The sequence below is a fragment of the Ovis aries genome, chromosome 7 (assembly GCF_016772045.2).
Source record: "Ovis aries strain OAR_USU_Benz2616 breed Rambouillet chromosome 7, ARS-UI_Ramb_v3.0, whole genome shotgun sequence".
Lineage (NCBI taxonomy): Eukaryota > Metazoa > Chordata > Mammalia > Artiodactyla > Bovidae > Ovis > Ovis aries.
Genome location: NC_056060.1, coordinates 21126719 through 21265865, shown reverse-complemented (window position 1 = coordinate 21265865; position 139147 = coordinate 21126719). Strand labels below are relative to the sequence as shown.

The following is a 139147-nucleotide window of genomic DNA, read 5'->3' as shown; positions in this document are numbered from 1 at the left end:
TCTTAGCTTAAATGGGCACCCTCAGAATGACTGGCTTCTATTTCCCATGCTTGTGTGAGTCAAGACCGACTCCTGGACTACGGAGACAGGCAGCGTTTGCCTGCAAGGCAGAGCCCTAGAGAGAGCCTCAATTCAAAACTCCACATCCTTCACGTTATTGCCTGAGATTTGGAGGTACCTATGGAAACCTCTGCCTGCCTCTCCCGCCTTCCTGAGGTGTGTATGTCGGCGGAGGCAAATGGACCAGTGGTCTCTTTGTTTCCTCAGCTGATTTTCATGCTGCCCTTTTCAGAGACCTTCACTTTATCTGAGGGACTCTAGTTAGGGTTGTGGACTCGTGTAACTTAGACGATGAAAGATGAAACCTGTTAAGGTCCCTCTCTTTCTCTCTCTTTTTTTTTTTCCCTGTCTGTGCTATGTAGCTTGTGAAATCTTAGTTCCCTAATGAGGAATTGAACCTGGGCCCCCCAAAAGTGAAAGTAATGAGTCCTAATGACTGGATCACCAGGGAATTCCCAAGGTCCCTCTATTAAAACCAAGGCTCAGTAAATATTTGTTGCCTGAATGGTAGGGACTTTTCAGCTTTGGTACCTTCTCCAAGAGTTATAGAATTTTAGCTATATCTTCTCTAGGTGCTTATGGTTACTGCAGCTAAAATTGTCTTGGTTAAAAGTTTTGTTTTCTTCCACTTAGGGAGAAGTGGTTTGTCCAAAACTGTACAGATAAGTCATTAGCAGAGCTGGTGTTGGAACCCACATCCTCTTGGACATCTGGGTCTGACTTTTTGCTGACTGCCCCACAGAAACCAGTGTTCCCATTTCATCCCCAAATTCACTGACCGCTTTGGAGCCAGCCGCACAGGTTTTGTAGTGAAACCAGTTTTGGCCACCGGCTGAGGTTAGGCGTTAGCAGTGTGAGAGCTGGGGTGTGGGGCAGAGCAGGTGCCTGGCTCCCTGGGAAGGGCTGGGACTCCCTCAGGTGTTACACAGCGCAGCCTGTTGGAGGGGCCTTGACATTCCCAAAGGTAGAAAATTTCTAAACTGCTGGTTTCTCTTTCCCATTCCAGATTTTAATTTGGCTTTACTGCTAATATACTCCTTCCCCTAAGCCTTCTCCACCTTATTATCTCAGGACTGGATAGCACACGGTGGTGGCTCGGAAGCTCTGACGTCTCCATTTTCGCCTTCCTGCTCCTTTTCAGCTAACTCTTGGGTTTGGTATCAATAAAATAAAAGGCTCTGTAGACCACCCTCTTCCTCCTGCTAGTGCTGATCATCTTCAGTCTTAAAGAATTTGTCTACTGTAAAGCCATCACTCTGCCTCTATTACATGTTCTTACAGTTTGTGTTGTTAATGAAAGCCTAGGCTAAAAAAATAGGCTCAGAAAGCATTCACATATTTCCACTTGGACTGAGCCTGTAGCAGCTTACTCTGAGAACTGGCTTTGTCTCATCTGCCAGCCTTGAGTTTAGCCCCACGGCTGAACTCTGGAGAATAAAAAGCCCTTGAATGCCTACTTCTTCTCTCCCAATTTCGATTCACTCACTGCTAGCTCTTGCGGGAAGCCCTAGGTGGTAAAGAGATCAAATCAGAATTCCTAGCCAGGAAAACCCTGTCTCTTAGCTACAGTGACCCTTGTCTGGCATTGCATTCAGTTCTGTGGCAGTTAACACCAGAGAAGCTTCATCTGGCTTCACACCCTCCTTCTCAGTCTCTCTCAGTCAAGCCTTAAGTAATCTATCACTGATGGCAGACTTCACTTGCCCTTTTGTTCCCTCCCAAGGCTTAAAGTGCCAAAGCTTCCTAGATGCCTCCCACCAAAAGGGTGCTTTCTGAAACCCAACCTTCCCTGTCTGTCTTATCCCTCAGATCCTGAAATGGATCCTCTGAGCCAGCTGGGTGCTGCTAAAAATCCCATTCCTCACCCATCTCCCTGCTGGAGCTCCAGGAATCGGATTCTGCAGCCTCCTGTCATCCTAGCCTCCTTTTCTGTTCACTTGGAAGCTTTTCTCCATTGCTTTTGATGATGTCCTGGTTTGGCAGAAGTATCCAGAATTTAGGAAGATCTTCGGGATTAGTCCCCCATCTCCGGTGCCTTAGTTGACGCTCAGAAGGATCTGCTCCCGCCCCTCCCTGCAGTGTCGCTGTCCCCCTTCTTGACCTAGGCTAAGCGAGATCAGGTGTGGAAGTCCTCTGCACAGACACTCCAGCCCTCTTCATCCTTCTTGGCAAACAAAGCGTGGCTCTGCCCCTGACTTCCTCCTCTTTCTTTCCCATTATTTCTTCTCCTTCATCTAGTTACATTTCTGCCTTCCCTTCATGAATACCCTTCATTTCTCTTCCTTTAAGTTTCCTCATCCACTTGCTCACCATTGCCCATCTGTGCCCATTCCCTCCACACCCTCATCTTTCATTTTCAATAGCTATCTTCCTCATCGCCTGCTTATACTGAAGAAGCAGCATGTGAGGAGCAGAATGGCTGCAGAGTGGGTCCCTGGTTGTCAGAATAGACGATCCCTTTTCCTCCAGAGGGTGCGTGGCAGTCTTTTCCCATCTTGTCCTCGATGGTCTTCAGGAGCCAGGGAGCCCCAAGACGCTGCTTCTCTTGGGGATGAACAAGCTTTCTGCTTCTCCCAGTGAGTTGGCTCAGACACCCACTTCTTTTGCTCTTCCTGAGTGCGGTTTGTCCTCGTTTCTCCCACTCTTTCTCTCGCTTTCTCCCTCTTTCTATCTCTCCCCAGCACAAAGCGGCGGCAGGACTGAATGAGTCTGTCTAGAGGCTCTGCCAGGCTGTGCCCCTTACTTTTGCCCCTCCCCCTCACTGTACGTGCTGTTGGGGCGGGGGTTGGAGGGCGGTGGCATGGTGCCAACCAACCCAGAACCATCTGCAGTGCCTTCTGCACTGAGACGGGCTCTGCCTCTCCCGCCCGCCTCCTCGCCCACTCTTTCTCTCTCATTTTTAATTAACTGCTGAATTAATTAAATCCCGCATGCTAATTAACATTCCTACAGGGAAGAATGCTAGGTCAGAAAAGTAGGAGGTGATAAAGCAGGGCTTCTGTCCATTCAGGATGGGAAACTTAGGGATGGGCAGGTAGGGGGAAGGAGGCTGAAGGGTTGAAGAGGGAAGAACAGCCTAAGTGGAAAGAAATCCGAGGGAGGTGTGAAGAGACAGAGATGGGAAATCGTGAAAAGTGGAACTTACTGAAGAGGGAAGTAATTAGTAGCATTGGAGAAATGAGAGTATCTTGAAGCTTCTAAAGGTTAGAGGTAGAGCTGTGGGTTGCAAACATTTGCATGCTTGAATAGCCTGAGAAATAGTTACAGAGGATGCCGATTTGCTGCCCTGAATATCTTCTAAAGTAATAAATATCACTTTTAATGGGAGTGCTTTAGGTTAGAAATGAAGGAGAACTTCCTCCTTGCAAGTCAGTGACATGCTCTAGTGAAAGAACTCTTTAGGAGATAGATGCGTATCTGCCTGGAGTGGTTAAAGTTTGCCCCAAGCGAGATGAACTTGGAAGGTTTTTTCTAGATAGACATAGTCATCCTTAAATATGTACTGTGTCCTAGAGAACCAAGAAAATCCAGGATAGGAAAATTCAGGGTGCATTCTCAGTTCCCTTTCCTCATTGCATTCAGGGTGAACTTTGAGTTTGATCTTTGTGGTCTGTCAACATTTTAGGGATGAGACTTCTCTTCAAAGAAGATAATTGCTTCCCTGGAGGGTTTAGAGCACTGATTCCTAGCTGAGACTTCAAAGAGATGACTCTCTGATGACTAGCATGGCTTCTGTCCTTGACAGAGGGCTGGAGAGGAGAATAGGAGAACAACTGGAGATATATATGTGGAACAGAAGAAGGGAGGTTGGGGTGTGGATTGACAAGGGTGTGTTGTAGCTGGTGCCAAGGACACTGTTAAGGTCACTACCATGATCCAAGCTGGAAAACAGAGGGACAGCTTGCTTGTCATTGTTTTTCTCCTCTGAAGAGTGAAAGAAACTATTCAGTGCAGATCTAGATGCCCCTGTCTAGCCCTTCACTAAAGAACTGAAGTCTGTGAGGACTCCACTGGGTGAGCAGAGCCTCCCGACAGCAGCCACCCCAACGTTTCCCAACCTTCTTCAGTCTGAAATATACCAGGAGCAAGTTCTGTCTTATCTATTCTCCTAACCACTGTGCACTTAGATGGTATTTCCAACTGTTATTCATAGTGCAGTAATTAATTCACTCAAAAATTTTCATATTCACTATACAAAGCATTAGAGTATAAATTTAAGAAACATTTGTTAAGCACCTACTATCTGCCAGACACACAAGGCATTAGGTTTAGATATGAAAAAAAGGGATGAGAGAGAATTGTTATATCAAAGGGGTTTATATTTTGGTTCAGGGGGGAAATAGAATATACGAGAATATACAATGCTGCTGCTGCTAAGTCACTTCAGTCGTGTCTGACTCTGTGCGACCCCATAGACGGCAGCTCACCAGACTCCCCCGTCCCTGGGATTCTCCAGGCAAGAGCACTGGAGTGGGTTGCCATTTCCTTCTCCAGTGCATGAAAGTAAAAAGTGAAAGTGAAGTCGCTCAGTCGTGTCCGACTCTTAGGGACCCCATGGACTGCAGCCTACCAGGCTCCTCTGTCCATGGGATTTTCCAGGTAAGAGTACTGGAGTGGGGTACCATTGCCTTCTCCGAGAATATACAGTAAAGGGTGGTAAGTTATTCTGTGTCTCTGTGCAAACTCCTTGTAGCACCTATCCCGTGTGCTGCTTTTGGGTCTTCTTGTACTGTTTGTTACTTGGGCTTCCCAGGTGGCTCAGTGGTGAAGAATCTTGCTTTTTAATGCAGGAGATGCAGGTTCAATCCCTGGGTGGGGAAGATCCCCTGGAGAAGGAAACGGCTACCCACTCCAGAATTCTTGCCTGGAGAATTCCATGGACAGAGGAGCCTGGTGGGCTGTAATTCATTGGGTTGCAAAAGAGTTAGACGCAACTTAACGACTAAACAATAACAATACTGTTACTTATTCTTTCTTGTGTATGTGTGTCTTAGGCTGTCCACAGAGATGAGATGCTAGCTCCATGAGGGCAGAAATCCAGGTCTTTAGAGTGAAGTACATGTAGTGCTAGCCTAAAGCCTGACAATTCCCAGCTGTTCAGCAAAGGTATTGATTGGCATAGAGCCACATATCAAGGTGTCTTAGTTGCTTTAGAGTCAGTGACATTCCCAGTTATGGCAAGTATGTGTCCTCTGGATGGAGGACACAAAAAGTTACAAAAACTATGATGAGTAAGATAATTTTGTGATGACTAAGGCAGGTCACTCCACAGTATAATGTGGCTTAGGTGCCTCAGTAGGGTTTGTTTTTTAAATATATATTTATTTGGCTATGCTGGGTCTTAGTTGCAATGACCTTCATTGCAGCATGCAGGTTCTTCAGTTGCTGCACGGGAACTCTTAGCTGCAGCATGTGGGATCTAGTTTTTCTGACCAGGAGTCAAACCCAGGTCCCTTGCATTGGGAGCATGGAGTCTGAGCCACTGGACTACCAGGGAGGTCCTTCCTCAACTGAAGCCAGTTTCTGAAGGGGGCAAGGGCTGAGGAGAGGTGGTGGAGTGAAGAGTAAAGGGCACAGGCTTGTTTTCATATATACTGTATTTCCTTTTATGTTTTTATAGACATTTCTCACCACCTTCCCACTCCAAAATTATGATTAGGCTTCTTGTACACATTTGTATCCTGTTTTATTTACTTCATATTGTATCGCATTTTCTTATGCAATTGAAAAAATCAGATTAAAGAATGCTTAATGTGGAGAAGGAAATGGCATCCCACTCCAGTATTCTTGCCTGGAAAATTCCATGGACGGAGGAGCCTGGTGGACCACAGTCTAGGGGGTCACAAAAGAGTTGGACGTGAGTTATGACTGAGCCCACGCACACGCAGTGTATAATACATACTTTTTAATGCTGTGTAAAGCAAATAAAGATCTGTCTCAAAAAATCCTTAAAGACATGTAATATCTCAATCATGGATATACTATACTTTATAAAACCGTTTCTTTTTGTTAGACATTTAGCATGTTTGCAGGTTTGTTGTGTTTTCCTTCTGTGATGGACACCCACATCTTTATATAGAAGTCTTCTGCAATTTTCTGAAGTGAAATTTCAGGGGCAAAGGATAAAGAACACCATTCTGGTCTCTGGAGTAACTGCCCCTGGAGGAGCTTATTATTTATTTTTAAAAGTAACTTATTTTTTGAGTAGGTAAATGAAGTAAACACTACAAAAGGGAGTAGGTACTACAGCGAAATCTCCTACCACCTCCATCCCTCAGTTCCCCTCCCAGAGGTGTCCTGTGCGTGTATAAGCACATGGATGGATGGAGGTTTGTAAATATGGAGATCACAGTCCCACCTCCCAGAAATTCTGATGTGGTCTGAAGTGGGTCTTTGGAATGTCTGTTTTCCTCCCCTGAAGCTTTCTCACTAATTCTCCCGTGTACCCAGATTTTTTGTTGTTAATGTTCAGTTGCCCAGTCGTGTCCGACTCTTTGCAGCCCCGTGAACTGCAGCACACCAGGCCTCCCTGTCCCTCGCCATCTCTCGGAGTGTGCCCAAGTTCATGTTCATTGCATCGGTGATGCTGTCCAGCCACCTCATCCTCTGACGCCCTCTTCTCCTTCTGCCTTCAGTCTTTCCCAGCATCAGGGACTTTTCCAATGAGTCATCTATTTGTATCAGATGACCAAAATACTGGAGCTTCAGCATCAGTCCTGCCAGTGAATATTCAGAGTTGATCTCCTTTAAGATTGACTGGTTTGATCTCTTTGCTGTCCAAGGGACTTTCAGGAGTCTTCTGCAGCACCACAGTTCGAAGGCATCAATTCTTTGGCGTTCTGCCTTCTTTACGGTCGGTCCAGCTCTCAGAATCGTACGTGACCACTGGGAAGACCATAGCTTTGACTATATGGACCTTTGTCAGGAGCCAGATTTAGGAACCATCAAGTTAAATCAATTCCTGGGATTCTCTCCAGCTCTAAAATTTAATGACTAGAACTCACAGAATTAGTAATTTGAAAAATAATATTGATTAATGTTAAGACTCAATCATCATATATCATAAAGATTCTCTTTGGAATGCTCCCTGGGAACCAGTTTTTGATACTGAATTTATTATTGTTAATACAAATAATGGCTACCATTTACTGAGTGCTTGTCTATGCCAGCCCCTGTAAAAAGTACTTTTTATCCATTTTCACTTAAACTTCATGAACTGGGTAATCCTTAAACCAAGGCTTTGGAAAAATTAAGCAGCTTACCCATGATCAAGGGACTGTCAAGTGGCAGAGTGCAGATGTGAACTCAGGCCTCTCTCTCCAGGCTGATGTTCATTCACCGTCATTAGATTATACCATACCTGGTGTTTGGTAACTTGCTTTTTTCACTAAAAATGTGTCTAGAACATCTTTCGTTTCATACATAAAGGTGGCTTTTGTACTTTAGCTCATTTGTAGGGTTGTTTGTTTTTTTAAAATCATTATTTACTATGCAAAAATACATTTCTAAAACAAATTTCAAATAATACAGATAAGGGAAACCCCCTTTGATGCTCACTCCCCAGTTCTTATAGCCACTATAATTGAATTCATGTATGTCTCCTAGATTCTTGGTTGTGTGTGTGTGGTTTTTTTTTTTTGACTGTGCTGGGTCTTCGTTGCTGTGTAGGCTTTTCTCTACCTGTGCCGAGCAGGGGCTATTCTCTAGTTGCAGTGGGCAGCCCTGTTGTGGCAGCTTCTCTCGTTGTGGAGCCCAAGCTCTCAGCATGCGGGCTTCAGTAGCTGCATCACAGGAGCTCGGTGGTGAGGTTCCCTGGGGCTCTACAGCGTGGGCTCCAGAGCACAGCTCAGTAGGTGTGGCTCAGTTGCTCTGAGGCATGTGGGATCTTCTGGGACCAGGGATCAAACCTGTGTCTCCTGCATGAGCAGGCAGATTCTTTACCACCGAACCGCCATGGAAGCCCTTGTGAGGGCCTTGTAGTTATTATTTTATTTTTACATGAGTGAGAGCACACTACAATAGGGTTTTATAACTTGCTCTTCTATCTTGATATATCTTGGAAGATCTTTCCATATCACCACCTAAAGATCTTTCTCAGTTTTTTCACTGCTCTGTGATGTCTACAGTTTATGTAATTGTTGCCCTAATTACGGGAGTCATTGGAAACACTGCTGGTGTAAAGAGTGTTGAGTTTTTCTCATAAATGCCTACAGTTGCTGGGTAGAAGTTTTAAATGTTAATGGAGACTGAAGTTGCCTTCCAAAAAGGATAGTAAGCCAGTTTATACTTCTACCAGCAGTCCATGAGAGTGCCAGCTCCCTTGCCAGTACAGGACACACCACAGTTCTTCCCCTGAATTTGCTTTATGTTAATTGCTTCTCCTGGATGGTCTCTTGCAGAACAAGCCAAATATTGACAGATCTCTTTTGATTAAACTCTAGGGTAACTTTTCCCCTATTATTTTTGACCTCCATCCTGTTCTCTGGGCCTGTTCTCTGAGATACAGACTTCTTTTTTTTTTTTTTTTTTTTTAAGAGTCTAATTGTCTAAATCGTGTGTCTCTTCTGGAATATCCTCACTGCCTGTCTGCATCTCCCTCTTGCAGTCTAATACTATGCCTCGTTTAGGCATAGCCCTGCTTACAGCCAGAGTAATTTCAATTGCCTGCTGGCACAGGGAGAAGAGAGTTGAAGAATTACGTGACACTTGGTTTTAACACATGGCTTATTTTCTGCTTTACTGTTTTGTTTGGTAGCTGCTGTTATTTGCTATTTGTGATCTGTTTAGAATGAGTGGGTCGGGCTACCTTGCGTGGAAGCCACCAAAGGGTAAGATCATCACCAGCTCGTCTAAAGGCCTCCTGATTATATGGTACCTTTGGCTGGCACCCAGACTCAAACTGTGCCTGCCCTGCTGACTTTTGGATCATAAAGCAGGCATTAGTAGACAACAAAGAGAAACAAACAGTTCTGAAAGTAAATGAGAAGAAATAAGCATTGTTTGCTACATTACAGTGTTCTTTAGTAGTTGCCCTAAGTAGTTATTAGACGAAAAAAGAAAGGAGACAGGTGAATTCAGGAAACTTTCTGTTCCTTCCCGGATAGTTCAGCTGGTAAAGAATCTGCCTGCGATGCAGGAGGCCTGGGTTCCATCCCTGGGTTGGGAAGATCCCCTGGAGAAGGGAAAGGCTACCCACTCTAGTTTTTTGGCCTGGAGAATTCCATGGACTCACGAAGAGTCAGACATGACAGCGACTTTCACTTTCTGTTCCTTAAGGCCTTCCATGATTATTTTCCTTGTAAGTAATGGAAGGATAAGTATATGGAGGGATCTTGGTGTGTGTTTATGTGAGGGGGTGTCCTTGAATAATTTATTGTATTTGCCTTTATGACCATAGAGCAGTTAGATAATTTAGCTTTCAAAGCTTGGTGCCATGAACTGATGAAGGAAGAAAAAAGTGACAGTGAGGGGTCATTCAAGAAACTCCAGAGCATTAGAGCTGAAAGGAAGTTTAGAGGTGGTTTAACAGTGGCATGTGGCAGTCGCTCTGAGCCTCAGTCGCTTCCTTTGCTTATTGAAGGTACTTTGTACATGTGGTTGTCACATGGACCAGCACCATCATTTGCATGCAGAGACTGGTTCAGGGAGTGATGTGGATGGCATAAGCTCATGAGCTTGTGAGTAGCAGAACCAGGCCCCAGATTTGGATTTCTAGACTTTTAGCCCAGTTTCCTTTCTACCACCACACAACGCAGTCTTTTTTCATTCTTTTTTTAAAAAATTAATTAATTTATCTTTTGCTGTGCTGGGTCTTGGTTGCTGCGAGGGCTTTTCTCTAGTTGCGGTGTGCAGGCTTCTCACTGCGGTGCAGGCTCAGTAGTTCCCAGCCTCTAGAGCACAGGCTCAGTAGTTGTGGCACACAGGCTTGGTTGTTCTGAGGCAAGTGGGATCTCCCCGGATCAGGGATTGAACCTGTGCCTCCTGCATTGGCAGGCAGATTCTTTACCACTGAGCCACTGGGGAAAACCCATTCATTCTTTTAAGTAGAAAAAGAAAAAAACATGGCGCCAGTGCTCCTCTCTCCTCTCCCCCATACTTATTCTTTGCTCTTCTTTGGGTGTAGAGAGACAAACTGGGACAGAAACCTCGAGAAGTACAGGACAGGAGGCAGTATTCAGTTGGAGAGGCTTCGTTGACTAGCTTTACAAAACTGGCAGCAAACCGCCGTTGCTGGGTCCAGCTGCACCTCTGAGCGGTGAGGATGCACTTTGAGCGCCTCCCTTCTTTCCTGTTGTGCTCCCGCCAGCTGCGCTTGCCGGGACTGCCAAATGGGTGAGGCTGATTGGAGCCAGCCTCCTATGGGCCACCTCTGTCTCCTGCTAACCCGGAGCTGCTGGGAGGAAGATGTGCGGTTGGACTCTGATTTTTCTGCAATCTGCAGAGGGAACAAATGGTACGAGGCGGGTGAAACTGGAACGTTCAAGGCTGAGGCTCTGGTCTCAGCAAGAAGATGCGAATGCCTGGGACTCCATGGCTCCCTTATGGCCAGATTCTGCACAGATCTTGCCCTGGGTGAAGGGAGTCGGAAACGCTCACCCACCCTCCTTCCTGAGCTTGTGTCAGAGACTGTTGGATCCTGTGCTGATGAGCATGGCTGCCAGAACTCGCGTCACTGTGGCACCCTCTGCTCTAGACCTTTACCTGCCTTTCTGGGTCATATTTTATTTTTTCATACCCACCCCCCTTCGCAGAAAGCCTTATTTTCATTAGGAAACAATGAAGTCAGCTAATCACTGCTAATGAATTTGATTTCTCATGGTATCCTTCCCAGGTCCCAAATGCTGTGACCTAGCCTGGGTAAGAGAAGCGCGTCTGCCTGCAGAAGGCCTGAGGGAACGACTCCAGGCCTGGGTCACGGGGGCGGCATGGTGTCTGCAGCGGGCAGCATTTGCTAGGCAGGCACCCAGTCTTTTCTATTAGGTACCGTCAGGCGCTCAGAAGACACCAGCCCTCATGGAGGAATTCACGTCTAGAAGGGAGTCAGGGGCTCTCCTGGTGGCTCAGTGGTAAAGACTGCTCCTGCCAGTGCAGGAGACACGGGTTCAATCCTTGATCTGGGAAGATCCCGCAGGCTGCAGAGCTGCTAAGCCGCTGTGCCACAATTACTTAGCCTGTGCACCCTAGAGCCTGTGCTCTACAAGAGAAGCCGCTGCAGTAGGAAGTCCACGGACTGCAACTAGAAAATAGCCCTTGCTCGCTTCAGCTAGGGAAAAGCCCAGGCAGCAACGAAGACCCACACAGCCAAAAATAAGTAAAGTTATTAAAGGAAGAAAAGGGAGGCAGGCATGCTAAGATGGTCACTGTGGCATAGAGTGTGTGGTGGAGCAGGCCATTTCTGTGCGGCCCTATGTGAGATCAACTGAGCAGATCCGTTAATCAGGGAGATCGTGGGGCCTCGGTCCTGGCCTGCGTGGTAGCCATGGACAGGCTCACTTTTGCTGTCTGTGGACTCAGAGTCTTACGAAGACCCGATACTGTGGTGGATGCAGAACTCTTGTGGGCAGTTTATGCTGGAACAAGCACAGCCTGGCATCTGAGAGGAATTTTCTTGGTGGAGTAGAAGCCTTAATAGCATTGTTCAGTCACACCCAGGGGTAGGGACAGTCTTCATGTCTTATCCAGGCCTCTTAGCGAGGAGCGGTAGTGTAGTGTTAGTTGCTCCGTTGTGTCCGACTCTCTGCGACCCCATCATCTGTAGCCCTCCAGGCTCCTCTGTCCATGGGATTCTCCAGGTAAGGATACTGGAGTGGCTTGCCATGCCCTTTTTCAGGGGATCTTCTCCACCCAGGGATCGAACCCAGGTCTCCTGCATTGTGGGTGGATTCTTTACTGTCTGAGCTACAGGGAAGCTCTTACCTAGAGAGTAACTTTAATGAGCACCAGTCATGTGCAGAGTGGATATGGGAAACAGACACACAGACTCCTTCGTTGACCCCAAAAGCCCATGGCCACAGTTCAGGGCAAATCTTGTAGGACCTAAAAAGGAAGGGCGAATATTTAGTAATTACTATTAAAACAACTTAATGACAGGAATTGAGTTACAAATAATGATGTCTTTTTTTTTTTTCTTTTTTAATAAGTACTCTGTAGCTCTTTACTTGGAGCAAGTGTTAGTCGCTCAGTCGTGTAAACTCTTTTGTGACCCCACGGACTGTAGCCCACCAGGCTCCTCTGTCCACGGGATTCTCCAGGCAAGAATACTGGAGTGGGTTACCGTTTCCTTCTTCAGTGGATCTTCCCAACCCAGGGACTGAACCTGCGTCTCCTGCATTGGCAGTCAGATTCTTCACCACTGAGCCACCAGGGAAGCTCTTAATAAATAGTTGATTGAGTAAGATCAATGAAAGAAAAGTTGTGTGGTTTTTTTTAATACTTTTTTTGGCTGCCCTGCACAGCATATGGGATCTTAGTTCCCGGACGAGGGATTGAACCCATACCCCTTGCACTGGAATCTTGGAGTCTTAACCACTGGACCACTGGGGAAGTGCCATAGGAAAGTCATTTCTGAGGACCTTGGTTAAGTGATTTGCATCCCTTGAGATGAAATCTCCCTCAACTTTAGGATACTTGGGAGGAGATGGTGAACTACAGGCAGAATGCCATCATTACTCTGGCCCATGCTACTGAAAAAGGCTTCTGTGATAGATAGACAGACAGACATAGATAGGTAGAGAGATATTAGTTCTTTATAGATGAGGCAACTGAAAAACGGGCTATTTCCCCCAGATTCACCCAGCTGGTAAGTGGTGGAAGTGCGCGTGGAACCCAGGTCTTGTCATTCATGATCCAAGGCACTTTTCTCTACCCCATGTGGCTTGAACTGAAGACATAGGCATCTCACATCTCATAACAGTACATGGTGAAGTAACTGAGGCTGAGAAAGGCTCCGTGACTTCCAGATTATGTTTTGAGTTGACCCTATCTTTATTTCTGAGAAAGATGTTTAGGCAAATGTCTTCTCTGTGATCACTCCATTCAGAATTGCCCCTTGCCCTTCTCTCCATGTAGAGACGCCAATTCCCCTTCTCTGCTTTATTTTTCTCTACAGCATTATCACTATCTAACATTTATATATACTTAGAGAGGGCTTACCTACTGAACATTGCCTTATGGCACACTATGGCTGGCATTTCAGAAACCGAGGAAGGAATACAGTGATCAGAGTGACCCAAGACATGGTCAGTCTTGGGCCTTGCCTTCTGTCTGAAAAGGGATTCTGCTGAGCAGAAGGGTCTTGGAAGTCTGCTTAGCTGAGCTCAGCTTCAGGTCATGGACAAAGCTAATAGTAGATAATATTTGGAAGAAGTGATGTGGGTGGTAGGACTCTTGGGTTCCTTTTCTTCTGTGCTTGGTCCTGGGCTCTGCTCTGGTGAGGGAGGCTGGGAGGGCTCTGAGGGCTCAGATTCTCTAGAGTGAAGTCTACAGGTTTGTCCAGTTATGGATAAACTTCAGATATACGTAAGATGTGATGGTTATTGAGGGAGGGATTACTCACTTAGGAAAGGATTCTGGGCATCTGTGCTGTGGATGCCAGAATCCTCGACTGAGACTTAGCAGCCCCAGGCTCTCATCTTGGCTCGGCAGCTCTTCTTCTGGGTGGCTTTATGGAAGGCACGTCAGTTCTCTAAGGCTGGCTTTCCCTGTGTTTCTTCAGGTTGTAAGAATCATGACAGGTTTAAAGGTCTTGAAGGCCTTTGAAGAAAGGAGGACAAGGAATGTTAATTAGCACTTATTTGGTGGTTCCTAAGTGTCAGCCATGGAAATCCCATGGGCAAGAGGAGCCTGGTGGCCTATAGTCCACGGGATCGCAAGACCAGTCGGACATGACTTAGCAACTAAACTGTCAGCCACAGCATAAGATGTTTTCATCGGGAGAATTAGCTCAGATATTCTTCACAACCACTTTTCAGACAAGCGAACTGAGGCCCAGGGGTTTGTCCTTAGAGAGTCAGGAGCTTTTTCAGGGTTCTGGGTCTGCTGCGTGAGCTCCTTCCTCAGATGTGGGCCTTGGCCCTCAGGAGACTTCCAGGTGACCCTGCCCTGGGTATTCCTTGGGGCACGACTGCTTCTCGGCTGAGCTTCAAGATGAAAAAATAAATAGATTTTGTTATTCAGTGGTATTAAAATGGAGATCATAAAACACAGCAGTCCTAAGCAGTGTTCTTTGCCAGCAGCAGGGGAGTGGGGAGATGTATAGATTAGAGTGGTTAGCAGGTCTTGGGCTTTGCCTGAACCCAGCTGAGCCCAGCGTTGGACCTGTTGACTGCTTCTCCTTGAAATGCGTCTCCCTTGGCTCTGTGACCCACACTCTCCCTTAGTCTCTGGGTCCCTCTGTTCTTTCTTGGTCTCTTTTGGCTCAAGCAACTTCTCCCACCCTTTTATGTTAAGATATCTTAAGGAATCTGGCCTCCTCTTCATTTCTTACTTTACATGTTCTCCCGGGGTGATACCATTCATTCCCAAGGTTCCAACTCCATGAATTTCCTAATAATTTCTAAATCTCTATCTTCAGTTCAGATTTCTTGTTGAGCTTCCAACCCCTATATTCATCTGCTTGTTGGGTATCTCTGTCTGGATGACCCAACAAACTTGAGCATAACTTTTCTAAAGCCAGCTTCGTCATGTTGCCATCTCATCTACCTCTCGTATTCACTTTCCCAGGAGGTAGCTCCATTATCTTCTTGATCACTGAGCTCAGGTGCTGATCACAGAACCTGAGCATCCCCTGGATGTTTCTCTCCACTCTACCCTGTATGCCTTCAGTTAAGGAAAGCCCTTACTACTTCCCCTTCCTACTTCAGTTTCCACTGTTTCAGTTCCTAATCGGCTCTAACTTCTTCCAGCCACAACCTCCAGTTACCCCCACGTCATTCAGATCTAGCCTCCAATTAAACACCAAAGTCATCTCGCTGAAGCACAAATCTTAGCATTATCCCCCTGCTTAACTCCTTCAGTTGCTGTTAATAGGCTGCAGAGTAACACTGAGGTTTCTTAATGTGGTGTTCACAGGAGACCTCTGGACCTTCTCCTGTGTGTCTTATACTTTATGCTGCTCAGCCACAATCCGCTCTTGGTCCCAGGCTCACTGCTGCTTTTTTGCAGGTGTAGCCCAGTGCCTAGAGCAGAATAAGTGCTCATTAGGCAAATGATGGTGAAAAGTATAAATATGAGACCCACTGAACCAGAAGTGTCCCAGGGTTGGAGCTTCTAGAATAGGATACTAGCGAACCAACTTAGCCTGAAAGTTCCCCCAGCTGAGAGGGGGTGTGGACTCTACTGACTAGAAAATCGTACCACACAGCTTATGGGGTCTTAGTTCCCCAACCAGGAATTGAACCCCAGCCCACAGCAGTGAAACCACCAAGTCTTAACCACTGGGCTGCCAGGGAACTCCCTGTGAAATTCTTTTCTGCTCTTTGATTTTGTGGTCGGGACTTGAGTCTCAGCTCTTTTCTGAGATTCAGAACCCTTAGACCTAGTCTTAAATCTGTCACCTGGGGCAAATCCCATCCCATCCCCAAGCCCAGCAGCAGTCAGTGAGCAAAGGAGCCAAGAGAATGATTTCCAGAGTCCAAGCTGCCTGATTGGAAGTCCTCCCTATTGTTAACCTCTTCCTACCTCGGTTTCTCCATTTGTAAAATGGGTGTAATAATAGTCCCTATTTCACATAGTTGTTAAATTGAATGAGTTAATATAGTTCCTGATGTAAAGGACGTACCAAATAAATGTTGGTTGCTATTATTGTTGTCATTATTGAAGGAAATATATTAATATTTGGCCTTGGGAGACCTCCAGATGACAGATAGTTATGAGCTTAACTTAGCAGAGGTATAGAGGGAACTGAGGGCTCCTTTTCAGTCCCTAGTCCTGGGGTCTGACCTAGCAAATCATATCTGAGTGACTCAGTGGAATGGGCATGAGTAATGCTTGTCTCTAGTAAGTTCCTGAAGAGTAGAAGAAAGAGAACAGGGGTTAAAGAAGCCCTTAGGGTGCTCCCTGTCTCTGTTTGCATCTTCCTCTTAGATGCTGTACCCTGGGCTCCAGGAGCCCTCATGCTGCTCCTTGGACCCTGGGATGGCCATGATATCCCTTCTTGCTCCTAGTATGTTTCTCTTCTCCCAGGCCTGTATCCTAGAGAATCCAGGATTCTGTGCTGAGGTCTGATTGGTGGTTGTGCCATCCCTTTGGGAACACCTGCTTAGCAGTTACCCTTCGTGGACAGGCATAGTTGCCCCAGGGAGCAGTGGCCTCAGTGTTTGGAATACTGAGTCCCTTTCAGCTCTGTCCATTAGAGCCTGTTGGGCAGCAGTGTATGTTGGACCCAGTACTTGGAGGCACTCCAGCTGAGCTCAGGCCCAGGCCACTGCCATGATATGTATGCTGGATTTCTCCATATAAAATGGACAGAGGCAGATGGTTCCGTCATTCTAGACATGGTCATTTTTACCTGCTTACTTTCCAAGATAAGATGCTTAAACTTCGAACCTAACTGCTGAAGAAGCTGTGCAGAACATGAGGTACAGGGTCGGCACGCTGCGATGTGGGCGTGCTTTGCCTCAGCTCTACACTCTACGCTGCTGCCTTCCTCCACTTCCTCCCTTCCATGTCTCTCCAAAGTGCTGTTTTAATTTTTTGTGCTTCTGGTATGAAAGAAAATGGCAAACCCACCTCACAGGTCCATTTCTTCTGGTGCTAGAGACACATCCTGAAGTTAGGGAGATGCAGAGGAAACAGAAATACAGCTCACTTAATCTATTAATAGCATCAGTCTGCACCAGATTTCCTCAAGGTGTGGCCCAAACAATTCCTGTTACTGCCATCACCTTGGGGAATGGAGAGTGTTGTTAAATGTATATTTCTGGGTCCTTCCCCTGTCTCATTGAATCAGAGTCTCCAGGAAGGTCGCTTGGGAATAAGCATTGTAAACCAGCTTATCTGGTGGTTCCTGTGCTTACTCAGGCTGGAAAATCAGGGCTGTAGAGGTTGGTGTTTAGTCTGGGGCAGCCTGAAGCAGGGGACTGAAGTCTTGGGAGGAAGGCTTAGCAATCTGACTGAGCACCAGATAGCAATGTGCTTGGGGTTCGGCAGAAAATATCCCACTTCAACATCCAGGTTTTCCTGAGTGGCACGTTCTAGAGGCTGTGATGGAGACAGGAGGATGTGGGGCGTTCACTAGCCATCTTGCTGAAATGATGACCCATCTCTCCCTGTCCCCAACCCCAAGTGATGGAACTAGTCAGATGGGGCTGACCAAAACACGCAGCCTTCTAGCTTTAGCTTCCTTCATTCAGCAAATCCTTTTGCGCTCCACCTATGTGTCAGGCAGTATTGTTGGTGGGTTCACTCATGAACAAAGCCAAGATCCCTACCTTTGTAGAGTTTACCTGCTGGAGGTGAGAAGTAGAAAATCAATAATAAGTCAGATAGAAGGTAACAAATGCAATGGATAAAGGGAAAAGTAGAGCAGGGGTAAAGGGGTTGGGTGGGGTCAGGAGTCAGTATTAAATGGGAGACCTCCTGTATAAAGGGCAGGAGGAGGGTGGGGAGCTAGCTGTGCAGTTGTCTAAGGAAGTGCACGGGGCTTAGAGAACAGACAGTGCACAGGCCTGCAGTGGGGAGCAGATCGGGTGAGCCCTTCGGTCTGCGGCTTAAAGTCTTAAGCCCTTTTACTAGGAAACTTACTGCCATGACCCTAATTCTTTTCATGCTTGGGACCAAAAAGGAAACTGACAGTAGCCTTAGTAGGCATGGGCTGAGCTGCAGAATTGGGGGTCAGCGCTGGAAGGGACCTCCGGCCCATTCCCTTCTTCTTACCAGAATACAGGACATCCAGGGCTGCGCTGAAGGAGTGGCAGAGGTGGGACCAGGCTGTGGGCCCCCTTCCTGTTCACTGTGTTAGATTTTTCTGGGGAGTTCTGTTTGGGATTAACCCTCATGTTGGGCTGTGGAAGTGGTGGATTCAGAGGACTTTTCCCTGAGGGTCCTCCCTCCCAGAGGCCATTGCTAACCAATCTCTCTCCCTTCTTTGCTGCTAATGGTGGGAGCCCTAGAGAGTGGCTGTCAGGCAGAATAATGGTTCTAGAAGACAATATACGCTTTATCAATATTGAATTTTGTAGCTCGCCTCTGCTGCCACTGTAGGAGGGAGCCGGCCAGGCTTGGCAATGTTATTTGATAGTAGAATAATCATCATTTATATTGCAGCTCAGAGTGCCTCTGCTACTGACAGCAACTCAGTGCCTGGGTGTTGGGGAGATAAAACAGACTAGAAGGGAGAGTGAACTGGCTTGGGATCCATGACCCTGGAAAGCTGGACTTTGGTCTCTCTCACTGAACTCTGAAAGGGGAGAATTTAGCAGGGATGTCCCCCAAGGATAAAAGCAGCCCTCAAATGCTTTCTATAAAACAATGTTAAAAAAAAGGGGCGGGTACCTGTGACCACATCTAGGTCTTACCTCCTGCCCACCCTAGTTGGATAGTTGACTCTACTTTGTCCCCCCTCTATCACATTGTTCTTCAGCTGGGGGTGTAGCCAGCAGCTGGACAGTGGGGCACACTCTGTGTGCCCAGGGGTGAAAGGCCATCCTGTTGGGCACATGGGAGGGAAGGAGGAGCAGAGTCAGCCCATGCACTTACAGATTCTGAGATTAGAGCTCCGAGGGACCTTGTGATGTCTGCAAATTTGGATGTCGATGTCTTAAGCAAATCAAAATTATCAAAGCTATTCTGTCTTTAAATGGTGTGGTGAGTTATCTTGTTAAGAGGGCCATCATTCTTGTGTAGTTGTGGGGGAGTTTATATATTGGAAGCGTGGCTGTGAACTGGGCCAGACTTACACAATAGGACCCATGAAAGAAAGTAAAAGTCACTCATTCATGTCCAACTCTTTGTGACCCCATGGACTGTAGCCCAATGCCAGGCTCCTCTGTCCATGGAATTCTCCAGGCAAGAATACCGGAGTGGGTTGCCATTTCCTTCTCCAAGGGATCTTCCCGACCCAGGGATTGAACCTGAGTTTCCTGCATTGCAGGGGAGTTCTTTACCTTCTGAGCCACTGGAGAAGCCCTTAATAGGACCCATATTCCCCTATATATTCCCACATAGTGAGACTCTCCTGGAGGTCCAGCAATTAGGACTCCATACTTTCACTGCCGAGGGCTCGGGTTTGGTCTCTGGTCAGGGAACTAAGATCCCACAAGCCATGCAGGGCGGCCAAAAAAACCCGCCACAATTTAATACTGTTCTTCAGCATTTGAGATGTGCTTGACCCCGTCTATCTCCATTGTCCGCCAGCTCCCCAAAGGTCTTTGCTGGAAAAGATAGGCCCATGCTGTGGCAGAGGGATGGGTGTTCAGAAACTTGGGGGCTGTGGGCCCTGGCACATCTCCAAGGCTGGCTCTGGGGTCTCCTCACTCTCGTGAGTCATGTGTCCCTGCAGGTTGAAGACAGCCCATCCTCCTAAGGACTGATGGCAAGGCCAAGCAACCTTGGGGATTGCAGGTGCCAAAGTGAGAAGGACAGGAAGAGGGAAAGTTGCTAGGAATATAGCAGGAGGTGTCCCGGAGACATCTGGGATTACCTGACCAGGATAGGGTGGAGTCTGTGATGGGAGTAAAAGCTTGAGGTCGATACCAATGATATGTAGTGGGGTTGGGGTGTCCTGGAAGGGAAGGCAGAGATGGCTCAGAGCTGATGCTGTGAACCCAGGGTATCAGGAACACTTGGGGAGAGTCTGTAAAATGTGAACTCCTGCCACCCATCTGCACTTCCAAGGGAATATACTCTCTGAAGGCAGGTGGATGCTGTGGGTTCTGGCAAGCGGGTGGGGGCGGGGGGCCAGGGCAGGGTGGGAAAGACAGGCCCAGGCCTTAGTCACAGGAAGAAGGCAGTCTGGGTGAAACTTTTAGATACACGTTTATGATAAACCTGTGCTGGCCTTGCCTGAAATTTTAACAGCAGAAAATAGAGGAGCAGAGCTAGAGCTCAGAAAATCCCAGTCCTAACCTCAGTGTTATCAGTGACCTTGGACAGGCTCCATTACCTTGGACAAATCACTTCACGTCTCTTGAGTCTTGTTCCTCTTACTCTAAAGTGAAAGGATTAGGCTTAATGGTTGCTAAGGTGTCTTTCCAGCTCTGAAGATACAGGTCTGTGACCCTAAGAGTGATACCGTTTCTCCGCTGTGAGTTGGTTTGGTGCTTTGCTGCACTGCACTTGGAAGACTGGAGCCTGGGCCCTGTGCTTTCTTTCTGGAATGCCACACCTGGGGCCAGCTTGTCCAGCTGCTGGCTTCCGGGCCAGGACCACCCCTGAGCACTTGATAGGGCTTTCCCCAAAGTGGGGCACTGCTGCTATGGGAATAAATACATTACGTTAGAAAGATTTTAAATCAGAGCTCCAGGTCCCAGTGAGTTTGAGAATTGGGGTTAAAAGCATTCAACACTTTTTTTTTTTTTTTTTTACAGAATTTCTCAGCGCCTTTAACACACCACTGTACATTTTGAATCTCTTAAGAGGGAGACTATAGAGTATTTCCCAAATAACTTGATAGTGAGATCCATTTTTCTGAGGTGCATCTCGTCAGATTCGCATGTCATAGAGCACCCTCAGAAGTCTTGCTATACTGGTATCTTTTTCTTTAAAAACAACAACTCAAAATTACTCTTACTGTCTTTTCCCCAAATTCTTGGTCTTCAAGGTGGGTAGGAGTGTCCACTTTTTCTCCTCTGGAATCCTAAAGGGACTGTCTTTGTCACAGTCTTCCTAGGGCAGCCTTGCAGCCAGTCGTTTATCTTCAGCGAACTACCGTTGACTCCTGTGAAACTGACACCCCTCATGGGTCCCCATACACTGCCGCATGTCTCCCAGCAGCAGAGGCTCACAGGGCGCCCCCCCGACCTTGACAAGGGGTAGGGAAGGCCAAGTCAAGAGGACTCCTGTGAGCCCAGAGTCTCGTCTTGGTGACCTAATCTGAGGGTCATTGTGGTTGGATGGAGAGGGAGTAGCTGTTGACTGGTTTGGAGCTGGTTTTCTCTCAGAGACAGGAAAAAAGCAGCCAGAGTCTCCCACCCTAGGAATATATACTGAGCCTTCTCCAGGCTGGATGGGGGCGAGCAGTAAACTGTGTCTCATTTGGGCAGGAAAGCCTGGGTTGCTCTCACTTGGACTCAGTTTTTCCATGCTGTTTTCCATGTCCCTGTCTCATCACTCTGTTCTCCTTCTCTTTCCTCTTCTTTTGGGTTCTTTCCATCTGCCCCCCCTGTGCTCCTAAGCAGACAAGCTCTCTTTCCTCCTCCCCCATCCCAGTCTCCTCTTCACACCCCTTCTGTCCCCCCAGCCTGGCAGCCTGCCCTTTAGGAATGTTAATTAGCATTCATGGTTTAATTAATTCAGTAGCTAATTAATGATTGGGGGCTGGGAGTGGAGAGCTGGGGTGCAGGGGAGTTGGGGGCTGGAGGTGGCAGGGAGGAAAAGAGGAGGCTGCAGAAGGCATCGCAGATGGCTGTGCGGTGGCTGGCACCGAGCCCACCGCGATGGATGCAAACACTCACGCGCAAGCACACGCACACACTCATACACAAAAACGGAAAGGGTGATCGAGGAATAAAATCAAAAGCAGGGAGAGAAGGGCACAGGGGCCCTGGGAACTGGGGGTGGGGAAGGCTCTAGATCTATTTGAATCTGCTCCGGAAGTGGAAAAGGAGGAAAAAAAAAGAAACCACCACAGGCGCAGAGAGAAGAGAGCTCTCCCGGTACCCCACCCCGCCCCCACCCCACCCCAGCCACCCCTCCTCCCTGGCATGGGATTCATGGGCACCAGCTGAGGACCGGGTGCCCTCCCTTTGCCTGCCATAAACATTGGCACCGAGGACCCAGACTCAGAAGGACCCGACATTCCCAAAGAAAATAGTTTTCCTTTTAAGTTGCTTTGTAAAATATACATGTATCTGTTTTTTAAAAACATTGCACCCGTCTTGGTGTGAGGGCGAAGGCGAAGGAAAGAAGGTGACCGAGCCAGAGGAGACAGCACAGATGGCTTGGTGGTGGTGTAGTGTGGTGAGTTGTGGGAGGATGAGAGGGGTCCGGCAGAGGTTGGGGGTGGGCGGAATGAGGACCCTGTTTTCCTCTCTTCGTTTTGCTGTGGATGAAGGAGAGAGAGAGAAAGAGAGAGAAAGGGGGTGGGGGGGGGAGCGAGACAGATGGCAGAGTGGAGAGGCAGCAGCCAGTGCCGGCACTGCCCAGCCTGGGCGGACCCAGCTCCCCCCTCTGCCAGCCTCCAAATGCCACCCTTCCCCCATCCTCCCTCTCCCCATCCCCCCAGCTTGGCACTGATCTCAGAGAGAGAGGGAGGGAGGCTGGGCAAAGAGCATCTGTTCCCTCCATTCTCCCAGCTCCATCGGCTGCCAACCTAGGGCCATCGCCTGCCTCCATCACCCCTCCGCCCGCCTGCCTGCCCGCCTACCCACCCAATCCCAAATGGGTGCTGGATCAGGTGCCGAATCTGGCTGCCTCCTCGGGTATACCAGTCACTATGCATTGCTGTGTGTCTGCCACCGCTGCCTGGCACTCAAGGGGCCGTGTGTGTGTGTGTGTGCGCGCGCGCGCGCGTGCGTATGTGTACGCAGAAGTGAGTGCTATATGTGAGCCTCCTGGGCATGGGTGGGGGTTGGCACTGCAGTCGCCAGTCTAGTGTCCCACCTGAAGGACAGAGGGATGGGGTGGAAGGAGGGGAGAGGTTTGGGGCCTGGGCGAACAGAAGCAGGTGCCTGAGTTGCTTCATGCTGCCTGCTTACAGGCATGGCACTGCAGCTGCCACCCTTGTGCCTGTGGAGATGGAAGGAGGCAAATGGGGAGGGGGCGGTGGTGGGAGTCCTGGTGCTCTGGGAGGAAGGCTCGATACCCAGGAGCCATTGGCATCACATCTGTCAGGCTGGCGCTCCAAGCGGGTGCTGCGGGCATGGGCCCCAGGAGGCAGAGAGGAGGGGTAGGGGTGTTTCTGATGTCGCTGTCCATCTATAGCTCAGCTGTGGGAACTGGTTGGATTGTGAGGTGGTTAGTCCTGTTCCAGCCTGGGAACGTGAAGTGGTGGAGGGAGAGGCCAGGCAAGTGCCCAGAGAGCTTCTAAGAGCCAAGAGAAGAGGTTGTGCCACCGCTCCCCAGGGAGACTTTTTGGGCTGGCAGGCCAGCCTTTTGTTGGAGCACTGAAGAGGCAAGGGGACCTGGCAGGAGGCGGGCGGGTGCTGGCAATGAATGCCCAGGGAGCCTGGCACGGGCTCTGGTGTTGTGTGGAGTGGGGGAGGGTGGCAGTGCCTCTTGCCAATCTGGTTGAGGCTTGTGCCAGGAGTGAGAAGGGAGGAGGCAAGATGTTGGGTGTGAGAGTGTGTGAGTGTGTGTGTGTATGAGAGAGAGAGTTGTTTGGGAACACAGACTTTTTTCTGCCAGGACCTCCTTCCCTTTCCCTCTTAGGCATGGGGAGTAGAGCGACAGACGGAGAGAGGCGTGAGGACACAAAGGAGAAAGCACGCCATTGCCAAGACCCCAAGGAAGGAGGATGGAGAGGCTGGCAGTCCTGCCTGGCCCCCAGCCAGTTTCCTGCTAAAGATGGCCAGATCCTCTCGCCTGGTCTGTATATGTTACTCTGCGGGCGTGGCGGGGGAGGGAAGGGCTTGCTTGCTAGCCGGGATCTGGAATGAGAAGGGCACCTTGCTGCGGATCCCATTTGGACGCTCCACTCTAACAAGTGAGATGTCTGGTCTTCTCCCTAGGGCCCTCTGCCCCTCCCCACCTCCCTGCACCCCAGCCCTGTTTCATCTCCATCACCACCTGGGTCCTACTGCTTGGCACCCAACCAAGTAGATGCCGCCACGCTTGGCAGCGCTGCACTGGCACGTGAACGGCATCCCAGACCCTGGCACTGCAGCAAACCCAAAGCCGCCGAACATGCTCACGACCGCCACTTGGCGGCAGGGAGAGGGGTGCACACAGGCATGCCAGGTACTGGGTGGAGCCCTGCTGTGGGGCAGCGCAAGGATGGCCTCCACAGCGGGGCTGAATCTGAGCCCTCTAGTCAGCCCCGACTCCGCCTTCCTCCCAGCCAGAGCCCCCTGCCTTCTACCTCCACCACCTCCAAGAAAGGGGTTGAGGTGGTGCCACTATCCATATCTGAGCAGAATTCCGAGGGAAGCTAGAGCATGGAGGGACCAGGGCACGTTCAAGAGTCACGGCCAAGGCGCCAGGCTGGTGGACTCCACTCCTGTCTAGGGAGCAAGGACAGAAGAAAAAAAATCTAACAGGGCAAATGAGATCCCGGAGAGAGGCCAGCCAGCTCTGTTGTCACAAAGATGGTCCCAGAAGAGACTTGCAGGGAAAGACAAGAAAGAGGGAGGGGCCCTCAGGCCTTGCTGCTGCATCGTGGGGCGGGTGGTGCCTGGGTGGATTTCGTTCTGCCCTGTATGTGTGATTGGCTGATCTGTGGTTGATTTGAACCGGTTCTTTCTCCCTTGCGATAAGGCCCATATTCGATAACAGTCCTAGAAAGATGGAGAGATGATCAAGGCCTAGAGTGGTAGAAAGGCATAGGGAAGACAAAGGCACCTTGAACTTATCCTTCCAGAAAGACCACTCTGTGAGATTTTGTGTTTACAAATTTCTCCTTGGCTTCCCAGTTCAAGGTGGACAGATTTTTCTATTTTTGAAGTGCACTCTTGGAAGAGAGACCACAGATCAGCAATGAGCCCTCCGGGGTAGAATGGAAGGCTCTTAGGAGCAGAACCCCAGCATCTGTGGTAACAGAGACTGTCCCTGCACCTCCGATGCAGGGCCACCAGCAGTCCTGCTAAATTGGACTATGGGCCTCCATGTAGCAGGTTGGGCTTTCCTTGCTTCCTGGGTAGTCAGTTACTAGGAAGGTCTTCAAGTAGAAGAACTGGCGGCTCTGGATGATGTCATGGGAGCTTGGGTGGCTCTAATGAGGGTAGGAACTGCCCAGAGGCGAGTAAAGCCATTGCCCGGGCTGGGGGTATTCTGATTTCAGCATCTCTGGAAGTGGACGCAGCTTCAGAAGGTGGTTTCCACAGCAGAGGAGAAAACAGGGAGGACTCAGCCAAGGGGGCGAGTGGGTGATGCCTGTAACTTTTTTCCTGTTCAAGAACAGTCACCATGAGCAAAAGACACAGACTTCCAAATGTCAGGGTAATGAGGAAGACAATCTGAGGTGATGCTAGCCCCCTGTGGCAGCCCTGGGTGTAGCAGGGTTGAGCCTTGGATGCTGGAAAGTGGTGACAGGTCACAGATGTCTGTGGGGCTAAACAATATACATCAGACACTCAGACTTCAGAAAGCAGAATCACTTCAAGCCTGCAGAGAGGTTATGCTGCAGGCTGACTTAGTTGGTCTGCGGTGTGGTCTAGAAATGTGCATTTAAGACGAGCTCTCAGGTGACTGTGATGCAGAGGGACAAAACTCTTGAGAACACTGTCCTAAGAGATGGCAGTCACCTTAGAGGACAATTAATCAGGTCTGGATTTCCCATGTCTTTTGCATCTTCCTTCATCCTCCCCAACCATTTTTGTGTCCTTATGTGGTCACTGTGGTGGGATATACGTATTGTGGGCTGTGGGGATGTGTGTTTTAGGTGGGGGCAGCAGGAGGAAAGGGAGAGATTATGAGGTCAAATCAGGTAGATTGAACTTGTGAGAACTAGGTTTCTCACTGGCAGGCATTATTGCAGAAGAATCCCTCAAGGGACGCTTTCAACCCCCAGGTTTGATGGTTGGCTGCCCTGTTTCTGAAACCTCCCCACTGAGAACCCCTTAGGTTAGTGTTGTCGGGAGATGGCTGTCTGTGGCACAGGCAGTTGGGTGTGGCCCGTGCAGCTCAGTACGGGCTGGGCCTCTTTCTGGAGGCAGGTGAGGGTCCCTGGAAGTGGAAGCAGGGCTCGGCAGAGGCCAGGGCTTTGTGAGTTGCAGCCGGTGCGGCTGTTTGGGCACTTGGCGGGGCTCTCCTGGTTTGAGCACAGTGGAGGGCAAGCTGGCAGAGAGGACATGCTGCAGGCTGGGATATCAGGGAGGGCCAATAGATGTGGACAGTGCTGAGCTCCTGCTGATGACTTGTTCCAGGCTTTCAGCCACTGTCTGTGTAAGAGTCTGTATGGCCAGGGTGGGTATGAGTCAATGCTGGTCAACTTCCCCCCGCCTCACTGTCTTTCTGGTCCACTGATAATCCACCTGCTTCTCTGCTAGCCTCTATCAGACACCTCACCGTGGCTGGGAGCTGCAGGAAGCATGAGGCTCAGACTGCTGACAGGGAATAATGCCGTTGACCCCTTGTCTCTCCTTTGTCTGAAGGCTGTGGGGATTCTCTACACGAAGGAAAACGGTGGGGTGTGTTCTCACTCAATTTTATGGTCTTCTCAGAGTTTATGTCTTTCCCTGGGAGGCTTCCTCTGAGGATCATTTCCCATCTTGCTCTAAATTTAATGAGTGGTGGTCTAGGTCTTCTACAGACATCCTCTCTGGGTTTTCTTTCATTTGATCTTTTCATGATGTAGCCACGCTATAATGCTGTAACCCCTTGAGGCTGGGACACTAGACTTTCTTATCAGAGCCAGAGCTTCATTGGAATCAGGGCATTTCTTCCTTACTCAATCCTCTAGGAATGACATCCTGAGGGCTTACAAGTTTCTTATTAGTTGCTCCCCAATACCTGGCCCTTCCTGTAACACAGGCTCCCAGCCCAGTTTACCCCTGTGTTTTCCCTGGAGTTTCTCTCTGGTTTCTCTTCTACCTCCCTCTTCACAGCAGAGTTTAAGGTCCTTTCCATGGATTAGTGGTCAACATTTGGTCACTCCTCCTGATACTGGTTACATTTCTCTGTATATAAGCTTTTCTGAGTTAGTGTGTGAAGAAAACGACTGTGTACTGGAGGGTGTTTCTACTTAACGGGAGGGCAGTTGGTGACTCTGGGGCATGGCCCTTGAGCCTGTAAGCCCGTGCAGCCTCTCCTTGCTGGCATCTGTGTGTGTCCATGCAGCTTTCCACATGGCTCCAGTGCTGTTTCTGTAGGTGTGCTTGCTTGTTCTGTTGGTGCCGTTGCGTTTGCAGCATGCTGTATTTCAGGTGTCTGTGTCTATACGGGGGTGAATGATTAGATGGCCGAGTGATCAGAGTGACCGAGGCTTGGGGAAACAGTGACGTGGTCTGAAAGCCCTGAATATGGTGAAGGAACAAACAGAAGGAGTTAAGCAGGTGGGTGCCACTGTGCCAGGGGGAACTGGCTTTCTTGGCTCTTGTGCGTGCTTCTGTAAGTTGGTGCCAGGGGCCAGAGGGTCAGGGAAGAACAGCTCTCTCTGTGGTCCTCTTGCAGACTGACCCATTTGGCCAACAAGTCTTCAGATTTTCTTATGTTCTTCTACAGACTTTGATTTTTGCTCCTAGTTGAGAATTGGGTACCTAAGCCATCCCCACATAGGCTCTGGCTTAGAGCAAAGACAGCTAAGATCACAATAAGCAGGATGGACCAGAATTTGGGTGCTTTAGGACTTATGTATGTCAGAAACCCTAGGCCTTTGCCCCAAGCCATGGAAGACCAATCTTACGAGCCATTGATTGAGGCTCACTCTAGAGCTGGGGGAGGGGTGGGGTGGGTACTACAGGATGTGGTGGACGTGCTGTATCCGCTACAGGAGTGGGTGTACTGCCCACACAAGTTGGTCTACTGCTTCACAGAAGCTACACGGTTTAATCTGGGCAGTTTGGCGTTCACCTGTAGCACTCTTCACGGGGCCATGCCGACTCAGCCTCTCTCCACAGAACTACCCACTCATGTAATCTCCAGAGCATAAGTGGAGGACTTGTCTCGGGAAGGGGTTGGGGAGGAATGCTTCACGCCACTGGGAACATGGAATGGCACCTTCCAGAAAGAAGCATGTTGACTAACTTTAGTCAGCAGTTGGCCAGACTCTTGTGTCCCCAGATTATAGGATTCCTGGTAAGGACAGCTCCATAGTCAGCTCCAGTTCACAACTGTGAACGTACATGGTGTCTCCGCACCAGGGAATCTCGGTGTAAGAAATTGTGTTGAAGAGCAAGAGGAGGATGAATCTGTGGCTATATTAACTCCTGGAGAAAATATTCATGGTTCAAACTAAAGCCAACCTACCCTGGCTGTAAATCCCTAAAATGTATGATACCACACCTCTAATCATGCCACACCAGGTGTTTGCCAGTGTGTTTTTAAAAATATTTCCTTTTTTCTTCTAATTTTTGTTTGTAACTTTTATACACAAATAACATTCCCAGAAAGCACAGAGTGAAAGAGCTTCTTTCCTCATATACATGCTGCTAAGAAAATAATTTTATACACAGAATTTCAACAGGAGAGAACAAAGGATAGGAGGTGTGCATGAGAGAAAAGTAGAAAGGTGGGGAAAAGGGAAAAGTGGGGGCTGCAAGAGAGAGCCCATGGTTGGGCAGTTTCACTCCTCTTGCCTGCATTTGTAACTGGTGTATTTAGCATCATAAGGATAACTAATCCACCCAACCCCTGATTTGCTAGAGTTGGAGCTTTTAGTTTCAGAAATGAAAGGGCCCAGAAGTGAGTCACAGAACATAATAGGGACTGGGGACCGAGCAGTTTTCCCTCCCCTTCTCCCCTCCTATCTTTTCTGCACATGAGCCACTGTTTCAGCATGAATATGTTCGAGGAGTGACTGACAGACCACAAGATCAGTCCCAGGGCTGGCTGGATGAGCGTGTGTGTATGAAATGGAGAATGGTGGCAGAAGCAGCCTGAAGGGAGCATGTGGAAGGAATCCACCTAGAAAGGGGAGGTCTTAGGGGCAAGGGTTGGAGAAGCCATCTGGAGGACTGGAAAGTTTCTTCAGGCTTTTCTCTGCTAAAATACCTGCTTTTCCACCCAGTGCCACTGCAGGTAGGCTTTGAGGTTGCCACAGTTACCACTTGATTCTTACAGAAAAATGAGCTTAAAGGTGGTTAAAGGTTAAACCCTTCTTCTAGCTGATTCCTCATCTGTTGGTTCCCTGGGGGATCTCATCCTATCAAAGATTGACCTTGGGCTTCAGTCATCTCCTTGCCTACCCAGCTCCTTGGATGTCATCAGCTCTAGGCCCTATGAGCCTCATAGGGAGCACCTCTTTTGGGGGGTACCTCCAGAGGCTGCTGGTTCCTGGAGGTAGATGTGGCTGGAGGAAGCTGGAAGCCAGGGCAGAGGATAGGGTTGGGGGGTTAAGAACACAGATGGGGAGGAAGGGTCCCCACAAACAAAAAAGTTCAAGAAGTGCCAGAAATGTGAAGGGGGCACCAGAAAGGGAACAGAAGAGTTTTGTGAAAGAAGTGAATGAGTAGATGGAGGCAACTACATGAAAGATTCAGAAACCTGACTGCCCAGTCCAGCCCACCCCTTTCCTCCTGAGATGGCCAAGCCACTTTCAGTGACACTGACTTTTCTAACCCACAGCTGAGAATGAGGGGATGTTACCTGTCCTGAGAAAATACTCAGTTCAGGGGCAAAGATGGGTCTCTCCCAGCTTCCAGGTAAAGGTGGTTAAAGGTTAAACCTTCAACCTTTTCCCCAATACCAGCTTGTGGCTGGGCACAGTATGGGGCAGGGCTATACTGCTGGCAGTCTCCAGGACCGCTGTACCCAAGCAAGGACTAAAGCCATTGATCTTCCAGAGACAAGGTGGTTCAAAGAAACCCTTAAAATGGGGTAGGGTGGGGAGTGACACAAACAGGAAAAAAAAAAAAACACTTGTTTGATGGGAGAGTTTTCAGGCTTTTTTTTTTTCTGTTTTCCAAGTTTGTCATTAGTTCATTCCTCTGGTCTGGTCTCTCCATCTCTCCCACACGAGAGTTCGTACTCTCTCTCTCTTTTTTTTGGTTGTGTGTGTGTTTCAGTTTTTTTCAAAAGAACTTTGGATTTGCCGTTGGTGGGCGCCGGTCCCAGAGGCTGGATCCCCACGTGGCAGGGCTGGGACAAGGGGCAGGCCCACGGCTGCTGAGAGGATCTCTGTGTTTAAAGCCTTTGAGAATAAGTTAACTGCAGTTCCCAGGGTGCAGGGTGGGGGTTGGCAGAGGGGCCCCTGGTGGCGGCTTCGCCTAAAGTCCAGGCCGCAGGGGCTCCCTTGTCCTGTGAGTTGGGCGGGCTGTGAGGAGGGTGAGCCGGAGCACGTCTCCCTGCTCACCTCCAGTTTGGTTAGAGTTTCGTGGGCTCCCTGCCCATCTCAGGCTTCAGCCTTGGGAGCCAGCTGAGTATTTGGGAAGAGTTTGTGAGCCGTATGGTACTCTGGCCAAGGGGGGTAGGAAAAAGAAGGGGAAATGGCAAAGTTTATTTTCCTTCCCCCTTCTTTGTCTTGGGTTTGTTTTCCTTTCTTCCTTTTTTTTCTTTTGGCGTTTTCTCAGTCAGTGGAACAGCATGGTTATTAGGAGTTGGAGGGATGACTGGGAATTCAGTAGGAAAGAGGAAGATGAAACCAAGGAGAGACTGTGCCTGGTGGGCAGGCGGACGTTAATGGATAATCAAGATGGGAAGATGGGTGTGTGCGCCCATGGAGACCAAGGGGCAAGAATTTGCGAAGGGTCGGCGGGGGTGGGGGAGGAGGCAGGATTCTGCTGGAGGTGAGGTGTGAAGCCCACTGGGGGTGGGAACTGAGAGTCCCGTGAGGTGGGCGGGGCCGGGGGTGAAGAATTTGAGCTCCCCACACACCCCTTGGAGTAAGAGGAGACCTAAGGCCCTCCCTTCCCCCACATCTTGGTTTATCTGTTTATAAAGCTAGAAGCGTAGAGGTAGTAGTCGTTTTGGGGTTGGAGTCCGTGTGAGGTAATCTTGCTTCCTCTTTGGCAAAAGCCACCGCAGCCGTGGCGGCAGTGGCAGCGTTGGTGGCCGTGCCAGGTGGGCCCCCCGGGGGCGGGGCCGCCTTGCGCCTGTGGGCCGAGGAGCGCAGGTGCGAGGCTAGGGCCTCTCGCCCGCTCAGCAGCACCTCACATGCCAGGCAGTGGTAGGTACAGACTGGCACCCGCAGCGGGGGGGGCACGGAGCCCCCAGAGCCCCGCCCAAAGAAGCAGAAGGATCTCTGGTGAGCAGTGGCCGGGGCTTCCCCATCAAACGCCATCTTGCACTGGCGGCACAGGTAGCGGTGGGTCACATCCACGGTGGAGATGCCAGGGCTACCGGTCAGCAGCTCATCGGCCTCCCCAGCCTCCCCCTCCCTGGGAGCAGACAGTTCGGGTGGCTTCGGAGGCGCTGTGGCTGTGGGCTCGGGGGCCTGGGGCGGTGGCTGGAGGAGGGCGTTGGGGAGCAGTCCGATGAGGGTCTGAGGTATCACCGGGTTCATGGGGAACAGCCCCTTCTTCATGCCATAGAGCTGCTGGAAGTAGGCTCCCGGCAGCTGGGGGCCAAAGACCGCTGGCGGTGTGGCACCCCCTGCAGGAGGCAATGGGAAGGGCAGAAACTGGCCCCCCAACAGGGCTGGAACAGTAGCCTTCAATGCTTTGAGGTTCTTGAGGGCGTCAGCGGAGGAGTTGGTGGGGGCTGCGACTGGCTTTCGCTCACCAGAGACCTTGTCCCCAGAGGGTTCAGGGGGTGGGCCCGGGGCAGAGTCAGTGGTGCCTGCTGGAGAGGGCTTGGTTTGGTCAGGAACTGGTCTCTGAGGTAAAGGGCAGCCTGGGCCAGCGGTCTGGACCACTGTGGTAGTAGGTAGGACCGAAGTGGCGAGGCCAAGGAGGCCTGAGGAGGCTGCAGGGCCTAGGAAGATGAAGAGTGTCGATCAGCCACCTCCCGGCACCACCATCCTGCCTGCTGGAGATGACCTCCTGCACACTCAGGCCTTCCATCACCTAGCCTCCATGCTCCCTTCCCTCCCGCACCAGTAGGAAACACAGGGAGGCCCAGGAGGAGACTGGAGGCAGAGGAGTCAGGAAGGAACAGGAAGGACACCCCATTAGAAGGAGATGCCCTCTGAAGCCCAGCTCCTCCCGAGCTCTCACTCACCTGAACTGAAAGGAGCTAGGCTGCCCAGTGGGGGCTGGGCCAGAGCTGGGCCAGACAAGAGGACCGGGGCCAGGCGAGGCAGGGCTGGGGCAGCCCCGAGGGGCACAGAGGCAGGTGCGGTGGTGGGTGGAGCCTTGGGAGCCGGGGGTGCCTCAGGTGCCGGTGCCAAGTCGTAACACTTGCTTTCACTCTTCAGCTGGGCTCGGACTGCCTCCTTAAGCTTGGCCAGGTGCTGGCGGGAAAAGAGATGGCCTCGGCAGGAGACATAGAAGTCATATTTGACGTCACAGTAGGGGCAGTCAGTGCGCTGGGCTGCCAAGGGGCTCTCACTGCTGCCCCCAGCCCCACCAACTGCTGCCCCTTGGAGCTTGGCCTTCTTCTCCTTGGCGCGAGCATTCTGGAACCAGACCTGGATGACTCTCTTGGGCAGCCCGATCTCCTCGCCCAGCACCTCGCACTCCTGCATGGTTGGGGTGCGGTAGGCCTCATAGCAGGCTTTCATGATCTTCAGCTGCAGGCTGCTCATCTGGGTCCTATAGCGCCGCTGCCCCATCCCATCTGGAACTCCACCCCCACCTCCTGGGCCCCCACTGGTCCCTCCAGCCCCAGGGGACTCTGGTTCGGCCAGACTGGAAGCTGACGAATCACTTAAATCCCCTGCTGATGGACTGCAGGCCTCACTCTCTGGAGAAGCTTTTGATGGCTCCTCTGGGCCCTCATCCTCACAGGGTGGAGGGGGAGCTGGGAGAGGTAGAGGTGGCTCTGGTGTCAGAGTGGGGGCCTCTTTCCCAGGTGGCAGGAAAGGCAGGGGCCCGGCAGCCGGGGTGACTGTGGCGTAGGGAAGAGCAGGCGCATCCCTCTTAGGGGCCTCCCTCCCAGCCCCGTCATCTGCCTTGCCCAGCAAGAGGCTGAACTTGGGGAAGGGTGCAGGGCTGGGTGTGGCGGGGGGCTTGACTGCCAGACTGGGCACTCCCCCAGGGGTGCTGCGAAACTGGCCCTTGCGCTCCCGCGCCCTGGTGTTTTGGAACCAGACCTGCACCACGCGCTTCTTGAGCCCCACCTCCTCGGAGATGCAGTCGAGCATCTTGCGTGTGGGGTTGGAGTCCTGCATGTACCAGCGGTACAGGATCTCCAGCTGCTCGGGCAGGATGGTGGTGCGCAGGCGCTTATCCCTGGGGGGCTCGCCCTCCCCACCCACCCCCGCTTCACTGCCTGTGGGGGACAGGCTACCGTCCTCGTGCTTCCGTTTGAGGGGTGGCCCTGGCACTGGCGAAGTGCCTGCCACCAGGGGGTTTCGCTCCCCAAACACCAGCATGGGCAGGTCTAGGAGGTGGGGGGCAGTGCTGGGCTGCACAGGTGGCAGGAAGTGGAGCCGGCGGTGGTTGGCCAGGAGGTCCTGGTTGGGGAAAGACAGGGCGCACTGGTCACAGGTGTGGACTGGGGAAGGCGAGGGAGGGGCCCTGCCTTCGGGCTCTTTGCTCTCTGGCATTGTGGCCTCTGCCTGGCCCAGCTCCTCCCTGTCTGAGGGTTCTGGTGGTGGGCCCTCAGGGCCTGCTGGGGGCTCTGGGCCCTGTTCCTCCTCTGCGACGTCTTCTGCCTCTTCCTCTTCTTCCCCTCTCTCTACCTCTTCCTCCTCCTCGTCAGCAGGCTGGTCGTCATAGCATTTCTTGAGGTGCCGCACCAAGTCAAAAACACAGGAGAAGGTGGCGTGGCAGCGCCTGCAGCCGGAGGCTCCCCCGGTGCCTCCTCCACTGGGTGCAGGCCCACCATCACTGGCGTTTTTACGAGCTTTCTGGCGGGCGTTCTGGAACCACACCACCACCACACGGCTAGCCAGACCCAAGAGGCTTGCGAGCCGCTCCACCTCGCCGTCCTTGGGGTAGGCGCTTGTCTCAAAGAAAGACTGCAGGGCTTGGGTCTGAAACTCTGTGAACTTGGTTCTGGAGAAGCGGCGGCCTGCAGGCACCAGGGGAGGAAGATTCCCTCTGGCACTTTCATCCTCCTCTGGGGGCCAGCGTCCTCCGGCCCGGCCTCGCTCCTCAGGGGGACGGGCCCCCCCTGCGTCAGGCTCTGGGACCAGGAAAGGTGGGCCCAGTTGGGGAGCAGGGGAATCCAGGGGCCCGTCGGGCGGTTTGGGGGACTCTGCAGGGGGCGGGTAGAGGCTATCATAGCTCTTGCGAAACTGAGCAGCGTATCGGCTCAGGGCCTCAAAGGGCAGAAAGCGGCGGTGCACGTGCTCCTCGTGTGTCTTGAGGATAAGCATATTGGAGAAGAGTTTCCCACAGGCCCTGCAGGCCAACTTGTCCCCGCCCCCCAGGGCCTCTGGGGGGGGTGGGGTCGGGGGTGGGGGCACAGCCTGCTTTCCTTCGTTGTACTGGATCACCAGCTCAAACCCAAAGTTTTCTAGAAGGGCTTTGGCTGCGGTGCGGGCTGCCTCGTTGGGTGTTGGGTGTGGGGGAGAGGGGGGCCCTGCCTCAGCCCCCTCTTCTGTCGTAGGGGGCCGCTCCCACTCTTGCTCGGCCAGCTCAGCCTTCGGAGGCGGGGGTGGGGGAGGAGGGGCGGCTGCCGGCAGGGACAGCAGGGGTGCAGGCCCAGCCAGTGCTAGCTTGGGCCCTACCTTGAGGTCGTGGAGGTAGAAAGGCAGGAGCAGCTGCTGCTGCTGGAGCTTAAGCAGTGATTCAGGCATGAGAGGGAAGGGGGGCAGGACTGGAGGGGTGAAGAGCGGGGCTGGGAATCGGTGCAGGTCCAGGGGAGGCGGGGGAGGGGACAGGAAGGGCAGTCCCGATAGGAAGCCTCCAGGCTCAGGGCCCTTCTTCTCAGGGCCTGCCTCCCCCTCAGTCTCGCCTTCCTTGGGCTCTTCGGGGCCTCGCTCTGGCCCCTCGGCCTTGGCGTCGGTCTTGGCTCCCCTGGAGCGAGTCTGGTGCAGGACGGAGCGCATGTGGATCTCCAGGGTGGAGCTCTGGTTGTAGGAGACGCGGCAGACTGTGCACTTGAAGGGCTTGTCTGTGGCGGCAGCGGTGGCAGGCGTGGCGCCAGCTTCTCGTGCTGGGCCGGAGGGGTCAATGGCGGCCTTCTTCATCTTGTGCAGGTGGGAGACCGAGTTATAATGGACCAGGAGAATGTTCTTCTGCGTGAAGGACTCCTTACACACAGTGCACTTGTAGGGCCGAGCAGGGTCGAGGAACTTGTCCAGGGCAAAGTTGGTGGTCTTCCGATAGGTCAGAGGGTGTCGAGAGTCAGCTGGAGCGGGCTCTGCAGGGCGGGGCTCCCCACCAGCCCCCTCTTCCTCCTCAGCCATGGCGGGTGGAGGCGCTACTTCCTCAGCTTGGGCATCAGGACGAGGGGCTGGAGACTGGGCTGGAGATGGGGGCTGGTCAGGGCTTCCCGTGGGCTTGTCTGGGGCGTCAACTGAGGGTGGGGGAGGCTCAGGAAGAGGATCGGGACTGGCTTCTGGGGTCAGGTGAGGGCCTTCTAGGGGAGAGAGAAGGGGGCGCAGTGAGAAGGGAACCATTTCTGAGTCAGACCCCACCCACTTAACATCTAGGGTAACTCCTCCTGGCTTCGGGCTTCCCAGGTGGCGCTAGTGGTAAAGAGCCCGCCTGCTGGTGCAGGAGACATAACAGACGTGGGTTCGATCCCTGGGTTGGGAAGATCCTCTGGAGGAGGGCATGGCAACCCACTCCAGTATTCTTGCCTGGAGAATCCCCATGGACAGAGGAGCCCGGCGGGCTACAGTCCATGGGGTCACAGAGAGTCAGACACGACTGAAGGGACTTAGCACACATGGTCCTTGCCTCAGTTGTCTTCAGATCTACTTCGTTCAAGGAACCCAGGTCCCCTGTCCTGCCACCTTGGGAGGTCTGCCATCCAGTCCTTACCTGCGGCGTGTGCTCTGCTGGGCACAGGCTCCGGTGTGGGAGAGGGGGGCTCTGGGCCATCTCCCAGAGGGCTTAGAGCAGGCCCAGGCAGCACTTTGGTCATCAAGGTCATCTCTACAGTTGTGGCCTGAGATGGAAGAGCAGTCAGTGACTTCTCCCCACTGGCCCCCTACTCCAGACCCCCCGGCTCCACGCGTGGTTGTGCCCAGCCTAGCTCCAGGCTCCTCTAACTTCCCACCTAACCCCTGGCTGCGTGCGGCCTCTGCTGTCCTACAGCCTCAGCCATGCCTGCAGTGGAAGCCAGCTCCTCGCATGCCTCAGTGGTGCTTCCTCACCAGTGGGCAGAGGCTGCCAGACAGGTTCAGCCCCCAGGTTGCCTCCAGCTCTCGACTCCTGTCAGATCCCCACAGAGCCACTTCCTTCAGCATACACTCCCAGCCACACAGCCACTGGCCCCCGCCCCCCGGACTCACCACGAGCAGCAACCTCTCCACACACTCGGGCACCACGTTGTGGAGGTGGCTGAGGTGGAAGTGCAGGGCAGGCCGGCCCACCAGCTGCTCCTGGCATAGCGGGCACCGGAACGTGGGCTGCACCGCGTGCTGGGAGAGCGCGTGAGCCCTCACCTGCTCGGACTCTGGGCTCAGGAAGCTGCAGTATGGACAGCAGAATGCCTGGGGGCACACGGGTGGGGTGTCAGGGACGGGGGGCCCCACCACCTCTGGGCCCTGGGGTTTGTGGACGTGGCCAGGTCCCCGCTCCTGATGGAGGAGGAGCCCCAGTCCTGAAAGCTGATTCCACTCTTGCTTCCCTCCTACGGGAACAAAGGCCCAGGCTGAACTGCCCTCGCCTGCCTTCCTCAGCCTGCCCTCCGCTCCGGTCTCCTTCATCCCAGTTCCTCTCTCTCCGTCTCTGCTGCCTACTCAGGTCTCCAGCTGACACAGGGCCCTGTTCCTACCCCTCTGGTTTAGTTTTCTTTTCTTACCTGCCCCCACCCTGCCTGTATCTGCTCCATGAAATGCCACCCTCCCCTCTGGCACTTCCTGGACCCCACAGGCTCCCTGCCCGCTCTGCCTCTCTGAGGAGCTGGCGCTCCCTACCTGTCTGCTCAGAAGCCGCCTCATTCTCCCTCAGAGACTCAGCAGCTCCCACTTTCTCCGCCTGCCTTTTTCTCCCCTTCCCTTTTTAATGTAAACAAACACGACAGCTCCCCCAGTGGCCCAGAAGAATTCTGGCCTGGCTTGGCTGGCACATTCCTGCCCACACCTCCAGAAGGTGGGGCAGAGAGGCCCCTCTGCTTCGGCCTTTGTCACCTGACTGCCTGACCTCCAGCCTGCATTTCTGTCTTCCCGGCTCACTTCCTCCCGTTGCCAGTGCCATTGGTCCAGGACTGTACGTCAGGGAGGGAATGGCCAGAATGGAAGGGTATCCAGATGCTCAGCTTAATGCACTCAGGCCTGGGAGTGGACATCTCGAAGTCAGGATGCAAGGGAGCCGAGGACATATGCCGTTAACTGCAGTGTCTGCAGTCATAACACACACGGCGTATGCGGCCCAGTGTGGAGAGCTGGGAGGCAGGGGGTGGCACCTCAAGACCAGAGGCTGGGGATCCCCCCAGAGTCAACCTAAATTACCCTTGGGCCCTGCCTAGGTCAGGCATCCAGACTGGCAGAGCTTGCTGTCCGGATCACCTGGGTCAGTGGGCCAGTTTCTGCCCCAGGAAGGAGGTGCCAGGGCAGCGCCAACCAGGGCTCTCTAGGAGGTGAACTTCATGCCTCACCTTTCTGCTCCCAACAGAAATTAAGAGCTGGGCAGCAGCTAATGTTTTATTTTTGCCTTTCTCTTTTCGTTTCTTTACTTCTTCCCTCCCTCCATCTACTTCCAGTCTTTCCTCCCCTCAACAGAGTTTCTTTCGTCACCTTTCCCTCAAATTCCCACCGTCGTTTCCTGTTTGTTATCTCCCTTGTGCTCCACCCCTCAGGGTCAACTGTGCTCACATCTGTAACCAGACCTGGGTGTGGAATTGTTGTATTCAGAGTGACATGAGTCACAAGCATGACAGAATTAAGTCTACCTTCGGACTGAAATCCCTTGTCTGTAAAGATCTACAGTTCAGCCTTTAGAGTGTGAGTAGATCTCAGTAAATCAGAGCCCCCCCAGCTCTTCCCCGTTACCCCAGTTCTGACCGTGGTCTGGCTGGTACTGTCTCCAGGAGGGCCAGTCTTGTTCTCTGCCTCTTCAGAAACTGAAGATGAAAAGAGAGACTCAGAGACTGTGACAGCCCTCCCTCTTCCTTTCACAGACCCCGGGCCCTTAAGATGGTCTGATTTGTAGCGCAGGGCTTGCAAGGTAGAGGGTGGGCCCTGGAGAAAGGGAGGAAGATCGGAAAACTACAGAACTGCACTCGCGCAGGGAGCTGGGCTTGGCAGGGCTGACCCCAGGCTGGCCGGATGGCCAGAGGGCAGAAGCACCCGGCTCTCTGTGGCTCCGCCTCCCTTCCCTTTTGATCATGGTAGCTCCTTCAGCACAGGAGGCCTTGCTGGGTGTCTGGATTACCGAGAGGTTCCATGAGCACTTCAGAATGTATGAGAATTGTGGGGTGGGGATGGGGGGGGGTGGTGGTGAGGAGGACAAGGGATGGAGGGAAAATCGGCCAGATGAGCAACTCACCCAACTGTTCTGTCTTATTCTGGGCATCTTTCTCAGGGGTGGGTGGCCCAGCTAAGAGGGTGACAGGAGTCTTCCCTGTGTAGGATGAAGGGAGAGTCAATTTAAAAGGATGCAGCACTACAGAAGGGAAGGAAAAGGGCAGAGGAAGCAGGACAAGCAGCCAGGCAATGAAGGAGAAGATGGGTAGATAAATCAGTAGGCAGGAGGAGACAAAAAAACTGCCGAGAAGAAATAAAGAGTCTGAGGGGCAAAATTACAGTGTTAGGGCTGGTTACTGTTGTTTTAGTCCCTAAGTTGTAGCCTATTGTTTTGCGACCCCTTGAACTTGACTGCCAGACTCCTCTGTCCATGGGATTTCCCAGGTAAGAATACTGGAGTGGATTGCCATTTCCTTCTGCAGGGCCCAAGAAGTCTTTGTGAGTCTAGTCCTGACACTTAAAAGATGAGGGAACAAGCCCAGCAGTAGACAGGAACAAGACCAAACTCAGCTCCCTGTCTTGACTGATCCTGGAAGCAGGGAGCCCAGAAATGTAGTGAGAGGCACCAAAGTAGGGAGGTGAGGTTGAAGGGAAGCAGCTGCGGTGAGTAGGAGGCTGCAGGTCTGGCTGGGAAAGGAGATTACCACTCAAGCAAGAACTGACAGATGTGTAGGAATTTATTTTCAGTGGCGGCCTAATTAAAGTGTTAAAGTTCCTTAACTCCATTCAGCCCTGCGCCAGAATCGTTAGCTATTGATCTGGGCCCCTCCGGCACTTAACTCCAGCCAGTGTATTGGCAATTCAATTAGCACCAGTCAATGCTGCCTATTCCTGGTTCTTGCTGCCTGTGCCCTCACCCTCACCCACCGCCGGCCCCTGCAAAGCCCGGATGCCTGTGCCCACGTCTCATAGTCCCTTTCAGGCTCTTCTGCACTCCCTGGATCAGTGGTACCTAGAAGGCTGTTCCCAGTCTCTCTGGTACAACCTCAGCTGCCTAAGGGGGGCCCTAAGCCCAGCCTTGGGGCTGAAGAGCTCCTCAGAGACAGGAAGAAGCTGGGGAGCTCATCATGAGCATCCCATCCTGCTGCCTTCGGGCCATGCCCCCGGCTCCCACCTCCTCTGACAAGTCTTGGCCCAGCCCAAAGCTGTCTGTTGTTTTTCTGTTCTCCCTTCTCCTTCCTAACCAGCTCCTGCCACCCCACCCCAAAACCCCCAGCCAGCACACCGGTCATTACTCAGACTCACTGGGTGGTTCCTTCTCACCTCCCTCCCTGCTCTGTTTCTCCACTCCACAAAATCTCTGCTCTTCTCTTCCTTCTCCTCCAGTAGCCTCTCGTCCCCACTTCCCTCGGCTGCCCCAGTGTCCCTGAAAGCCAGTTCAGCACCCTTCACGGCACCTTTCCACTTGCTCTGGACTGCACACAGACCCGTTTCTCGTCCCTGCGCCACTCTCTCCTGGGCCCCCCGCTCCCGCCCGGGCCTCCCTTCCCTTCCTCTCCTGTCCCCTCTTCCTCACCGTGAGGCCGGAGCTGCCCATGGCTGAAGCTCAGGATGCTCTGAAGAGCCGGGAGCCCCTCATCAGCCGCAGGGCCGCTCTGTAGTAGCTGCAGGCGCCGCTGGGCCTGGGCGTCTCGGTGGGCAGGTGCCCGCAGGTGCTGCAGCACCGCGAGGCGGGAGGGCGTCTCCCAGGCGCACAGCAGGCAGCGGAACAGCCCCAGTTCCGGCCCCGCGGTCGCGGTCCCCTCCATCTCCAGCAGAAACTGAAAGCATGGAAAGAGGCTGCTCAGGCCCAGAAGGACGGACACCCCCGATTCCAGGGGGCTCCTCTGCTTCCCCCAGGGGAGCCTGACCAGCAGCAGCACCCCCACGTCCCTTTCTCCCTCTTGAGCCCTTTTCTTTCCTTTGGCCACCTTAGTGTGACTGCTTTTGCTCCCCTGCCTCCCTTTCTTCCTCCCACCAATCCTGGATTTCCTCCTAGTGTACGAATAGAATCGGTTCTGTCTTCTTGAACTTCTGGTGACGAGATGGACTGAGCAGACACGAGAACCCTCCCCCCTAGTCCCAAACACCAGAAAAGCTGAATAAAGTACTGGAGTCACCTGGTCAGAATCCACCATCTTTGTTCTCGTTCTCCACAGCTTTTACCCTAGTGCCCGGGCCTTCTTTCTCCAATTCCGCTCCCCTGGGTTTTTGCATCACTTTCTCACTCTGCATCTCCTCACTCCATCCCAGTCCCCTTTTCCTCCTCTCTCTCCCCCCCAGGCTCTGCGCAATGTCCTTCAGATTCCAGACCTCCTGCCCCACTCTCACCTTATAGATCTGGCTGTTCTCTTCATGGGCCGCCCCCCGGGCATGCAGCCGCATCTTCTCCTTGCTGTTGGACTCAAAGTCACAAATGTTGCAGCGCAGGTGCAAGGTGGGGACAGAGCCATAAGGAGCCCCATCTCCCAGAGGCACTGGGGAGGGGGTGCCCACGGCCCCACCCCCCTCCCGCAGGTGGGCTGCCAGCTGGTACTTCTGAGCATGTTTGTCGGTCTTGAGGTGGAGCTGGAAGTTGGCCTTGAGCTGGGTGCCATAGCAGCAGAGCTTGCAGCGGTGGGTGTCACCGGCCACCTCCTTCCACTCGGCCTCCGGGAGGCTCCGGCCCATGCTGCAGTGGTAGAGCAGCAGCTCCAGGCTGTCTGTGCTGAAGGCCTGGCACACCAAGCAGCGGAACACCTTCAGGGACGGGCTGTCGTCTGGGGGCGGCGAGGTGGGCAGCCCTTCAGACAAGGCTCCCAGGAGCTGACTTTGAGGCAGGTGGGTGTCTGGGGAAGGGCTTCCAGGGGCTAGGAAACAGAGACAGGTTAGTGACCCCGGGAAAGAATGGGGCAGGATGGGCTTGCTGTGTGGCAATGGAGGGGTGGGGGCTGAGGAAGCTAGCATTACCCAAGGGTGGGGGTGCTGGCCCTCGGGAGAAAGCAGGGAACCAGGTTTGGCCCTGGGGAAGGGAAAAGAGGAGAGCACCCAGGGAGCTTACCAGGTGCAGGGAACTTGCGGGCAGGCGCTCCGAGGTGGTGGAAGCCATTGAGAAGCAGCTGGGCTTCCAGGGGCTTGTCTGGCCTCAGCCTGGGGCCAGGCAAAGGAGCCTGAGGCTGCCCCAGGGCCTGCGGTCCAAAGTACTGAAAGAGGTCAGGGGGGGTGGCAGGGGCAGCCCCCGCCTGGGGAGGGGGGCTGGGCCCCACCAGCCCGGGCGGCAGGCCCAGCGGCAGCCCCTGGTGGAGCATGAGGACGTTCTGCAGGTGCTTCTCAGAGGTCATGTGGATGCGCAGGTTGCGGGAGATGTTGGTCTCGTAGCTGCACACCTTGCACTGCCAGGATGACTTGGTCTTGGGCTCCTTGTCCGCGGCAGGGGGTGGGACCGCAGCTTCCGGGGGGCTCCCCTGGCCCCCGGGCCCGGCCTGGAAGCCCTGGAGGTTGGCCAGGTGCTTGTCGGACTGCATGTGGATGCTGAGGTTGCCCTTGGTGGTGGTGGAGTAGTTGCAGGCCTCGCAGCGGTAGGGCTTGTAGCCGCAGTTGTAGCTCTCTCCCCGGGCGAGGCGGGGGTGCGCGCCCCCGGCACTACAGTAGCTGCAGTGACTGTTGCTCTCAGGGTGTTTCTCCCGCATGTGCACGTCCAGGGTCTGCTGGTACTTGTAGTGCCAGTTGCACTTGGGACACTTGAGCGTCTTGCAGGAGTTGCGTGAGTGCAGCAGAGACATGTGGTTGGACAGGCTGAGGCCCTGGAAGGCTGATGGGGCCAGGCTGTAGTCATCGGCCAGGCGATAGGGCTGGGCCGGGTCGCCAGGGTCTTCAGGGGAGACCCCCAGGGCAGGGAGAGTGCCCCCCTCCTTGGAGGCGGGTGAGCTTTGGTTGAGTGGGTGGCAGAGCCCGCCATCTTCCTCGTGCCCCTCGGGGAGCCAGTCTGGCCCCGCCTCGCCTGCCAGTGTTGGCGAATCTTTGGCTTGGGTTGGGCTGGGGTCCCAGGTGGCTGGAGTGGTCTGGGGGGAGGGTGGGCTAAGGGCCATGACTGCTTCCACGGGCGGGACGGGGACCTGGGCTTCCGCCGCAGGGGGCCCGTGCTTGGTCTGGGCTGCACTGGCTTCCGCGTTCACGGTGCTGCTGCCAGTGGGTCTCTCTAAAGGGCGAGCAGGTGGTTTTGGTTCCAGGAAGCTCAGCAGGGCCATGCAGGCCTCGTCCCCATCCTGGAGCACGGCTGGGGTGCCCAGCAGGCCCTGGTGTTGAGCAGCGGTTAGCTTCACCCCGTGAGACCGTGTGTGACCCACAAAGGCCTGAGGCCTGCTGAAGCCCAGGCGGCATAGGAGGCAGAGCCAGAAGAGCGCCCTGGGGTCTCCTCCCCTGCTCCCCGTGGGGCCATCTTTGGGATCTCCGGGTGGGTTTGGAGCCAGCTGGTAGCTCCAGAAGGCTCCGTCCCTTCCCTCACAGGTGGCCGGAGATGGCGCTGAGGTATCGTGGGACAGAATTTGGTCAGAAGAGCTAAAGCCTTGGATTGGGTCAAAGCCATGTTGGACGTGAAGGGCAGTGAGGTGAACAGGGGGCGGGTGGGCAAGTAGGGGCAGGCTGGACTCTCGCTTGACGCCTGCCTCACCCTGGGGGAAGCCCTTTGGTAATGGGAGCTCACTGTCACCTGCTGGGAACAGCCTGGCCACTAGACAGGCCTCACCTCCAGCTGTGAAGAGTAAGTGGTCGCTCAGGTCCACGGGAGGGAGCCCTCCCTCCTCCTCCTCCTGCTCCTTGGCCTCATCCACCCCCAGGTCCTTTGGTGGGAAGCCACCGAGGCCAGGCTCCTCCTGGGGCTCCCCTGTCTCCTTTGGTGGGACGAGGCCACAGCCTGACTCCAGGGACTGCCCCCCTGCCTCTGAGGACCTCATGCTCTCAGAGGGGGAGGGGGCGTCAGGGGGATCTTTGGTGACAGGGTCAGCAGGGGTGCTGGGGGAGGAGGTGTCCGGAGGCAGGGACGGGGCATCCTGCCCGGGGGAGGGGGCGGTGCCAGCGACAGAGGGCAGGTTAGGGGTGGCCATGGCGGACGGAGGAGAGCTGGGGGCTCATCTCAGCGCGGCAGCCAGGAGCCTGCGGGGAGACAGGGGGGGCGGGCGTGAGGCGGCCGGGGAGCGCCGGCCGGGCAGCCGACTCTCCCGGTCCTCCAGGCCCACCCTCTTCCCCAGGCCCACCCTCTTCCCTCGGCACCATTCAAGCACCCATCTGCCGTTAGTGTCCAACAGACTTCAGACTCAACATGTCCAAAGTCAGAACTCTACTTCTGCCCAGAACTTGTTACTCTCTACCTCTCCTGTCTCAAACATTGGTACCACCATTTATCTGGTTGCTTATGCTAAAAACCCAAAGTTTCCTCTCAGCCCCGCCTGCAGGCAGGCCATTCGACAGTAACCTCTCAAGTGAGCTTCTCAGTCCTCTCCATTCATCCTCCCCACGAGCACCACCTTGGCCAAAGCCACAGCTGTCTCTTTCCTGAACTAGTGCAAGAGACTCCACATTGACCTTCATTTCCACTACAGCCCCTCCTTCCACTCAGAATGACCTTTCATCTAATTATTTATTTAATTATTCATTTAATTATCTCAATTATGACAAATGCCAAACATAGATAAAGATAGGCCAAATAAAAGGGATCCCTTTGTTTTTACTGATCACCCAGCTTCAACGGTCTCCAAACTTGGGCCAGTGTGGGTTTTTAAAAATCTATTTATTTGGCTGCACCAGCTCTTAGCTGCTGCATGCAGGATCTAGTTCCCTGACCAGGGATCGAAGCTGGGCCCCCTGCATTGGGAGTCCGAAATCTTAGCCACTGGACCACCAGGGAAGTCCCTGTTTTGTTTTTGTTTTTAACTGAAGTATAGTTGATTTACAATGTTGAGTTAATCTCTGATGTACAGCAAAGTTACCCAGTTAAATATACACATACATTCTTTCTTTATACTCTCTTCCATTATGGTTTATCACAGGATACTGAATATAGTTCCCTGTGCTACACATTAGGGTCTTGTTAACTCGGGGCCAGTCTTGTTTCATCTGTATCATCAGGCCCTTCCCCTTTCCCTGTATTGTTTAAAAGCAAAATTCAGACATTATAATCACCTTTCAAAATGTAAACCATACTATATTCTTACAGCCCATCAGTGATTTCTCACTGCACTGTGAATAAAACCCAAACACCACTCCTGATCTACAAAAAGGCCTATTTGATCTGGCACCTGCCTACTTCCAGCACATCTTTAATACTCTCCACCCACCTGGCTGGCCAACGCCAGCCCACTGATGTTCTTGGCTCCTCAAACACGGCAAGTTCATTCCCACCGTAGCGGCTGGCCGGAGCTGTCGACTCTGCCCGTCGTGCTCCTCCCCCAGTCTCTACCCATGGCTGCTTGTCATGTCTGCTTAAACAGCACCTCTTCCAACAGGCCTCCCCTCTGTACAGAAGCTAACACAGCCTGGGGGGGTCTGTTTTCTCCAGAGATCTATCACTACCTGATATTTCCTGGTTTCCTTATTTTTCCCTTCTAGAAACTAAGTTCCATGAGAGCAGAGACTCTGCTTTATTGATTGTTCCATCATGGGTACCAAGAAAGATGCCTGCCACATATTCATACATATCTGCTGAGTAGATAAGCTCTGGAAAAGACCCTCAGATTGTCTACACCCTGAAGAGGTAATTTCCCTAAGTCAAGATCCTCTTGCCAGAGAGGCCATAGTGAATTTCCTCTGGCCCAAGACACCATGCTCCTCTCAGATGCCTTCCAGTTCCACCTCTGGTCACAGGTGGGAGCTTGTTGGCCAGTTGAAAGACAAACGCCTCCTCCTCCCCAGAGATTAAAAAGAACAAATAACAGTAATAATATTAAGCTGTCAAGGTACATATACTATGGTCCCTGCACTGTTAAATACATTAATCAATTATCTTATTTAACTTCACAACAACCTTATTTTATGGATGAGGCAACCAAGAAAGAGAGGCTGAATGAGCTGCTGACTGTCACGAAGTTCCAAGGTAAAACTAGAAAAGGACTGGTGGGCGCAGAGCTAGACCCCAAAGCTGTGGCCTGGGCTCCGCCCTCTACCGGGACTGGCCCTCAGACAGAGTACTGGCAAAATGAGCCTCCAAGTCTAGAAACCAGGATTCCTGAGCACCCTCCAGCTGATTAACACTACCCAGCCCTGCATGCTGCTCCCAACCTTTTTAATCTTGGTTCCCTCCCCCTCTAACCCTCCAGTTTCCCACGCCTCACCTTCCCAAACCTCTTCCAGTGTCCCACGTGTCCTAACTCCTCTTCAGTGTTTAATATTAGCAGGTCCCTAATGATTAAACCTTTAATGCTCAGGCCAGAGTGTTTCCAGGAAGTGGTGGGGCTGGTGGGGCTTCTCCCTGCTCGGACCACTTCTTACCCTCACCTTCAGATTCCTTGATTTGGAATGGGTCCTCCATCTGGCCCCAGTCAGCCTGGAAGCCTCCATTCCCACTTTCCTTCTCCTCCTCGGGGACCAGCCAGGCATGAAGTCAGGGAAGGGGCCATTAAGGAGCCCCACGTAGGGCTGGCTCTGCATGCTAATGAAAATGCAAATCAGCACCTGGGCCAAGGATGGGGGGTGGGGGGGGGGTGGAGAACTAACAGGGAAGGAAAGGAACTGGAAGTAGGGGCGGGGTGTTATCTTAGGTAACCAGAAAGCAGAAGCCTTGAAGTTGTGGGATACAGGCATTCCTCCTATGGAATCATTGGGGAGCAGAGGGAAGTGGGGGGATGTATGTGCTAGGCTGGAGGGCCTGATATTCCACTGTCACCCCCATAGTGGGGCTCACCTGCTAGTAAGAACTGAGGCCTGGCAAAAGACGCTGGGGGCTGAACCTGGTGGGTGCCACGTCCCTGCTGGCCCACCTCACATCCATCAGCAAATCCTCCCTAGCCCCAGATGCACAACTCTATATCACACCGCAGAGGAGGGCTACGAGGGACTAAGCCCCAAATCTTCTCTCCAAGCTTCTACTTCCCAGGACAGAAAAAAGACAGCTCATTCCCAGCTAGAAACCAAAGGAGCTTAGCTTTGGGCTAGCTAGTGGGTGAGACCTGGATCAGCGGAGGGAGGGTAGGTCTGCAGCTGTTTAAAATTGCAAATCTCTTCCCCACCTCCCCCTCCTCCTCAACAGGAAAGAATTTCAATTGCAAATTTATCCCTGCCTCAGTGCATCTCTGCCCCCCCCCCACCTCCCTTCTCCCCCTTTCTTCTCTGTGCTTCTCCCATCACCCACTATTTATTACAAACCTTTAACTGCAGCAATTATTTTTTTCACTTTCCCCTCCTTCCATTTTCCTCCGCCTCAATCCTTTCTTCTGCCCCGCTCTGAATCTGTGTCCCTTTCTTTGCCCTTCCTATCTTGACCTCAGTTTTCCCCTCCTTCTGGAGATGCTGTTCAGTCTCTAAGTTGGGTCTGACTCTTTGCGAGCCCATGGACTGCAGTATGGAACCAGATAACAGGTCCCCACTCACCACCCCAGGACCAGAGTCCTGTTCTCCCTCAGACCACGACCATCCCTGCTGTGGCTTCAGGCTTTCCCTAAGGGCCTCTCCTCTCCCTCAGGGTACATCTATGGGGCTAGGGAGAAGGCAAGCCCTCCAAGGTCTTGGCATTCCTGTCTGTGGAGGACGGAAGGAGGAAGAGGGCACATCAGGTGCAGGGTGGAACTGGGGGCAGTCAAAAGGAAGGGCCTGGGTAGAGGCGAGGGCCGGGGGCCCTAAGGAGAGGGGTTAGGGGAGACAGAGCAGGCGGTGGCGGCGGTGTGATTAGAGCAGAGATTGATGTGAAGGGGCGCCACAGACGGCAGAGAGAGTCAATAAAACGAGAGGATCACATTAGAGGCGACAGAGAGAGCTTTAAATTACAAGGCTGCTGCCACCGAGGGGGATGGGAGGAGGCAGGCCTGGAGCCAAGGGAGGGTGGAGAGTTCTGAGGGTGTAGTCATCCCCGGAGATGAATCTTCCAGCTCCAAAATGGCCCTCAGTCTCCAGAGCCCCCTCGCTGCCCCTCCATTCCATCTCCTTCCCTAACGCTCCCTTCCCTCACAGGGTGGGGAGAGAGGGGAAGATGGAGAGGAAGCTGTGGGGGACAGAAGAGATTGGTTTTGGTATTGCCTCTCTCTCCCTCGGTGCAGACCCCGGTCCCTGGCTGTTCCTCAAGGTGAGAAGGAAAGGATGGAGTGCTTTCAAATTTAGGGGGTGGGGGTGCTGCTAGGTGGCCCATCATGAGAATCTCTGAACAGATATTCCTCAATGGGAGGAGGGCTGAGAAGCAACCTGTAAAGAGCTGGACAAGAATTCCTACTTCTTGATATGCCCTCACTGTTCAGGGAGGCAGATACACTGTACTTAGAACAGGAAGAAGCCAGGGAACTTCCAGGAACCTTCAGTACAGCCTGTAGGACCTGAGAGCTACTGAAGATGTTACGAGAGTGACAGAAAGGCTTGGATGTGAAGTGGAAAACTGCAAAGGGGTCTCTGAGACCACACTTGGCAGAACAGACTTCAGAATCTTGAGAATTACAGAAGCCAAAGGGACAAGGGCAAAGGAAGGAGCAAAAAAGTGAGGCGTGAGGAAAGAATGTGCCCCTCACCAAGAGGCGTGGCGCCAGGCTGGCCAGGGGCGCTCCCTCTGGAGCTGGAGCCCCCTCCCATCTCGGACGGAGCTGGAGCGGGAAAGCAACAGGAGTGCCCCCTAGTGGCTACAAAGGGAACATCACTGAGGAGGGGACAGGCCTACCTGGTGAAAGAGTGGCTTTCTCCTCCCAGCTCCCCTCCTTTTAAAAACAAAGCCTCCTCTCCTCACTTCTTCAGATCCACTGGCAGGGCAAAGTCTTTCCCAGCAAAGTCAGCCAGAGGGCACCAGACATATTTGCTTACAATTTGCATACAGTGATTTCCAGTCAGAGCCCTCTAGACTTGTTTGCCAACTTTTCAATTGTTCCATCTATTCTCTTTCCTTGGAGCCTGTCTTGGGGAACTTTCCTTTTCTTTCTCCGAAACCCCTGACTCCAGGCTGCCCCCTCCATACTCACTTTGCCCCGCCGTTCTCTCCTTTTGGTTTCAACCTGTTGCTTTCAAGAGGCAGCCACAGAGGGAAGGGGAAGATGGGAGTCTGTGTGCCCACCTTAGAGGGATCAGTTGGTACCAAGAGCAAATAAATTCTAACCAGATGAGATATCTTTTCTAAGGCAGTGGAAGAACAGGGGCTAAGGATTCATGCAGACCCAGGTTCAGTCCTGGCTGCCCCCACTCACCAGCTGTGTAACCTTGGTAAGTTACTTATCCAGTCTGCTTCCTCACCTGGAAACTCCCTGGCCCTCTAGAGTGCTCACACAGAAGAAGGGTCCAGAGCTGGCTTCGTATCCTTTGCTGAGCCTGGGTCTCTCCAGTGCATCTGCAGGATCACACAGCTATCCTCACCTGGCTTTTGTGAAGACTAGTGCAGGTAACGTGAAAAGTGCCCATACTGGTGCCCTTCAGGTCAGTTCCTTTCCTTCTCTCTGGCTCTCCCTGCACTGCCCGCCATCCCACCCCCCCTCTCCCAGAAGAGCTGGGCAAGATGTGTGCAGCTAGGCCAGTGTTTTCCTTTGGCCTTGCCCCTTCTTGACCTGGCCTCTTCCTCTCATCTTGCCCTTTAACTGAGGGCAGAGTCTTTGGTGAGTAGGATTTCAATCTAGTCGGCCCAGCAGCAGTGTTCATTTCTCACAGGCCCTCTTGATGGCTGGGTCTAGATACACCCCATTATCCCTGACCAGAGACTGGAAGCTCTGCCCAGGTTCACACTTGGATCAAATCTCTTATGTCTTCTCCCTGCATTAAAATTATCACTGCCTCTGTCTCTAAAGCTTACCTTCTATATTTAAAAGAAAACAACAACAACAAAAAAGGTACTCCTATTCCTCCATTTTAATTCTACCTATCTCTTTTAGATCTCTCCCCGGCACCCCAACATTTAGGGAATGCTTACTTTGTGCAAGAGAAGTTTTGTCCAAAAGAGAGAAAATAAGAATGGCAGGGATTGAGGCAGGCAGGGAAAGGAGTATCAGAGAGAGTGAAGAAAGGGACAGCCAAGGCAGAGAAGAGGAAGGAGGGAAAAGAGAGGGAGAGGTAGGGAATGGGGCAGGGAGTTGGGTCTTGATCTGCACAGGTAAATGCTGCAACCCGAGTCTCAAGACCTCCCAGCTTTGGCATCATACTGGGCAGGGGCCTGTCCCCAGTGAGAAGGATGGAGCAAAGAGGTTATCTCTTACATTTTGCAAGATGCTGAAGGTGGGCAGAAGGGAACTGGGTGGGGTGTGAGGAGAAAGGAGAGGCTGAGAAGAAGATGGGGGAGGGAGGAGACAGGGCTAAAAGGGAAGCTACGGATTAAAACCACGAGTGGAGAGGGACATCCGTGCACACTTGTGTCACTTTGCTGAGATGTGCCGCAGTGTGCCGGCTGCTGGAATTGAGGATGTCCCAGAGAGAACAGGAGCCTCTTGCCAGTGTGTCTCCCTCAATGATGCTGCAGGTGTGAGGAGAGCAGTGCGGAGCTGTGTAGTCTTCAGGTGCACTGGAGAGACCCAGGTTTAGATAACCTCACCAAGTCAGCTCTGAACTCTTCTTCGGGGCTGCACCCTTGAATTCAGATTCCGGATCCTGTCTGATCCTCACACGGGGGACCTCTGTGAAAGATCTTTGATCTCCCTGAGCTTGAACAGAATTACATGCAATTCTTCTAGAATTATTTGGAAGGATACCATTGTAAATGGCTGTGTATATAAAATCCTTCTCGTTCTTTGATTCTCATGAACCCTTGTGATGGTAATGACTATTTAAATACTATTAAAACAACAACAATAATATCATGTTTATCATGATATAAATAAATAAATAAAATAATGTTTATCATGTGTCAGGCACTGTGCTGAGCCCTCTGGAAGCATCACGTCACCTAATCTGCCACTACACTCTGATAAAATAGATACCGCTAGTCATTCCCATTTACAAACATGGCAGCAGACTTAGACGGGTTATGTAATTTTCAAGGTCTCTTACTTGGAAAATAGAGGTTGGCCTCAGGTAGCCTGGCTCCAGCACTCTGCTCTCAAGTTAACTGTAAGCCTTTAAGCTTGGGCTGCTAAGTATTTTGAATGAGATCATTGAGTCTGAGTGTGCTACTCTGCCCTGGTGTGTGTTGCCTTGAGCATACGTGCTGTCACACTCTTTGAGCTTGTCAGGGCCTTCTCCCAGTTGTTACAGTAAGATGGGCCACAACAGGCCACTGCTTTGTGCACCTCCAGGAAGTGCTATTCACAGTGCTGTCTGTGCAGGGGCCCTGGCCATTCTGGGTACATGTTTGTGTCTGTCTGGCTACTGGAGGTGAAATGGAGATAGCTACCACAGATTTGTGATAAATTCTGAAAGTCTACACATGTGTATTCGTAATAGTATATGAAAAGTGAAAGTGAAGTCATTCAGTCGTGTCCCACTCTGCAACTCCATGGATTGTAGCCTACCAGGCTTCTCCGTCCATGGCATTTTCCAGGCAAGAGTACTGGAGTGGGGTGCCATTTCCTTCTCCAGGGGATCTTCCCGACCCAGGGATCGAACCTGGGTCTCCCGCATTGTAGGCAGACGCTTTTACCGTCTGAGCCACCAGGGAAGTCTCAATAGTATATGAACTTCAGAAAAAAAAAAAAAAAAGGTATGGTATTGTCTGGAATCTAATTCTAGTTCTGTTCCCTATGGTGTAAATGTCCTCAGGGTGGGTTGCTTAAAGCTTGTTTCTTCATAAATAGAATGGGGAATAGTTCCTTATAGAGTTGTGCCCATTGAGATGATCATTATTGAGACTGGCACTTTGTATGTGATCAATAAATGGGAACGATAATTGCTTATCCACCTACCTAACTCCTTGAGTTGGGGAGTGTGTGTGTTTACTGCTTTCTGCTCTTATGTGTGGCTGAGGGCCTGGCTATAGCCCTGTCCGGGCACCTCTTCGGGGTTTGCGAAAGGGCTCCCCAGGCTCTCGGTTACACCCCCTGGGGCCCTGGGTTTCCCGTTCAAAGGTGGGGGTGTCCTGTGCGGGCGTGCTGCCGCGTGCCTGTTTGTGCGCGGTGGCCCGGCTGGCGCGGGCGTGTTTGGGGTGGTGGTAATTACTGGGATGGCCCAGCCCTAATGAGTGTGATCTCGTTACACTCTCACCGCCTCTAATGGAGCTAACCTCATTTCACAGCCATTAGAGATGGAGATGAGGCCCCGCCCCCAGCCCCGCCAGCTGCAGCTCCCACAGCCCCGGCCACGTTCCTCCCCTCCGGCTCGCCATTTCCCCTTGCCACCGCTCCTCTCCCTCCCGGGCCTCTGCTCCTCCTTCCAGGCTTCCCTCTCCCTTTCCCCATTGTTCTTTCCCTTCCCATCTTTCCGCGCTTCCCTCCCCTGCCCTCCTCTCCTCCATTCCTGGCTCCCTTTACCCCTCCCCCTGCCTCCCCCCGGTCTGTCTGTCCGCTGCGTCTCCACCTCCCCGTCCCCTTCTCCGCTCCCCTCCCCCGCCCTTCCCTGCTGCTGGCCCTCCCCTCCCCCACGGTGCCCCGTCTGGCCAAAGGACAAATCTCAAGGGGAAACCTGCAAAGACAAACAAGGAGCAGTGACTTCATTATCGTCGTTAATTTGCCACTTCAGTTCCTCCCACATGGGTCAGAGCCGGCACGGCTTGAACTCAGGACTGAGGCGGAGGCCGAGCCGGCCGCCTGCCTTTTCCGCCTGAAGCCTCTCCCACAGCCACTCGGCCTCCCTCCTCCTCGCGGCCTTCATTTCTCTGCAGGGGGTCAGGCTCCGGGTTTTTCTCTTCCGTTTCCCAGTCCTCGCAGCCTCAGCCTACCGCCCTCCTTTTTCATTTAAATTGTGGCCTTCCCTCCGGCTCTCCTGGCTCCGAGTCACATCCTTTTTACCTTTCCTGTTCTATTCTGCCGGTTTCCCCTTTTCCCACTCTTCCCTGCCCTGCCTCCCCTGACTCCCTGTCTTGGCCTTCCTCAGTCTTCCCTTTTCCTAACCTCAAGCACACTCCTGTCCCTAAAGCACTGGGATTTATCTCTAGGTTTGAAGACCACATAGCCTGGTGACGCTGGGAATGGGAGGAAGGAGGAGCCTGCGGTACAAGCAAGAAAAGTGATACAGAAGGTGGAAATGGCTGGATTGAAAGGAAGACAACTGTGATAGAGGATGACAGGAGCCTGAGTCAAGGCAAGCAGCAGAATCCAGACACAGAGACTCAAGACACACAGGGTCCCAGAGAAACCACCTTACCAAGTCCAGAGAAAGATGGGCCAGAGGGCCTCAGGAGGGGGTGGGGGGGGGAGGGGTCACCGACAAAACAGGGAATGAGAAATCTGAGGATGGAAATGGTGTTCACCCCGTCAGTTCCTCAGGGAAACACAGACTAACACTCCCCTCCCACCCTCTGCCCTCCTCCACTGAGAAGCCAAATGACTGACAATTGACTCTTGACCTTTAGCCCAGTCCCAGCCCCAAAGGGAGAAACTGAAGGTAGCTGGCTGTGACTGGAGGAGGCACGGTGGAAATATCTACTCATGAAGTAAACATTTCTTCACCCACCCCCGCCCTTCCAACTGCACACTTCCACACACTACCCAGGACCAGACATTGCATATGAATGCCCTCTTCTCTCTGCAGAAACCACGCGCTACTTCAGTGCCATCACTGTTCCAGTGGATGGCCCTGCTGTGATTCCCAACCTGGAACCTTGTATTCCTGCCCCAGTACAGAGGCAGCTCCTATTCTCTCATTTGACTTTGAAAGAGATATTTTGAGGGGGTGCCATGCTGTCTTGGGAGAGATTAGGAAAAGGTATCTTCTTGCAAGTATGCACGGCTTGGTGACAGAACAGGTGGATCTCGGCTCTGTCAACCCCTTAGCTGGGTACCCTAGACAACTGGACACAGAGGCCCTGGTCTGCACGTGTGCCTATAAGAGGGGGCAGTGAGAGCCAATGGGATTACCTCAGGGTGCTGAAAGGCACCTCTAAATCCTTCACCCTATCTCACTGGCCTAGGGTGGAGGAGGGGTGGGCAGGCAGTCCCCTGGAGCTTTCCACAGAGAGGCAAGGGGCTCTGGAAAAGTGAGTGGTGGGATGACTGAGAAGCCAGAGAAGAAAGATGGAAAAATCAATGAAATGAGTTTCTAACGGTGAGGTAAAGGACCGCCGTGTCGACAGCCTGTCGCCTGCTGCAAAATATGAGCTGCCCAAGTCCATGGCAGCGGCTGACAGTGCATCCAGCTGCCACCGTCCTCGCTGGCGGCCCCCGCCCGCCAGCCCCTTCTCCAGCTGCACTGGCCATTCTTATTACAGACAGGCTCTCCCTCAGGGCTCCCAGTTTGTGGCCTCTCCTCCAGGGCTTCTTTCCTAGATTCCTTTGATCCACTCAGGGCATTTTTGACTCTTCACCACAGGCACAGGTTATAATTCCTGATTGGGTGCATCCTTTTCCTCTGCGGCTTCTGTGTTTAGCAGCCTGCTCACAGATCTGAGTTGTGATGAGCTGCGCATCTCTTGCCATCTCCTGTTTTACTCTATACCTCTAGACTCCCAACAACACAATGCATAGGGCTTCTTACATATATAAGTCTGTGCTTCTTTCTGCCTTTTGGCCCACTTGGCCAACACTGAATTCCTTGTAATTGTCTAGATTTGGACAAGATTTTGGGTCTGTATTGATATGAACTCTGTGGCTAGCATGTTTGTGTGCATGCATGCGTGTATATTTATTTATTTACATATGGCAGATTCCATTGTGGTTTCATGACTGGGAATGGGGTGGGTTAAGGATGCTACTTCCAATTCAAATCTCCGAATCTGTCTTTAGAAACAACTCTTAACCTTTTCTGGAAACCACCTCCTTTCTCTAGCCTCCTCCATATCTTCCTCCTGGGCTTCTAAGGCTGTTCATTCATGTTTTCTCCCAGGATCTCTGCAGACTCCCCAGATCAGCCCCTAGAATCAGTCCTGCATGCCTCTGAGTGTGCCCCTGACCCAGTATCTCCTCTCTCCGCCTCAGGTTTCACAGGCATTTCTGGTAACTGCCTTCCAGTCCTTTCCTCCAGTGTCTGCTTTCTCAACTCACCCATTTATGCAGACTTAGGCCTGAGAGCTGGGGTGAAAAGAAGGCGGGCACCTCTTCCTTAGCCTCCTCTTATTTGTTCACTGTCTTGATCAATAGATATTAAGCATCCCCTGTGTGACAGACATTGTGCTAGGTGCTAGAAAACCATCAGAAGCTAGACACAGGCAATGCCTGCTCATATGGCCATCAAGACTAACCCTGGGTCTCTCACTGACAGCTTCTCTCTGAGTCCGCCCCTACCCCCCCCTTTTACCTTCACAGCCAAGTTCCATTCAAGATCCTTCCTTTTCCTGTATCCCTGTTTCACACAGCTCTCACATGACTCCTATCCCCTCTAATCTGCATTTCCAGCTTCGTGTCCATTCCTAAACCCAAAGCCCAAAGCGAGCTTCATCTTACATTTTTAGTAACTCTCCTTCCTGCTCACAAAGCCCTTCTCCTTTCACATTCTGTAACTGCCCATTTCCACTCTCTTCCTTCTTTGCCTGTTTTTCAGTCCTACCATTCCATCCTCAATGCCCCTGTCTCCTGAGATAATTTTCTCTTGTTCCTGCAGGCTCTAGTAAACCTCAGGTGCCCACAAACAAGACTTCATTTAGAGCTAAGAATAGCTGCAGGGAGGCAAGGTCAAGCTACCAATGTAGGAATCCTACAGATTTGACTATGGCCCTCGCCAATATGTGTATGGCTCCCCAGCAAAGCAGCAAGTTGTTCCTCTGTGGGTCTTAAGGTAACACCCGCTGCTCTGACATCATAGAGGGAGGAACCCTGTCAGGTTGCCAAGGCAACATCAGCAATTTATGACATCAGAGGCTGTAGGTCTTTGGTGCTCAGGGGCTAGAAAGATTCCTGTTCCTATCAGTTAAAGTAAATGGGAATTTCTAGTGTTTTTTAAAATCTCTGTGCTCATGTTGCCCTGGCTTGGGAATGAAATGCAAAGGCCTCCAGTAGGTTAGTGAAGGATTTGGCCAAGGGAATGAGCCAGATCTCTCCTCTTCACCACGTATCTTTGCATTTCCTCTCCTCTACTTTGGCATCTCTCTCTTTTGGGGATTCGCCCAATGGTATTTCTGCTCTGCCTTTTTTCCAAATTGCCCCTCCTGCGGCGCTCTCTTTGCATCCATCATGCTGTGTCCTTCTCACACCAGAGGCATTTGTTTCCTTTGATACCTCATCCTCTCCTCTTCCCTACCAAGCTCTGTGCAGCTCTGATCTGCTTCACCAGTCCTCTTTTTGCCTTCCATTCCCCTTTGTACCATACTGTTTTCCCACCTCATCTTATTCTTCACTTCCTCCCTTCCCCCATCTTAACACTGTATTTATTCATTTCATATTGCTTTTTCTGTTGACCTTCCTCTTGAGAAATAGTCTATCCTTTCTCTCCCTGTCTCCTTCTGTGTCATTTTTAACTCATTTTTTGTTTCATTCTCCCAATTTCTCATGAATCACCCCTTGATTCCTCCCCTGCCCCCATCCTGCATGAATTTTCTTCTCTTCCTTTGCATGTTCCTAACATCATGCATTTCTCTACCCTGTGCATTTATTTCTCTCCTCTTCCTTTCTGTCGCTGTTCACCTCTGAAATCTTCCATCTTCTGCCCATGTCTACCTCCTCCTCTTACCCTTCAAGCTTCTTAAGTCTGGAAAAACAATGAGGAGCTTAAAACAAGGTAAACTCTCCCACTCTTTATCCACCTTTCTCATTCTTTAGGCTGAATGAACCTGGCCCTTTGCATAAGATAGCTTCTGTCACATGGATGAAAACTGCTTCCTGAAAAAGCAAACTGAATCCAAATATGATAAGATCAAAGACCCAGGAAGAAGGCAAATTAGAAAGTAGAGAAAAAGCCACCAGGGTCTAGAATGAACCGGAGGACAAGGGGCAACCAAGCAGCGTGGAGCTCTGAGTCCCACAGAATGTCCCCTTACAAAATCAAAGTTGACAGTGAATGAAACATAATGGCTCTGACTGATGAAGGGGTGATATGCCCCTGGAAGCCCATTAACTTGATTTCTTGGCCTGTTTATGTGCCTTCACAAACCATACTCCCCAACTCTTCCAGCCCCTTTGCTCCCTGGTATCTTCTGCTGCTGCAGTTAAAATGCTGAGTGAGAGGGTAAGAAATACAAGAAACTTAGGGTGACCAAAGAGAAAAGGGAGGAAGAGGGCAGATTACAGGAACAAAGGTGAAGAATAGGCAAAGGAGATCATCAGAGATGGCGATGGGGAAAAAAGGAGGTGAAACAAAACGGGGAAATGAAAAAAATATATAATCGTAAAGTGAGGGAAGGGAGGAAAATCAAGTCAGTGATGAAGAGCTATGTGGTGGGAAGCTCCTGGAGAGGCAGGTGACACGCAGGACACCAGCGGTGAGGTCCTGATGGGGGACACAAGCACATGGCAAAGGGGACAGTTAACAATGCTAGGAAGTCCCAAAGTTCCCTGGGTGAAGACAGAAGATGAGGCCGGCCTGGCTGTGCGGAAAGGGCACTTAAATCCTTGAGGGAGATACACCTATCCCTCCACTCTTCCAGGCCCCTGACCAGTGACTACCACAATCATCAATCATGACTGATAAGCAAACTCCAAGGCAGCCTGAAAAGGCCAGAGATATCCATTCAGACCCTGAAGGAAAGGGCACGGAGTCCTAGATGGGTAAACCAGTTAGGCAGCCAAGGTGTGACACAGAGACAAGAACACACAGCGAGAGGATCGCCCGGATAGGAAGTCACATCCGGAGACAGTGACACACAGACAGACCCAGACCCAGAGATGGATGGGTGGGGAGAATGAATGAGAATGGCAAAATTCAGAGGTAGGGACACGGACAGTGATCGGCAGGGCAACAGGCGCAGCGTGGTCCAGTGCTCAACGATAGAGCTGTTCAGAGAGAGGGATAGACAAGAGCGGATGGAGAGTTGGGGACCAGGAGAGGCACACTTCACCTTGAATAGGAGCGGTGGCCTCCCCTCACCTACTAGTAGCACCTTACGAAAACCAAAAAGCAACAGACAACTCAACTTCAGGCAAAGCCTAAAAATCAAAGATTAAGGGTACCCACCTCCCCTCCCACCCTCCCACCCGTGGCGAGCTTGCCCATCCATCAGCCCGCCTGCTAGCCGCCGTTCCTCACCCATCCTGAGGCCGGCGGGGGGCCGCCGAGACTCAGGCCCCTCCGGACTGACAGCTCCGAGCCTCCATAGTCACCCGGCCTCCTCTTCCCTCCGGGACCCCAGCTCCCGGTGCTGCTCGGCGCGACCCGTCTAGCCTCTCGTTACCCTCCCTCCGTCCGGCTGGCTCCTAGTCCAGCTTCTATGCCTTTCCGTTCCCCACCTCTGCCTCCACCCCGGCATCTCTCTCTTCGCCCTCTCGCAGGCCCTCTCCTTCCCTCCCACAACCCTGTCTCTCCTTCTCCTCAGGCTCTCTGTCTGTCCGTCCGTCGGTCTGGGTCCCCTCCCCCAGTCCCTTTCGGTCCCTCTCTGTGCCCTCCAACGGCAGTCTCCGAGCGCCTCCTCTCCCCTCCGTCTCAAGCTTCCAAAGAGCAAGGAAGGGAAGAAGAGAGGGAGACGAGAGGAAAAAAAAAAAAAACCAACCAACCCAGCAGCATCGGAAATCGATGCACTTACACCTCAGCTGGAAGCAGGGACGGGAGTCGAACCGCGGCCGCCGAGCAGCGCGAGGCGGGGAGGGGAGGGGGTGGCTCTTGGAAGGGACTTCTCCGATGTGTTGATTCCTTTTTTTCCCCTCCTCCTCCCTCCCTCCAGCGCTCACTCCGGGGCGTCGGGGACGGAGATGGAAAAAATAAATAAATAAATTCACGGCGGTGAGGGAAGTGAAGGAAAATAATCAATGCTATTTGGCTGCGGCTGAAGTGTTTTCCCGGCTTCGTGAGGGGGTTTCCATTGATTCACCCTGGGCACTCGCTCGCTCCCTGCCTCCTCCTCCTCCTGCTCGCCCTCCTCCTCCTCCTCCTCCTCCTCCTCGCCCTCACTCCTCCGCCTCATTCAGTGGCTGGAACCGAGGCGTCCCACACAATGGAATAATCAATACCCAGGCGCCCGGGGCGGCCCCACTGAGCAGGTGCAGCGGCCCGCCCGTCGCGGAGTACGCCGGGAGTTGTAGTCCGGGTGCCCCCGCCCCCGCCCCCGCCCGCCCGCCCTAGAGCTTGGTGTCTGCCTGCTTCACTAGACTGTAGGCGGGACCTATGACAGGCGGACTGCGGTGCTGGCCACCTGCTTTGTGGCTCCAGGTCCAAGCCGGTGCCGCAAAGAGCATCTTAAACACTTTCCCGAGTTCTCCTCCTCTTTCTTCTGTCTACAGAAACATATATGTGTTTTGTTATTATTACTATATATATATATATATATATATATATATATATATATATATTTAAATCAGCTATAGAGCAAGCCATGGCTTCTACGAGCTTTCCAGAACCACCGGAGACCTCTCTCTCTCTCTTTTTTTTCTTACTTTAACTCCTTTCTTCTTGCCTTATTAATTCCCCTCCCTTCCAGTTGGGCACTATAGAACCTTGTCTGCCGCAGCAATTACTCTGAGTCACCGGAGCTTCTGTCTCTTTCACTCGGTCACATAGTTTCCAGAGTTGGGTGCGGGTAGGGTGGAGAGAGGGCCTGGTTTCCCATCCTTATTTTCAGTTTATCAGCTCACATAAACTCTGTTATGTTCTAATAACTGCTGAAACTTAATGAGTGCTTAGGGACAGTACCAAGCACTTTAACGTATATTAACTTATTTAATCCCCACAACTAGTCTCATTTTACAGTTAGGAAGGCCTGCATGTATGTTCAGTCCTGTCTGATTCTTAGAGACTCCATGGACTATAGCCCACCAGACTCCTCTGTCCATGGGATTTTCCAGGCAAGAATACTGGAGTGGGTTGCCATTTCCTCCTTCACGGGATCTTTCCAACCCAGGGATCGAACCTATGTCTCTTGTATCTCCTGCATCAGCAGGCAGATTCTTTACCCTGGCACCAGAAACCAGGGCACAAACAATTCACTGGCTCAAGGGCACATGGCCAGTAAGTGACCCAGCCAGGATTCAAATCCTGATGCTCAGACTCCAGAGCCCATAATAACTGCTACAGCCTACTTCTATTAATAGAAGGGAAAAAAAAATCCTAGAGTTCACAGGACAAAAGGAAGGAGAAAGAAACTAACATTTTGAATTCTAGGATGTGACAGTTTGTCACTGAATCCTCACACTTATCTGTGAGGCAGTCCACATTTTACTAAAGACAAAACAGATTTCAGGAGGTGGAGTAGCTTTCCCAACACCAAACACCAATGAAATGAAGACTGGAGTTGACTCCAGGTGTGACTGACTTTGGAGTCTAATCTTTCTTTCTCTTTAAACTGCTGCCTCTGCCCTACTGGATTTGGACCCTATAACTCAAGGAAGAGATTAAGTCTACTTTCTTTGAGCAACAAAACTTAAAAGCAAAGGACAGATGAAAAGCAGGCCAATTAAAGGAGTTAGGGGCTGGGGTCCCTCTCTTCCCTGCACACTGGTTCCTGTCATCGGGTTGGGGGGGATGCAGATAAACATTCAAAACATGCCAGGTTCAAGATACCATGTCTGTAAACCAGTGTCCTCTCCATGGTACCTCCCATGAGTCACGTGTTTCCAAAAACATGCTGGGGAAAGGATAAGTGTAAAGAACCTAGCCCTTCTCACCCATCATAGGAGGGAAGCCAGGAGTTGACAAGAACCACTGTTTCTCAGTAAGCTACCTTACCCCAAAAACCAGACATACAGTAGATGCCTCCAGGTAATCATAATCCTGGGAGGGAGTAAGGAGAAGCAGCCTTCTCAATTTTGTCTCCCAAAGCAGTCAAAGGGCCATTCTCATGTCTTCCTATATCTTAAATGAACGCAATATTTCTCCTGTTCCTGATAAAGCCTGCACAGGGGCCGCAGGAAACAGACAAACTCCTCAGTGTGGCATGTAAAGCCTTTCTCAGTCTGCTCAGCGGCACTTTCAGCTTTGTCTCTTTTCCCTTAAACACTGGCCAGGGGCTATCCAGCTTCTGGGTCTTTGCTCATGCTGTTTCTCTGTCTCCAGTCATTGAAATCCCATCATGTCTTTAGTTTTCATCCAAAATGTCATTTCCTCCTCTTACAGAAAGTCGTCGGGGGAGGGGGCTTCCCTGGTGACCTAGTAGTTAGAATTCTGGCTTTCACTGTGGGAGGCTGGTGTTCAATTCCTGGCCAGGAACTGAGATCCCTCAAGCTGCACACACAAAAACAACTCTCCCATCCACCGTTATCCTGAACATTCTTGGGGATGTTTTAACTACCCTTTAAAACTCCAGAGTCTAGAGTAACTAGACTGGTCTTAACTTTTTTCTTCCCCCAGCTCATTGCCATTGGCCTGCATTTAATGGGCCACCACAATAGTCAATAAAGTATCTGCTGGACAGGGTCTGAGTGAGTGGCTTGTATTCCAGGCCCATCTGCCAACGAAGTGAGAGGGTTGAAGGCGGAAATGGGGTCTGAGTGCCTTTTCCATCCGACTTAACTTTAGATAAGACTCCCACAGGCGTCAATCGCGGCTTTCCTGTCACCATAGCGACGAGTGGGGCAAGAGAACAAAATTTCCCTTCGGAACTACACCTCCCATCATGCACCCGGGTTCCAGGGTGCCGGGCTCAGCCTGCGGCCTGAGACCCGGGCCGCCCCTCGGGAGCTGGGAGGGGTCTGGAATGAGGAGCAGAGCGGAGGGGGCCATCCTTACTCTTGGCCCACCGCGGAGGTTGCGGCCCCTCATAACTTAGCAGGCTTCTCGGCCCAAGCCTGCCCTCGGCATCGCTACATCGGGCCTAATATGGCCGCTTGTGCCGGGGCCTCCCCCTTGCGCAAAGAACCGGGCCGAGGTCCGGAACCAGGGACTGCTTCCGGCATTCCTCGCGGGCGTGGCGTGGGCTTCCTTCCCCTTACTCCAGGTCCCGCGAGAGGGAGACCCTTGGGCTTTCAGGTGAGACCCGAGGCTCCGCGGGTAGGTGCTCTAGGGGGATCGGGCGGGGTCATCTCCCGCAGTGAGTAGCCGTACTCCCGGGGTAGCATATGTCGAGGGAGGGGCGTTGAAAGGACACCCGCTACACGGCTTGCTTTCTAGAGAGCCCTTTGGATTTCCCAGGGAATCCTTTGGATTTAGGACATCAGTAGCAGAAGGGATCTAACTGGAGACCTGTGCCTGTTGCTGAGCCGTTAAAAACATGAGACAGACAGGGCCATCCATCACAGAAGGAGGAAGGACCCCCGACAGACAGCCCTGCCACGGTGTGTGCCCCTCACAAGTTCTTCCGGGGGGAGGGATCTTCGGGAGCTCATCAGTGTTTGTTGATTGACTGATTGCAGGTAGCATGGCCCAGGGCCTGATTGAAGTGGAGCGAAAGTTCGTTCCCGGGCCCGGCACAGAGGAGCGGCTGCAGGAGTTGGGGGGTACCCTGGAGCACCGAGTCACTTTCCGAGACAGCTACTATGACACCCCTGAGCTGAGCCTCATGCGAGCTGATTACTGGCTGCGACAGCGAGAAGGCAGTGGATGGGAGCTCAAATGTCCCGGAGCGGCAAGTGTCTCAGGACCCCACACTGAGTACACGGAACTCACAGCTGAGCCTTCAATTGTGGTCCAGCTATGTGAGGTGCTGGGGGCTGTGGTCCCGGGGGCTGGGGTCGTGGCTGCTGTGTTGGGCCCCTTGGGGCTGCAGTTAGTAGCTAGTTTTGTGACGAAGCGCAGTGCCTGGAAACTGGTGCTGTCCGGAGCTGACGGAGAGGAGCGGCTGCTCAGGGTGGACCTGGATACAGCTGACTTTGGCTACGCTGTGGGTGAGGTAGAGGCGCTGGTGGACAAGGAGGCCGAAGTCCCAGCTGCCCTGGAGAAGATCCACCACCTCAGCAGCCTGCTTGGTGAGGGAGACACGCTCTTCTGTACTTCCTTTGTTCTTCTGAGTGTACCCACTGGGCCAATTGTCGGGGGACGTCTCGAGGCTATTTCTTTAAGGGGAATTATTTTAGCAGTTTTCTAGAGGACCCAATTTGCTCAGGGCTCTATCAAATCTGGTTCCTTCTTTTACAGTAGCTGTCTAACCTGCATTGAATCCTTCCATGTATCTCTAATCCTTCCCAGCCATTGGCTCATGTCATTCTCATCCCTCTAGCCACTCCAGGTGTCTTTCGATTCCAGTCAGCTCTCTTCTTCAATCTTTCCATCCATCCTTTCTCCCCCCAACTCCTGTCCTCTGATTTTTATAATGAAATCCTCATTGGTCCTACTGGCTTGAGTAAAAGTCAAGAATGTTGTTCCCATGTGACAGAGGGTGGGGCGAACGTTAGCAGTTTAGTTCTGTTCCCAGGTTAGCTCCCCTGTACAGTTCATCCATGCAAATACAGGGTCGTGCATCCCGTGGGGCCTTACAGCCCTGGAATGTTGTTCTTGCCTCCTCAGCAAACCTACACTGAGTTCCCTCCTATCGGCCCAGCATGCTGCCAGGCACTAACAATCAGACACTGGCTAATTGTGGCTCCACACCACAGAGGCTAGAATTCTCTGCAAATCCCACCTCATTCATGGCTGTAGCTGCTTCTCCTTTCTACACCCCTTGGTTTCTCTCTGTGTGTGCATCTCTGCATGTGCTTCATTACCAAGCTAATGAGCTCTGGCCTGCCTGGAGAGGCTTTAATCTTGACTGGGGGGCAGGAGCAGTAACTGAAATGAGTTACTATTGAGGCACCCTCTGTCTTCCTGGCGCCTGAGTGCCCTTCACCACTTCTCCTTGCCAGAGGAGAGGCTCGTGCTTGGCTTCCTAGGCCCACTTCTGCCTCAAGTGGCCCTCTTCGGCCCGGCTTCCCCAGGCCAATCAGGGAGTAGGCTGGTGGGTTAGCTAAGCTGGTTGGCCGGTGTTCGGAATCCCAGTGCTGCCTTGGAAACAACCTGGGGTCCCGCTGGGAGAGGCACAGTATCTGTGGCTGTCTGGCTCTCTCCTCATTCTCCTTTTGCCTGTAGGTGTGCTGGCGCAGGAGAAGGCACCTGCCAAGCTGATTGTGTACCTGCAGCGCTTCCGGCCCCAGGACTACCAGCGCCTGCTAGAAGTGTACGGCTCCAAAGAGCAGCCTTAGGGGACTGGAGATCTGGACATGACACGGGGCTGAGGAGCTTCATTCCTGGGCTCACCGTGCCTCTTCCCTTCTGGCTCCCCTTCCCACAGTGACCCCTCTCGCTCCAGCTCTGCCTGTTCCTTCACCCTACCCTCCGCTATCCTTCCTGGAGCCTTCCCTGGCTGCCTCCTCTCCCTCATCCGTCAGATGCAATCTGTGGGCCGCCCCTCTCCCCTGGCCGCTAAGCAGCCTCCATTGATTTCCGCTCGTGTTTATAGGATTTCCACTTAGCCGTGATCAGTAGTTAAGCACAGGAAAATCCCTTGCCACCCCCCTCCCTTGGTCGATGCCATTGATTCTGCCAGCGGCTCCTAAACTGCCTTACAGCTGAGTTAGAGAGGAGGGGAGGCAGCAGGGATTTCCCTGCCCCGGGCTACAGGGAACAGCAGCAGCTTGGGGAAGCTGGTGAGGATTCCTGTTAGAAATCTAGAACTTCTGGTTTGACACTGCCCCTGTGCCTAGAGAGTAGAGTGCCTCCTGTGGAGGTTTAGGGGCACATCTGCTCCCCAGCCAGAATGGGGGGGGGGGGGTTGGTAGAAGGAAAACCTTCCTTTGTTGAAACCAGTTCCAAAGGCTTAGGGCAAGATACCTACTTCCTGTATAAGAAGGCTCTTCCCTGGCTGTTATTCACATACATTTTCTACCTCAAATGATGGCTTTGCCCCCTAGGGCTTTATTGGGCTTTCATCATTTGTGGGGTTCCCCCCACCCCAGTTCTGCAGCAGCAAGGACAGGACCAGAGTGCCACCTGCTGGTCACCCTCAGATATGGATCCAAGTAGCTGGGGCTCCTGATTTGGGGACACAGGAGGATTTCAGGCTCTGAGTGGAGGCGGAGTTACTGCCATGTCTCCACAGGCAAGTTGTTCACCTCAAAGATTTCCTGTACCGACTGGCCAAAGTGGTCGTAGGTGAGGCGCAACTTCAACCGCAAGGGGGCCTAGGAACAGGAGAGCGAAGACCGGGGTAAGCACAGGTGGCTCCTCCCTGCCCTAGGTCTCAGCCTCGAGGGGCTCCTGGAGCTCACCTTGTTAGGATTGAGGATTCTGAGCAGCTGGGTCATCGGAAGGCCACCCTGGGCTGGAACAGTGTCTCCACTGGGGGCCTGTAGCTGCAGCTGGAAACTCTAAACACAGGAGGTTGGACAGAGCACACATAAGGCAGCTGGCTGGCTCAGGCAACCACTCCACACCCAACAGTTTCAAACCCTCTTCCCACGACTCCCAAGGTGCCTGTCTCTGCAGTCACTCCCTTCTCATCTCACCCTCCCTCCACCCCCAGCACCTCCCCTACTTAGTGGCTTTTTCTCCTGGAGTATCCAGGCTACCTCTGAGTCCTGGTCTTCTACAAACCTTAGGCACAGCCGCCTGGCAGATGAAGTGGGTGACGTCACCCCCTGAGGTGTTGGTGGCAGTGACAGTGATTAACAGCAAAGTAGGGGTTCCAGGGGGTCGAACAAAAGAAAGATTCAGCTGAAGTCCTTCACGCTCAAATACTTTGAGATTTGGGATGGGAGCTACAGTAGGGAGAGAGAAGTGACTCAGTATATGGGCTGAAGATAACAGTTCATTCATTCATGCAAGAAAAATTAAATGAGCACCCACTGGGTGCAGGGAACTGCTCCAGATGCTAGTGATCGAGTGGACAAGAAGATGAGGTCCCCAGTGGAGCTCACAGCTTAGGAGAGAAAAACAATAAACAAGAAAACAATCACAGTCTGTAACTGGTGCTCTGAAGGAAATAACCTGTGGGGGGAACTAACTTAAGTAGGAGAGGGAGGGGAAGTATCTGACATTTTAGCTGAGACTGAAGATGGAGAGTGAGCCAGTTATTTTAATGTGCTGGGGAAAACACATTCCATGTGAAAAGAATATGAACACCAAGGGCTTGAGGTGAGAGGACCTCAGAGTTGAGAGGGGGCCAGTGGAGCAGGTAGTGGGAAAGCCTGTGAGATGGGCAGGGAGGAAGCAGGACCCCGGGCCAGAACTAAGAAACCTGAACAAAGGAAGGCACTGGAGGGTGTCCAGGAGGGAACTGGTATGATCTAATGAATCCTTTTACTAAGATGGGGATGTGATGGTAGCACACAGCAGGGAAGAGGGACTTCGAATCTCAGGCCTCAGCTTAGAAGGGGAAGCACCTATTTCCACTGCCCCTTCTTTAAGACATCTCCCTTTTGCTGAGGCTTACCAGGGGGTAGGGGAGCGCAGGGAAGGTCAAGGAGGTGTATCAAAGTGTCTCCTGGGGTGGGATCCAGAGGGGGAGGGTGCTGGGCATTCTCAGAAGGGCCATCCAGGAGATCTAACAGATCCAAGAGCTTTGAGGCCTGGAGAGGGCAGAAGGGTCAGGGCTGGGTATGGAAGCTGGACCATGCTCTTCCCCCAGGGTTCCCCAGGCCCTCTCACCTGGGTCTCTGTGGGGACAGGGGCTGCTTCCGAAAGCTGGGCTACTTCTTTGCTTTCCTTTGCTTCCTCATCGACCTGAGGGCCACCCCGCTCCACAAGAGGCATCTTTTCCAGGACGGCAGCCCTGAGAGGAAGAAGGCAGGTGTACCCCTCTGGGTAGACCCTGGGCTTTTCACAAGAGGTGTGGGAGGAGGGGTAAGAATATGAGAGACCTGGGCTCATGGGGGGTCAGAAATGCCCCTCTGATTTCCTAAGACGGAATAGTCTTTCTGGCTTTCAGATGAACAAGGAGGGTGGGAAGCCCACTTAGCGTCCATGAACTGTGGGTGGGCACAGGTAAGGCTGTGACCCTGCACCCAGAAAGGGCCATAGGGAGCGAGCTGGGGGTTGGGTCCCACACCGTCAGCGGCGCACCTCAAGTGGTCGTACTTCCGGAAGAGAGCGTTGTACTCCACCGCCCGCTGCTGCAGCTCCACGTCCTGGCAGCTCCCATAGATGGACATCACCTGGCAGATGCGGCTGGGCCACAGGGTGGTCCGTGACTGGGACTGGCCATCTGCCCTGCCCTTCACCTCTAGGATGTGGCAGGGAAGGAAGAGGCCCCCACAGAGCAGGGAGAGACCCACGATACTTGGCTCAAAAGGAAGGACCTAAGGACAGGGGGCTGGGGATGGAGGTGCAGGCCTGGAGGGAAACTCAGAAACAGAGGGCATGGTGAAGGGAAAGCTCTCGCTGGAGGTACCAAGAAGAGGCTCTGTGGGAGGGGCAGGGACCCGGTCTTACTTGTTGTCCCCATGGAGCCGGGTGCTGAGCTTCATGAGGGCCGTGAGGGCATATCCCCTGGTGGCTGGCAGGGACATCTGGGACTGCAGCACCCTTTCCAGCAGTGCCAACACCTCCTCTTTCTCCACCTTCCGGGGGGCACACAGAGTGATCCTGAGACCGGCCCTGACTCCCCTCACGTGTCCCTCCTCAGTGTACCCCAACGCAGGACCCACCTGCAGGGGCTCAGTTTCCTCACAGGTCCCCTCCAGCAGGAGGTCTCCGTATTCCCCAATGCACCAGGCTGCCACCTGCACTAGTGGTTGCTGTGGGGGATGAGAAACATGCTGGGCCGGCATCTGGGTCCTCTCCTCACTTCCAGACCCCATGACATCCTTTTAGGCAGTGCAGAGATAGTGGAGCTTGCAGGGGTGGGGAAAGGGAAGGGCCTTGGCACAAGGAGCAGTTATGAGCAGTTGTGTTAGTTGCAGGCTCTGTCCTGGCTCCTGGGCTTCCTCTGCCCTCTAGTGGCCAAGTACAAGAACTACATGGCCTACAACAGATCTCATGATTATCATACTAAGTGAAATAAGCCAGAGAAAGACAAACAGTATGATAATATTTCTGTGAGGAATCTAAAAGATAATACAAATGAATCCATACACAAAACAGAAACACTCACAGAAATAGAAAACAAACTTACGGTTACCAATGGGGGGAGGGATGGGAAGGATAAATTAGGAATATGGAGATAAACAGATACAAACTACTATATATAAAATAAATATGCAAGGGTTTACTGTACATTCAATATCTTGTAAAAATCTATAATGGAAAATAATCTTGGGACTTCCCTGTCAGTCCAGTCATTAAGACTTTGCCTTCCAATGCAGAGGGTATGTGTTTGATTCCTGGTTGGGGAGCTCAGATCCCACATACCTCAGGGCCAAAAAAACCCAAAAATATAAAACAGAAGGAATATTGTAACAAATTCAATAAAGATTTTTAAAAAATTATCCACATTAGAAAAATAATAATCTTATAAGGACCCCTTTGTTGTACGCCTGAAACTAACTAGTGTAAATCAACTGTTTCAGTTTTTAGAAGTACTGTAGGATAAAACTCAGAAAGAAATACAAAAAACAAAACAACCCCGCTTACCCCCGCCATGGCCTAAGCACAAGGGGTGCAGTGAGGATGGAGTGAGGGGGTCCTCCCTTGAGGAAGGGGTGGGTGGTTTCTGCCTAGCCTACTAAAGCAACATGGAAAGCAGTATTGGCATATTGGTTATTGGTTGGCATCTGTGAATTCACTCAGCATTCAAGGTAGTAATAAGAACTAATACATGCAAAAAGAGCTTTTATCTATATCCCGTTTGATCAAGACAGCTCTGGGAGGTAGGCAGGGTAGAATGCTGAGTAGACCCGGTATGAAGAAAGTTCAGTGAGTCATCTGTGGTTGCACAGACAGTAACAGAACCAGGACAGAAGTCTGGGTGTTCTAACTATGAGCAGGGCTCTGTCCTTCAGTGACTCTACCAAGTAGAAAGCTGTGAGGATAAAAGAGAGACAGAGCTGTGACTCTAGGGGAAAAACAGTTGGGAATCTGGTGTGTGGAGCAGGGAGCCCAGGAAGGGATGAGAGGGGTAGGCAGCCCTGCGCCTGGTGGAAGGAGCAGTACCTGGGAGATGTCCTCAGCCAGGGCGCTGTAGAGGCGGCGCACAGAGTAGGCGTGGAGCTCCTGGGCTCCCCCAATCAGCTGGATCAGGTTGGCCACTGCATCATCGCGCACATAGGTGCCTGCCTGGAGGGGTGAATGTGGCTGGGTCAGTGTGGTGAACCCTGCCCGCCCCCACCCAGCTCTCAGCCCAGCCCCTGCCTCACCGTCGTCAGCACACGGAGGATGGTATCTATGTGCCACCGCTTGGTTGGGGCAAACCTAGGGGACATCATGGCTCTTTAGTCCTGGCGATGACCCTCCCTGGATTCCACCCTCTCTGCCTCCTGGGCACCCATCCCCTCACCTTTCTGCTGCCAGTAGGATGCCAGAGGCACAGTCGGGCCGTAGATCAGGGGGGCAGGACTCCAGAAAGCCCTGCAGCTCCTGGGTCATGGCTCGCACGTTGGAGCTATTCACCAGGGCCAGGCTCAGTTCCAGGGCCCGCCTGGAGAAGAAACGTGTGTTTAGACAAGGTCTCCCAGGTCACCCCATGACATTCCTTGGGGCCCCCCTTCCCCAGGCACCTGTCTCCGTAGTCCCCTTTCTCCAGCTGCTGAGCTGGCCTGGGGTTTGGGCCCTCTACTCGTCACTGTGGTTCCTCTGCCCTGCTTACCGGCTGAGGGAGGCGTCAGGTTCCCACAGACACTCCACCACGGTGGGCCGGTGCCGCTGCACGGCACTGTGATCAGACTGCACCAGCTTCAGCAAGGACGTCAGCGCCACATATCTGGTCAGAGCACGAGGGTCCTTAGCATACCCTGGCCGTCAGCCCTCTCCCCACCCGTCCTGCCCTGGGTATGGAAATAAGGGGCTGGTGAATCCAGAGATTCTGGAAGAAGGAGGGCAGAGGGTCAAGGGCTCAGTGGCACAGCCCTGCCAGACACCTGGGCCTATTACCTAATGTTCCTGTCACTGTTGAGTAGGAAGCGGCCAAGAATGTTGACAGCTAGAACCTATGGGAGGCAGAGGTTGGGAGTCAGGGAAGGAGCAGCCTGCTCATTCAGCAGTGGTGACTGCGTGGCACAGGGTGCCCAGGGCAGGGAGGAGAAACCGGAGAACAGGACCTGTCTGCCCGGCTGGAGTGGGTGGGAGGGGCCCAGGGGAGGGGCCTCGGGGAAGGTACCCTTAGGCCCGCAGCAGAGCGGATGTCCATGATAGTCAACACCGTCTCAAACAGAACCGCATTGCCCGCATTTCGGCTGGTGTCAGTGTTTGTGGCTACCTGCGTGGATGGGAGAGAAGCTCTAAGGGGCTCCACCCTTTCCTCATGTCATCCCTCAAATAGCTTACAAAAGTCTATCCATCCCCTCCACCCCCGCCCCCCCAACTATGTGCCAGGGACTACTGCACTGTAACAGACTGTGTCCCTGACCTCAGGAGAGATCACAGTCCAGAAAGAAATGGAGACGTGATCATTTGGCCACTGCAGGGGGAGTGGTCATGGGAGGGACGCCCAGGCCAGTGGGATCACAGAGCAACACCCATAACCCAGGCCCCCACCCCCACCTGGGCCAGCAAGTCATTCATGGTCTCACTGCTCTCCTCGTGGTTCCGGCCCAGAATCCGAAGCAGACGAAGTATCTGGACCTGAAATTGGGTTAAATAAAAGTTGGGGGAAAGGGGTTGAGGAGAGAAATCCAACGTTGAGAGCACTGTGAGGGGTCTGGCTGGCTCCCAATAGCCTCCTTGCAGTCCCCCCTCCCAGCCTCCTCTGTCCCCTTGGGCCCTGGGAGGGTTCAGAGGTGAGTGAGGCCAGGAGATCTGGGGACAGTCTTTTGAAAAAAAAAAAAAAAAATGTTACCAAGTTGGATTTTCTACTTTTCAGGCACTCCCCATCCCCACACTGGACCTGGGATGACCTGGTGCCTGCCACCCTCCTGCCCAAGTTACTGATGAACCAAAGTATTGTCTGGGAGGGGACCCCTGGCCATGGGATGCCTAAGCTTTTTGTTCCAGGGATACAGCAGGGAAGGATCAGCCCACCTGCAGGAATGGGTCGCTGACTCCAGACACGCTGTGTTCTGTGGAGCATCCTGTCATCACCAGAGTCCGGAGGGTGTGCACCAGCTGGGGTACCACCTGGAGGGAGGGCAGAGCCTGACCTGGGCATTCTTCCTAATCCTCTCTCCCTTCAGCTCCCTCCAACCCCACTGCCCTTCTCCTCCTGGCCCGGGGCCCACCCCTTCACCAGCCCACCTTTCGAAAGTGCTGGAGGGCTGCAGGGCTTCGTTCGCAGAGCTCGGTGATCAGCGTGACAGTGCCCAGCAGGATGCCTGGGTCAGGGTGAGGGAGCCAATGGTGGACAGGGCACAGGGGAGTCTACTGTGTGCGTGTTTGCATGCACGTGCTGCCCTTCACCTGGGAGCTACTGTTCCTGTCCTTGGGCTCCCTTTCCCACAGCCAGAGCTGAGGCAGTGGACGAGGAGCCCCGTGGCCTTACCATGGTGGCGTTCATGAAGCAGCTGGGCACAGGGTGGGAGGAAGATGTCAGAGAGTTCAGGGACCTTCCGGATCATGTGTACTGCAGTCAGAACAGCCTGCAGAGGTCACAGGGCTCAGAGAGGGCGAGGGTCTGCCAGGATGGAATCCCCCACCTCTATCATGTGGCAGACAGGACAGTTTGTGCAGGAGCAAGAGCCTAGAACCTGCTGTCTCACCTTCTTGCGCACATAGGGGCTGGGCTGCAGGAGCAGCTTCTCCACCTCTGGGGCCAAGTCCCGGCACATCTCAGCAGAGCCCATGGCACTCAGTGTGCACAAGGCTAGGCCTTGGACAGCCTCAATTCCCTGGCTCAGGTCACTGCAGAGTTTGGGGAGGACAGTCAGTCAAGCCTCTGAGAAGTCCAGTCCTTCAGTACCTACAGCAGGCAACCCCCTGGGATTTCCCAGTTCCCCACTCTCCCATCTCCCTGATTCCAAGTGCTTCCCAGAACCCTCTCACTTCTTGATGCTGTTGGTAATGAGCAGGTGGGCATCCTGCCTCTCATCCAGTAGAAGCATGGCCCCCAGGTAGCCCACCCTCTTGTCTGTGAACCTGGGGGAGGCGATCAGTTTCAGGCACTCCATCTACAGGGAAGGGGGCAGACCAGGAAGGGGTAGGGGTGAAACCGGAGGCACTAGCGTGGCTTTTGGTTCTCCTTTACACCAGATTAACCTGTGGGGGCAGCATACCCCAGGACCGCCCCGTTCAACATGAACAGAGGTTTAGGAGATTCAGTTAGTTTCAAGGAAACGGAAGAATGGGAGGAGAAAGGAAGGGCCTTGAATGGCGCTGGCCAGAGAATGAGGGGTTCGGTCCATCTGATGACCAGTTGGGGTGGTAAAGGGCAAGGAGATCTGCGGTACACCCTGTGAGGGCCCAGAAACTCCGCAGAATAAAGAAATCGAGAAACAAGTAAGTGAGGGGGTGGTGTTCGCTACCGTGCCCCACTAGCTTCTCTCATCAAACTCGGACGGGAGGCGTCCACGCCCAGTACCTGTCCAAAGTGGGCGGGGTAGCCTAACATGTGGACGTAGAGCAGTTTGGCCAGCTGGCGGTGGCTGTGCAGAGGGTCCCCATCGCGGAAGGAGGCCCGGATGTGGGCGCACTCTTTCTGGATCACCTCCCGCTCCTGGGCCTGGGTCTTGGCCTCACGAATCTCCTGGATTAGATCCTGAAGCTTCAGCGAGGACGCCACCATCCTGGCGGGCAGAGCCCGGAAACGGAGAGGGCCTTAACCCTCTGGCAGTAAGCATCCGGCCTTTTCTGCACAGGCTTGCAATTAACCAAATTCCCGAGGGCCCGGGTCCCAAGACACGCTAAAACTGATCCCTGTCCCCAAATGCCGCCCGAGACCTCCATTACGCATGCGTCCTCGCCCCACCCCGCACCCGTCGCTACCGAGCCTGCGCTGGAACCCCGCCTATTTCCCCCCCAACGGCGGGTCTCCACCTGGCTTCCCATCCCTAGCTCAGTTATTCCCTTCCTTCTAGAGCCCGGCGCTGCTTCTTTCGCAGAGACCCCCGTCCCCTTCTCAGGCGGTGTCAGCTTCCCCACACCAGGACGCCAGCCTCACCTGGCTTCAGTCTCAACTCCGCTCCTCTCCCCCCAGCGCTTCCTGGTCCTAGCCCCGAGGAAGGTTGGGGCTTGGTCTGATCCTTCTCTCTCCCCGCCCCTATCGCGGGACCCCGCCCCTCCTGGGCCGCCCTGCAGACTGCAGAGCAATCTTGAATCCTCTGACCTTAGGCCTTTCTGATTTGGAGTATAAGGGAAGGATCTTTTTAACTACTTCGGGGCGGCGAGACTGTCTAACAGGCCTGGGACTTCGCAAGAGGGCTCGTTCACTGGAGAGCTTCTGAGAGTTTGGGTTTGAATCCATCGCACCCAAAGGAGAGGACAATTCCCCCCCCTTTTTTTGAACTTTTTTATTAATATATTTTTTTTTTGGTTAAATTTCTTTGTATTTTTTTTTTCCTGCAAGACTTGGTGTTGGCGGCACTGTTGTTTTAACGTCAATCCCAAATTCCATGAAATAGAAATCAGAAGTAAAGTTTGAGAGAGGAAGAGGGAGGGAGGCAGGCCAGGGAGTAAACAGAGTTTGACTAGAAAAAAAAGAAGAGTTTGTGTGTGGTGGGCATTCCCAGGCAAGGCCATTCCTTGAGGGAGGGGGTTGGCAGGCAGCTTGCCTCTGCCTCATGCAGGGGAGGGAGGAAAGATCCCCTGGGGACCCTCAAGCCCCCTCTTCCTAGGGCTTCCTGTCCCCAGGGGAAACGCTAGTACCAGGGATCAGCCACAACCTCCAACAGGGCTCTCTACCCACCTCTCACCCCGGTTTGACTCTCACCTCTCTGCTCTCCCTGGAAAGTGTGTGAGATTGATCCCCTCCTTTGTGTTGTTTTTCCAGTTCACAAGATTCTGATATGATGGGGGAAGGGATCTAACCCACTTAGAGACTACTGACCAGCTTCTCCTGCCCTGTGAGTTCCTGTTTTCTTGTGTGGTTCATTTTCCAGAACTGCCTCCCCCCGCCACTACTGCCAGAGTTGGGGAGTGGGGTCCTTGCTCAGGTGCCCCTAACCCTCTGCAGTAGAAATGTCTTCTTCAGGTCCCTTAGGAATTTAATCAAAGGCCACACGTGAGTCCAGACCAACCAAATAAACTTTTAGGGGGAGAGAGAAAGGTGGGAGAGGTCAGCAGGTGGGCTTGGCTGCATGGGACTTTATCTTTCCTTTACGCATTGCTCTTGACATGGCATGCCATCCTAGGGGGTTGGGTGAGGGGCTGGCTGTTGGGGAAAGAAAGAGGGAGAAGATGCTCAGGAGCTGTTCTACTTTTCATTTCTCTCATCTCCTTCAGCGAAGGATGGAGTTTGGTTAGAACCTAGCTCAGTACTTGGAGGTGAGATAGGCTCCTCCGAGGTCAGAGATGGAGGCTGCATCCCTTCCAGATCTGTCACCAGGCCTCAGAGGGGCACCAGGCTCCTTGGGTCGGGGAGTCCTAGCTGCACGGCCAGTGCCCTGCCCAGTCGACAGTCTTCTCCAGTATCGAGTGTACCCCTTCCCCACGTTCTTCCTTTCCACTCGGCTTCCAGGAGACTCCTCAGGACACCAAACCCCCACCCTCATCCAAGCTCAGGTCTAAAGAAAAGGCAGGGAGGGTGTGGGGGCAATGGTCTGACTTAGAATTGTGTGTCTCAGAGAAGAGACTCTGAGCGAGAAAAGCCCTTCGTATGTAAACAATCTAGAGAGAGAAGGGTTGGGTAGGAAAGGGAGTGGGAAAGACAGAGACAGAGCCAGAGGGAATGAGAGAATCTAAAAGGAGAGAGGGAAAGAAAAAGCAAGAGATAAAACCAGAGAGGGACAGAAAAGAAAGGGAAGCGAGAAGAGAAAGACAGAAAAAAACAACCAGGGGGAAGAAAAGAGAAAAAAGGCAGGTCAGAGGAGTGAAGAGGCAGCGACCAAAGCCGGAACTAGGCCAGGCAGGTGCCTCAGGTGAGGAGCTGGGAGAACAGGAATGCCAGGCTGAGGTCCAGGAGGGCCACGGCGCCCACCACCAGCGGGTTGGCAGCTCCCTAGAGAGATGGGGAAAAGGCAGCCTCAGCGCCTGAGGACCAGGTGCAGCTACGAGTCCCACCTCCTGCCCTGGCTGAGGTGGCAAAGCAGAAAGGTCCCAGACACCCCTCCTCAACCTCTCCAGCTTTTACTTTGGATTGCAAAACAGCCCTCTACTCCCAGGCAGAGCCCTGCCTTCCCTCTGGCTCCGTCAAGTGAGCCCATCCCCCGCTCCTCTCCCCTCCCTGCAGCACGTGGCCCAGGCAGAAGGTGCCTGGCCTTAGTAGCAGACGTTGGCAGCAGGCGCCTTTACTGCAGTGAAGCAGAGAGGGATGAAGGGGTGAGGATGTGGTTGCTAGGAAACAGGAGAAGGCCTGGAGTCCAATCAGAGTAGAAGGTTCTAGGGAAACTCCACCCTCCCAGTTTTCTGCCTTCTTCCCTATTTCCCTTCTTCCCTGGAGAGGGAGGGAGAGTCAGGGTAGGGAGGGAACAAGCTTTTCCTTTTTTATTCCTGGGCACCAAAGAGAGAAAGTGTGGAGGTGGGGGTGGGGGTGGAAATGATATGAAAGGAGAGCACGGGAAGATGTTCTGGCTCTACTGATAATTATTCATTTGTAACCTTGGTGAGTTACTGTAACTGCTCTGGGCCTCAGTTTCTCCATGTGTCAAGTGAAGGAGTTGGAATGTGAAGGTCTTAGAGGTTCCTCCCAGCTTGAAAATTCTCTATTTCTATTTTTTTGAGGCGGGATATAGTCCAAGACTGGGTAGGCAAAAAGAAAGCCAAGCGCAAATCAAAGCCCCACAGGGGATCAGAGAGAGGTCTGGAAGTGATGATAGGCCAAACTTTGAGGGGTAGCAGGGCCAGAAAGGATGGGAGACTCAGAAGGCACAAGGTGGTGGGGTGGGGCGGAGGGCGGGGGCGAGAAGAGTTTCTTACCGGCTGGGCGGGCCTCTCCGTTGCAACAGCCTCCTCAGCCTCTTCCACCAGGCACCCGGCTTCAGGACCCCTCGAGGACAGGCCCCTCAGGACTGGCAAAGCTGCAGGCTCTGGCTCCGAGCCCCCTGGGGTGCTCAGCTGGGGAAAGGGCTCTTCATCCTCCCCCTCCTCCTCTCGAAGACTTCCAGAACTGTCGCTGCAGCCTCCAAGGAGTGGGGAGCCATCTCTGGGCTCTGGCCCTTGCATCCCAGCCTCATCCTCAGCCTCATAGCCAGCTAGTTCCTCTGCCTGCTCACCCGGGCCCCCCCACTCCTCAGGCCAAGCTTTGGGGCTGGAGAAGGGACCCCGGTCCCCTCCAGAAGGCAGTGGGCTCCGGCAGGTAGGGGGTCGCCAGGGTTGGTGGGAGGAGGCAGGACTGCTGGGCAGTTCAGGGGAGCCCTCTGAGGGGGTCAGTCCATTCTCGTATACCCCAGGGCTGTCTTCATCCAGGGGCTCGGTGTCGGAACCTTCGGAGTCCTGTCTGGGTCTGCGGCCTGGGGTAGGGAGAGCTATGAATCAGACGTGCTGAACTAGCCTTGGGCTGCCAAAGATACAATTTTCTCTCTCTGTCTGGTCACCTCTCAGGACTCTGGTACCCAAACTTTACAGCTTTTCAATGCCAGGTCCCAACCCCCAGTCCTTATTACTCTATTTCTCAAATGCCTACTTTAGTCCTCAAACAACTGGGCTTGGTCCCCACCCTCTGTCCCCTTAGACTCTCATATCCTGGCTTTTCCCATCCCCAGTCCCCTGCAGGGATTCACTGCCCCCTTTTCCAAGCCCAGGTCCCTCCAGCTCCCAGGAAGCCAACCCCCTACCCCGCCGTACCTGGGGCTTCCAACATTGGCTGCAGATCTTGGGCTATCAGTTTGGCCATTCGAGCTGCCTCCACAGCCTTCTCGGCAACGCTGCTGGCTGCCACTGCCTTGAGAAGGGCGTCTGCTGCCCTGTCGGGTTCCGGGGACAGGGTCTTAATAGACCTACTCCAGTCCCTTGACCCATCTCCCTCCCAACCCGCCCCCCACCATGTCACAGCCCCCAGATCTGAGATCACCTCTGGCAGCTGCTCCCCTTCCACGGCCTGGCAGGGCAGCTGGCCTTTGCTTTCCTCTCCGATACCTGGGCTGTGTTTGCTGTTGTTACACCTTCCCGTTCTCGCACCCCTCCACCATTCCACCCAATAGTAACACTTCCCTTCCTCCAGCTGCAGGGGCCAGGCCCTCCCTGCTGCCTGCAGCCCTGTTATTCCATTCCTGTCCTGCTCCTTCCCAGTGACAAATGAGGCCTCACGCTCTTAGCACCTCTCTGCAGCTCACCTGCTTGGTGCTCAGAAGCTATGCCACCTTGCTGTGTTGATACCTCCTGTGTTATGAGAATTTAAAATCTTTTCTTCAGCCACTGCTGTTATCACATCCTTCTCTACCCCTGATCACTGTCACTGCCCCTCACCCTATCTCCTCCTTTCTGAGCTCTGGAACTGGGTGGGTCTTCCCTTTCTGCTTCCCTCTCCCTGGTAACATGCATGCTTTCTCACCATTGTGATCATACCTTCTGGGTGAGCGCTTCATCTCTCTTCCACAACCAGCCTTCAACCCTGCCCTGCTCCTTGTGTGTTAGTTGTTCTGTCACGTCCAACTCTGTGACCCCATGGACTGTGGCCTGCCAGGCTCCTCTGTCCATGGGATTTCCCAAGCAAGAATACTGGGTTGGGTAGCCATTTCCTCCTCCTGGGAGTCTTCCCAACCCAGGGATCGAACCCAGGTCTCCCGAATTGCAGGCAGATTCTTTACTATCTGAGCCACCAGGGAAGCCCAGCCTTGCTCCTTAGTTACAGGTAACCTTGAAGCATTATCAATCCTTTCCTCTTTGTTATTTCTCAGTTTTCCATCTGATGTCAGATGTTTCCTCAATTTCCCCCTCCCTTTTACCCTCTGCTGTTATTCATAGATGCCTTATTAATTGCTATATTAGTTCTGTAATCTTGACTGAAGATAGGGTATAGGATCAGAGGCAGAGGTAATCTTGACTGAAGGACCAGAGGTAAACGTAATCAGATAGACTTGCCATGGGCTTGAATGTATCAAGGCCTATGCCTCCCTCTGGCCCCGGGCTTGTTTTATCTGTCCTGGGAAAGTGATCTGGGTATCAGGGTACGGAAAGGGTCATGGTGTCCCCTGTCACCTTAGGTCTACTTGTTTTTTATATACCTTGGGAGATATGGTCAGCTTCCTCCCCTCAGACCTGGTCGGTCAAGGACCGTTAGAACCTGCTTGGAGGGATCTCAGATAACCCTGTTCTTCTGTCTTATGGCTTTCAGGATCTATATGCTTAGCCCTGTTCTGAAACTGAGCTGGTCTCAGAGTTTAAGTCAGGGGATTAGGATCACAGTTTGGGGTTGCATTGTGTTCTGTTGGTGGCCAGGAAACTGCAACATTGACAAGGGCTTGTGCTTTTCACTTTGGAGGGTATGGTTGGTCAGAGCCTGGCCAGTAGACCTAGTCTGTGCTCAGGAGTCAGGCCAGGCTCAGGCTACCTGAATGATGTAGTCTATGTGCACCTGCTGCTGAGGCTCTGCTGTTTCCATGGCAACCAGCAGCCAATCAAGTTTGCCAGGCCTGTTGCTGGGGAGATCAACCAGCTTCCTCCTACTGCCTGATCTTTCTGGCTACTGAGATGGGTTTTTCCTGCACATGCCCACTCCCTATGGAGCCTAAAGTGCTCCCTGGTGCTCTGCCCTCCCCCTTCCCTGGCTCAAGGCCCTGGACTCTAACCATCCAGAAACTCACATATATCCACACATAGACACAGACATTCTCTGGTTCAGGCTTCTACTCTGGATATGACCTATTCATTCACACACACACACACACACACACACACACACACACACACACACACACTTCACACCCAAGCATATTTGGACATATCTTGACTTTCATCCTCTGAATCCCTCTCAGATTTCAAACAAGATCCTTCAACTGTGCCCTCCCCTTTCAATAAAAACAATATCTAAAAATTCCTATGTGTAATTGTATAATTAGGAGCTTATGAACTCATTACAAATAGATTTTTGGCTTTCTTCAGTCACAAGCCATTAAGCACTGAAAATGAGGCTAGTCCAAATTGAATGTTGTACTCTAAGTGCAAAATATATACTGGATTTCAAAGATTTCAGAAAAAAAAGAGGGGGTGATATAAAAATCTCTCCTTAATTATTTCATACTTATTTTAGGTTGAAATGATAAGAGTTTGGATACATTGGTTTAAATAAGATATATTATTTAAATTCATTTCATGTTTCTTCCTATTTTTTTTTCATATGGCTACTAGAAGATTCAAAATTATGTATTAGGCTTACATTATATTCCTACTGGACTGCACTGCTTGAGATAATGAGGTTCCTGATGCATGAAATGTAATCTGATTTACAGAAAGAAAATTTCATTTACAGGCAAGTCTGCTTCCTTCCAACCTTTATCAGCTGGGTTAAGGGAGGCCAAGGAGTCAGAGCTGAGAGGGACTATTTTTGCAGGTGGGTAGATCAGCTGTGGGCTTGCCTAATAACTCAGTTGGTAAAAAATCCGCCTGCAATGCAGGAGATCCTGGTTCGATTCCTGGGTCGGGAAGATGCGCTGGAGAAGGGATAAGCTACCCACTCCAGTATTCTTAGGCTTCCCTTGTGGCTCAGCTGGTAAAGAATCCGCCAGCAATGTGGGAGACCTGGGTTCAATCCCTGGGTCGGGAAGATCCCCTGGAGAAGGGAAGGACTACCCACTCCAGTATTCTGGCCTGGAGAGTTCTATAGACTGTATAGTCATGGGGTCCAAAGAGTCGGACACAACTGAGCTACTTTCACTTTCACTTTCCAGATCAGCTGTACAAACTAGACCTTCCCCAGGCCTAAGGCTGAAATGTTATCAGACTGTGGGCTGGCTTGGATGTGGTTAGGAATGTACACCTCTTGTCTCTCTGCCTGGGGCTGTTGCTCCCAGCAGCAGAGTCCTGGAGGCTGGATCAGCTACAAGACGAGGAAGACTAGGAACGTGTTTGAGTTCCAAGAGGTTTTCTGGGCCGGCACAAGGCAGCGCTCATTGCTACTCCCACACACAATGACACACTCCCTACAAAAGACACTGAGACACACTTATAGTCTAACAGGGCTTCCCTCAAATACCCAGCCACCCACAGTTACACCTAAGTCCACCTGTAGTCTCAGATATAAACAACAAATACCCAGGGCTACAACTGCCAGGTCCTAGTCCTTGGGTCTTGGTCCCCCTTTAAGCAACGCCCCCTTCCGTATCCACGGCGTACATTCTCCCCTTCACCCAGCTTCGGGCTCTGCACTGGGTGCCCACCTGGCAGCGGCGATCTCCTGGAGCTGGCGGGCAGCGCTCACGGCTCGACGAGCACCCTCGACTGCCCTGTCCACTTTCTCCTTGACTTTGCCCCGGCGAAGGGCCAGAGGGAGGAGGCTGCGCACGCGACCCCCATGCACCAGCCGGTTGCGCTTGTACTTGCCCTCCTCGCGGGAGCCGTCGGGGCGGGTGGTGCGCCCGTAGCCGTGCCGGCGGTTGCCCAGCCACTCGCCCTCGTAGCGTAGCCCGTTGGAGCGCTGGCTCACGCCGTAGCCGCTGCGCCGGTCGGCGCGCCATTCGCCCGCATACACCTCAGTGGCCGAGCCCTCGATGAGGGCGGGCGGCGCTGGGGCCGGGGGCCCGCTGGCCTCGGAACCCGGGGGTCCCGTGCTGCCCACCTCGCTGCTCACCTCGCTACGCAGGGAGCCCCGCTTGCTGCCCAAGGAGCTTCGGCGCCCGCCCGCCCGGAGCCCGCTGAGCAGTAGCGAGCGGCGGAAGAACCCGCCGGCCGCGGGGGTGCGCTTTCGGGAGGACGCGCCGTCACCGTCCCCGGGCCCGGCCAGCACGAAGCCTCCCCGGGAGCCAGAGGCCGGGCTACCTCCTTCGTCGCCGGGCAGGGGCAGGGGCGGGGGCGGCGTCGGGGGGTCACTGTGGCCGGAGTCCAGGGAGGTGCGGCGGGGCGAGCGCAGCAGCGCCGCCTGATGGTAGGGCACACTCTGGCGCACCCCGTAGCCGTGGCGCTTCCCCGCCTGCCACTGGCCCTGGTAGGTGCCTGGGGGGCGAAGTAGGAGGGGGAGAAAGAGTCAGGACCTGCCGTTCCTTGCACCCCCAGCCCCATGCGCCCCTGGAAGCCTCAGAATCGGGTGGGAGAGCTGAGGGCAGCTGGCGTGGAGGTCGGGGAGGGGCTCTAGGAGTTGGGTCGCAAGGTGTGGAAAAGCCGAGTGAAGACTGGCAGGTAGCAGGAGATGCATGGATTAGGAACTTGCGAGTAGACAGGGGAAAGGGGAAGGGACAGGCAGGCTGGGGTGTGTGAAGGACAGGCGGTCCAGAGGGCGTGAGGGGCAGGGTGACGGGGCTGTATAGACGACACATGGCAGGCAAAGAGAACTCTCAGGGGCAAGCTGGCCGAGGAAATGTGAGGGGACAGGCAGAGCAGAGGCGCTAGGGACGGGCAGGTGGAGGGGGGAGTGTGGGGGACTGGCAGACGGGGTGATGAGGGTCAGAGAGGCGGGATGTAAGGCTCAGGCATACAAGGAAGGGGTGAGGGCAGGCTGGTGGGGGAGAGAAAAAACAGGCAGGGAACAGGCAAATGAGGAAGGCGTGTGTGATGATGAGAGGAGAGGGCAGAAAGATGGGCGCAGGGGCGCTTATCGATGGGGGAGTGTAGGACGACAGTGGAGCACAGGGGCGTCTGGATGGGGAAAGCATAAGCGGAGCAGGCCAGCGGGGACGAGCAGACAGACAGTGGGCAGGGCCCCGCACCTCCGTCGGAGTAGGTCTCGGTGCCGTAGCCGTCCTGGAAGCCGTCCTTCCAGAGCCCGGCGTAGCGCAGGCCGGACACGCTCTCCCACACGCCGCTGCGCCCCTTCAGCCCGCCCAGCCACTCGCCGCGGTACGTCCAGCGGCTCTTGCGCTCCACGCCCAGCCCTTCGCGCTTGCCCTGCTGCCAGTGGCCCTGGTAGCTGTGTCCGCCGGGCCCCGTGAAGACGCCCAGTGACTCGAAGCCGTGCGCCCAGCAGCCGCTGTATTCGCCCTGGGCGCCGGGCCCCGTGCACACGCCGTAGCCATGTGCCCGCCCCGCCTCCCAGCCCCCCACGTAGCAGCCCCCGTCGTCAAAGTCGAACTTGCCCCCGGGGGACATGCATGTAGTTGGCGCGGCCTCAGCCCCCCGGTGGCTCAGCGCATCCTGGGGCTGGAGAAGCCGGCTGGGGGCCTGGGAGCCGGGCGAGGCCTGGGGGCGGGGGCAGTTAGACCGGGGCCGGGCGGGGGGGCCCCAGAGCGGGCTGGCAGGGCCGGACCCTCATCCTGAGTGGCTGCGGAGAAAGAGGGGGGAAGTGGCGAGGGAGGCCCCTCCTCTTTGCCCGCCGCTCCCTGGCCCAGTGGCTCCGGGGCACCAGCACCGCCCCCCAACCCCCCACCCTTCGGCAGCATCTTCCAGCAGCTCCTAAGCTTGGGAGGCACAGAGCTCCCCCACCCCTCTTTTCTTATAAAGGGCCGCTCCCAGGGTTTGGGGTCCTCACCCCTAGCGGGAGTCCCACTCTTCCAACCTGGAACCCCAAAGTATCGAGTATGGATGGCAGTAGGCGGGGGTCCTTGGACGGGGGCTGGGCAGAATCGTAGGCCACCCGCTTCCCTGCCTGCTGTAAGGACCTCTCTGCCCCGGTTCTTTGGCTTCCCTGGCAAAGGTGGGGGGTAGTTGAAAAGGTACGGGGGAGATCGGAGCAAGGTGGGTAGAGGGCTTGGTGGGGGAGAGGATGGGGCTGGGGGAGGCTCTGCAGGGGAAAGGCGAGGGTGGGGATGGTAGACAGGCAGAAGGGAGGAGGCAGGTTACTCACCATGTGGGCTGGGGCTCAGGCTGCCTCCCAGGCACGGCATCCATGGCTGGAGACCTCCACTCCCACCTCGCCCGGGCAAGCCAAGCCCCCTCCCCTTCCGGAGAGACTGCTCCAACCCAAAGAGCCAAAGGTGGGGGAGCCGCAGGAGAGAGTCCCCTCTCTCCCCAGCTGGAGGAGCAGGCGGTGGAGGGAGGGGGCTCGAGGTAGTGGCAGGGGTAGGGGGAGATGAGAACAGTGTAGGGAAAAAAAATTCTGCCTTGGATGGAGATAAGGAAGAGGAGCTGGGAGCTGGATGGGAAGAAAGAGGGGGCTATCAAGAGGGGGTGTTTTTATTATTTCCTTCTTATGGTTGGGAGAGGGAAAAAAAAATCAAAATTCTGATTCCATCCCAGCACAAATCAATGTTTGCTCCCTCCCAGCATCGCGGGGGAGGCTGGGCCAGGCAGATTTAAAGGGGCAGAGAGAAGAGAGGAGAGGGTGGGGAGAGGAGGAGACCGGGCTGAAGAGACAGCGGCGGTGTCAGCGTTGGGGGCGGGGCAGGAAAGGATGAGTGCCTGCTCTACCTGCGCTGAGGGAGGAGGCCAGGAGAGTGGAGGATGAGAGGCACCGAGCCCCCTAGGGTGAAAAGAAACCCTGGGGTGCAAGCCGGGCGTGGGGTGAGGCTGAGAGGAGGGGAGAGAAGCCAGGGGGAGGAGACTGAGCTGAAGATGGGGAGGCTGGGGGAGGCCGAAGCCAGCCGGGGGAGGAGAGATGCTGGCGGGGCCGGGAGAGGGCGAGAGGAATACAAAGAAAGAGGTGCAGGGATGAGAGCTAAGGCGGGGGGAGATTCTGTCGGAGAGGGAGAAAGGGAGGGAGACCCATTCCGGGGCTGGTGAGGGATGGCAAGCAGAAGAGAGGCAGGGGAGGAGGAGAAGGAGGGAGAAGAAATAGATATGGAGACTGAGAGTGAAATAAGGGTTGTGAGGGAAGGAGAAAGCTCTGCATGGGGAGGGCGGGCTTGGGGAGACATCTAAGCAGAAGGAAGCCCAAGCCGGGGCTGGAGGGCCAGAAGTGGTGTTTGTGGGGCCCTGGAGAGAAGGATGAACCTGCCAGCTGCTTGGACTGAAGCTAGGAAGCCTTTGGGCCTGGACTCCTGTGTCCACCAAGTCCACTGTCCTCCCTAAGAAACCGCTGCAGTGGACCGAGAGAATCCGCACCTGCGCTTTCTGAGCAAGCTTGAAATGGGGCCCTGCCAGGAGGCCTGGCTGCACCATCCTCCACCCCCTCCAACTATTTCTCCCTGGGTTCTTCCCAGGGAGGGGATGGGCAGGCATGAGGGGGTGCATTATTTTTGAATAGGGAACAGGCGTCTTGCTTGGGCAGTGCCACGAAGAACCTGGGTTTTTGGAGTCTTCTCTTTTGCAAACCTAGAGGCAATGACGTGTTTTTTTCGGGGGTGCTTTATTGTGGCAAGGTCCCCTTCAGCCTTCCGCTGCTCCCTGAGGCTCCCTGACCAGAGGGGCCACACAGCCTGGGTCTTCCCATTTACAGACAGAAGTAGGCACATTCGTCTTTCCTCTCCTCAGCTTACTCAGACACTGAATCTACCCTGCCCCTAAGCATTAGGAAGGAGAACACTGTCCAGTTACCCACAACAGGGTAGAGAGTCAACTGCAAATGCTTTTCTTCTTTTTTTTTTCTAGCTGCTTTCAGGATCTTAGATCTTGGACCAGGGATTGAACCCAGGGCCCCAGCAGTGAGAGCACTGAATCCTAACAACTGGACTGCCAGGGAATTCTCTCAAGTGCTTTCATTTCACACAAGTTCTGGTCTACCCTATCATTTTACAGAGAAGAGAACAAGGCCCAGCCAGAGTTTGAGGGGAGATCACTCACCCAAGGTCACACAGTAGAGGTGGCAGAGTTAGGATTAGGACAGACTTGAGACACCTTTTGAGCCCTATAATTCCTCCCAGGAATCCCTTGTACTTGAAATCTGCCCTTAAAGTCAGGAGATCCGTTTTGAGTACTGAGGTAAAATAAAGAGCATGAAGTTTGGAATAAAAGGAAATTTCTCTTGCACATTGTTTTTCTAAAGGTGGATATGAGGTTGGAGAAACATGTTAAGCCTTCAGGGTTAGGACCACATCTAAGAGCTTAGCATGGAATGGGGCAACTGTGGGTCTACTTGGAACAAGGCTGCTGATGGAGAGGTCCTCCCTTCCTCTCTCTCTCTCTTTCTTTCTTGCTGAATGGAGAGTCATGTACATAGTTTGCAATGTATCAGGCATGTTGCAGGGGAGACAGATCCAGTGGTGAACAGTCTGGTGCCTGCCCTCATGGAGCTTATTATCTAGTAGAGAAGACAGACAACTAACAAGCAATTCTAGACGAACTAGGGGTAGAAATAGAGAATAGCCTAACTTTTGCTGGCTCCCTAGGGAAAGAGTATTGACGATGAATCCAGAAGGGAGTTGTGGAATAGGCCCAACTGCATTTCATCATTCACCCCTAGATACTGAGGCCTTCCTTCTCCACACAGCACACTGTACTATTCAGACCCTAAGATCCCCCTTTTCTCCAAAAAAAAAAAAAAAAAAAAAGTGGGGTAGAAAACAAGAAGAGGAAAACAAAGCTATGGGTCTGGGGATACTTGTGTTTTAGGGAGGAATGGTGGCAGGGTAAGTGAAAAGTGGGGAGCAATGCTTATTGGCAGGGTGACTCAGTACTGAATTCTAAGCTGCAAATCAAGGTATCGTCTGATGAAGTCCTTGGCAGGACTACCCTGGAAACTGGGGGCACACACAGTCCTAGCCCCTCCTATTGCCCTGAAAGGCAGTTTTCCAGCTCCTTTCTGGTCTGTCTCTACAGGTCCCATAACCCTTTTTTTAGGGTCAAGATGCCTTTTTTTTTTTTTTTCCTTTGGAGGATGCAGTGGTTTGTTCTGCCACAATTTACTAAGGCCTGGAGGGTCATAGAAAAGGGAACCAATACAAATGAAGCAGCTCTGGACTTGGAACCCCACTGTGGGTGGTCTTCCACCTGTGTTACTTCACTCAACCCTCATTACAAAACTGTAACTTTGAGCAGCCCAGACAGGAGGCCAAGAACTGAGCTAGCAAAGACCGACAGGCCTCTGACCCTACTGCCGGCTAGCTGGGTAAACCTGAGCACAGTCTCTAACTTTTCCGAGCTGCAGTTTGTGTATTTCTAAAATGGGAACACCCTCACCTACATCTCAGCTTGTTGTGAGGATTGAAATGATCATGCATGAATAGCACGTGTGATTATATAGAGAGGGAAAACCACTTGGTTTAGTGCCTCTTACATAGTAAATGCCCAGTAAATGGGGCTTGAAAAATAGGTGGCAGTATGCCAGTATAATAGGTGAGGAATCTGAGACCCAGAGGTTAACTTGCTCGGTGTTGCACAGCTAATATATGGCAGCCGTTGGAGCTGAATATCTGTCAGACTCTCAAGGGAGTATTGTTTTAACATGCAATTTTGGGGGCCTATTTATTAAAGTTAAACATGTAGAAATAGGAAAGCACAGTATCAAGAGTAAAAATCACCCATAGTCATTGCATGACTAGCACTCAAGTGTATTAATGTTTTCATACCGTCTTCTCCTCTATGCATATTTTATTTAACATAATTATTTAAATACTGCATAATTTTGTATCCAACTTATTTGCTTTGCATTACACTGTAAGCAATTTTTCATATCATTAAAACATCCTTGAATTTTTAATGACTGTAATATTTCTCTGTTTGGATGCAACATAAATGGTTGAAGCATTCTAGGATAGCACATTTATGCTATTTATAGTTTTTATTATTAAATATTAACATCAATTTTTTTTCTTTTGACCATAGGATTCTTGTTCCCTGACCAAGGTTTGAACCCACTCTGTTGGCATTGAAAATGCAGACTCCTAACCACTGGACCACCAGGCAATTCCCCCAGATTAACACCTTTTATACAAATCCTTGCATTTCTGATGCTTTTCTTAAAAAATGTTTTGGGAATTCCCTGGCAGTCCAGTGGTTAGGACTTGGTGCTTTCACTGCAGTGGCCCGGGTTCAATCCTTGGTCTGGGAACTAAGATTCTGCAAATTGCGCGGTGTGGCCAAAAATACATATAAAGTTTTATCACAGAAAATTTCAAGCCTATACCAAGATAAACAAAAAATAGAATAAAAAACTCCTATGTGCCCATCCCCCAACTTCAACAGTTACCACTTTTGGCTAATCTTGTTTTCTCTTCTATTTATTTCAAAACCCAGGTATCATGTAATTTCAGTCTGTTGATTTCTTGAATGGAAACACTTGGTAAGATTTTGGGTTTATTTGGCTAGAATCACTTCTAGAAAGGTTGCACAAATTTGTACTCTCACCAGCTGTGCATGAGAATGCTGGTCTTAGTGCCTTCATGTATTTGTCATGTAGCCACGCGTTCCGGGAAACAGACTCACTCAGAAAGACAATGCAGGTAGTGGGGTGCAGCTTATGACACCGGCGGGCCCAAGGCAGAGTCTCCTCTTAGCCAAGGACCCCAGCCAGTTTTTGTGAAAACCTTATATACCCTAAGAGTACATGCCCAAACCCACCTCCCCAAATTCCCTGAAACTAATCTGAACAAAGATACAATCAAAGGTAACTGGTGATTCATATGCCTTAAGCCTAGGTAGTTAACAGCGGGCAATTATCAATAGGCCTGTGGTCATACTCCAGTAAGTATAATAGAATGTATGATTCTAATCAGTTACACAGGTAATTAGTGTATTCTTTTAGGCTATGGAACAGCCCTGGGGCCTGGTTTTCCAGTTGGTGTGTTGTTTCCATAGATACTGGGCATATAGCTCAAAGTCCACGGTCCGGCCCAAGATGGAGTCCTGCTTTCAAGATAGAGCCTGTTTTGTCTATTTCCTCTTTCAGTCACACACACACACACACACACACACACACACACACATGCACGCATGCACGCACGCACACACGCACCCCTTTGGCCACCTTGACAGGTAAAAAATGCGTTTTTTCATGTACATTTGTTTGATTGCCAAGCTTAGACTGAGAAGGCACTGTAGTGGAGTGAACCCCCTGAAGCACCCTGAGAAACATGGTGATATCTCCTGGGGACCCTATCAGGGGCCGGTAGGCTTAGAAGTTCATCTTCCAATGTTGCTTCCCCTTCCAACCCCCACAGGGCAGGGAGGAGCTTGGGAAGCTCTCTCGCCTCATCCTGTTGGCAGCCACCAGGGGTCAGGATGGGGCCGGAGATCCCTGTGGTGGGAGAGAGGGTAAGAATGGCCAGTGTCCAGACACTGCATTCCCTCTGTCTGGCCATGGCTGTTGGGACACATAGCTTCCCCTGCTCATCAGATCATGATTCTAGAATGTTCAGGATGCTGTCTTTCCCTGTGTGACCACCCCTGCCTCTCTCTGCTCCCGGTTTTGGCTTGCCGAGAAGGGAAAGGGTGTTTGAGACCTTATTTCTGTTTCTTTTCCCACACTCTCTGTGCGGTTGGGTTCTCTACAGAGCAGGGATTTTTAACCCAAAGTCTATGGACTCAGAGACCCAAGGATGGGCCTTCAGGGACTGTGAATCCTCTGAACATGGGCAAATGGGGCCTGGATATCCATTTTTCCCCTGTGGGAGAGGACAAGAACTTCATATTCTGTTGAGGGGATCTATGCCCGGCAAAGTCCAGCATCATCTGGTACCCCCTCATCCTTTCTAAGCTCATTTGCTTCCTATGGTGGCTGTGAAGGGAGCAGCTTGGTGTTGGAAAGAGGGGTGGTCCTGGGGGTTATGCTATGGGGTTGGGCCTTCAACATCATCCAGGGGAGCTGAGAGAAAGAACCCAAGTTTTTCCTGGGGTGGGATGGGAAGGAGAGGGGAAAACAGGCTGTCATTAGGGCTGAATTAGATTTGGGTGCACACTGAGGTACCCTGCCTCACACTGAGGAGCACACGTTTGCATGCTTTAAATGACTGGTGTGGGGATCAGAGGATCAAGGGAAGAAAGGCTTGGGTATCATCCAGGTCACTGGTCTTGGAGTCTGTACCTCTGAGCCATGGGAGGTGGCAGGATAAGATGCCCAATAGGTAAAGAAACCAGCCAGGCTACATTCTGCCGTTGCACTGCACTGTGCCTTATTTCATCACAGCTTTCTCTGAGTCCTAGCCCCGTGCATGTGTGGATGGGAGGTGGGGTTCCGATCCTGGAGATTCTCAGAGCAGGGCAGGCGGGCCCTACTGCAGAAGGAGGAGCTTGGGGGCTTGGAGAAGCTGAGATTCAAGGCCAGAGTCATCCAGCATATCAGATATGAAGGGGAAAAAAACCCCTGCACCTTCCTCAATCCCACACTAGTATCCTGTTTTAACTCATAATAATGGTTTATATTTGTACATGAAGATAACCTGAGGATACAGCCAATCCAATCACTCCCCACATTCCTTTTTGGCAACTGCCCGAACAGCAGGAGGCAGCCGGTGGAGACCTTAAGCTACAGTCATCACATGTGTGTGAACACTTGGCATTCTGCTTCCGGTGTCTCAGTTTCTGATGCTCACTCTGGACTCAGCTGTGCTTCCCCATCTTATTTTCCAGGGTGGAATTTCACCTCTTGCAGCTGCAACTGCTACTTCCCACAGAATTTCCTTATTAAACGGAAAATTAGCATGTGTTAAAGACAGATTCACATCTACTTGACTCTCTCTGATGAAAATAGAAAAATGGAAAAAAAAATTTAAGTGACATCTTCGAAGAAAAATGGGAACAACTGTTCAAAACACAGTGTGCCAGGAATAAATGCAGGGAAATATCCTTCTCTGTGAAATTCATTTTCAGGTTAAGAGGCTTCTCATCCTGCCCCTTGGAGCTGGTGGAAAATGGCCCCACCCTTTCCTCCCTTGCCTTTGTGGGATACCTCCTTCCCACTGTGGCAACCGTGGACTCAGTTCCTGCTGTTTACCTTCTGGTCCTCCTGGACGAGGCTGCTCTTGGTAACCATAGAGACCAGGATGTGCCCTTGCACTAGCGTTAGGTGAGAGAGCAAGGGCATTCACACTGTGAGGTTAGCCTCCCCTCCTCATGTTTCAACTAATAACATCTCTGCACAAGCACATTTGTCTATCTAATCCATTATTTGAGTCACAGTTTTCTATTAACTCTGGAAGAGGTGGTGGTGGTGCAGGCTGATGTGAGGCTTGGAGAAGTTGATTTTTACCCTTCAGTGAGGATGGAGCAGCCAGTGAGTCCCTGGTCCCCTGGTGTGGGACATACAAAGGGAAGCCCACACACAGCTGAGCTCCCTAGCTGGGACCTGAAGCAGGTCACCTCCCAGTTCTCAAACTCTGGCATGCAGCAGAATCAGCCAGAGTGCTTGATCAAACAGTGAAGGGACCTCACCCCCAGAGTGTGATCCAGAAGGCTGGGATGTGGCCCAAGAATCTGCATTTCTCCTAAGTCCCCGGGTAAGGCTAATACTGTTGGACCAAGGAAGGCACTTTGAGAATCACTGCCCTAGGCCATATAGCTACTAAGCCTAGCAAGTAAGCAAGCATGCATGTTTAGTGTCCATAGCCCATGGGCTACAGCCCTCTAGGCTTGTCTGTCCATGGGATTTCCTAGGCGTGAATACTGCAGTGATTTGCCATTTCCTCCTCCAGGGTCTCTTCCCACGCAAGGATCCAACTCTTGTCTCTTGCATCTCCTGCTCTGACAGGCAGATTCTTTACCACTGAGCCACCTTTAGAACAGTTTCTTTGGTGTCTAAAGCTTGCGGGGTTTTTTTTTGTTTGTTTTGTTTGCAAATGTTTTCTGTGATGGCCACATGTTGGGGCTTGCAGGATCCTAGTTCCCTACTGGGGATTGAACCCTGGCCCCAACAGTGAAAGCACGAGTCCCAGCTACTGGACCACCAGGGAAGTCCCTGAAGCCTGTGTTTTCTAGCCACTGCACACATTGCTTTTTTGTAGACTTTTCCATGCAGATTCCCCCAAACCCTGCCCTTGATGGGGGATGGACTGGGTGAGGAGGGCAGTCAGCTTCCTCCTAATGACCCCAATCACATCCATAACTTTCTCCCCACCTGGAAAGACCTGTCCCGGGTTCTCAGCTCTTTTTCCTTGTGGCTTTGTCACCCTGTGGGAGTATCTGCCTAACAGCTTGATGCCTCCCTCACCTCTGCCCTCAGTTCTGGGAGCACTCCTGGTTCTGCCCCATGGATGGGAGGAGTGATGATTCCCATTTGTTAACCTGGCTGCAAGGCCTGCGGTGGCTGGTGTGGCGGTGAGCCTGTTGTTCCTTTGTGTCTTTAGGTCTGTCATTGTGACTTCATGCTCCAGACCACCTAGTGACTGAAGATCCTTCCCCGGAGCCTCTGGTGGCCAGACCGCTCTTGTGCTGTCCTCCTGCTCACTGGAATCTTGCACGTCCCTCCCTGCTTGAGTGAGTGCTATGTTTAAGCAAGGGCAGGAGCTGCCTTGAATATGCTCAGAGTGACTGGACATTCATCACCTGGGGGATATATAAGATCATAATCCCATCCTTGGATATGGGCTTCCCTTTACTTTATCTACCACTGTGTCCCTGTGCTGATAAGTACAGGAAAAGGAGACTCAGGAGGCTTTTATTGCCCTAGTATTTAGCAGCCCCTCCCCTGCCAAAGCAAAGTCCTAGGGTGGGAGTGAGGGAGTGGCTGACCTCGTGGTATGACAGAAAGCATCGTGGAGGAGCAACATGAATATAAGGACCCACATGCCACTTCCAGCAGCTCCAATGCCTAGTAAGGCTTCCACCGCCAAAGGCCACTGTCTCATCTTTAATAAATCAAGCATTAGATTAAGCACATTAGAAGGCCAAGTGTCTCATTTCTATTTCTGGCCTTCAGATACCAGTGACAGTGGTGACCTCAGGCTGTGGACGGGAAGGATTTGCCCCAAACCCTACCCAGGGGTGCCCTGAACAACTCAGGAAACAGTCTGCCAGTTTTCATTTTGGCCAATGACACACCAGGCCCTCTGTTTTCGCCTCAGTTCAGATTTGATTTCTGGGCCTTTGTCTCTATGAGCTTCCCCCTTGAACAGCCCCATCCATCACACTTTCACCGGTTTCTGGACGGCTCTCCTAGCAGAACACAGGACTCGGTTGTTAGGGTGACCCTGGAGTTTCTGCCCTCCTGTTGTTTGCGGTAGTTTTTCCCTCACCCCATCCTTAGGCCTGCCGGGACTCCACTCCAGGGTTAAGCAAAGCCTGACAAGGTGCAGTAAGAGCCCAGAGGCTGTCACACGGCCCCGGGGACCACCAGTCCCTTCCCAGGTCCCACTGGGTTACCAGAGCCTGGTCATCTGGATTTGTTCTAAAAGTCAGAGCTCAAGCTACTCCAGTCAAATTGCCACCCAGGAGAGGGGGAGGCAGCCAGTGAAGGGGAGGTGGCTGAGGGCTGCTGTGGAACTTTACTGGGAGCTGGGGACTGTTCCTTATGCCAGGCTCTGGTGCAGGAATTTAGTGCAAAAAGGAGAGGAAATGCTGGTGGGAGGGAGACAAAGAAGGCAGGAGGCACTAGAGGCTGGCTCAAGCCTCTAGCCCTTGAGAGAGGCTTCTCTTAGCCCTAGCTGGGCTGGACCTCCTATTAGCATGCTTTCCTGCTATTGAAAACCATTATCAAATGAGTTTGGGGTCTGCAGGCTTTACGGTGGGAAGGGCAGAAGGCCTGGGGCCCCTGAAGAGGGAGGTGAAGTCGCTCAACATTTAACGTTCCAGTAACCATCTTCGCTTTACCTCAGCCCCGGCTTTTTTGGTCTGCAGGTGGACATTTGCATGGGCAGGTGGGTGCTGACTATCCTGCAGGGGGCTCTTTCCCAGCAGCACAGCTGTCAGAGAGAGCGCTGGCGCCTGTACATACATACACTTTGTGCGTCTTTGGGAAAGTTGTCACCCCTCTGAGACCAAACCTGCAGAATCTCTGAGGTATGCCTGTAGTGGCTGTGTGACCTTGCGCACGTGACTGTACTTATCTGGTGCCTCAGTGTTCTCTTCTGTGAAGTAGGGATGATTATGGTATCTACCTTAAATGGTTGTATGAGGATTAAAGAATTAATATTTACAAAATACTTGGAATAGTCCCTGGCATATCGTAAAAGCTATACTAGCATTATAGAAATATGAAAACAAGCAGGTCATAGCTGAACCTCAGAGTAGATGTGTGGTTTGCCTCCTCCGGGTAATCATTACCATTGTGAGAGAAAAAAGAAAGGAAAGAAGAACTCCAGTTCCTTTTGAAGTATACTAAGTAGATTTGACCAGTTTTACAAAATCTTTTCCAGAAAATGGAAAAGGAAAGAAAACGTCCCAACTCATTTTATAAAGAGATTATCTTGATACTGAAACCAGACCAAACATAGGAAGAAAAAAGAAAAGAAAAAGAAAACGACAATCCAGTTACTCTCATGAGGGGCTTTCCTGGCTAAGACTCTGTGCTCCTGATGCAGGGGGCTGGGTTTGATCCTAGGTCAGGGAACTAGATCCCACATGCCACAAAAGAGACCCAAGATCCCGCATGCCACAGCCTGGCACAGCCAAATAAATAAATAAACATTGAAAAAAGAACCCTCGGTGCATATAGATACACAAATAGAAAAATATTAAGGAAATTTTAGCAAATAGAATTTAGCAGTGCCTGGCAACCCCACACCAGTATTCTTGCCTGGAGAATCCCATGGACAGAGGAGCCTGGTGGGCTGCAGTCCATGGGGTTGCAAAGAGTCGGACATGACTGAGCAACTTCACCTAAAAACCATTATACATCATAATCAACCAAGATACAAAGCTCATTCAATGTTCAAACATCAGTCCATGTAATTTATCTTATTAACAGGCTAAGGAAGATTGCTATATGTTTTCTTCTAAAAGTTTTATAGTTTTATGTTTTACTTTTAAATCTGTGTGCTATTTTGAATTAATTTTTGTGTACCATGTGAGGTTTAGGGGCAGGCTGACTTCATGGATACACCTGGAGCTGGAAACCCAGGAGGGAGATGAGATGCAGAGACTGGGAGGGCAGGAGGGAGCACAAGATGTGAGCAGAGTCCTGGGACGTTCTGTGTATTATGTTGTGAAATGAACATCAGTGAGAAAAATAATTTATGACTCGGCAACAGTTTGTTGAGGCAATATTTAGGACTGACAGGGAGAATATATTCTCAGGAAAGAGAAGGATGGGGGTAAAATGCTCCGTCTGGAACGTCCTTGGTATGCAGTCGTGGAGGACACACCATCAATCTTTTCCTTAAACCGACCTGTAGTTTCCAGGAGCCTGACATGTGCTCAGCTGGAGAGACCGTGAGTATAGATAGGGATTAATAGACCATCAGTGAGGGTAGAGTCTCCCAGAGGAAGAGGGGGGAGCTTTTAGTCCGTGGGGGGATAGCAGGAAGCGGTGGCCGTGTAGGGAGCCTGCCCGCTGAGAAATTTCCCTTGGGGCAGAAATAGGGTGGTGGGAATCTGAGAGGAGCTGTCAAGGGCCTGGCGCTCTGCCCTGGCTCCCCTCTGCCCCAGGACGGTCGCAGGGCTATTGCTCTGCCCGGTAGATTGTGGAGTGGGCTTCTCAGATCTGAGGCTGGGGTCAGGAAGGCTGATGGGAAGTAGCTTCGGGAAGTCTCAGGCAGGTTGTTGTTTCGTCTCTAAGTCCTGTCCAACTCTTTGTGACCCCATGCACTGTAGCCCACCCGGCTCCTCTGTCGATGGGATTCTCCAGGCAAGAATACTGGAGTGGGTTGCCATCCCCTTCTCCAGGGGAATCTTCCTGATCTAGGGGTTGAACCCACATCTCTTGTGTCTCCTACATAGGCAGGCAGGTTCTTTATCAGTAGCACCACCTGAGAAGTCCCAAAATTTACTGTAATAGAAATTAAAACTGAGAAATTTTAACTTATTCATTAAAACCCATTATATGTTCATATATATAACATTTCAGCTTTACTGAGTTATAGCTGACAAAGGATTTGTAAGATATATTTAAAGTGTACAATGTGATGATTTGATATATGTATACATTGTGCAAGGATTCCCCCCATTGAGTTAACACATCCATCACCTCACACAATTAACTTTTTTTGGTGAGAACATTTAAGTTCTAGTCTCTTAGCAAATTTCAATTACACAGCATAGTGTTATCAACTCTAGCCACCATGTTATACATATATTAGATCCTCAGAACTTTTCATCTTATAATTGAAACTACACCCTTTTACCAATCTTTCCCTATTTCCCCTACTCCCCAGCCTTGGAAAAGACTTTTTTTACTCTCTGTTTCTATGAGTTTGACTTTCTTTTTAGATTCCGCATGTAAGTGACACCATGGAGTATTTATCTTTCTGTGTCTGGCTATTTCACTGGACATAATGCCCTCCAGGTTCATCCATGCTGTCGCAAATGACAATATTCCTTTCTCTTTCTCTTTTTAAAGCAACTTTTTATTAAAGTATAGTTTTCTTTTTTTTTTAAGGCTAAAATATTGTGTGCAGATATGATATATATGGTGGTGGTGGTTTAGTCACCAAGTTGTGTCTGACTCTTGTGACCTCATGGACTGTAACCTGCCAGGCTCCTCTGTCCATGGGATTATCCAGGCAAGAATACTGGAGTGGGTTGCCACTTCCTTCTCCAGGGATTTCCCTGACCCAGGAATTGAACCCAGGTCTCCTGCATTGCAGGCAGATTCTTTACTGACTGAGCTATGAGGAAATCCCATACTATAAGTATATATCACGTTTTCTTGATCCATCTATCCATTGACAGATATTTAGATTGTTTCCATACCTTGGCTATTGTAAATAATAGTGCAATGAACGTGAGAGTATAGATACTTTTTTTAAGATAAGAGTTTTATTATCCTTCAATTAGATTTTTTTTTAAAAAAAGATAATTGTTTTATTTCCTTTGGATATTTACCCAGAAGCGGAATTCCTGGATGAAATGGTAGTTCTACTTTTAATTTCTTGAGGAACTTCTACGCTGTTTTCCATAGTGGCTGCACCAGACATTTTTTCATAAATACCATATTAAATGAAAAATAGCTATACTCTCTAAAGCAAAAATACAGTGAGAAGAGTGCCATTGCTGTACATTTTTACAAGCCTCTTTAATGTCAGGCTTAATAATAGACAGCTAGCCTCTCATACCTGCTTCTACATTTACTCTGTTATAATATGCTGTTTTGATGGAAGTAGATGAAGCATACCTGGACTCATAGATATGCAGCTGGAAAGAGAGGAGTATCAGCTTTCTCAGATAACTGTGAATATTTCTCTTTCATACCACACCAACACTTGACAACTGATAGTTTCTTTTTTAAAATTTTACTTTATTTGGGCTGCACCGGGTCTTCCTTGCAGCGTGTAGGCTTTTCTCCAGTTTGGTGCTCGGGGTTAGTTCCCTGACCATGGATGGAACCTGAGTCTCCTGCACTGGAAGGCGGATTCTTAACTACTGAACCACCAGGGAAACTGGTAGTTTTCTTAAAGCGTAGTTTCAGTGTGGAATGTGAAACCATATCAACAAATTTTTCAGCTCTGTTATATTAAAATTCCTTTGCTCTATCTTATACTTTGAGTGGATCGTTCACCTACGTGTGATGCTGTAACATCATGTGTTGGTCTTCTGGAAAATTTTGGTTCTCTGAGCTATGCATACCCCTCCAAACACTGATATATTTTATTGCACAATACTAAAAATCACATTTATTAATATCAATATTGATCTCATTGGAAAATTCTTATAGTGTCAGGCAGTTGTTAGATTCAGGATGGCAGATGCAGGTTTCCTACAGTTCTAATTTTTGTTGGAAAATTCAAATTGTATGAATGGCAGGAAGTATTGTCACTTATGTTCCTTGAAGTGACAGTCTCCTTTGTTTATTTTCGAGAAAGTACCTGCCAAATATCCAAATATAAATAATGATAGTTTGCCCATCAGTCATTCTTTCCAGCAAAATAGTGCTACATGAAGAAAGTGGACAGTTCAGTTTCTGTCTCAGATGACTGCACAAGTGCTTTTCCTTGAGATAACCGTTGTTCTTCAGCATGCAGCAGCAATGTTATATGTATACTTCCCATTTTTTCACAGTTCAGTTCAGTTGGTCAGTTATGTCCGACTCTTTGCGATTCCATGGATTGCAGCATGCCAGGCCTCCCTGTCCATCATCAACTCCCGGAGTTCACTCAAACTCATGTCCTTTGAGTCGGTGATGCCATCCAACCATCTCATCCTCTGTCGTCCCCTTCTCCTCCTCCCTTCAATCTTTCCCAGCATCAGGGTCTTTTCAAATGAGTCAGATCTTTGCATCAGGTGGCCAAAGTACTGGAGTTTCAGCCTCAACATCAGTCCTTCCAATGAACATTCAGGACTGATTTCCTTTAGGATGGACTGGTTGGATCTCCTTGCCATCCAAGGGACTCTCAAGACTCTTCTCCATCACCACAGTTCAAAAGCATCAATTTTTTGGCTCTCAGCTTTCTTTATAGTCCAACTCTCACATCCATACATGACTACTGGAAAAACCATAGCCTTGACTAGACAGACCTTTGTTGGCAAAGTAATGTCTCTGCTTTTCAATATGCTATCTAGGTTGGTCATAACTTTCCTTTCAAGGAGTGTCTTTTAATTTCATGGCTGCAGTCACCATCTGCAGTGATTTTGGAGCCCCCCAAAATAAAGTCTGTCACTGTTTCCACTGTTTCTCCATTTATTTCCCATGAAGTGATGGGACTGGATGCCAGATCTTTGTTTTCTGAATGTTAAGATTTAAGCCAACTTTTTCACTCTCTTCTTTCACTTTCATCAAGAGGCTCTTTAGTTCTTCTTCATTTTCTGCCATAAAGGTGGTATCATCTGCATATCTGAGGTTATTGATATTTCTCCCAGCAATCTTGATTCCAGCTTGGGCTTCATCCAGCCCAGTGTTTCTCATGATGTATTCTGCATATAAGTTAAATAAGCATGGTGACAATATACAGCCTTGACATACTCCTTCTCCTATTTGGAACCAGTCTGTTGTTCCATGTCTTCACAAAGAATGATAAAAAGATGTGTTTTCAAGGATCAAGGTTTTTGTGTGTGTGCTAACTAGTTTATTTTTTAATTGAAATATAGTTGATTTGCAGTGTTTAAGGTGTACAACAAAGTGATTCAGTTACACATAAATATGCATATCTATCTCTATTCCTTTCAGATTCTTTTCCATTATAGGTTGTTACAAGATACTGAATATAGTTCCCTGTGCTATACAGTAGGTCCTTCTTGTTTATTTTATACACATATAGTGTGTATCTGTTAATTCCAAATTCCAAATTTATCCCTGCCCTTTTCCTCTTTGATAATCATAAGTTTGCTTTCTTTGTCTGTGAGTCTATTTCTGCTTTGTGAATAAGTTCATTTGTATCATAGATTCCACATATGAGTGACATCATCTGACAGTTGTCTTTCTCTGACTTACTTTACTTAGTATATTTAGGTTCAACCATGTTGCTGTAAATGGCATTATTTCATTTTCAGGGTTGAGTAATATTCCATTGCATATGTGGTATATATATGTACCACATATTCTTTAAAAGGTTAAGATTTAATGAAATAATCTTATATGAAGTTGGCATTTTTTTCCTAAACTGCAAGTATGTGCAGTGAGGAATTTAATGACAGTTTTGTGCCACTGTTTTATTTGTGCTAAGGTAAGGGCCAGCAGCTAAATATCAAAGCAATTGTTTCAGGAGAAACCATGAGATTGAAAAAAGTCAGCACTGAGAATTCACCACTACTTTTGTTTGCTGCCAAGTATTCACATAAAAGAATATCTTTAATGATTAGTTAGTGCTGACATGAGATAAATACAAGGACACAGCATGTTTCTCCTATGTATGTTGATTCATTCATTTATGAAGCAAAAGTAGAATTCTTCAGACAAGAGATTAACTCAGTCTTCATATTTGCTGCTAAATCTTTGACAAGTGACTGTATTGTTGTTAAGTGGCAGCGCTCAGATTTCTTTCATGACATTTCATCCAGCAGGTGTTCAGTGATGTCAAGGTGCGAGGCTTTATTATCTCTCAGTTATCGTGTGCCCTTGTGCAGTGAATGCAATGAGATAACTTATCCGGTATGATGCTTCAGTAACTTTTTCATTTCTACTTTGAATGGCTGAAAGAAACAAGTTTTAGCTTTTAAAGAACTCAACATACCTACATTTAAAATAGGCAATTCCTTTTTCTCTAAACTCTGAGCGATTAGTCTCACAATAATGCTGCAGTATACCTAATGCTATAATACTATTCAAAATGTTCTGTTGCATAAGACGTAATAAAATAAACTATTAGTATCTATATAGTTGAGGGAAATATAAGTTTCATCATATTTTTGTTTCTTAATTTTGCCCAATTGCTTTGGAGTCTATTGTTCCTTCTAGCTACTTAGAGAACTCTGACATGTCAGTTTCATCTTTTCCAGTATTTTTAGACACGTATGGTGCAACTGTGGGTTGAAGAAGCAAGTCTTCTAATCTGTCTTTCTTAAGCCAATGGCAAATTCTTGAACATAAGAAACATATAAAGAAGTGATGATGTGTGTTAGAATAAAATATTGTAACATTTCAAAGTAGGAATTTTAGATACAATTACAAATTTCATTTTATTATTATTTTAAGTTAAGAAACTTTTCTTGGTCACACCTTGCAGCATGTGAAATCTTAGCTCCCAGATCAGTCATTGAACCCATGCCCCCTGCAATGGAAGCTCAGAGTCTTAACCACTGGACAGCCAGGGAAATCCCATAAAATGACAAATTTTAGAAAGGTTTTTGAAAAACATTAAAAATATTATTGCAAAACCAAATAAAGTGTACTTATTTCTTGTGTTTTCCCATGGGTCCAAAGAGAACATCAGGATTTCAGAATAACAATATTGTACAATAATACAGAAATTAAAGCAGGTATAGTTGAAGTTAGTGAGGAATAGCACAGTAGAAGTTCAAGAACAAGCTGAGTTCATCTTTTGAAAATGCACATATTTTTTACCCTAAATCTACTTCTTTAGAACATTGTGGAAAATATTAGAAGTACACGTTCGTATTTCATTAGCTGTCAGAGCCATGACGTCATCACATGTCATGGAGCCCCTGGAAAACTCCACTGTGTATTTGAGAGGGAGTGAGAGTGCAGAAGGCAAATAATGTCTTGCTGCTGCTAAGTCGCTTCAGTCAGGTCTGACTCTGTGCGACCCGTAGATGGCAGCCCACCAGGCTCCTCCGTCCTTGGGATTCTCCCCGCAAGAACGCTGGAGTGGGGTGCCATTTCCTTCTCCATTGCATGAAAATGAAAAGTGAAAGGGAAGTCGCTCAGTCATGTCTGACTCTCCGCGACTCCATGGACTGCAGCCTACCAGGCTCCTCCGTCCATGGGCGTTTCCAGGCAAGAGTACTGGAGTGGGGTGCCATTGTCTTCTCCAAAATAATGTCTTCAGTTCAGTTCAGTAGCTCAGTCGTGTCCGACTCTTTGCGACCCCATGAATCGCAGCACGCCAGGCCTCCCTGTCCATCACCATCTCCCGGAGTTCACCCGAACTCATGTCCATCAAGTCCGTGATGCCATCCAGCCATCTCATCCTCAGTCATCCCCTTCTCCTCCTGCCCCCAATCCCTCCCAGCATCAGAGTCTTTTCCAATGAGCTAACTCTTCGCATGAGGTGGCCAAAGTACTGGAGCTTCAGCTTTAGCATACTGTTATGAAAATAATTTTGACCTTATAGGCCCCCGGAAAGGATCCCCCAAGGGGTTCCCAGACCACACTCTGAGATATGCTAAACTAGGGTAGTATTGTTCTGTGGAATAGTATGTAGCTTTTAAAAAACTATGAGATACATCTGTATGTACTGTCATGTAACAAGAGCGATGCAATAGGGCTTCCCTGGTGGGTGGTCATAAAGAATCCTTCTGCCATTGGAGGAGACACAGGTTTGATCCATGATCTGGGAAGACCCCACATGCTGCAGAGCAACTCAGCTCATGCGCCACAACTATGGAGCCTGTGCTCCAGAGCCTGGGAGCCACAACTACTGAAGTCTGTGAGCTCTAGAGCCTCTGCTCTGCAAGGAAGCAACCACAAAAATTAGCCTGAGCACCGCGACTAGACAAAAACACCCACAGCAACCAAGACCCAGCACAGCCCAAAATAAACTACATAAACAAATAGAGAAAATTATGTTTAAAAAGAGCAAGGAAGTGGCATTTATAATATGATACATACAAACACACAAAACAACTCTACATATTCTGTATTTATATATGTGTGTGTGTATATATATGTATGCAAGCACGTTAAAAAGTTCTAGAAGAGCACACTGTTAACTGTGGTTATTCTGGGGAAGTACATGGGAGTTTGGTGGCTTACTAATGGAGAACTTTTGCTTTATTCGTCTTTTTTAGATGGTTGCTAGAAGAATGGTGTCCTTTAAATATATTTTATAGGGAATTCCCTGGTGGTTGGTCTGGTGGTTAGGACTTGGTGCTTTCACTGCTGGGGCCTAGGTTCAATCCCTGGCTGGGGAACTAAGATTCCATAAGCTGCACATTGCAGCATCTGTGTGTGTGTGTGTGTGTGTGTGTGTGTGTATAGTTGTTGTTCAGTCGCTCAGTCATGTTCGACTTTGACCCCAGTAATGTGCTTTGTGACCCCATGGACTGCAGCACACCAGGCTTCCCTGTCCTTCACTATCTCCTGGAGTTTGCTCAAACTCATGTCCACTGAGTTGGTGATGCCATCTCATTCTCTGTCGTCCTTCCCCTGCTTTCAATCTTTTCCAGCGTCAGAGTCTTTTCCAATGGGTTGGCATCAGGTGGCCAAAGTAGTGGAGTTTCAGCAGTTGGGATACAGAATATTTCCACCACCTTAGAAAGTTCCCTTGTGTCCCTACACTCAGACAACCATTGATCTGATTTCTATCACTATATATTAGCTTTGTCTGTTTTAGAACTTTATGTAATTTGGACTGTTATTTTGCCTTGGCTTAGATAGTTTTTTCCCCATGTAGAAGTAAAAAAAACAAATTACTGTGATTTTTTATATTTATGGTCTCATTTTTTAAATATTGAAATATTTGATCCATCTGATATATATTTTGGTGTGTGATGTGAAAGACACAGATCTAATTTAATTTCTTTTTTCCCCAGAGAGCTACCCAGTTGTTTCAACACCATTTATTTATACACATGATCTTTTTTCTCACTGATTCAAAATGCCACCTTTATAATATATTAAATTCTCAAATGTGTTTTAATCTCTTTCTTTTTAAAAAAACTTTTCCACTTTATTTTTTTAATTGAAGGATAATTACTTTACATAATGTATCTCTTTCTGAACTTTCTGTTCCTTTGAGTTGTTTATCCATGTATCAATACAACACTGTTTTAACTGTGACTACATTATTTTTTAAAATATTATATTTTAGAATTTTCTGTTCTGTCTCTTCAATGAGCTAAATTTCTCTGAGTTTCCTGTACTAGTTATCTGTTACTGCATAGCAGATTACCCTAACACTTAGCAGTTTTAAAATTTATCTCACAGGTTGTGAGAGACAGGAATGAGAGATGTATAGCCGGGGGCTCTGGCTCAGGGTGTCTAGCAGGGCTGTCGTTAAGTTGCCAGCTGGGCATCTCAAAGCTCAGGCTAAGAGGTTTGCTCCCAGGCAGTGTGGCTGTTGGCAGCCCTCTGTTCCTTGCCATGTGGGTCTTGCCATCAGGTTGCTCACAACATGGTAGCCAGGACTAATCCAGGAGGGAAAGAAACAAATGTCGAGGGCCTAAGACGGAACACTCAGTTTAATATAGCCTACTCTCAGTGGTGACACATCGTGACTTCTGCTGAGCCTGGCATTATGTCGGAGGGGACTAAACAAGGTTGTGAAGACCAGCCCACCGGGATCTCTGGGACCATCTCAGAGGCGGGCAACCACATTCCAAATCTGGCTGTCCTCTTTCCATTTGATTCACTTCCTTGGGATATCTTATCCATTTTATGAGACTGCTTCTACCTATGATCAAACGTTTGCAAATCATTCTTCTGATCGCTAGCTTGTTCTCCTGAGTGCCAGAACGAGTTATCCAATTGCCTGGGTACCTCCTCTGAAATATCCTTGGGTTCTAGGTTGAGTCTCAAACCTCCTTCCCTTGACATGCAGTGCTTGATTTGGCTCCTCCAATAATCTGTAAGGTTATCGAGGGTGGGACTCTGTCTTCAGTATTTTGATATTCTCAGTCCTTGACACAGTGCTTAGCATGAAGTGTGCTCATTAAATATTTGGGCCCAGGTGACAGCTTGAGTGACAGCACCTGCAGCTCTGTAGCCAGTAGTCTTGTGAAACTACAGGGGCCCAAGCTAGTGGGGAAGGGTGGGGTCACTGGCCTTAGGACTGAGGCCCACGGTCTCTCTTTGGGGCTTACTTTGCACTCAGCTCTGCGTCCCCAGCCAGATGAGCCTGTAGGCTGCCCATACTGCCTTTCACTCCTCCCAGCCCACCCCCGCCCACTGTGGGGTCTGGAGTCTGCTTGGATGCACGGATCTGTCCATTTCTGTTGTTTGTAAGAGTCTGGGGACAGCTGGCCTGGAAGGACTGGGTTATTGGTAAGTGGTCTGTGCAGTACTCTGCAGAATATTAGACAAATACCTTCTGTACTTCCTCCAAGGTCGCCCTCCCCAAGCTTCCTCCCTAGCCGTGGGGGTGGGCTTTTCTCACTTCCATCTTTCTTTTTTTTTTTCATATAGTTGCTTTGCAATCTTGTGTTAGTTTCTACTGTACACCAAAGTGATCACTTCCACCTTTCTTAATTCTAGAGCTGTAAAGTCCATGCGTCCTTTAGCTCTTCTGATAGAATCAGCAGTGCCTGAAACCCAGCCTGCTGCCTGCTCACATCTTTGCACTTAGTTGCAGACTCCACAGCAGAGGAGACCTTGACCCATTCTCAGGACAGACAGAAGCACAGCCCGGTAAGGGTAAGGCTGAGCTGGCCTCACCTCAGCTCACGGCAGGAATGTTGTGCCCAGGTTGGGGTCTGTGATGCCAGAGCTGCCCACTTCATTCCTTTTAACTTTTTGTGCTGGGGCTTCTTTCTCCCTGGCTCTGTCTGCAGCTCAATTTTGATTTCTTTTCTGATTCTCATAACAAAGCTCTTGGGACTGTCACAGCCCTTAGGACCACCCAACTTAGTCTTATCAAGGTGCCGATGGAGTCAGAGAGAGGAACAAATGCCCAAGATCACGCACTTTTTGTTGACATGTCCCTCGTTTCTCTCTCCTGATTATCAATGTTTCTAATGACTGCGCATCTTTCCCTAGTCTTTGTTTGCTTTCCTTTACCATTCTCTTCTCTCTTTGGTCCCATCAGTGAAGGCCATCCACCTCCACCTGGGACTAGATTGAGGGTATGTCTACTTGGCTTCCCATCCTCCACATTTGGGCATCTGAATTGATCTGCATGGGGAGGGGAGTCAGAGTGGGCAGTGCCAGGCTCAGAGGCCACTTCAGGCTCCCAGGACCTGTGCTTCAGAGTGAAGATGAGTGAGAATGAAGGGAGAAATTGCCAGAGTCTGTGCCCATGGAAGTCACTCAATCTCAGGCCTTGATCTAGGGGAACTTGAACAGGAAAGGGAACCAAAGGAGATAGAGGAAGTCTCACCAGTCTCTCCTGGAGCTGCTTTTCCTTACAAGTAGGGCAGCTTTCCGGCAAACCACTTTGCTGCAAGTTGAAGGCTTGGTGAGAAGTGCTGGAAGCCGCAGACTTGCTGAGCAATGACAACAGCTTCCCTGAGGTGCTATAAAACCAGCCTTCCAGCAGGGGGTGTCCTGCCCCGACAAAATGCGAATCCTCTTTTTCCTGCTGCCCTCCCTGCCAAGGAGACTGATTCCCCCTGGCGCATGATGGGGTTAACCTGTGATTGCAGCTCCAGGGGAAAGGAGTCCCCCAGGGATCAGAACAACATTTAGCATCTGTTGTCCTGTTTAGGAAAGGTAGAACCATCAGAACCTGAAACCCCTCATCCCCTCAAAAGAAAGACTGTATTATGACCTTGCAGAGAAGAGAGAGAGAGCAGAGTGAAAGGGATTTAACAAAAAAAAAAAAAAAAAAAAAGAAGGAGATCTAGGACCTGCAAAGGGTGTTTTTGGAAGTATGGTACCAGAAGAGAGACCAACATTGACTATCAAGGCCGTCCTTCCCAAAGCAGACCATTTGATCACCTACATTATGACACTGATGCAAACTGACATTTACTCTGAAATTTCTCCACTATTCCTGAGCAGCACCCATTCACTTATCATGTATAGATACCAACCCCTAACTCCAAGGAACTGGGTTATGCTAGGGTTGCTAAGGAACGAGGGGAGATGCAGTACGTACGGCAGGGGTTGCTTAGTAACCACAGTCCCTTGTGATGGAGTGGCCAGAGCAGGTCTGGAACAGATGAGGGGTCTGTGGACAGAGTCAGCCCACACCAGAGCCTCCTGAAAGGGCATGTTTTTTGGCCCCTGGACTCAGAGCTGCCAGAGCTTGCCTCTCTTCATCTCCCTGACTCTCCATACCCCAAAAGTATACCCCAAGTCTCTGAGTGTCCTTGACAATCCCTTGCTCCAACCATGCCTTCCCCATCTCCCTCAGCAGGAAGCTAATCAAATTCCTAGATTCAAGAAGGGACAGTGCTCCTCAGCAAGCAAATGGAATCTCATGCTGGGGGAAGCAGGAGCCTTGGCTCACACTGATGTGGAGCAAGGAAATTGGGAGTTGGAGGGAAAGAGGGTCCCCTAGGCAAGCATCCCCACGAACTGGAAATACATGATTCTCCCATGCCAGTTCTCACCCTGTGCATAGGTAGGGTGGCATACCTCTTTCCTTTCTGAGTGTTTCTGTGGAGTGTGGGTCTCCACACTAGTCTGGCTTGGGGCTGCTTTGGGGAGCCTGGGCTCCCCACAGCTGCCCTTCAGAGAGCTTCACTTCAGCACAGCTTGGCAGAGTCATCATGCAGGCATTGGGGACCACAGCCAGCTTTCTCAGCCAAGGGTCCCTCGTTCTCTGCTCCCCTGGCACAGAGAGGACCCTCTTCTGTCCCAGCCACCACAGGCATTCACTCCCCTCTGCTCTGCCTCTGTGCCCCTGGACTAGAGCACCCATCCAGCTACTTCCCTCACCAGACCCCCTTCATCTTCCAGGTCCTGTTTCCTGCATCCTCCCTAGTGATGGTTCTCCCAGCCTGAGCAGAAAGGAGCCAGGCACCCTGTACTGAGTTGGCCTGACCAAGCACCCCTGGCTTCAGGCCTGGCAGGGATCTGGGGGCCCAGAGAGGAAGCAAGTGGAGCTGCCCTCAAGGAGCCCACTGATCCTCTGCTTCCTCCACTGCCTGGCAGGATGCTCCCAGCAAACCCTTTGTGGATCAAATGTTTATACACAAAAGCCTGTCGTTCCAAACAAAGCCCTTTGCACAGAACATCTCTGAGAAAGTGTTTGAGACACTGGGATGTTTCCCTCCAACAAGAGAACTGGGAGATTTAGTTTATGAGTTAGCTTTGAACTGCTTGAATTAAAAAATTTACCATGAGTAGATAATCTTAACTTTTTAAACATTTTGATTATGAAATATAATAAATACATGAAAGTGTATATGAATGCATACACACACACACATATATATATACACACACACAAGACACATATCTTTTTTTTTCTTGTGGGGGTATATTCTTTTTTAAAATTTTTATTTATTTTTATATTTTTGATTAAACATTTTTATTGAAGTATAACTGATTTGCAATGTTTCAGGTGTACTGCAAAATAATTCAGTTACATATATTATTTTTTCAGACTCTTTTCCACCATTCCATTCTGCTGGCCTTTTCTGTGCGGAGGAGCTGGGCTTTTTTTTTTAGCCTTGCAGTGCAATATGTGGAACCATGTGGGATCTTAGTTCTTCTTCCAGGGGCTGAATTTGTAGCCCCTCAGTAGAATCACAGAATCTTAACCATTTGACCACCAGGGAACTCCCTATTAGAGATTATAAGATATTGAATATACAGTAGGTCCTTGTTGCTGATCTACATTATATATAGTAGTGTGTATCTGTTAATCCCAAATTCCTTGATTTATCCCTCCCTCAAGTCACATGTATCTTAATGGATACCATAGTCATAAAGTGGAACGCAACCAGCACCCCAGGAGCCACTAGGTTTGCCCCTCCCCAGTTGTAACCTCCCTTTTACCCTAGGAATATTCACTGTCCTGACTTTTGTGATAAGCACTGTTGTTTTCCTGTGCAATTTTTCCACCTGTTTGCATTCTTAAACAACACAGAGGGGTTTTGACTGCTTTTGAAACTCATGTGTATAGCATCACATAATAACGGGTGATTTTGTGTCTGATTTCTTTCCCTCAATGATATCTTTATTTTTTTTTAAGATTCATATATGCTGTTCAGTATGTAGCTTCAGTTCATTAATTTTCATTGCTGTATAGTATTCTTGTATATAAGTGCAACCCAATTTGTCTATTCTACCATTAATAGAACGTTTGGGCTTGGTTCCAGTTTGAGGCTACCACAAAGCATGTTGCTGTGAACGCTCGTGTGCAGGCTCGTGGTGCACACATGACCCCCCTCCTGGGCTGTGAAAGTGCAGAGTCAGAGGGCTGTCTGTTCAAATTCCCTGGGCAGCGCCGAACCATTTTCCAAAGTGATTGTGCTTGTATTCTCTCCAGCTTTGACTGAGAGTTTCGTTGAATTCTGCTTTTTCAACCATAAGCAGCTCATTAAAATTGATGATTGGTATAATTATTGGTTTGGTATCTGGCTTCCTCACCCTACTGGGAAGTGCCGTGGGTGGGGATCAGAGGGCATGGTTCACCAGGGTCACGACATCTATTGCCTGGTACCCGACACATTGCAGGTGCTCAGTGCTTGTTTATGGACTGAATGGGAAAATAGCCTTGTCTACTGAATTCTGGGTCTCCCATTCTAATTTGCCCTTTTATAAACAGGAAAATTTCAGAAAAGTTTCCCTGGCCTGAGGCTCACCTGTTGATTTCCCACTCTCTGCTGCTGGCCCTTGTCTGTCCAGAGGAGCTGGGGGTAATAAGCTTTAAGTTTTTGATTCTTTCCCCCAGGGTAGAGTTTAGCAGGGAGCAGACCAGTCACATGCTCCAGGCAGTGGCCTGGGTCCCTCAGAGCTGGTTCCATCCTCTGCTGAGCTCTCTGGACAGTGTAGCAGCAGAGGGAGCAAATGAAAGTGCATCCTGGCCGGTTGGGTAGCCACGGTCACGGCGTCCACTGATGGGTGAGCGCCCCATTGCCCTGTGGGCCCTACCCCTCACAGGGATCCTTACCACAGAAGGACCTCAGGGCTGCGGGGTAGGGCATGGCTTTGTTGACTTTCAGAGGGGAAAGGAGAATGGTAGCAGGGAGCTGGGGCTGCCTTGTTCCTTCCATCTCTGCCACAGGATCAGCTTCACCATGATTCAGTGTCCGGCAGCAGAACATGGACTGGGCGGTGGCAGAGCTGAAGGGTGAGGGGCTGAGCATGATGGGCACCATGTGGCCCAGGGGATGGCAGAGACCGGCAGTGGCTGGTGGCCACAGTAATAGGCCACAGGGGTGGAAGGACACAGAGAGGAGAACGTGCAGAGCCTTCCGCTCCTTGCTCAGCCCTGGGGGCGAAGGGGGAGGCGGAGACTGGGATGGGGACCTGGAGGCCCTGGAATGTGCCCTAGACCATGGCTGCTCACGGTCTAACTAAGCCCACTTCACCGCTCACGCTGGCGCTCTGTAAAGGGGCCTGTTGATGGGAGGGCCTCACTCCCACCCAAGCTGGGAGATCTATGATTGAAGAGGGCTCTAAGGGGATTCCCCCATACTCAGCCTCCAGAGGGCTCCTGGATAGGATTCTCCCCCGCTGAGGACCTCGGCTCTGGAGAGCCTGGCCCGGGCCTGTCTGAGGCACTTCCCTTCACTGAGTTTGGTTCTCACAGAGCCTTGACAGCATCCCTACTGGAGATGGTATCTAATTAACAAGCTTTGTCTCGACGCCCCTTGCACTGGACTGCTCTGGGAGGGCAAGGCCTACTCAAGCCATTTCCAGCTTACCCAGCCTTACATGCCACCCTGCTCTGGAGCACTGCGGGGGCGTTGACTTCCTGATGTGCAATGCAGTGGTCAACCCATTGGTGGGGAGCACCCTGGGGGCCAGTGAGAAGATGGGGGACAGGTGAGAGGCTGCCCCTGGGAGTTGGCAAGGGGTCTGAGGCACTCCCCACTGAGACCTGTAAAAGCAGGCACGAACCACGTGTCCCTGGGAATGTGCCATGATGTTCCTTTCTGGCTTTTAAAGCTGATTCCTAAACTCTCTGCTCTCCTTTCTCATGTCTTTTGCATTTATTCATTCAGCAAATATTTTTTGAGGGCTTGCTCTGTACTAGGCCCTGCTCCATCCTCTGTGGGTAGAGTTATGGATGAAGTCTCTGCTCTTGTAAGAGTCAAGAACAGAAAGGTGTCTGCTCTCTGCCAACTATTTATGTTTTTCACATCCTTTGGTGGGGACATACGTTGGTGTTTGTGGCCCTCTTTGGTGACTGTACCTGACACTAAGATTCCCCATTTTTAGACAAGGGATTCTTAGTGTTCCTCAGATGGATCTTGCATTAGACCCACCCCCAGCCTTCCATAAGCTCAGGTGTTCCAACCCACTACAGTCCACCTAGGCGTCCTGCCACTTGGCTCCCCTGAGTCCGCGAGAGACCTTGTAAAACGCCTTGAGGTCAATCCCTGGCTTTGTTAATCTCCTACAACTATGTTCTGTTCACTCGGGGGGTTTGTCCCCTAGCTCCCTCTGATAGGCCAGATGGACTATGATAAATAAGGTCGCAATTGTCCTGTCATTGTTATCATCCCCCTCTGCCCATGCACTGGTCAGAGCTTGCCTTTTGCCTCCCTAGTTCTCTGTGCTCTGCCAACATCCTTCTCAGACTGGTCCCTCCTGTGTATCTGCCCTTGGCCAAGTGCCCTTGCCTCCATCCTCAGAGATGACCTGAAATCCGAGCTCCCTGTGGCCTCCCCAGTCTCTTCAGCTTCCCTAATGCCTCTGAAGTCTCATTTGTGAGTCCGTAGCTGAGATTTCCTTGCTGACAGTCTACTAACCCTCCTGAGTCATTTTCCCTTTCAGCATCTCAGTTCAGGGGATCATGCCTCTTCTCGGAACTGTTTGCAATCTTCCCTGCTGAAGCTGAGCACACTGGATGATGGCCCGCCTTCCCTTCTCTGCTGCCCCTCTGCTCTCCAAGGGCTTGATGCTCTACAAACATCTCTGGCCACGGGACAGAAATCTTCCCCCATCATGTCTGCCACCATAGAGGTGAAATGCTCACAAAACAAGCTGCTCTGCTTTCAACTGAACCCAATTAAAAAATTTTGGGGGGGGTGCTGTATGGCGAGGGGAATTTCTCCTTGCTCATCTTATCCATGACCCCGTTTGTGCACCACCCTCAGGCAGACGCCATTGTCTCCGACTGACTGGGAAATCTCTCGTCTTCCACCCCACCCACCTCTCCTCCATCCCTTCCCCAAGCACGCACCCTCTTCAGAGTCACAGAGCTCCGCAGAGGTGCACAGGGCAAAGCATGGGGCAGAAGGACTTCCCCGGTGGTCCAGTGGTTAAGAATCTGCTTTCCAATGAAGGGAACATAGGTTCAGTCCCTGATCAGGGAATTAAGATCCACATGCCTTGAGGCAACTAAGCCTGTGCACAGCAACTATGACCTGACACAGCCAAATAAATAAACAAATATTAAAAAAAAAATTAGGTATGGAAAAGAGTGCAGAGCTTCCTTGACCTCTTCAGGCACCGCTGTCCCCAGATCTCCATGTGTTCACCAACCCAGGAGTTCTCTGAATCCTGACCTTTGTGTTTTTATGAAGCTTCATTGCATAGGCATGATTGATTAAATCATTGACCAATGGCAATTTATTCAACCTCCAATCACTCTCCTCTCCCCAGAGATCAAGGGGATGGGGCTGAAAGTTCCAGCCCTCTAATCACATTGTTGGTTCCCCTGGCAACCAGCCCCCATCCTTAGGTGTTTTCCAAGTTGCCTATTAACATAAACTCAGGTGTAGTTGAAAGAGATACGCTATGAAGACCATGAAGTCTCCCTGGGGTTGGGACAGTTCCAGGCCACAGGTTCAGGGCAGGGTGCCACCTGCAGCAGCCTGACTGAGGGCTCTGAAGTGGGGAGTCAGAATTTACCAGTGAACCAAGAGTATTTAAGACTCTGGGCCAAAGGCTTCAGTCCTTGCAGAGTAGGTTTTACAGACCTGGAAGAACTGGGGCCTCTGAGTGGTTATGCTGGGAAGATGCAGACAGGCAGGGTAGGACAGAATGTTTCCATGAGAAGGCCAGGCCCAGAAAGGGGACTCGGTGGGGTGTCCCTCGGCCCTTTAGTAGCCAGGGCCATGGGCAGAATCTTGCCATTGACTCTCCAGCCCCAAGACTGTCTCATACACTCTGCAGGGGCTGAGGCAGGGGAGGACAGTCTCCAGGCAAGCCAGGTCAGTGCCCCGAAGGCCTGCAGCGGAGATACTGATAGTGGTGCAGGGGGCCTGCAGGGAGAGAGAGGCCACAGAGAGGAGGTGGACAATAAGAGTCTGACAGCAGAGTAAGGGCTGCTGACCCCTCGCCTCCTGCACTGAATGAGGGAAGGTGCTGACTTCCAGGGGAGCAGTGGGGATGGCTGTCACTGAGAAAAATCCCATGAACAGGAGGTAGGGAGTTGAGAGAGAGAAGAGAACTTTGCTTCCAATAAGGAAATACTCAGAGAGGGGATTTGTGTGTGCGGCTATTGGTGTGTGTCTATGGTGGAAAGACTTCAGGGATGGGAAGGGCTGGGGGAGAGAGCAGGAGAAAGGGTAGGGGTGCAGAGGGAGGGTTGGCACTTGATCTATGGCCCTTGCCCCTTCTGTCTGGAAAAGCCCAGCCTGGGCTCAAGTTGCCTGTGAGATGAGGCTCCCTCAAGAGTGCTGTGGGATGAGGGAGTGTCCCCAATGTGGAGGCGGCTGTGAGAGGTGGAGGGGCAGAGAGAAGGACCAGCCCTCGTGTCCACCGCTCACCTGGCTCTCACCTCGTTGCCTCACAAGAGGACAGGGGCTGCGGGAAAGGCAGTTGCCCTGGTTGGGTGAGGACAGGGGCTGCAGGAAAGGCAGCTGCCCTGGTTGGGTCAGGACAGGGGCTGGACTCTTTGGGTCTCTCCATCCGTTCCCCCCAGAGTCCTCCTCGGGTCAAGTTTCCAGCCAGAGGCTGTGGATTGGGGGTAACCAGACCCAAGTGCTTCCTGGGAATAAACCACCTCAGTATTCATTTGGTTCCCAACAGCCCTTGAGGTGGTACGAGATGCTTTCATCCCGACTAATAAGTGAAAAACAAAAAGCCACCGAGTTTGGCACATCAGAGAGTTCCTGCTGTTCTGCAGGTATTGTGTGCTGGGAGGCCTGGGGGGAGAAGGCGGGAAGCCTGTTTGGGAGGGAAGGCGGAGTGGGGTGGGGTGGGGACTAGTTAGCTTGCAGCCCCCACAGATGTGGGAGGGAGGGCTTCAGGATGGGCCAGACTCTGGCGCTCAGGCTTGGCATATGTGACTCTACCTGGGAGCATTTTGTCTGCGTTTATACATTTCAGGTTAACCTCTTCCTCTCTGATACCTTAAGAAAGATCTGGAAAGAACTCTTAGGGCAAAGGGGAATTCTGGGGTGTCCTGAGATGGCCACAGGTGAGGGTTATGATAAACAGGGGTGATGCCCTTCCAGCCTGAGGGTTCTCTGTCTTGTTTGGATGTGGGGCCCCTTGGGAATAAAAAGTGGCATAAGTTGTAGCCTCTGGCCATTTTACTCTCTTTTTCACCCCAGACTACTGTGGTGGTCCGTCCCTTGTCCCCCTATAAGGCCACATTCACCCCTGTGCTGACATCCCTGGCTGCCTCTGCCCAGGTCCCACTCAAGGGGCTGAACTTACGGGCAGGAGGCAGCTTGAGGGTCAGTGCCTAGGTGGACAGTCCTGGAGCAGCACTGGAGCAGAAGAGGTAGTCCCTGGCTGGCCTGAGGCAGTGTACCTGGGCCAAAGAGTCCATTACCCGAGTTTTCATGGAGGCTGGGCTCCGTGGGGTGAGGGTAAAACTCTGCTGTATGGTGCAGATCCTGGGTCAGACTTACCGAGAAGTTGCACGACCCTTTCACCTAAAGGGAATGCTCCTTTCGGTTGATTAAGCCGTGGGCCAAACGTTATTTTATTTAAAATACTTTCATAGTTTTTTTTTCTTAAAACAGTTTATTTATTTATTTTTGGCTGCGCCAGGTTTCCATTGCTGGCGGGGGCTACTCTGGTTGCAGCGCGCAGGCTTCTCATTGCGACGGCTTCTCTTGTTGCAGAGCACGGGCTCTAAGGCGCCAGGGTTTCAGCAGCTGTGGTTCCTGGACTGTAGACCACAGGCTTTAATAGTCGTAGGACTTGGCTGCTCCGTGGCATGCGGGCTCTTCGTGGATCAGGGATCGAGCTCATGTCTCCTGCATTGGCAGGCAGGTTATCCCTGAGCCACCAGGAAAGTTTTTTAAAAAAAATTTTACTCCTCATATTCATTTTTATTTCAATCTTTTGGCCACACTCTGCAGCATGTGGGATATTATTTCCCCAACCAGGAATCGAACACATGCCCCCTGACCTGGCGGTGCTGAGTCTTAACCACTGGACCGCCGGGGAAGTCCTAAACATTAGTTTATTAACAGAATAAATGGAAGATTAGAAATATAATGGGAATGGAGGACAGGAGTGATCAAGGAAAAGGTTCAGGACTAAGGCTAGAGGCCATAGTGTGCCCTTGGGCTTCCTTAGCGATGGGACACCATGTGGAGATGGGAGAGGGACTGAGGGAGCCTTTCTGGGTGGGGCTGTTACATGTGCCCTGGCTGGACTCCACTTAGAGTCTCCACTGCCTTAGTCATTGAAGATCAACAGATGCTGTTCTTCCGCAGGATGGGTCCCTATGAATCCCACTGAGTAAAATGACTCCCTTTGCTGATCATTTTATCATCAGTCTTTGATGTTTTCCAGTTGCTGCTGGCTCCAGAGAGGTTAATCTGTCTAAATACATGTAGCTTGTAAAAGGTGAGGCTGAGATTTGAATCCACATCTGTCTCTCAACCACCCTTCACGACAAAGTGATGGCCAGGCTCTGTCAGTCCACCTCTCTCTTCAGATCTGCCTTAGTTTGGCTTCTTTTGAAAACAGTGACAAGGGCTTTTGGACAGCAGATGGGAGGAAGCAGGAGTGAGGGAGTGAGTGGTGGGTGATACGGAAGCAAGGAAAGCCCATACAGGGGTGTGCAGTGATGGGTGCCATTCCTGGCATACACTCCCCTGCCACCCCGAACTTTCCAAGGAGAGTAGAGAATGCCTCTCAGACTGGAAGTGTCCACCCTAAGGCTGCAGGCAGAGTGTTTACCCAAGTGTTTCATCTCCCATCCACCGAGGGCTGCACTGGGTTTATCAATACTCCCATACTTCCAATCAGAGGAAGATGCTTTCTGCAGTGTGACGAGTCAAGCCCCATAGGCACAGTTCACATACTGCTGTCAGAAATCAGGATGAAGGCAAGAGGGATGAGTCAGGGCACATAAGTGTCTACCTCCAGTCTCTAGGAAGTAACCATCTGTGGTCTCAAGTATCTTTCAGGGACAAAACACTCAACCATTGCTCCGCTGAGGCCCCAGGGAGAAACACAATCTCTCCTCTTTCCCAAATAGCAATTAGTCCACTTCCTCCAAGTGACAGCCTTCAGAAAATTTCACTAGAGGCTTTAGAGCTGCCAGATCTCATATCTGTGGTTAATGGTTTGAGCGGTCCACATGGCTGTCCCATGGGATTCCCAGAAGAAACCAGATTAAAAGGCTGAGATATTTGCAGAGCAGCAATGGAGACACAGACATTGAGAAAAGACTTAGGGACATGGCTTGGACTATGGGGAGGAAGGAGAGGATGGGATGAATGGAGAGAATTACATGGAAACACATATTACCATGTGTAAAATAGAGTGTCAGTGGGAATTTGCTGTATGACCAGGGAACTCAAACCAGGGTTCAGTAACAACCTAGAGGAGTGGGATGGGGAGGGAGGTGGGAGGGATGTTCAAGTGGGAGGGGACATGGATAAACCTATGGCTGATTCATGCTGGTGTTTGGTAGAAACCAATGCAATACTGTAAAGCAATTATCCTTCAGTTAAAAATAAATAAACTAAAAAAGAAAAAAAAGAATGAGGAGGCAGGAGAGGAAGACGAGAAAGGAAGGTCTGAATTAAACTCATTACACACAAACAGAGCTGGGCTGGGGTCTTTCAACAACCGAATGTTGTTGAACAACTTGTCAAAAAAACCCAGAATCGTTTAAATGCAACATTTGGTACAGTGAAATTTACGTATTAACAGTTCCCTTTACTTTTTCCTGAGTAAAAATCAGGACAGTTTAGAATGTGAAGACCTGGCAGAGGAGGAAGACAGAGCTTCCTTTTGTCTCATTTCTGGTGACCCAGCTTCTGGAGACAGTTGACAGATGTTGATGGTGAGGCTGGGGCCGTGGTGACCTGTCGTACTCCAGGTGTGGGACTGAGATGGGGGGCGCTTAGGGTTAGTAACTGGATACCTCGACAGGAATCCTGACCAGAGCACTGGGCATTTTGGGTCTTGAGTGTCCTGGGTCAGAGTGATTCATGGGGTCGCAAAGAGTCAGACACGACTGAGCGACTGAACTGAACTGAACTGAAAGCACATGGTCCCATCAGCCAATTAAACAGCTTACTGAGAGTACAGGTGGCTCCTTTTAACAGGCACCAGGAAGGAGTATGGGGTGCCAAGCAAAAGAAACCATCACCCCCACCACCCAACTTCAAAACAGACCCCAACTGCCCACATTAGATGGGTCTGTGTCCGTCATTCTCCTCTAACTCCCTCCTTCTCTTCCCCATTCTCCTGAAGTTCATCATCCAACTCCACGTCAAACATTCCAGTATCCCTCCTCCTTGCTTCACTTGTTGGTAGTGAAGAACTGAAGCAGGTGTGGGGAGCTGTGGCTCCCCGGGGATTTATAAAACCCAAGCCACTTGCTTGTCAGAGGCTGTGTTTTTCTTGCCCAATTTGCTGGCTTCTCTCCAGTGCACCTGGTCTCTTATCTTTTCCAAAAGAGGTTGACACCTGCTCATCACCTGCCTTGGCAACATCTGTACCCCAGAATCAAGGTAAATAGAATTAGAAAATGTCATACAAAAGATTTGGTTTACCCCACCTTTTCTCTCCTCTGTCATTTTACAGATGAGGAAACAGTCCCATGGACGGTAAGGAGCTTGACAATGTGATGGGCTGTTTAGGAGAAGTGGTCCCTGAATTGGGTTCCTGATCCTGATTCCGAGCTTATCTCAAGAAAGTCCTGTGCCAGGTTCTCTTGGCCTCTGATGTTCCCCAAGAAGTTCTCTTTTCCAGGGCAGGAGCTTCTGGGTTTGAACAGGGAGTGCTATGGGTGGAAGGTTTGTGTGCCTCCCCCAGTAGCTGTGTGTTGAAACTCTTATCCCAATGTGATGGTGTTTGGAGACTGGACATTTGAAAGGAGGTAATTTGGGTTAGATAAGGTCACAAAGGTGGGCCCTTCATGGTGGAATTAGTGCTCTTATAAAAGAGATAGGAGATCTCTTTTTCTCTCTGCCGTGTGAGGACACGATGAGAAGATGGCCAGCTGCAAGCCAGGAAGGGTGCCCTTACTAGAACCTGACCAAGCTCACTGGGGGCTGGTCTATCAGAGCTGATGGGTACAAGGCGGTGCTCTGGACTGCTGGGAAGGACATCATCACACTAGATAGTGGAGGTAAAGTCCTCCACGGTGACTCCATGCCTAGCTTAAGTGTGGCAGGATTATTTTAAAATTTTTATATTTTGTCCATACCATGTGGCATGTGGGATCTTAGTTCCCCCATCAGGGATGGAACCTGTGCCCTCTGCATTGAAGCTAGGAGTCTTAATCACTGGGCCACCAGGGAAGTCCCCAGTGTGGCAAGATTTTATAAGAAATCACTTTTTTTGGCTTTACAGATAGCAGGTAAGACAAAACAAATTTCCTTTTTCATCCAGGCAAGTCACCAAGTACAAAGAAATGCTTTGGAGACAAGAAAATCCATATGGTTTCTCTCTTTTCCTTTCTAAGAGTGAAGTCCAAACTCTACTCTTTGAAAATCTTTCTTGAAAATCCTAAAATTCCACATAGGAACTCATTCCTCACAATTTAACTTCTGATCTCCCTGAGATGATACACTTCAGTCTGTTATTAGTCACCTTCAAGTGTGAACCAGCCTCTGATCCTTCTGTGAAAGCAGGGAGTGTCGGGGAGAGGTAAGGGGTTAGGGACCTGATGTAGGCCATCTCAGCCTAGCTCAGCTCGATTCCAGGTGGGCGAGTGTTGGTTTTGAAAGGGACTAGGCATTTCAAAGAACCCTAGTTCCCTCCCTGTTGGACTGTGAACCTGAACAGTACAAAAGCCAAGAAGCTTGGTATGAAAGGCAGAAGAGAAAGATGCAGACACAGGGCAGAGAAAGACCGGAGAGGACCAGCAGAGATCTGTTTGTTTTGTTATCAAAGGTTCTGGGATAATACACAGGTATCTGGGCAGAGAGGAGACAGTGCCTCCAGCTGTATCAGCTCATATCTTAGCAGGGAGAACCCAGGTCCTGTCATGTGGGGAGGGTGGAGCGGTGCAACCCAGGAGGAGTGGGGTAGGCAGGGACGCTACCTATGGACCCTAAGAAGGGCAAAGTTGTTCTCTATCTCAACCGTCCTCTCCTGACTTGCAGGGTTTTTTCCCCCTAACATTTATTTGTTTAGCTACAGCTGGTCTTAGTTGAGGCACACGGAATCTTTAGTTTTGGCACATGGGATCTAGTTTCCTGACCAGGGTTCGAACCCAGGGCCCCTGCATTGGGAGTGAAAAATTTTAGCTACTGGATCGCCAGGGAAGTCCTGACTTGCAGTCTTTACTGGTGCAGCCAGAAACCTGGAGCTTCCATCCTCTGTGGCTGGAGAGTAGACAAGGATGGTGGCACGGCCATTACCAAGCCAGGCTCCCCAGGCCAGTGAAATGGCTGAGAAACTGCGTCTTCAGGAGGGGAATGTCTCCTGACCCCCTAAGAGGAGCTTATTTCCCAGGAGTGTTCCTGTGAGTTAATTTCCAAGGCCAGCATCGTTTCTCCACAGATCCTTTTTATTGCCATGGAGACAGTCTGCATAGCTCTGTCCAATGAAAAGTCTAAGCAGCAGGCACCATGACAACCTGTGGGGGCTGGAAGGAGAGCTCCAAAGTACCTCGCAGACCAGAGCAAGGACGGACGCCTGGGGACATTATGATTGTCACAAGTGTGGTTGATGAAAGGAGATGGCTTGACTCTTCACTGCCTTCTTCTCCGTGAGCAGTGAGCAAGGGATGGGTGTGATGGTAGGCCTGTGGCTGGTGGTGTTGAGGTTTGGGGCTACTGAAGGCAGTCAGCATCATTCTTTTATTGACTCCATGCTGTGTTTATCCCCAGCCAGGCCAGTTCATATGTGTCTGAAGCTGTGACAAAGCCAGAGCAGAGCAGATCTGTCTGGCTCTGGGGGGCGGGGCAGGGGTGGTGGTGGTGAGGATGAGAAGGAGGAAACAGCACACCCTAGGAGATGTCTCAGGGCTAAACAAGTGCTTCTCTGTAGAAACCACCCCACCCCTCCCAGCATGGTGGAGACAATTTGCTGCCAAGTTGACATGAAGCTCTCGGATTCCCATGTTGGGGCATCCTGGCTTTGCTGATGGTGAGGTGTTTGTGGTATGAGGCCTGAGGCCAGCCCTTCCCTCCCTGCTTGTCCTCGGCACTTGCCTGACTCCTGCTGGAGCCTGCCAGACACATGGGGGTTCTATGACCTCTGTGTTCAGCCCAGAGCTGGCTACTTTTCTGAACAAGCTCAGAAGCCTTGCCCATCTCCTTCCTTCCTCCTCCCAGGCACTCTCTCCATTCTGTCTGTCCCCTGGCCCTGGGCTTCCTCACCCCTAGCCCAGCACTCTTACTCCCACTATTCCATGCTTGGGTTATTCAGAGAATCAGCTTGTGTCTCTACACCAGGCCTCATCCCGAAGGGCTGGGAGGAGCAGAGTGGTCCTGAGATCTCTCTGCTCCTGGAGGGGCTTAAGAAAGTCACAGACATGACTTAAGGCCTGCTTGTCCTACTGGGAGCTATGCTTGTGAAGGCTACATTTTAGGGGATAGACAGCAGATGGTCACTAAGAGCAACTGTTAGGACTAAACTCATAACCAAATTTTGATAGTAGATGCAAGTTACATGACTCCAGTTCTGGAGGGTCAAGCTCTGTGTGACTCATTTTTCTCATGTGCAAAATGGGTATAAACTTGTAAGGCTGGGATGAGAATTAGATGAATTAACACCTGGGCCTGGTTTATGGTAGGTTGCAGCTGTTATTTTGATTCTTATTACCAAGTCCTCCTACACTGCTTGGGAACATGACTTGTTGTTCAGTCACTAAGTCCTGTCCAACTCTTTGCAACCCCGTGGACTGCAGCACACCAGGCTTCCCTGTCCTTCTCTGTCTTCTGGAGTTTGCTCAAGCTCGTGTCCATTGAGTCAGTGATGCCATCCAACCATCTCGTCCTCTGTCATCCCCTTCTCCTCCTGCCTTTCTCTGTAGATGCTCCTGCATCTGTCCAGCAGGGGCTTTCTTCTTTCCATCAACTCCAGTGCTGAGGAGCAGCCCCTGGCCTACTCTTCCACTGTGTAGGAAGTGGCTGTCTTACCTGGAGAATGGCTATCTTACCCCGGAGCAATTCATCTGCATCTCCCGGGGATCCCCAGCTGGTGGGATCAGCACCTCCACCCATCTTGGATAAGAGAGCATCTCCCTCAGCCAGTCTTGATGGTTGATGACATTACCTTTCTCTCTCATGGCATCTTCCGTCTTCTATCCACCAAGAACAGATCACAAGCCACTAACTGCCCATCATAAGCCCCGTGTGTTCTCGCATAACCAAAGGATCAGTTCTGCGTTCAGCACTCTGATCTGACTCCTGGTGGCCTTGCTTCTTTGCTCATCACCTCACTTAGCACAAGTACATACCTCCATTCTTTCCAGCCCTCAGCTGACCCACTTAGCCTGCAGTGGTTCTTCTGAACCATTCCATGAGACAGGTCTCAGTCAATTCATTCAGAATTCGTCATCAGAAGCTTCTTTTCCTGGGTCATCACTGTTTGGTGCATCCCATCATTATACCTATGTGATGTCTTTCGCCCCTCCCCATGTCAAAACCTGCTCTTAGGAAGTTTTGCAAACTCATTCATTCTGATGGGTGAAAGTGACTATTAGGACTTAGTCATTCTGACAGTTACAAGGCTTCCAGGTAGCCATCCTTAATGCATCATGTCAGTTAACCCCATGCTCGTAGATTCAATAAACATACCTTGATGGCATGCTCCAGTGGATGCTGCTGTAATTATCATGATAACTATTTATGAGCACCTACTGTATCTCAGGTGACCATAGCAGAGCGAAATGGTCAACATCTGTACTGGGTCTCTACCCCATTCATTTTGCCAGAAATTCCAGAAGGACCAACAATTTATATGTAAAGTGATGTAACTTGTGTTGAGACTTATGGAAAAGAATACACTTTATAGCCCCATGTACAATAGCAAAAGGCAGGAAACCACCTAAATGCCCCTCAACACAGCATCATTAACAGGGGAGGATTAAATAAATTACGGTATATCCATTTATGGACTACTCTTTTTTTTTTTTTAAATGGGCATAGATTTGTAACTACTGATAATGGAACAATCCCCAAGATAACAATTAAAAGGGAGAAAAGCAAATGTGTAGCACAGTGCATAGAGTGTGCTACTGTGTATGCAGTGAGGGCAAATCCACAGAGGGGTGTATGCAGAGAATATTTTTGGAAGGAAAAGAAAGTTGGCAAGAACAGCTGGCTCGGGGAATGGGACTGCTGATCCAGGTAGGAAAATGGCTTACTTTTGATCCTTTAATGGAGTTTGGATTGTTTTTATTCCTTACCACATTCAGGTATTATTTCTGAGTTTCAAAAGCTTAAGAAATGAGCAGATGCTATGGAATCAGACACACTTGGATTGAAGTTGAATTTCTATCAGTTTCTACCTGCGTGGTCTTGACTGTGTTACTTACCCTCATCTAGTCTCTCTCTCTGCAGAATGGGGAGTAACAGCACCCACCTCTTGAGTGGTGGTGAGGATTAAGGGGGAGCGTGCCTGGGAAGTTCTCAGCACAGTGCCTGGCACAAAGCAAGCCATCAGTCATCAGGTCCGTTACATAATCATCTCTAATTCTCATTTTGGGTCCAGTATTATTCCACAAATCTGTGTCCTGTGCATCAGGCACCCAGCAAAGTCTGGCGATAGAAAAGCAGTGGGAGAATCAGGCCGTGGAAAACCAACCATAACAATCCTGGAATAAGAAATTTCAGGGGAAAGCATGTTGAACTCTGCCTGAGGGGCAGAGGGCAGGGGTCCCGGAAGGCTTCCCTAAAGTGACACTTGTGGTGGGGGTTTCAAAGGATGAGAAGGAGCAGCTCCAGCAGAGATGCTGCATGAGGAAAGGAACAGGTGCGGGGGCTCTGGGCCCTGGTCCCTGCCACAGGGGCGCATTAGTGTGAGGGAGAAAGTGGGGGCAGCACCCTCAGATACCGCGCTGGAGAGAGGCAGAGCACCAGTTCCTCTCAACAGCAGTGCCTCGCTCCCTCCTTTTCCCTGTGGTCACCTCCTTGAGATCCTAATCTTTTTCCAGTTGCTGCGGTGCAGTCTGGGGCAAAAGCACCCAGTCTTCATGCAAATGTGCTCTGGGGACTCCTCTTCTAGCCCCAGCCCTCAGAAGTGGCAGAAACACCTGTTCTTCAGGGCAGGCGTGTTTCTATTCCACATGCTCCTGATACTGCAGTCACTTACCTCTAGACAGTTTTCTCCTCTGAAAGACTCACACCGAGGGCTTGTATGGATGTTCTGCTTTCTCTATCAATTGTATATCTGCCTATAAAATATAGAAACGTTTCTCCCTTTCTGGATAAGCAGGGAAGGACCAATGCAGGGAACCTTGATTGACCCAGACACTTTGGAAAGAGGAAGGGCTGGAACAGCCGATGACTCTGGCAGTCATCCTACAACCGGAAAAGACAGCCCACTGTGCACTGTCAGATGACGACTTAGGCACGCCTGGAGAGGAGCAGAGTGCAGCCTCCCTCCCTGTCTCCTGGGTGACAAAGTCTCCCGATGACCCCACCAACAATGAGATGAAAATGAAGAGCCCTGCAGTATAATGAGTGTGATAAAAATAGAGACTTGCTGAGTAAAGGGCAGGCCACAGTGGAGGACTGGGAGGAGGGGGAACCCTGCCCGGAGCAGGTGGACGGGGCCTCCTGGCCTGACGCCCTGCTCTGTCGCTGTGACTCAGACAGACCAAGGCTGGTAGAGGGGGTGGCAGCGAAGTCAGAGAGGGACTGGAGAGTTGGGCTTACTTCAATGTCCCAAGCAGACTCTGTCCTGGTCACTGTGACTCTGACCTCCACAGAGGGTGGACAAGGTGTGGCCAACACACACGCTGATGGGGGTTGGGAAATTCCTGCCCTTGTCTTGAAGCGTCAGAAAATGCATTAAGAGCTAATGTGTTAATTTTTCTTAAAACATTGCCCCTCTTGTCTGTAGTACAGAGTGGAAGAAACCTGCTAACTGCCTCCTTCCCTCCCTCCTTCCCTTCTTTCCCTTCCTTTCTTCTCTCTTCAGTTGGCAGCTTGGAGTATCTGCCAGCAGAGGCAGCATCTCCCACAGAAGGAAGGCTCTAGGTGAGCAGCGACAGCTGTCTGTGATGCCTTCTAGCACCTTGCCCCTCTGCAGTCTTGCTTTTTAAAGTTATCTTCTAAAAAATTAGAATTTATTTTGATATTCAGCCATGAGAAAGGAAGATATCCTCCCATTTACTTGTGACAACGTGGATGGACTCTATTTTATGCTAAGTGAGATAAGTCAGGCGGAGACAGGTACTACATAACATCACTTACATGTGACATCTAAGAAAGTTAAACCAGAAAAAAACGGAGAGTAAATGGTGGTGACCAGGGGATGGGGGATGCTAAGGGTGAGGGTGGGTTTTTATTTTGATTCTGGCTGCACTAGGTCTTTGTCGGTACCTGGGCTTATTTCTAGTTGCGGGGAACAGTGGCTACTCTCTAGCTGTGGTGCTCCAGCTTCTCATTTCGGTGGCTTCTCTTGTTGTGGAGCGCAGGCTTAGCTGCTCAGCAGCACAGGGGATCTTCCTGGACTAGAGATAGAACTCATGTCTTCTGCTTTGGCAGATGGATTCTTTACCACCGAGCCGACAGGGAAGCCCCAGAGTGAGGGTATTTAAGGGTACAAACTTGAAACAGGTAGTAAACAAGCCATAAAGATCTAATACACAGTATAATGAACAGACAATATGATATTATAATACTATAAATATGTAATGTGATCATTAGTGCTACATCGCAGTTATGTTGCAATATATAAACGTATCAGAGTAGTACAGTGCACACTTACAGTTGCAATTTTACGTGTCAAATTCATTTTAAAAATTCACAACAATTATTTTTTGAGTAATACATGCTTATAGTACAAAATTCAGAAGGAAAAACAAAGTATACAATAAGATAATTTCCTTCTATCCTGCTCCCCGACCCAAGCCGCCACTTGCTAGAGGCAGCACTGTTAGCAGTTTCTGTGCAGCTTTCCAGAGCTGTTAGCATGCATAAAGTGCATGACCCCAATCTCCCCAACTTGCAGGCTTTTTTACATAAGTGCTAAATACTGTATCAGAGTCCTGACAGAAAGCAGGTGGTGCACATAGACATGAGTCATTCGAGTTCAGTTTAACAAATGGCTTGCTTATAAAAGTGTGGGCGGGACCTAGGAGAAGCCCAGGGAGGTGCAGTAACCAAGCCAGCAACAGTCGAGCTGGGGGACTCAGGGTGAGTGACAAAGCCAGCTGGAGCAACCCAGGGAGGAGGCAGGCGCCAGAGACCAAGGGAGTCTGCCCATGTAGTTTAAACTTGACAGTCCGCCCGTCTAGCCTCATTCCTTCTGCTGGCCTAGCGCATTCTACACTATTCCTGTTCTGGAACACTATACCCGGTATATAATATATGTAATAATATATACCACATATAATGCATCTCTGTAAATATAAATACCTATGGTATATAGAAATTCAATATTGTATATTGTAATGCTATAATGTACGGTTATATAAATATAGAGGTATTTATATGAATAATTATATCTATTTGTATTTATATATATATGACTTTATATATAATCCCTCACTGATGGACTTTGAAGATTGTTTCCAGTCTTCTGCAAACAATGCTGCAAGGCATATCCTTTTACTCAGTCATTTCACATGGTAAGAATATGTAGAGAATAAATTCTAGGAGAGAGATTGCTGGATCAAAGAGCGTATGCTTTTGAAATGTTGATGGATACTGACACATCACCCTGCAGAGCGTTTGTACCAGCTTACACTCATATCAGCAATGTATGCGATGCCGGTGCAGTGTCTGAACATCTGGGTTATCAAGATGTGAATAAGCCTATTAGAGCACCTTTCTGTCAGTGTCTGTACCTTAAAATGCGAACTTCTCTTTTTTTTGGAAATTATGAAAATACACATTTCCTTCTTGTTTTCTGTCATTTCTTTCAAGTGTACTCAGCAGCGATAAAATTCCTCCACCCGTGAATGGAATTCTGCTCCTTCTTTGGGTACAATATTGTGTCACTTTGAGTCACAAATAGCAGCCTCAGCTTCGAAAATTTTCTAGTTTATCTTTCTGTGTGTGAACAAACCAACTACATATATGTACATGTATACACACACACACATATATAAAATAAAAGGCATCTAGGAGACAGGTAAGGAAACTATATATGTGTCTGGAGGCACCAGGGGACTCTAGAGGATCACCATTAACCCCACTAGGTATGACAGCATTGCTGTGATTGCAAGAAAGTGCCCCAGTTCTCTGCAGAAGCAGCCGTAAGTATCCACAGAAGTGGATGGAATCCCAGAAGTCTGCAATCTACCCCAAAACACCTTAGGAAAAACAGTGAGGCAGATATACAAATCTTAAATAGTCATTAAATCTAGGTGCTGGATCTTTTTGTATGCTCAAACATCCTCATAATAAAAAAATGTAAGTATCCAACCAAGATAATAATCAACTCTTCACACTGTGAGACTTCTCCTTCTCCTCCTCCTCTCCCACCTCCTCTGGCTTCTGCCTCCACCTCCCCTGACACCACCCCTGGATCTGGTGGTCACCAGTACACCAACGATTGAGGTCTCTTCACTCTCCACCTGGTCTTCTTGGGAAGCTCTTACAATGGGTCCAGCCTGGTTTCCCCTCTCCTGAGCGGCAAACACTCCACGGAAAATCCTTGACCCTCCAAAAAACTCTGGCAATGCAGGTCCCCTGTCCTGTGGCCACAGGCAGCTTCCACTTTCTCAGTCCCAGGTTAGACAGGAGTCTCAGATCCCCTCCAACTGCAGAGATGCACAGCAGGCTCTCCAGTGTCCCCTGGAAACCTGCTCGCAATACATTTACATTGGAAAGGAGCTTTCTATCCTCTCCCTGGAGATGAGGGAGTGAGAAAATATCAGCATTCTCCAAAGAAATCTCATAAATCCTCAGGTAATACACTTTCCTCCCACCTTGATATTAAATATATCTTAGTTATTATTAAACATTTACTTTCCACTACATACATTTAGAGTTTTGTCCATATTTACATAGTCGGATTTACTACATTTAACTCAATTTGTTTATAATTGTGCTGCTGCTTTTGCTACTAAGTCGCTTCAGTCATGTCTGAGATCTGTACAACCCCATAGACGGCAGCCCACCAGGCTCCTCTGTCCCTGGGATTCTCCAGGCAAGAACACTGGAGTGGGTTGCCATTTCCTTCTCCAATGCATGAAAGTGAAAAGGGAAAGTGAAGTCACTCAGTCATGTCTGACCCTCAGCGACCCTATGGACTGCAGCTAGTTTAATCTCATTTTATTACCTATTGCTACAGTAGCTTAAAACAGCCAATATTTATTATCTCATACAGTTTCTGAGGATCAGGAATCTAGGACTGTCTTAGCTGATGGCTCAGGATCTTCCATGAGGTTGCAGGAGAGAAGCTGGCCAGGACTGGGCTTGACTGGGGCTGGTGGATCCACCTCCAGAAGTTTCACTTACATGGCTGAGCCTCAGTTTCTCACCAATCAGGCCTCTCCACAGGTCTATTCAAGACAAGCAGCTGCTTTTCTCTTAAGCAGGTGATCTGAGGGTACAGGGAAGAAGCCATGATCTTGGCCTTTCATGGCCAAGCCTTGAAAGTGGCATGCCATGGCTCCTGCCGAATTGAAGCTGCAGAGATGCATCTTGGGGGGCTCCAAGGAACCCCAATTTTTTTATGTCTCAGTGCAGAAAGAATTCAGCAAGAGGAAGAGTGATAGATAAGAAGTGGCTTATTAGAATAGGACACTGTGAGCTTTACAGGCAGGTGGGCAAGGGTGTGCCATACCTAGAGCTTAATAGGCTACAGTTTTACAATCAAAGGAAGAGTGGAGAGGTAGAGAAGATCACCTTCTTCCTGACTTTTTTGAGTAGATATCCTCTTTGCATCATCAACTTTTCCTCCACGTTGGGTGGGGGAATTTTCTTGTCTCTATATGGTCAAACTGGGACTGTCATGGTGCAATGGGAATGAGCAAAAAGGGAGTAACATATATTAAAATATGGTAAATCATCTCAGGTTTCAGTATAAGGTTACATTTTCCTTAAATTTTGTTTTTAGTGAGCACAGAGGAGCATGTCCTAGGAATCATAAACTTACTGACCTCGCTGGGTGTGACGTGGGTCTCAGTGCACCGTTCTTGTATTATTCTGGAGCATGTCTTCACGCTTCTGTTGCATGGTTTTGCTGATAAGAAAGTCTGCTTGGTTCTGTGGTTAAACAAACCTGCTTTCTTGAGTGCTCTTTAACTTACAGGGTCTACCATGCTTTTTCCGCTGCTTACGGTCCCCTAGTGGGACTAGTGATTTAATCACGTGCTTTTTCTCCCTTTACTCTATCCCTAGCTGTACGCTGTTGGTCCTGTGGTTCAACAATGACACACGTGGAAAAGGACAAGGATGTGATGCCGAGAGGCAGGGGCCATTGGGGTCATCTGGAAGGCTGCCCACCATGCTTATTGACATCATCTTGCACGTGTCTTAGCTGTCAGTGTCCGCTTTGTCTTGTGGACTCGTGACCCACAGAGTTACATTCTGTGGGGGAGAATCCCGCCAAGGTTTTCAGTGTGGCCCTTGGTCACCGGGTACCAGCACTCAGTGGAACCTGCCCGTGTCTTCCAGCTGCAGTGAGTCTGGGCCAGATAATAAATCTTCCAGACGGACCCTGTTCTGTGTCCCTAATTTCCCTCTGTAGTGCCCAGTGCGCTTCCATGTCCTTACCATTGAATCTCTTATAAAAAGAAGACCCGGGGTGGCCTGGCATGTCCAGACATGACTGCATCCTAGTAAAGATTAGGCTCAAGAAGGTACTTCTGACTGCTCCTCAGCAACCCCCCAGCACACAAATAAGGAGCTCTGTCTGCAGGGATCAGGGTGATAGATGGGGACAAGGCAGGAGTGGATTTGTGCTCAGGTTGGGACTTAGGGCATCCATCTCCCTGTCACAGGAGAAGTGAATCCTAACACAGGGCTGCTTCCATGGAGGGGAAGAGGACAGACCAAAAGCAAAGGTATAGAGGGTACACCCTCCCCTTGCTCCTTGATAAGGAGTCTGTGAATTCAGTTGTTCTGTAGCATCAGGGACCCAACTCTGTAAGAGAAGGAAAGGGAGGGAGAAAGGGGAATTTCTTCTTGAATCTGGGGAGAAATTCTCTATTTGACAGTTTTACAAAAACAAACTTTATTTGCACATAGTGTCTTGTAGATTAGTTTTGCTGGAGATTAAAAAAAAAAAAGTGAACTTCTAGACCATCAGGGTTGAGAACTAGGTTCAGAACTGAGATGGCTCCAGAGGCATTTACCCCAGGGAGTGGCGATACTATGCTGGAGCAGGTTTTATGGCCACACCTCACGGCTTGGGGGATCTCAGTTCCCAGGCCAAGGACTGAACCCAGGCCACCAAGGTGGAAATCTGGAGTCCTAACCACTAGGCTACCAGGGAACTCTGTAGCAGGTGTTTTTTTTTTTTTTTGGCTGCATTGGGTCTTCGATACTGCGCATGGACTTTCTCTAGTTGCAGAGAGTGAGGGCTTCTCATTGCAGTGGCTTCTCTAGTTGCAGAACAAGGGCTCAAGGGCGTTCAGGCTCAATAGTCGTGGTTTGTAGGTTCTAAAGAGCAGGCTCAGTAGTTGTGGCGCACAGGCTTAGTTCCCCTGTGACACATGGGATCTTCCCGGACCAGGGATCAAACCCTTGTCGTCTGCTTTGGCAGGTAGATTCTTAACCATTGGACCACCAGGAAAGTCCGCTAGCAGGTCTTTACCTTAGTAATCAATAATAACAGCTGTTTACCAAAGGCTAACCATGTATTATAGAGTTGGACATACCAATGGTTAACTATAACCACATACAGCTGGACTATTAAAAAAAGCTGAGCACCAAAGAATTGATGCTTTTGAACTGTGGTGTTGGAGAAGACTCTTGAGAGTCCCTTGGACTTCAAGGAGAACCAACCAGTCCATCCTAGAGGAAATCAGTCCTGAATATTCACTGGAAGGACTGATGCTGAAGCCAAAACTCCAATACTTTGGCCACCTGATACGAAGAACTGAGTTGTCGGAAAAGACATTCATGCTGGGAAAGATCCAAGGCAGGAGGAGAAGGGGATGACAGAGGATGAGATGGTTGGAAGGCATTACCAACTCAATGGACATGAGTCTGAGCAAGCTCCGGGAGTTGGTGATGGTCAGGGAGGCCTGGAATGCTGCAGTCTATGGGGTTGCAAAGAGTCGGACGTAGCTGAGCGACTGAACTGACTGAACCAGGTCCAGGCACTGTCATCTAAGTTAGCCTTTTCCCAAACTCAGAGAGGTGGTGTCGCTTTATTCTATGGGTGAAGAAACAGGCTTGGAGAGGGAACATCTTGCTAAGTTATTCCTAAAACCAGGTGGAAGGTTGATACCCAAATGAAAGGAAGCGCATCCTAACTGCTGTGCTAAATTTTCTCCCAGGCTGCCGGAGATGGATTTTACCAGTGCTTGTCATTTTCTTACAGACCATTATCCATTGTGTGTGCTCAGCAACACCTTTCATGTGGTCACACTCTCTGGTCAGAAAGGAAAGCACAACCTGAACCGACTCACCACTTTTCAGATCATTGGTCTTTCCTGCCTTGTCCTTCGTTAACGGTGCGCCTGTCCCTGTTAACTTGTTGCTGCAGGTTAACAATGCTACGATGGTGTGGTTTCCATGCATGTTACTCACCTGGAGGTCACGGTTGACGTCAAAAGAATAGATGAGCTTTCTCTTTCAACCTTTTTGAGGCACCTTTCAAAGTCTTTACTCTTCAAAGAGCATTGAGCTGGATTAAAAAAAAAAAACTGGTCTGATACATCTCATTTTTCTTTTTTACTGCATTTATTATTCATTTATTTTTGGTTGTGCTGGGTCTTTGTTGCTGCTTAAGGGCTTTCTCTGTTAGCAGTGAGTGAGGCCACGCTTCGCTGAGGTGCTCAGGCTTCTCACTGCAGCGCCTTCTCTTGTTGAGGAGCACAAGCTCTAGAGGGCTGACTCAATACTTGTGCATGGGCTTAGTTGCTCTGTGGCACGTGGAATCTTCCCAGGCCAGGGACTGAACCCACGCCCCTGGATTTCTATCCATTGTACCACCAGGGAAGTCTGGACACACCTCATTTTTAAATAGTTGACTTTAGTTTGCAATCTATGATGTATTTGGATATTTTTTTTACCTTTACCAAGGTTTTTCCCCCCACACTTCTTTTTTTTTTTTTCTTTTCTCCATTCTTGCCTTTTGTTGGATTAATAAAGTTTTCTTGGTTCTTCCATTGATCAGAAGTAGTAACTTCTATTTCTATACCCATTTTTTTGTGGCTAGGTTAAAACCATGCATACCTAACTATATTTTTCTATACAAGTCAAAAGTTAATGAAACAGGTGATTCTTCTCCTCCACTAAAGATATTGCATGCTTTAATTTCCCTCTGCAATCTTTCTTCCTAACTTCCACATCATAGTTGTCTAGTATTTAAATTCTTATATGCTTTTAACCTCTCAATATCGGTTTATAATTTACCATTAATCAAAGATTAGATTTGCTAACGTGTTTTGTTGCTATTTTGGCCCAGTACTGCCTCTTGCGTTCTATTCCTCCTCTCCGGTTCATTTTCCTTTTTGCTGAAGTAATACTTTTGAAGTTCTTTCAAGTCATTCTCTCTGATAGTCTGTAATTGCACTCTGATGTCTCCAGCAGAGGTGAGGATTTGTCTTTAATCATGTTGCTTGATATTTTGTGTATTCCTTCATTTCTGGAAACACTCAGCCATATTTCTCCACAGGACAATGTCTTAGAAGTATCTAAAGATGGGGACAACGTTACAGAAGACAATCATAGAAAGGTCTCTGTGGAGGGGATATGGAGCCAAGATATAAATGACAAGGAAGGGTCAGCCCTGGTGAGAGAAAGTTCCAGCAGAAAGAAGGGGTGATGCATGGGCTTGGTGGATTCAGGAAATGAAGGAAGGCCCATGGGGTGGGGGCAGGGTGAGTGAGGGTGTTGGTGGCAGGAGATTTGACTGGATTGGAGAGGGAGGCAGGAGCCAGCAGGATAAGTGTTCCTGGGTGCTTCAGAGAAGTTGGTGTTGAGAGATGACGGCTTTCTGTGTGAGCTTTTGTGGCAGAGACACACAGTTGTGCACCAAAATCCCCTGATTCTTTTTTTTTTTTTTCAGGCTGTCAGCAATATTACCTGCTGTGCTGTTGGGTGTGGCCGTGTGACTGAGCTATAAAGCCAGAATGGGAGAGGAAGTGTTGTCCCTACTGCCTGTCCTGGCCTGCAAAACACGCCCACGAGTTCTCTTCTTGCTCCTTTTTTCGCATCTGGTTGACTGAGATGGAAACAGCCACAAGAGTGGTGAAAGCCTTGTGTTGAAGATGGCAGAGTGGCCACTAGTTTGGGTTCGTGAATGACTTCATGGGGCAGAACGCCCACCCCCAGCCTTACCCCAGCCTTTCTGACCTCAAACTGCCCTGGAGTGCAACATGTGAAAAAAATCAACACCCTGTTCTCCTAACCATGGAAAGCTGGTTATTGCAGCACAGCCCAACTAACACTGCCAGGAGGACCTTGGCAATGAAACCTGAAGTCCCGTGGGTCACAGGGGAGAGAACAGGATCTTTAGGGTAATCTGAAAGTATACAGATTAATAATGTGAGAGATGGAATGACTTGTTGAGGAACTGTGACTCCAAGCCCACTGTTTAACAGATGAAGCAATCATGTCCCAGAGAAATTAGCCACTCTTTCCAAAGACACTCAATGGTAAAGGCCAGATTATAAACCAGAATTCCTAGTCCAGAGTTGTTTCCTTTGGGATTATAGGAAGGAAGGTGGGGAGACTTGGAGGAGCGGAGGTGAGACAATCTCTTAGATTCATTGGCCACCTGAGGGCTATGCTTTTCACTGGTGCCTTTAGGACACCTCAGCAAAAACACCTCAGCTGCCCCTCTCACTCTCTGGACAAGTTTGCTCAGCCTTCCTGTGGCTGAGGGTACTCAAATCCTCACAGTGATGCTTTGGACTCTGGGTCAGTTTAGAGTCTCAACAGGAAATGGGTAATAACTCAAACTGGGTAATTGGAAACAGTCCTTTTATTAAACAACACTCAAAGGTTTAAGGAGTTTAGAAAATCAACTAGGATGGGGCAGTGCCCTGGAAACTGTCACCTCTAAGGGGTATATTTGTTGGTGTGGTAAAAAGTTACTGCAAAGTGAGTGGCTAAAAATAGCACAAATGTATTATCTTACATTTCTAGGGAGTCAAAAGTGTGAAACGGACCTCGCTGGGCTAAAGTCAAGGTGTTAATGGGGCTGGGTTCTTTTTCGGGAGCTCCATGACTTTTGCACATTCTTTGGCTCACAACCCCCTTCCATCTTCAATGCCAGCAATGGCTGGTCGAGTCTTTCCAATGATACCATTTCCCCACTTCTGGCGATTCTGCTTCTTTCTCAGACGTTTAAAGGATCCTTGTGATCACACTGGGCCAACCTAGATAATCCAAGATAACCTCCTTATTTTAAAGCCAAATGATTAGCAATCTTAATTTCACCTGCAACCTTACTCCTCCCCTTGCTGTATAAACTAACAGACTCACAGGTCAGGGAGTTAGGAACATGAATATACTTGGGCACCATTATTCTGCCATTATAAAGAGGCAAGGGCAAGGGGTAGTTACTGGAGCCTAGATGAGGTAGCTGTATGGAAAGAAAGGATCACCTGACAGGAAAGTGACCTTTGGTGAGAATAGATCCCCCAAATCAGAAGTGGTAGATACCTTCTGGCTACTTTTCTCCATGACTGCAGCGGGCCGGGAAGCCAAGGAAGGGCTTATTGTGTTAGCTGGGTGATCAGTGAGGAACTAGGGTTGCTTCTATGCAGCGAAGAGAACTTGGGTGTCTCTTAGTATTCCTATGTCCTGTAATAACCTTGGAAATTACAACTACAATCCACCAAGGGCAAGAAAAAACAGGAGCCTGAAGGTCTGGGTTACACCGCCCGGCAATCAACCTTGACCAGGTTAAATGTAGTCAGGAGATAAGGACATTTAGAATGGATGGTGGATGGTGATGATTATCAATTAGGACCTGGGACCGGCTGCAACAGCAACAGCTCTTGTTTCTGACTCTTGTGTCTGAATTGCAGCTGGCTGCCAACTTTAAGGGACTCTGACTGATTGGACCCCATACCTCCCCACTGCGGAAGGGGTTAGAGCATCTTGTACTCACAAGAAACGGAGTCCCTACAATGTAGTGTGGGAGTCAACAATGGAAACTAGTGAATCTGAGTGGTGCGAGGAGTGGGTTATATTTAACTCAAATCTATGTTCATCCTCAGATTCCCCTGGCACCGATAGCCTCCTGGCCTCTACTGACACTACCAGGGGCTGACCACAGCTTTCTCTGGAAACAGTAAGTCCTTCACCTTGACGGCCACCAGGTAGCCAGGCTGAACATCCGAGAACCCAGAGTTTCTGGCTCCTCCCACCACATCCAGACTTGGATGAAATGTCACACTGATTCTTACTGCCAAAAGGGCCACCTGATAATACCTAGTGGTGTTGGGGAGTTAGCTTCCTGTGGACTGAGTCTTCACTAATGGAAAACAGGAGATGAGAGGGAGATTGGTGGAGGAATCCCCCTTCCTCCTCCCTGCCACCGCTATCAGGTCTCTCTGCAGCCCTTTCAGAGACAAACCATATGCCAGCCAGACATGCTTGCTGAGTACCCTGCTGTGATCTCTGAGGCTTGGAATAAAGTGTCAGCCAGAAGGACAATGCACCATTTCACACATCCTCATATTTCTTTGCTTTTCCTTTTCTCAGCCTTGCTGCCTTTGTTTGCGCTTCCTAAATGTAATAGTTAATTTTATGTTCAACCTGTTTGGGCCATGGTGCCCAGGCATGGTATCAAACATTTTTCAGTGAAGAGATAAATTTATATATTTGGGAGGCTATTTTGGGGGTGAGATTAGCATTTAAATCAGTGGACTTTGAGGAAAGCAGACTCTTTCCCATAATATGTGTGGGCTTCATTCAACCAGCTGAAGGTCTGAACAGAATAAAGGGCCGACTTGTTTTGAACAGGAGAGGGAGGTTTCTGTAGCAGACAGCCTTCAGAGGCCAACCCTGCCCTGGGCCTCTACACTGCTGGCCTGCCCTGCAGATTTTGGACTTGTCAGCCCATAATTGCAATCGTCAATTCCTTAGAATAAATCACTTTCTATATAAATCTTCACCCTGTTGGTTCTGTTTCTTTGGAGAACCTCGGCTAATACATTAAGTAAGACTTGAGCTCTCCCCTCCCTGCTTTAGCCTCTGTTTTAGAGGGAATCAGACCAAAATAAAATCCCTGCTTTTCATGGATCTGAGGCCTTACTTCCATCCCCACGTGGATATTAAAGCCTCAGACCCTGGACCCTACAGGTCTGTCTGCAGGTCCAGCACTCCACAAAGGGCCCTAGTTTCTCCTTCCTTACCTCCTAGCTTTGGTTTCTGTCTTTTTTTCTGAGAATTAAAAATTTCCTACTATTTATTTTTATTATTATTTAATTTTTTTAATTTAAAAAATATTTATTTGGTTGAGCCAGGTCTTAGTTGTGACGTGGGATCTTTAGTTGTGGCTTGTGAACTCTTGTAGCATATGGGATCTAGTTCCCTGGGAGTGCAGATTCTTAACCACTGGACCACCAAGAAGACCCTCCTGTATTTATTGTATTCTTATTGTTTTACCATAAAATTCCTTTTTATTAATTTCCTTCCTCAACTACATATTTCTAATATTACTATATGTTATTCGATATCTCTGTATTTGTCCATAGGAGGATCACCCTGGCTCTGTCCAGCACATCAATTAGAATTCCTTGTGTACTTTGCAGGTTGTCTTTTATACACGTATAACAATATAAACAACACATGTTACTTAATGAAAACAAGCTCCTGATACATGTATGTATGTGTATATGAGCCTCATACTTTCTTTCACGTGGGGATTTAACTTTCCTGACCATTACACTAGTGTTAGATATTTAGATTGACTTTTACTTTACTATTATTATGAATCATTTTATGATGAATATATTCATGGGCAAAGCTCTTTTAAGTATTTAGTATTATGCCCCTAGTATAGATTCCAAAAAGGAGAATCACTGCATCAAAGGCTATAAACATTTAAAACTCCAAATCGTTCTCATCAATTATGCCTTCATGTGACTTCACTCTAGACATCTTGATTGAAGTTTGCATCCACTTGTCTTTTCTAACTTTGATCTGTTCTCTAAAGTGAATTCTTTAGCTAGCTGCTCTCATCCATTAAAGATTTCTTTTTACTGGTATAAGTCTCAGAGGGCAGGCATCTACAAGTTTTATCTTTCTGGGTCTAAGGACAGAGTCACGTTAATGAACAAATATCTCACATGCTCTTCTGTAGCTATTGCTTTGGATTATATCTTAATGCCAAGATAATTGTGTGGACATTTACTTCAACTTACTAGATAATCACATTGCAGCAAAAACGGTTAGGAGTCTGGGGTTGGACATACCTGGATACAAATTATAGTTCCTCTGCTCACTTGCTTTGTCACTTTGACAAATTATTTACACTCACTGAGCTTTAGGTTTTACATCTGTCAAATGCGAATAAAAATAACACCTAACTCAAAAGGCTGCCATGAGAATTAAATGAGAAAATGAACCCCAAACCTTGGATATACACAAAATAAGGCACACGACCAGTTCTCACAAGTGTAGCTGTCATTAATAAGCAGACATCAGGTTCTGATGTCCTCTCCCTGTGGCCCTCATATCCTGACAGCGTATCCAAACTCCACCAGGGCACCTTCTGTCATGCCCTCTTTTGCTCCTAACGGCATTTTATAGATCAGCTAAGTGTAACATTATTACCTACTTTCTTCTATTCTCATTTTAGTCTTTTAAAAATTGCTTTTTTGAAAAAATTGAAATATTACAGGTACTGCTAAAGTCCTTTGAAAATTTTTTTAAAAATGTGGTTCAATACACTTAAAATTTACCATCTTAATCATTTTGAGTATACAATTTTTGTTGGTATTAAATGCATTCATAATGTCTGTGAGACCATTACCACCATCCACCTTCATAGCTCTTTTCATCTTGTAAAACTGAAACTCTATGCCTGCTAAACAGTTAATCTCCATTTCTCCCTGCCCTCAGCCCCAGGCAACCACCCTTCTACTTTCGGCCTCTATGAATTTGACCCCTCTAAGAACCTCACATAAGTGGATTCTACAGTATTTGTCTTTTTGTGACTGGCTTATTTCACTTAGCATGATGTCCCCCAGGTCTGTCCATATTGTCACATATGTCAGAATTTCCTGCCTTTTTTAGGCTGAATAATATTCCACTGTATGTGTAGAACACATTTCACCCATCTCTTCACACTAAATTCCCTTTGGTAACATTCCCGCCTTTAACCCTTCTTCACACCTGAATTATCCAAACTCAAGAACTTAGTATTTTTTCTTCCAGACATAAGCCTTTTTTTTTTTACCCAAATATTTGTATTCACAGAAAATGCATAGTATTATAACTATATAACAGTTTATGTAATTAATACCACACTGTGTATAATATTTTGAATCTTGTACTTTTCACTTAATTTTTAAAAATTTACTCATGTTGGTCTATACAAATCTAGTTGCTCTATTTTAATACTGCATAATTTTTCCATGTTACAGGTATATTTCAAGGTATATTACCTATTGTCCTATCGATCCCCAGGATTTGAGCCCAGTAACTTTGATAGCTTTCTACTACCTTAAAATACATTAAAAATATTTTGTCTAGTTTTCTTAGTCCTGAGAGAGAGAGAGAGCTGATCTTGGCTTTGTTTGCAGCTTTTTATTCTGCAAACCAAATACACAACAATATGCTCCTGGAATTCTTTACAGTAAATGTCACAGAAAAGTAAATAAATAAATGCCACAGAAAAATGTCAAAAAATTCTCCACCCAACAGAAAGATTTGAAAGAGAGAGAAAGAGTGAGAGAGATCCAGCTACATTTTTTTTTTTGCTTCAATTCAGCAAAATTAGAAATGAAGATAGTCAACTCTATTAAGCATTTAATAAATGCTAGGCATAAATCTTGATGCTCTAAACATTGTTGTTGTTTAGTTGCTAGGTTGTGCCCAACTCTTTGTGACCCCACGGACTGCAGCAGCCCAGGCTTCCCTGTTCTTCACCATCTCCTGGAGTTTGCTCAGACTCATGTCCATTGAGTCTGTGATGCCATCCAACCATCTCATCCTCTGTCATCCCCTTCTCCTCCTGCCTTCAGTCTTTCCCAGCATCAGGGTCTTTTCCAGCGAGCTGGCTCTTCGCATCAGGTGGCCAAAGTATTGGAGCTTCAGCTTCAGCATCAGTCCTTCCAATGAATGTTCAGGGTTGATTTCCTTTAGGACTGACTGATTTGATATCCTTGCAGAGATTCTCTTGGACTGCTTTAAACATAGTAAGCCATTAAATTTCATTTAATCAGCACAATAATCCCTTGAAGTAGGGATGCTGTATTATCATACACAAATGAGGAAACTGATGTGAAATTGATAGGAGCAGAGTAAAGGGAGAAAGTAACTGATTAAACAGTTAATACAACTAGGGGATTGTAAGTAAATAAAGAAGGATGGGAGAGACCCCTGTAAGTTAATAATAACTCAAGAAAGCAGGCCTGCTTAGCAATGAAACCATGCAACAAGAGCATGAGCTATGCCCCCCAATAATAAAGCAATAGTAAAGCAGGAGGTGACCTGAGACCCACATCCTGCCCAGTAAGCTTAATAAGTTAATGACCCCTAGGACATGCTCTCTGCACCCATAAAAAACAATGATTTATGGAAAGGGTGATATTTCAAAGTGAAAGACCCTCAACATACTGAGACCTGAGATAATTTTTCCATAGTGCATGCCAGTCCCAAGTTGACTATGTAGGGACAAGAAAACTCCCGTGCCCAACCTGGAGGAGGCATTGATGATGAGAGTGTGACATCTAGTCAAGAATGAAGAAGAAGGTGGTCTTTTCCCCCTCTCCACTTTTCCTTTGATTATAAAACTGTAGCCCGCTGGGTTCTTGGGGCTCTGCATTCCCTTGCCCACGCACTTGTAAGCCTCACAATAAATCACTATCGTTTTGCCTCTTCTGAATTCTTTCTGTGCTGAGACTTAAAGGACTGGAGTTTCTCAAAGTCCCTCGAAATGGCACCTTGTGGTTTCAAAATAACTTGCCCCACTTCTCACAAGGTGTCATAGGTAGAACAAGGATTCAAAAACAGTAGCAATCTGGTTCCATAGCATTTAATCATTTCATTACACTGCTTTATTGGAAGTAGAATTAGAAAGAAAGAATGAACACTTGCAAATTAAAAGTCAAAGAGAGACAGTAAAGATGATCCTATGGTGCGTGCGAGCACACACACACACACACACACACACACACACACACACACAGAGGAAAAAGAAAAGCCTGGAAGGCTTCAAATATGTTTACTGGAAAGCCAGAAGAGTGATTACTAAATGAAGGCAAATGGAGAGGGAAGGTATAGGAAGCAAGAAGCAATGGTAATTATTGAATTCTGTAAAATGTTTTGGTAAATGTATTTTGAATGGACAGTAAATTTCTTGTTAATAAACTTGATGTGTTATTTTGAAGGTGAAATAAAATCTCTAAGCAAATGGTATCCAAAATGGGGTGCTTGCACTCCAGAGGGTTAGCAAAATGATCTCTTGGTGTTCAGAAAAAAAAATATTAGAATTTTTACCTTTATATTCCTTTTTTATATTTTTAATATTTTATAGTTTATATAATATGTTGATGTGATACATGTATATAAACTAAAAATAAATGAAAACACAAACACTACAGCTGTATTCTTAAAGTTTTTGGATTGGGTATTTGGAATTTTTGAAGACCATTATTCTAGACAAAATAACAAAGAGGATTGGGTAGAGGGTTATTCAGTGATAAATGAAAGTATGCTAATTTGGGGGTCTACTCTGTGGAATGTAAATACTGAAAAATTAGATTTTTTTAGAAAATTTTTTGGCTATTTATATGTTAAAATTTAAGGACACTTATCAAAATTAATGTAGAAAGCCATAGCTTCTGAACAGAGGTAAAAATATGAATCTTTATCAATATGACATTAGTCAAGAAAGAACCCAAAATTTAAAAAGCAAAGGGTAAAGAATAAGAATGGGCCTGAATGATAGCCCCCAAAGATGTACCCACATCCTAATCCCTGGAATTTGTGAATGTGACTTATTTGGGAAAAATGTCCTCGCACATGTAATGAAATTAAGGATCCCAGGACTTCCTCTGTGGTCCAGTGGTTCAG

General features: G+C 50.2%; 4 protein-coding genes and 2 long non-coding RNA genes across 14 annotated transcripts; 2 read left to right on the top strand and 4 right to left on the bottom strand.

The window, feature by feature from the left end:
* Positions 1-29824: 29824 nt before the first annotated feature.
* Positions 29825-58876, bottom strand: ZFHX2 (zinc finger homeobox 2). 2 transcript variants are annotated; one of them, XM_042252953.2, is made up of 11 exons: positions 58467-58876; positions 46100-46253; positions 41673-43762; positions 40964-41481; positions 40170-40413; positions 38676-38750; positions 38192-38250; positions 36479-36679; positions 36006-36132; positions 32128-35598; positions 29825-31881 (listed from the first exon to the last, which is right to left on the bottom strand). In XM_042252953.2, exons 3-11 carry the CDS (start codon positions 43711-43713, stop codon positions 30902-30904), a joined length of 7716 nt encoding a protein of 2571 aa, XP_042108887.1. In that variant the 5' UTR covers positions 43714-43762; positions 46100-46253; positions 58467-58876; the 3' UTR covers positions 29825-30901. The 2 variants fall into 2 exon arrangements, with proteins under 2 accessions (XP_042108887.1, XP_027827420.1); XM_027971619.3 differs by lacking the exon at positions 46100-46253.
* A 2626-nt stretch (positions 58877-61502) lies between these two features.
* On the top strand, positions 61503-68220 carry THTPA (thiamine triphosphatase). Of its 4 annotated transcripts, none has more exons than XM_027971618.3 (3): positions 61503-61840; positions 62224-62775; positions 63872-68220. In XM_027971618.3, the coding sequence occupies exons 2-3, from the start codon at positions 62229-62231 to the stop codon at positions 63982-63984; spliced, it is 660 nt and encodes a 219-aa protein (XP_027827419.1). In that variant the 5' UTR covers positions 61503-61840; positions 62224-62228; the 3' UTR covers positions 63985-68220. The 4 variants fall into 4 exon arrangements, with proteins under 4 accessions (XP_027827419.1, XP_012036357.1, XP_060274539.1 ...); XM_012180967.5 differs by having other exon boundaries at positions 61503-62145; XM_060418556.1 differs by having other exon boundaries at positions 62224-68220.
* AP1G2 (adaptor related protein complex 1 subunit gamma 2) lies at positions 64674-73040 on the bottom strand. Of its 5 annotated transcripts, none has more exons than XM_060418554.1 (22): positions 72963-73040; positions 72384-72619; positions 71849-71973; positions 71566-71707; positions 71349-71445; positions 71105-71181; positions 70892-70987; positions 70415-70495; positions 70032-70130; positions 69806-69861; positions 69522-69635; positions 69213-69353; positions 69073-69127; positions 68870-68992; positions 67426-67515; positions 67211-67338; positions 66842-66946; positions 66428-66551; positions 66213-66348; positions 65375-65538; positions 65050-65148; positions 64674-64962 (listed from the first exon to the last, which is right to left on the bottom strand). In XM_060418554.1, the coding sequence occupies exons 2-22, from the start codon at positions 72585-72587 to the stop codon at positions 64861-64863; spliced, it is 2358 nt and encodes a 785-aa protein (XP_060274537.1). In that variant the 5' UTR covers positions 72588-72619; positions 72963-73040; the 3' UTR covers positions 64674-64860. The 5 variants fall into 5 exon arrangements, with proteins under 5 accessions (XP_060274537.1, XP_004010371.1, XP_042108884.1 ...); XM_004010322.6 differs by having other exon boundaries at positions 72384-72588; XM_042252948.2 differs by lacking the exons at positions 64674-64962; positions 65050-65148 and adding an exon at positions 65627-65699 and having other exon boundaries at positions 65424-65538; positions 72384-72588.
* Positions 73041-73163: 123 nt separating this feature from the next.
* On the bottom strand, positions 73164-83495 carry JPH4 (junctophilin 4). Its single transcript, XM_027971617.3, has 6 exons — positions 82827-83495; positions 81754-82304; positions 80272-81043; positions 76742-76860; positions 75875-76407; positions 73164-74957 (listed from the first exon to the last, which is right to left on the bottom strand). The coding sequence occupies exons 2-6, from the start codon at positions 82130-82132 to the stop codon at positions 74874-74876; spliced, it is 1887 nt and encodes a 628-aa protein (XP_027827418.1). The 5' UTR covers positions 82133-82304; positions 82827-83495; the 3' UTR covers positions 73164-74873.
* A 7622-nt stretch (positions 83496-91117) lies between these two features.
* On the top strand, positions 91118-138672 carry LOC132660122 (uncharacterized). The gene is made up of 2 exons (XR_009601346.1): positions 91118-91264; positions 130959-138672. It is a non-coding gene; the product is annotated as an uncharacterized LOC132660122 (long non-coding RNA).
* On the bottom strand, positions 113176-122144 carry LOC121820028 (uncharacterized). The gene is made up of 2 exons (XR_006060504.2): positions 121911-122144; positions 113176-121357 (listed from the first exon to the last, which is right to left on the bottom strand). It is a non-coding gene; the product is annotated as an uncharacterized LOC121820028 (long non-coding RNA).
* Positions 138673-139147: the final 475 nt, after the last annotated feature.

Bases quoted from the DNA above. Each gene is read 5' to 3' on its own strand.
- ZFHX2 (XM_042252953.2), bottom strand. From the start codon at position 43,713: ATGGCCACCCCTAACCTGCCCTCTGTCGCTGGCACCGCCCCCTCCCCC. The intron at 38,751-40,169 runs GTGAGGAAGAGG...CATCCTACACAG, and splicing joins TGGGCAGCTCCGGCCTCACG to GGAAGACTCCTGTCACCCTC. The intron at 36,133-36,478 runs GTGAGTCCGGGG...CTTCCATCTCAG, and splicing joins TGGAGAGGTTGCTGCTCGTG to GCCACAACTGTAGAGATGAC.
- THTPA (XM_060418555.1), top strand. From the start codon at position 62,082: ATGAGACAGACAGGGCCATCCATCACAGAAGGAGGAAGGACCCCCGAC. The intron at 62,146-62,223 runs GTGTGTGCCCCT...GACTGATTGCAG, and splicing joins CGACAGACAGCCCTGCCACG to GTAGCATGGCCCAGGGCCTG.
- AP1G2 (XM_060418554.1), bottom strand. From the start codon at position 72,587: ATGGTGGCGTCCTCGCTGAAGCTTCAGGATCTAATCCAGGAGATTCGT. The intron at 70,131-70,414 runs GTGGGGGTGGGG...CCATCCACGCAG, and splicing joins TGAATGACTTGCTGGCCCAG to GTAGCCACAAACACTGACAC. The intron at 66,552-66,841 runs GTGCGCCGCTGA...TCTTCCTCTCAG, and splicing joins CGGAAGTACGACCACTTGAG to GGCTGCCGTCCTGGAAAAGA.
- JPH4 (XM_027971617.3), bottom strand. From the start codon at position 82,132: ATGTCCCCCGGGGGCAAGTTCGACTTTGACGACGGGGGCTGCTACGTG. The intron at 81,044-81,753 runs GTGCGGGGCCCT...TTCGCCCCCCAG, and splicing joins CGAGACCTACTCCGACGGAG to GCACCTACCAGGGCCAGTGG. The intron at 76,861-80,271 runs GTGGGCACCCAG...GGAACCCGACAG, and splicing joins CAGGAGATCGCCGCTGCCAG to GGCAGCAGACGCCCTTCTCA.